General features: G+C 44.3%; 1 protein-coding gene and 1 non-coding gene across 3 annotated transcripts; one reads left to right on the top strand and one right to left on the bottom strand.

Moving 5' to 3' along the window:
• Positions 1-1,606: 1,606 nt before the first annotated feature.
• ADAM19 (ADAM metallopeptidase domain 19) lies at positions 1,607-96,509 on the bottom strand. Of its 2 annotated transcripts, XM_052643129.1 has the most exons (23): positions 96,362-96,509; positions 93,637-93,722; positions 88,962-89,032; positions 56,115-56,193; positions 50,675-50,751; positions 39,743-39,926; positions 38,873-38,938; positions 32,723-32,794; positions 29,094-29,260; positions 27,057-27,141; positions 26,260-26,399; positions 24,162-24,339; positions 22,294-22,383; positions 19,716-19,911; positions 18,232-18,340; positions 16,805-17,009; positions 15,789-15,866; positions 15,562-15,670; positions 14,167-14,311; positions 13,251-13,335; positions 12,736-12,960; positions 5,942-6,094; positions 1,607-5,111 (listed from the first exon to the last, which is right to left on the bottom strand). In XM_052643129.1, the coding sequence occupies exons 1-23, from the start codon at positions 96,426-96,428 to the stop codon at positions 5,058-5,060; spliced, it is 2,721 nt and encodes a 906-aa protein (XP_052499089.1). In that variant the 5' UTR covers positions 96,429-96,509; the 3' UTR covers positions 1,607-5,057. The 2 variants fall into 2 exon arrangements, with proteins under 2 accessions (XP_052499089.1, XP_052499090.1); XM_052643130.1 differs by lacking the exon at positions 22,294-22,383.
• LOC128051853 (U6 spliceosomal RNA) lies at positions 71,632-71,738 on the top strand. The gene has a single exon (XR_008199772.1). It is a non-coding gene; the product is annotated as a U6 spliceosomal RNA (small nuclear RNA).
• Positions 96,510-138,967: the final 42,458 nt, after the last annotated feature.

The raw sequence follows: 138,967 nt of genomic DNA on the forward strand, positions 1-138,967 counted from the left end.
ATATGATTTGGGGAGACGGGGAGAAGAGTGAGGAGCAGAGTCAGGATTTGGCAGAGAGCAGACACAAGCTCTCTGGAAACCAGAGGCTAACCTGTGTTTACTCTGGTGGCTGACCAAGAACCCAGGTTGGAAAGGTAATCCCTGAGTGCGTGTGTGTGTTTAAAATGCAGCATGCAGGATCTTAGTTCCCAGGCCAGGGACTGAACCCATGCCCCTTGCAGTGGAAGCATGGAGTCTTAACCACTGGACCACAGGGAAGTCCCCTTCTGCAGTGGAAGCTCAAAGTCTTAACCACTAGGCTGCCAGGGAAGTCTCCTCTGGGTAACTTCTGGGCTGAAGTCTTGGAGGGTGGGCCAGTGGAATCAGCTTTGAACTTCAGTGACCAAGTGGGGGTGTAAGCTAGGTCCAGGGTGTCATTCTGGCCATGGACCAGATTGCCACCAAGTCCCCACTCCACTGATGAGCTGCGCACCCTGGGAGGCGGCGTGCCACAACTGCTGCACCACCACCTGCTTTGGGGACTGCCTGTGGTCCCCCCACATTTGGCTGGAGACAGTCAAAAAACCAAGAGCAGCTGGAGAGAGAGAATTAATATCGTCTCCCTTCCTGTCTTCTTTCCAGCAGTGAGAATGTGACAGTTGATTCAAGGATCATTGATACGGAGGTAAGGGAGTCAGTATATTTGTCAAGAAGGAAGCCCTGGCCCTCAGCCCCCCGCGCTGGTGTAGAGCCCCACTGTGTAACTCCATACCTGTGCCTGTGTTTATGGCCCGGGCCCTCAGCACAGCCAAGCCCAGGCCAAACTCCTGCTGGCCTTAGAGCGCCAATGAACAGACTGGCTTTCTGCATGCACTCCAGCCTCAAAGCCCCAATTTTGAATAACTGTGGATTTCTCTAACTAAAATCAGTGCAACCCGTTGGATGTCGAGAATGGTCATGATCTGAGGGCCCTGAGAGTGTGGTCTGTGGGGTCAGTAATAAAGACCTCTGAGTGTGTTTACTTGATGCTTACATCTCGGCCCTCCTTGGACATGGAACAATTAAACTGGTTCTTCTAGTGCTGGGGGTGGTGGGGCCAGGCCAGGCCCCAGTCTCTGGAGAGTTGTGGCTATCAAGGAGGTCCTGTCCCTCCAGTGTCTTCTGTAGCCCAGCCTTCACTAGAGAGGGAAAGGTTGTCTGGGGAACACAGTCCGCTGAAGACTTCTGCACATCCCTTGTTTATTCGTTGGTTTGTTTTTACCATCCCTTGTTGATGCCTGAGCCCTTAGGAGGAACCAATCACAATGCTAAGTAAGAGCCTAAGCCCCCACAAATCCTCAAGGTAGGTCTGTATCACTCATGTCCCGAGTGACCCCAGACCTAAACTAGACCAGCCTTTGTCCAGGTGCAAAGACAAGCCAAGACCCCAGGCTTCTCTGTGGCTCAGGTTCTTCCACAGTGGTCTGACAAGCTGGGTGGATGGTCCCCGTGGGAACTCTTCTGAGGAGTCCTCAGGGATGGATCCTATCCAGGCTAGCCAATACAACATGAAAACAAACAAACGAGCTGTCAAAACAGCCAACATTTCAAATGACAATTTAATTAAATACAAACAAGGAAAAAAGGCACCATGGCCCATTCAAGTATTTTGCATAGATATACAAATATTGTAAACAATTAATAGGTGAATGAGAGAAAAGAGGATCTGTTTTCCGTGAACAATCTCCCAAATAAAAAGAAAATTCACATTGCCCTGGATCCCAGACACATACGTACGTACACACAGTGGGTGGTGAGAGAGGGTGGGTGGCCCTGGGGGCACTCGGCGTGGATTCTACAGATCCTCTCCTTTACCAGGTTCCCTAGGGAGGGGTGGGGCACCATTCCAGTTGGCATAGTCTTGGTTTTCTTGGGTGTCCTGCAGAGCTGTTGTACATACATTTAACGCAATCTCTGACTTTAAAACCAGTCCCCAATTTAAAACATGAGAGTTTTCTATACCCCCGGCCAAAAAAAAGAAATAAAAATTCTGACACGGGTAAGAGGAGGCTTTGTTCTAAAGGATTACAGCAAGAGATGGAGAGGGGTCATGGCCATAGTGGATGGGGCTACGACATCACTGTAAGATCTACAACAAGACACTGTAAGATCTGCAAGGTTCTCAGAGCTGGGACAGAAAGGAGCTTTTCTTTTACAGGGAGAAGTAAACAGGGCTAAAAAGAACCAAAGGTAAGCAGGCAGTTACCACTGGAGCCCAGTGCCTGGGCTAAAACCCACTGAGACAAGGAGAGCCAATGCAAGCTCCCTTGAGATCCCTTGAGGTTTACATTTCAGAGATGCCTCCCAGGCTCTTAAGGAAAACAAGTCTAGGGTTGAAAAAATGGTGGGAGGCTAAGTTAGCTTCTAAAAAGATTTACATAGTCTCCATCTGAACAGAAGGCTGGTTAAGTCATTCCACCAAGCCTCAGTTAAGCTCCTTTCCTCTCCATCAGACCCTGAGCATGGACTCGCCCTCGGCCAGAGCCAGCATCAGCCCCTCCCGCAAAGGCTGAGCACAAAGTCTGTCCCTGAATGTGGTTCTTTCCAGCCATGCTCACTCCTTCCTATAAAAGGCCTCTTCCTTCTGAGCTGTGAGATGCTTATGGATCTTGCAGCCGCTCAGCTCACCCAAGCATTCTCCTAAAGCAACTGCCCAGTGCCCCTGACTCAACATTCCCTTCCCCAGTCTTGCAGTAATCCCTATGAGTAAAGTCCTTCCTTCCCTAAATCCATACTGGGTTTTGTCACCTCAAAGCAGCACATGGACACAGGAGGGGAAAAGCGGGCCACAGTAGCCAGTCTTGTCCCCCTGGGCAGCCTCCCTGGCCTGCCAGAATGGTGCCTCCTGCCTCCCTGAAGAGAACCAGGAGAGAAACAGTAAAGAGAACAGGTTGCCAAAAGTCTTACCAGATTTTAAAAATTCAACCATCTTCCAGTTCACAGTACAATTTTTATCACATGGAGGTGGTACTAAAATAATGGGAAACAAACACACAAGAAAGCAACAACCCAGGTCTCTTTCCGGTTTGGTTCCAGGGAGGGTGGATTTCAGATTCAAGAGGCTCACACCTCAGAGCCTTCCACCTCCTGATGTGGGGGAGGAAAGCTGGACGGAACCACAGGATCATTGGTGAGGCATGGGATTGGGCTTAAGGGTGATTTTGGTGGGGGAAGTGTTTTAGCCTTTCATTTTCTGGGACCCAGCCGTGAGGCCTGGGGCATCTAGAGTAGCATGCTTAAATGGAAGGCTGTCCCCTGGCCCCACCAGGAAGTGAGGATGATGGACATTGGGTGTGGGGCGCAACCAGGACCCTTGTCAGCAAGACAGAGGTGTAAATATCACCAACATCACAACTACCTAACTACCTGAGGGAGGAGAACTTCATTTCCTGAGCTCTTTCTAAATCTACCCCAAGAGTCCCCCAGGTGCACAGCCCAAATCTCCCACTTGTCTCCAAACCCAGAACATAGATTAAGCACCCATTGTGTATGGAGAGCTAGAATGGGGCCCTGGGCTAGTGGCTGGGGGTGAGAACTCAAGCCTCTTCCTTGAACTGAGGTTTTCAAGAGCAAACATCTGTTCATTGCAGGAGGTGGGCAGTCCCCAGATAACCAGCACATCTGGGGTGGGAGACAGTCCCAGAGGACCTCGCCGGTGACTCTGACAATTGTCCCAGCCTGCAGAGCACCGCACAGCCCCCCTCCCTGTGGGGAGGACAGGACCAGAGGAAAGAGCACAAGGAAGTGGATGAGGAATCGTCTCGCTGGTCCCAGCACAGACTCTGTTCCCTCAAGGCTGCTTCTCTAGGAAGTTCTAGAGACAGGTCTGCTCTCTGCTCAGAGGACAACAGTCCTGTCTCGTTGCTGATCAGCCTGGGTATAGATGGGGTTCCCAGGACACCCGCTCCCTTCCCTACACCTGCCGCCGTCCCTGAGGACCATGCTCAGATTCAGGGCAGGGAGTAAGAGGAAGACCTGCACTCTGCTGAGGTCACAAAACCACGGACAGTAAAGCCAGGAGCTCACAGCCATGGCCCGAGGCCACGCCAGTCATCACTCTTGAGAAACCAGGAAATCCCGGGGCCAACCGTCAGGCAGGACCCTGACCTGCAAGTCACAGCACCAGGTCCCAGGAAGTCGGGACTGCTGGGGAATCGCATTCCACAGCACCACACATTGGGCAGGTCCAAGCAGGGAAAGAGAAATCAAAAGCACGAGGCACTTGCAAAGTGCAGAAAAGAGAAAACAGAGCAAGCAAGAACCATGGCGAGCGGATGGCGACCTTTGGCTTGATGGCTCAGAGGGACCCAGGCTGCGCTCCCCCTGCTGTCTAAACGCCTACAAATAGTACCTGTCTGAGTCAGAGTGACCCATGGGAATATGGGGAGGTAGGGGTTTGGGGGTGGTGGGGGGTGGTAAGGAGACGGCTTGATTTGTTCACATGTGACCACTGAGCCAGGAGTTATGACCTTGACCAAGCCCTGGGAAGTGGGAGGGACCTGTCAATCCCAGAGCTAAAAGGGAGGCTAAGTGCCCACCTCCAGCCAGCCTGGGACCATGGAGGAAGACAGAAGCAATAGAAAGCTCTCATGTGTACCCTCCGCCTCAGACATGGATGAATGGCTTCTCCAAGCTGAGTCCTGGCCTGAAGGTCGAAACCAGCTTCCCAGCTTGGCTCCAGCTGGGGCCACCAGCACCAGCTGGACTGGCACCTCTGGGGGGACGGCCCAGCTGGAGGGCAGATGGGGGAGAAGCAGCCATCCGTCTTCCTCTGCTTTCCTGTTCCTACCTGGGGCTGGATATTGCACAAAACAACACTTGGATGCCATGGGGTAGTAGTCACTCTGGGCCCCTGAGGAGGCCGAGGAGGCACTGAGTTGAGAAGGAGATTTTCAGAGATGCGCTGGTTCCAGAAGGAGGGGAGCTGGGGAGGAGGAGCTCGGAGGCGGCCAGACATGCTTCTTCCAGAGCCCATGGCTAATGGCTCCTCTGTGGTATTCAAAGTCCTCAAGAGAAGGGAGAAGCCCCTATAGACGAGTCTAGATTTTCGAGCTAGTCATCCCCACAGCCCTCTGTGATCTGTATTCAGGAAACTGGGGAAAAACGAGAGGAGGGGGAGAGACATCAGATCCGTGCGGATTAATGGAATCGTGGGGCGCTGTCCTCTTGCTTGTGATAGGTGAGCAGACGGGACAGACAGCTGGGAACGACGGTTTCTACAGAAGTCTGTCCACGTGCCTTCTTGTCCATCAGCTCTCCAGTGAGAGGCATGGTGGCGCTGCCACCCCACTCCTGACCCCAGCTGGTCAGCTATCCCCTCTGCTCCCTCTCAACAAAGCTGTACCTCAGTCTGCAGTTTGCAGAGCCTCGTGGGAACACAGGGCAGTCAGCCAGCTTCCTCACTGGCTCCCGTCTGCCCCAACCCCCAGGACTGGCCGCACAGAATACATCAGCTTCGAGGGAGATATATTAGGAAAGGCCACTGTGCACAGCCTACCAAAGGCTGGCAGTTAATGGCAATTAACTGTCTTGATCTTCACAGCAACCCGGGGTGGGGGTGGGGGGTTGCCTACTGCTGCTTCCTAAAACCTCTTTCAAGATAAGGCATCAGAGACTCAAGAGTGACTTGCTCAGGGCCACTCAGCTCATCAGCTGCAGAGCTGGTGTGAAGGTACCAGAGCTCAGCCTCCTTAACATCAGCTTTCGTGTGAAACTAAAACACCTGTATCATCAGGGGTGATATCACCAATTTAAGGGACAGTGACTCAGGCACCAAGAAACACTAAGCTTTTTGTCCTTGGCTTTTGTTCTGGAAGTTCAGCCTTACCCAAGAAGCATGAACTGGTCAGTTTTCTCAACCATATTTTTGCCCCCTGGATCCCTCTGCTCTCAGCTTTTACCTCAGGGGTTTCTGAAGACTCACCTTTGGGGCAGGTGCCACCAGGGGCCGGGTCTGCTGAGGGCCGGAGGGAGGGGGCCGCAGGATGGAGGCGCCACCTGGCCTAGGCAGGTTCTTGCGGCCTGGCACTGGGTTAGCCGGGAGCGCCTTCTGCGGCGGCCGAGGCCTGGAGAGATCCTGTGGAGAAAGCCACAAGCCTCACTCAAAGGCCAGAGGCGCCCGTTCAAGAGAAAACGTCCTCAGTATGTTACAGGCCAAAAGCAGATGAGAAGAGGGATGTACCATTTAAAAAGAATGGTCCCATTTATAAAAACAGATTGTGTGCGTCCATGTTTACCTGCTCAGGAAAAAAAGCTTTTTTGTAGAGCAAGTTGGCAGTATCTATTAAAATCAGAAATCATACTCAATTTAGAAGTGATCATTCTCTGACCTAAATACATGATTCCACTTCCTTTTGCCCATGTTAGAGAACTGTTTGCACAGGGCCACAGAAATGAAACCTCAAGGATATTCCTCAAAGCACTGTTTATGACAGCAAAAGAAATTATAAATAATTAAAATTTTCATCAACAAATTTCTAAAATTACACAGTGACACATGACGCAGCATTTTAAAAGAATGAAGTAGGCTGGTAAGTGCTGAGGTGGAAAGATGACCAAGGGGAATGGCAAGGCGTGGTACAAGCTGCGGAGGACAGTTTAGAGAAACAAGTCACCCTCCCCCAGTCCCTTACCAATGTAAATGCAAAGGTATGGTGGGGGGAGTCAGAAAGGATGAAGACCAAATTGACAACAGAGGTCAGAGGTTAAGAGTGGGCTGTGCATGGTGAGAGGGGTCGTCCAAGTGAACATTCAAATTTTTTTTAACAAAAGTATATATATGTATATTACCTGTGCAAATAAAGTTTTTAAAAAGAAGAAATCATGTTTTCCACATTGGTTGTCTGTGGGTGGCACAGTTCTTTCCTTTGTACTTTCACGTTACCTTCATGTTTTACTACCTTCTCAATAAGGCCTTCCCTAATGGCCTTATTTAAAATTATCACACCCTGCAAAACACAACCACACACAATCTAGGGATGCTGCAAAAGCAGTCCTAAGAGAGAAACTCACAGTGATACAGGCCATCCTCAGGAAACAAGACAACTCTCAACAACCTAGCCTACTACCGGAAAGAATCAGAAAAAGCAGTTTGGTTTATACAAACAAAACTTAAAGTCAGTTTATGGAAGGAAATAATAAAGATTAGAGAGGAAACAAATAACAGAGATTAAAAAACAATAGAAAACAATCAATACAACCACGAGCTGGTTTTCTGAAAGGATAAACAAAATCAATAAACCTCTGGTCAGGCTCACCAAGAGGAAAAGACAGAGGACCCAAATAAAACAAGAAATGAAAGAGGAGAAACAACTACAGACACTGCAAAAATACAAAAAATCATAAGAGAAAACTCTGAACAATTTTACACCAATAAGTTGGACAACCTAGACGAAACAAACAAATTTCTAGAAACATACAGCCCTCCAAAACTGAATCAGGAAGAAATAGATACTTTGAACAGATTCATCACTAGAAGTGAGACATAATCTCTAAAAAAAAAAAAAAAAAAAAACCTGCAAACAAAAGTCCAGGACCAGTGGCTTTACTGGAGAATTCTACCAAACAGACAAAGAAGAACTTAAATCCTTCTCAAACAACTCCAGAAGATTAAAGAGAAGGGAACACTCCCTAAGTCATTCTGTGAAGCCACTATCACTCTGATAGCAACACCAGACAAAGATCAAAAAAGAAAATTACAGGCCAATATCTTTGATGAATGTAGATGCAAGAGCCCCTAACAAAATATTAAAAGGCTGAATCCAACACATAAAAAAGATCACACATCACGACCAAACTGAATTCATCCCAGGGTCACAAGAATAGTTCAACATATGCAAATCAATTAATATGATACACATCAAGAAAAGACAAAAACCACTGATTGTCTCAATAGATGAAGAAAAAGCATTTGATAAAATTCAACATTCATTCATAACAGAAATTCACCAAAGTGGGTATAGAGGGAACATACCTCAGCATAATAAAAGGGATTTATGACAGACCCACAGCCAACATAATACTTGACAGTGAAAAGCTGAAAGCCTTCCCAACTACAATCCCGAACAAGGATGCCCACACTCACCACTTCTATTCAAAATAACATTGGAAGTCCTAGCCACAGTAGTCAAGACCAGAAAAAGAAATACAAGGTATCCAAATTGGAAAAGAAGAGGTGAAGTTGTCATTATATGCAGATGACATGATACTATATATAGCAAATTCTAAAGACTCCAACTACAACAGCTGGGATGTTCAGTGGTTAAGACTCTGTGCTTCCACTGCGGGGAGTGCACGTTCAATTGCTGGTTGGGGAATGACATGCCCCATGGGGCAGCCAAATTTTTTTAGATAATAAAAATAAAAGGGAATAGGATTTAAAAACCTGCACCACCCCCTCATTCAGCATTCCCAGACCCCTTTATCCTAATCTACTTTTTTTTCTTGGTATATATCACTTGCCCCATCCCACCACAGTATACTCCCTTATTTTTTATTTTCTCTCTCTGTTCCCCACTAGAGAAAGAGGAGCAGAGGTCCTTTTCTGTCTGATTCAGGGATACAGCTCAAGCTTCCTGAACAGGGCCTCATATACAGTGAGCACTCAACATCCACTAGTTGAAAAAATAATAATAAAACTCTGCACTAGTCAGAAAAGTTTAAATAACTGTATTTCTTCTGTGATCAAAAAACAAATTTTAAGGAGCAAAGACTGGACCATGCCACCAACCACAGATCCCCAGGCTGGTACAAGAGAAGCTGATTCCACAAGTGAGGGTTTCAGGGCCTGCTGACCTGGATGGTTCCCCTTCTTGAGAAGGTCATGAGCGAGCATAAAAATGGCTAAATGGCAAGCATGGGGAGAGGGTGGGAGTAAATCAGAGATTTTCTGCAAGCAGCTTCTCAGTCAGCAGAAAACAGGGAGCAGAAATGAATAAGAGCAGCAGATTCTTGGGACCGAAAAACCACACCGTCCGGCTCCATTCCTTCCCCTAAGGACCAAGAGATCCCACACGCTTCCAGGCCAGACAGCTGCCAAACCAGAGTGGCTCCTGGAGGCCAGGACAGAGACCTTCTGGCGGAAGCAACAGCTGGGTGCAGATGTCAGGATGCAGTGGGGAAATGCTGTGCTCCCTTGGCTGCTTGCTGTGCAAAATGAACAATTTGTGTGTTTGTGTGTGTGTGTGTGTGTGTGTGCTCACGTGCACACATGCTAACAGAGGTGATCTGGGCAGGAACCTCCTCAGCATGGCAACACTGGGCATCCCCGTGCAGGGTCGTGCCACTGGCCATGTCTGCTCCAGCCCAACTCGGCTCTACTGGAGGCCTCACCCAACACTGTTTTTCTGGGGTGGAAACAGTCCCTGAACTGCTCTGGCCCAATGCTCCATCCACAGCAGCAGCACCTCTGTCAGTCAAGCTGCACAAACCAAACCAGGCACTGGGCAGCTGTGCAGGCAGGGATCATCCCCTCCCAACCCTTAGCAGTAACTGTTGCCCAAGTCCTGTCTATTTTCCTTTCTATACACCTCTCATGGGCTTCACCCTGTCAATGCTACCATCGCCTCTCCCCTGGACATAGTTTAAACCTTGTAACTGATAATGTCTGTGTACTCAGCCTCATTCCCCTCTGATAAAATGCCACCAGAGTGGGCCTTTCAGTTTTTAAAACTACTTTTTAATTAAAGTGTAATATACATAAAAAACATGAGTCATAAATATACAACCAAATGAATTTCAGAGTGAACACACTAACGTAATCCTCACCCAGGTTTTTTTTTTTAAAAAAGGAAGATTAATAGCCCCAGAAACATCTCTCAACCCTCTCTTAAGCACTGTGCCTCCCTCTCCCCTAAATGAAGCCCAAAGAGAGATCCCAAAGCAAATCTGCTCACATCACCCACACCCCACCACTGCCCCCCTGTTCCCACTGAATGCAAATCCAATTTGTAATCCAGGCCCAAGGCACAGTCTGGCCTCTCCTGGCTCTCCAGCTTCTTATCATAGCCCCTTGGGCCCCAGGTAAAGGGGCTCTGAAGCTCCTTCTATCTGTGGGCTCTCTTCATCAAAAAGCTTCCCTACCAGCAGATCCCTGGTCCAAGAACCTCTCCTGCCCCTCACAGCCTGCTAACTCCTGCTCACCCCTCAGGTCTCAGCTCCAGTGTCACCTCCTCAGGGAAGCTTTCCCAGATTTTCCAGACTAGATCAAGTCCCCGATAACTCTCTTTGTAAGCAAGCTGAACCTCTCCTTCATAGCACTAACCACTTCTGTAACTACACACATACCAGTGTCTTCCCCAGCAGGCTGTGAGCTCCAGGAGGCAGAAATGGCTTCTGCTTTGCTCACCAGTGCCAGGTACAAAGTAGAAGTTCACACACATGTGCAGAAAGGGCAGAAGAGGTTACAAAGCTTTGCCTACCAGCTCTCAAGAGTGGTCCATGTCACCAGGCTAGGAGGTGGTGGAGCTGAGACCTGAGAGTGTGGATGCCCCCAGAGCCTACCCAGGGCCTGACACATAGGGTGGTGAAGGGTCTGGAGTCAGCCCTAGGTGCAAGTCCTGGCTACTCTACTTACAAACCGTGCCCTTGGCCTGGCCCCTCCAACCCTGTGAGACAGTTCCCCCAAACAGAAACTGAGGGCAGCAGACTCAGTCCTCGGACGGGTCCCAGGAAAGCGTCTGCCCAGACTGAATCCCTGCCGCCTGCCCTCAGCACTGTTGAGAAATCCCTGTTTGGGCCTGAAGCCATGCTTGAGGTGTATATTTTGGGGTACCTGCCACTGGCCGAGGGGCCTTCTGGGCTCTGGATTCCTGCTAGCAGCCTCCAGGGCTCCCTGCAGCTGGAGTCCACTACCCAGCCCCTCCCCCAACCTATTGCTCAGCACCTTGGGCTCAGGCTGAAGCCATCTCCATTCAACAAGCCTCCAGTGTGAGATTTTCTGGAACACTGGTCTCAGTGGACTGCCCCCTCCCTCCCTCCCCCTCTGTTCTCCCCTCACACCCTTGTCTGCGCATGGTTGCTTTCTCCCCTCTTAGTCCCTTTCTCTCTCCTTCTGTGGCCTTCAAAACTCACATGTGGGGGCCACTATAACCCCCAGTGTCTCAGAATGTGAGTGTATCTGGAGACATAGTCTTTAAAGAGGTGATTATGTTGAAATGAAGCCCTTAGAGTGGGCCCTAATCCAATGTGACTTCTCTGCAGACACACAGAGACATCGGGGCACACACGCACAGAGGAGAGACCACACGAGGACACAGGAGAATGCAGTCACCTGCAAGCCAAGGAGAGCTGTCGCAGAAAAAACAAACCTGCTGGACTTCCAGCTTCCAAAACTGTCAGGAATTAAGCAGTCTGTGGTTTCGGCACCACCCCACCCCCAGACTCTGGTGTCGGTTACAGCTGCCCAAGGAGCCCAGCACTCTCCCTGTCCTCTGCTCTCCTCCCTCTTCTGGCCTCTTCTCTCCCTGTCAGTCTTTCTTTTCTCTTTCTGTATGGAATTTCCTATCCCACTCCTGCCCCAGATGAGAAACATGGGAGAGCAGCAGTTTTGCAGGGCTTCCCAGGTGGCACAGGAGTAAAGAATCTGCCTGCCAGATTCGGGAGATGCAGGTTCGATCCCTGAGCTGGGAAGATCCCCCTGGAGAAGGAAATGGCAACCCGATCCAGTGTTCTTGCCTGGGAAATTCCATGGACAGAGGAGCCTGGTGGATGACAGTCCACGGGGTCACAGAGTCGAACATGACTGAGCAACGGAGCATGCACTTGCAGCAGCTTTGCATCATCAGAGAACCAAACCTGTTGCTCCTGGCTCTGCTGAACCATGATGCTGCCATGTCCCAGGGACCCCAGGACCTGGAGCCAACCACAGTCCTTAGGGGCAGGGACAGCCTGGGCCCCCTGGACCATGCCCAAGAACAACAGTCCCAGGAGGAAAATGGGCAAGTCCCCTACCCCAACTGAGGGTAAAACACAGGTGGTTCCGGAAGGCACCACGCCTGGCCACCACCTAACATCTGTGTCTGTGCTGTAGGAACTCCTGCCGGAAGGTGTAGCTAGAGCCATCAGAACACAGACACGCCGGGTAAACAGACTGCTGGGGAAGATGGCTCTGCTTCTAAAGAACACCAGTGATGGGGGGAGAGCCCAGACCCTGCCCACCCCTCCCAGAGGCCAGGCCCCTTGACCTGCCCCCCAGATGAGCAAAGCATCACCCTACATCCCTCAGGAAGACTTTCCGACTAGTGCAAGGTACTGATCGGCACAACTTGGTGGAAAAAGTACTATGATGAAAGACATGCAGGGACACCAAACTTCGGCTTGGGGGTCAGAGAAGGCTTTTTGGAGGAAGCAGCATTTAACAGGAAATCTAAGAATGAACATGTGATGTTGATGCAAAGTGTATGTGGCAGAGGAAACAGCATTTGCAAAGGCCTAGCAGAGAGGAAAAGACCATGGGGAACTGAAACACTGACTGCACATGCATATTTGGGGTGGAAGGTGGGCGCTGGCTGTCACAGAGGAGGCCAACCAGGGAGGAAGTCCCTGTAGCATATTTCCCATCGCATCACCCCACATTCTGTGTGCCCAATATGGACCAGAATGCAGAAAAGGCAGCCAGCCCAGGACTCAGCAAGCTCTCTTCCCAGCCTCCATCATTCCTCATGGCTGATGGCTTGACAAGTGCTGCTCCTGATCCAGGGTTGCTGAGAAGCCACTTACCTGGGAGAGGACGCACTTAGGTGCAGGGGGCACTGGCCGGCTTGGGGGCGGTCCCCTGGATGACTCTTTCCTCTCTACTGATGGTCTGGGCCCTGGGGAGTTTCTAGCAGTCTTGCTGAGGTGTGCTGGCGATGGCGCAGGTGGTGACACGCTGTGCAGGTAGTCTGGAGGGGGCCGGGGAGGAGGCTGGGAGGGCTTCCGAAGGGTTTCAGGAGTGTTGGTCACCTGTATGCATAAGACGAGGAACGCCTGAGATACAGGAACCCTTAATGCACTTAAAAACTTGGGGGTGGCCTTGGGTGTCCCACTGGCACGAACAAAGACCTCGGATCCCAGAGGTGAGATGCAACTTTTAAGTCATAAGGGGATGGTAGAACCAGCTGACCATCTCTCAGGCCAAGAAAGTGTCGTTTATTACCAATCCCAAGGGGCCCACAAAGGTGCTTAAGGGAAAATCTAGCACAGTCCTAAGACAGAAGGTCAAAGTAGTAAAGTTCATGGTGCAAAGCCCTTACCTTTCGCCTGCCCTGGGGTGTCTGCAACTTGAACGTCGGGTTGGCATGGCCTGTTCCACTGTTCTGAGACACCCTGAAGGGACAGCTAGTAACAAGGAAGGAGAAGCACAGGTTGTTCATTGAAGGTCATTGCCTGAGTTCGCTCTGACCGAGGTGTGGCCAGCCAGCAGCTCAGTCTTCCCTGAATCTGCTCTGGCGGAAGTGGGATTGGCCCTCCTGAAGCCCAGCTCCCTCGGCATGGAGACAGTGGCCAGTGGAAAACTCCCAAGGAAAGACAGTTGGCCTCATACACAGTACAGTGTGCCTCAGTATCTTTTCTTCACCCTTTTAAAACCTTTCTCCCCCCAAAAAGACAAGGATGTTACCAGCCATCAACCAATCTCCCTCAGGCATCATCCCAGGAGGACCTGGGATTTAAAAATCTCCTCTGGAAAAGGTATGATTTATAACAGAGGACTTGGAGACTATACATTTTCAATATCCACAGGAATGAATTACTTAAGACAAAAATTACTCTGTCTTGAGCTGATGTCTAGCCACCTCTGTGATTGACTTGAGCTAGTCAGTTTTCCTCTGCTGCCTCACTTTCTGGGCTCTAAGACGGGGAGGAAATCCATTAGATACAGGATAGATTTCATTTCACATTCCAGCTTGAATTGGTTGGGGCATTCTGCTGAGAAGGCTTCGGAAGTGATGACCAGGCTCAATCAAGCTGACTTACAATAAAAATCAGGTAGTAATGTTTGCCGTGGTCATGGAGCGTAGCAGAAGGGGAGAGGGTGACGTGCACTGGGCATTTGCCTTCCACCTAAATGAGACCCACCACCACCACCTTCTTTTTCTAAAACCAAGCACTACTTTCAGAAAGCTGTGACCCCCAAGCAGACCTCAAGTCCTTCACAGCACCCCATCATACCTGAACTGTTGCCTCAGCTTGGAAGGGAGGGCTAAGGACTTGAGGTAGCCCGGTTTGTTGTTCTGTTTACAGCAGCGGTACATCAGGATCAGGGCTACCAGCACAAAGATGGCTGAAAACACTCCAGCTACCACAGGACCAGCACCTTCCAGAAACAGAACCCAAGTGGCAGATTTAGAAGCAGCTAGAGCTTCACTTGCTGTGTTAGTCACTCAGTCGTGTCCGACTCCTTGCGACCCCACAGACTGTAGCCCGCCAGGCTTCTCTGTCCATGGAATTCTCCAGGCAAGAATACTGGAGTGGATTGCCATTCCCTTCTCCAGAGGAACTTCCCAACCCAGGGACTGAACCCTGGTCTCCTGTCTCACAGGCAGATCCTTTACCATTTGAGCTACAGGGAGCTTCAGTAGAGGATTTCAAATAATATGCTCCAGATACTCTTCAGATCCTTGATTGTCATTTACCTTGTATTACTTATTTTAACTTAAAAACTATAACAAAAAAACACATACTATATCCCACTGTGAAGTCACTCATATTATTACTAGCTTCAATAATCAGGTCAACTTGCTTGGCAGAGACTTCACAGTAAAATTTCTCCAGCTACTTCAGTTTAATTGAAAAGCATTCCTTTTCATATAAGGCAAGGAGCTCTATTATTCCAGCTCTATTATTATTTACCACTTGTTTTCTGCCTAAATCATGATTTTCCTGGACACAAAGCAACCACAAAACACTGAGACATATAGATTGATCTAAGATTGGAAGTCTCACACATAATCCACAATTTCACATTTGGTTTCACCAAACTCACCTCAATGTTCTCATGAATTATAAATCTAAATGTACAAAATATATATAGATCAGTGAAACACTACTTTTAACTGTTTTACATATTGAAGTTTCTTCCTTGAAAGATTTTGCTCAAAAAAAACATTTTTTTTTGTTATTATTTTTTTCAAGTTTGGAAACCAAAGAGCTAGAATCCCTGAAATAACATTTCTGAGTTTCTAGCTCATTTTAAGCTTTGTCCATCAAAGGGCATCTGAGTCACTATAATGTGACCTAGGTTCATGATTAATTTTAAGTGACTGAGAAGGCGCAGTTGCTACCACTGACCCCCAGATAGAATGGGTTATTCAATAACCTGTGGTCTGTCTTAATCTCTCTGTAAGCAGGAACAGGCTCCTCAAGAGAAGGGACAGAGGCGGAGGAAGAGCAACTGAGCTGGGCCCCACACCAGGCCACTAGCCTGGGCCACTCCTCCCACTCAGCCCCTCTTGTTCTCTCATCTATAAAAATCAGGACAACAGTGCTGACTTATCATTCCTCTGCATTATACCACCCATCCCTCCTCACAAAGCAGGGCAGGAACCACGCAGGCCGGCCACTCACTCTCGGGGGGCATGGGCCCGCTGTCGATGCTGCCCCCTTGGCCCGGCGTGTTGCAGAAGGGTGGGGCCCAGCCCCGGAAGCAGTGGCAGTTCTGGTTGTTGTTGCAGACCTGGAGCAAGGGCAGGGCAGGGAAGAAGTGTCAGTACCCTAGAGAGCTCTTGCCTCCCACAGTGCCTGCCCCCATGGACATCATCGCAGAGGAGCCCCAGAATCCCCAGCATATGTACCCCGTTGCCATTGCACTTCTTCGCACAGCCTTCCATTTCAAAGAACGAGGTGTTCCTGCACTGCCCCTCAAAGCAAATCTGTAATGAGAAGAAACCAGTCAGTACAACAGAAGGGACACTGGTTGGCAATTAGGAGACTGAGATTTTGCATTCAGAACATGTGGGAGTCAAAAAGGCAGCCTGCTTCAGGCTATTATCATGAAAAAAACAACCTAAAGAGTCGAGGACAGGATGGCAATTAACTAAGTTCTGCTATTTCTCTTATATTTTAAGAAAATATAATAATATAATGTGCGTGTGTGCATGCTCAGTTGCTAAGTTGTGTCCGGCTCTTTACAACTCCATGGACTGTAGTCCACCAGGCTCGTCTGTCCATGGGATTCTCCAGGCAAGCCTACTGGACTGGGTTACCAGTTCCTTCTCCAGGGGATTTCCCTGACCCATGGATTGAACCCAAGCCTCTTGAATCTCCCGGCATTGGCAAGCAGATTATTTACCACTGTGCCACACTTGGGAAGCCCATATAATAAATACGTCTGATTTCATTCTATATTACTATATATTGGTTATATGTTAATTGCTTAATTGTATATTAATATGTACTAATTTAAATATTATACTTAAAGATAATGACCATGGTGATAGCTGTTTACTTTGTGCCAGGTACTACACCGAGTGCTTTCAGATGTGGTAACTCTCAGATAGCGGGCCCAGGCTTCCCGGACTCCTAGTTTAGACCATTTCATAATTCATATGATAATTAATGATGAGGATAAAAGAGATATAATAGCCAATCCTTCTAAACAGTTTACAGGGATTATCTCATTTAATCCATACAACAATTCTATGGGGGTGGGTCTTGCTCTTAATAACATGCTCTATAAAGAATGCAAGCCATAGGGCTAGAGAGGTTGGGGAAGCTGGGATTTGAACCCAGGCATCCTCCCCTAGACTCCCACTTCAATCACTGCCCTCTGCAACCCAGAGGCTGAGTGAGGCTGGAGGAAGGAACTTACATGGTTATGGCCACACTTGGTACCAGTCATCACCAGGCCGGGGTCCAGCATGTCACCCTCCTCCTCAGGACCTCGGTAGACGTGGGTGCCCCGACATCGGATCTGCCTTCCGTTGATCACGATGACGGTGTCAATGGGCACTGCATTAGACTCCAGGGGCCGGGCCTCAGAACTCTGACACTGAATCTTGCCACACTTGGCATCTCTGAGCCCAAGAGAGGAGAGGGAAGGAGATGGAATCAGAGACAGGGAAGAGCTGGGACACCAAAGAGCTTCAATCTTTCTCGACTGGGACAGCAGGTTTGTATGGCGGAGAGGCAAAACGCAATGAGTGTGCTGTAGGGACTCAGCCAGAATTCCTCTGTGTGGTCTTAGACCAAGGATAGGATGCTACATCCTTATTCCCAAGCAGATGTAGCCAGAGGGCTGGCCTTGGGAAGTCCCCTTTACCGCAAGAACAACTGCCTGACCTGAGCCACCTAACCCCTTGTGCTCTTTGTACCCGCCCAAACACTCGGGTGTTGCAGCCAGAAGCCTGGTGTCATCCCAAACCTCCCTCCTCCATCCTATATACCAACCCAAGTTCACACCACCATCCTCTCTCACCTAGACACCAGGAAACAGATCTCCCTGCTCCAGACTTGCCCTACAAGGGCCTAATTTCCAAACTGCTCTCAAGCCAAAGTCCAAACTCCCCTAGCCATGTACTCAAGGTTTCTCATAATCTGGTCCCTGCTCAACTAACCAGGCTCATTTCTTAGTAGCAGGCCTCCCCCCCACTGCACCCCAACATTGTACTTTATTAAGTTGCTATCAATTCTTCCTACCACCAGCTTTTCTCTACTCATTTCTCTGCCTGGGACACTCTCCCATGTATCAGCATCATTCCTTATCCTGTTCAAATAGATACTTTCTCCAGATCGCAGCTTAAGCATAACTTCCTCTGGGAAACCACTTCAGCCCACTAAGGTGGGTTAGGTGGCTCCCACCATATTTCCATTATTACACTATCCTGTTAAGTTCCATGTACTCAGCCCAGTGTCTGGCACATGGTAAATCCACAATAGATAGTGGATGGGTGGGTAGGTGGATGGATGGTTGAAATGAATGAATGACTGGGTGAATGACAGGCTATTCACATGAGGGTGTAATTAGTACCCTGTGGAAATGACTCAAGAGGGCTGATGGGCTGCCCTAGTATAAGAAGGTCCCAAAAGGAAATGTGACCTGTCTTCTAGGAAGCATTGTATCCACACCCTCCCTCTGACTTCCTTAGGGCTGAATGGTGCATTGTCGAAAGGGCCTGGAAAAGATTTACTTAAGGGCCTGCTCTAGGGCCAGCCAAGTTGATGAGTGGGCAGGAGTGACGAAAGAGCAGGACTTGCTTTCTCATCCTCATCTCATGGGGTCTGCCTTATGGTCATCACCTCATGTTGCACTTCTTGTGTTTTCCATTCATGTCCTTCCCACAGTTTCCAAAGGTGTCCCCCGCCACATTCACCTTCTCGAAGCAGAGATCAGGAGCAGGCCGGGCTCCTGGGTGGGCAAGAAACATTTATTAGCACACTAGCCAACTTTAGTAGGAGTCAGAAGCCCCCAAAGGACAGAGCTAGCCCTTGGCAAAATCAGGAAGTTAAGGAAGTTTTGTGGGAGGGAATATTCAGCCTTTTCTTTACCCCTTTATCCACCCTCACCTTCTCAAGACCTACTCATAAAAAAAGGTTTTATATCAGTTCTTTACATTTTATTGAGGTGTCATATCTATGGGAGGTTTGTGTGCTAAGCCTTCTTTCTCATGAAGAAGCCCTATCTCATTTCAGGTGTTTGTTATGTTTTTTTTTTTTCTTTTCTTTTTTAAATAAAGGTAATACCTGCAGAAGATGTTTAAGAATAAAATATGTCTTTCAGTTTTTTCTACTTAGTCATTCCAGTTCCTACATCCCTAAAGCCTGGAGAAGCAATCAATTAATAGTGTATTTTCTAAAGATAATTTTATCTCTACCTTCTAGATACAATTCTTGTGTATCTTCTAGAGATAATCTATCTCTAGTGGCAGCATAGTCTGGAGAGTGGCAGCATAGTCTGAAGAGTGGCAGCATAGTCTAAAGAGTGGCAGCATAGTCTGGAGAGTGGCAGCATAGTCTGGAGAGTGGCAGCATAGTCTGGAGAGTGGCAGCATAGTCTGGAGAGTGGCAGCATAGTCTATTCACATGACTGTTTTTACACAGTGCATACAGAGCTGCACCCTCTTATTCAGCTTATGGAGTACCAATGTATGCGTGAGCCAGAATTACCTTAACTGCTAGGATTTATTGAAGGATTTATGGGTTGTTATTGCTCTAACAATGCTGTAATAAATATCCTTGTAAATCTACTTGGCCAAATACAAAGGTAGGACACATCCCTAAGCAGTAGTATGGATGGGTCCAATGATAGGTACACTTAAAAGTCTGGTGTCTCCAAAGTGCTTTCCATTGGGTTGTACACATCTGTTCCCCCACATGTATAATATGGTTTTCTCCACAACTATATTACTATTGTTCTTGTTACAGTATTATCATTCCAACTTATCATATTAATTCTTCAGTCTTTGCCAATACGATACATGAAAAAAAAAAATCCCATCTCATAGTTGACACTTTGCTCACAGCTCTATCCTCCACCTGTTTTATTGGATTATTCTTATCCATTCACTCACTGTGAGAATTTAAAGCATCAAGAAACTAGGAAGAACACTGTCTACTGCCTCCTACTGAAAGTCTACCTTGAGGCAAGGGGATTAAAAAAGGTAATATCTGGAGATGCTCTTTGAAAGCCTGATTCTAAGCAATCCAGAGTGTCTGAAGGGGGAGGCTGGCTAGGAAGCAGTGGAGTGGCAGGAGGGTGGTCCGCTCCCTGGGGAGCGCCTTACCAGGGCCCCACAGCTGCTGGCACTGCCCCTGGTAGGTGAGGCACATGCCATTGTAGCAGTAAGCCTGGCCGTCCTCACAAGGGGTGCCGTCCATCTGGTAGAAGTTGGTGGGGCACTGGGGGGACTTGCCCGTGCAGAACTCCGGGAGGTCGCATTGCCGGGCCTGTTCACGGCACAGCGTGCCTGGGGCCAACAGCTGAGCCGAGGAACAAGAAAGGGGGGATAAAGTCAATCTCCCACCTGTCCTCAATCCTCCCAGCAAGGGCTCATGAGCATCACTCCCATGGAACAGAATTTCCCCTTACCATTATTTCAGAGCACTTTTCATATGACCTCACTAGCTTAAACCACCATAAATCATCTAACAGGAAACATCTAACACTTAGTTTCAAGGTGGTTTTACAAATGTTAACTCTACATAGCAGTCTTAAGAATTATGTAAGAAATAATATTTATGCAACTATTTACAGTTCACTAAGTGCTTTAGTAATAACAGCTATTTTATGGAGCTCCTACTTAAATGCCCAGTACAAATAATATTTCATTTAGTCTTCATGACAGTCCTATGTAATATAATTATCCCTGTTTTATAGATGATGAAATCTGAGGCATGTCTTCAAAGTCTCATGGTTAGTAAGTGGCAGAAGAGCAAAGCCCACTAGTATATATGTACAGACACGCACATACACACACACACACACACACACACACACACACAAACTAGCATTCATGCATCTTTGAAGTCTCAAGCACTCTGGCAATAATACACCCACGTTACCGAGTCAAGCTCCAGGCCAAGTATGTTGCACATGTTCATCTCATGAGATCCTCACAATGTCCATGAGCTAGATACTGCTATTTGCCCCATTCTGCAGATGAAATAACCTGATCAAATAGCACACCTTGGGCAACTGGTAAAGTCTGAGTTTCTGTTCGAGTCTTCCAGCCTCCCTGGGTGGGGTCAGTGCTATTAGTACTCTTTCCATCTTACAGATAGAGAACTCAGGCTTGGATGGGTAATAGGCTGCCCCCGATCACACACACAGGGCTGGAAATGAAGATCTCAGACTCCAGGGCTCATCTTTTCCCACATACTTCTCTGCAGGGAAAGCCTTTCCAAGATCCAAGCTGAAATCCTTGGACCCGGAGACGAGTGCTCTCCACGTTCATTCTCAAGCCTCAGCCTGAAACCCTGACCTGACACAGCACAGCCTCTCTGAGGGATGCCGGGACTGTATTAAATGAAACAGACGGCATGGGAGTTCCCCTGAACAGGCAAAGAGACATATGTCTGAGAACAGCACCCTGCCACACTCCTGGGTGCCTCCATACCACCCACGAGGGATCCCAGGAGGGAAGGTGGGAGTGGGCCAGCTGAGCAGCTTGCTGACAGTCTCAGAGCAAGGGTGGCCTCAGATGCATTTCCCCACCCAAGAGCAGATTGGAGGGGAAAAAGACTCACCAACCCTGGAGCCAGTCTGCCTGGGTTCAAATCCCAGCCCCTTAGGCCGCAGACCTCTGTTCATGCACTTTCTCATGCGTGCATGAGGATAATAACCCTCTCGTGGTTATTGCTAGAAGCTCATGCTAGAAAGAATGTTCTAACAAAGCACTTCAACAGTTTTGGGGAACATAATGAGCCCTGAGCACAGTCCACGAACCGATCTAAAACCCTGGGACCAGATGGGCCCCAGACTTCACAGATTTGAGAGAGCAGACATTACACAGATGTACATACATATGTATATGTGTATATCTCTATATATATACATACACATGACATATGTATATTACATAACCCAGCATCAAGGCCTAGGATTATACTTTATAATCAAACACACTAATGTTTTTGCAATGAAATACACTATTTGCTTTAAGTGTGATTTTTTAAAAAGACTATAATTAGATTCATGTCAATTCAGATCCAATTTTGCCACCAAATGAGTTAAAAAAAATTTTTTTTTCAGTTTTTAGAACTTCCTGAATTTCAGAATTGTAGATAAGAGAATGCAGATCTATAGTAACATTAGTGGTAAAAATGGTGTGCTCTTCCAATCAATACTAAGAATGTGGGCTCCAGAGTCAGAGAAACCAGGTTCAGCCCCCTCCTCACTGTTTAACCCTGGAGAAGTCACTTATACCCTCTGAGCCTCAGTCTCTGCATCTTGAGGATATTAACATAAACCCCATAGGTGTTCTATAAGGACTGAACGAAATGACACACATAAAATTCTCTGCACTGTGCCTGGCACCTAACAAGCAATCCCTTAATGTTAATCAAAACTGTGATGAGAAATATTATGAACGCCAAATAAAATCAAGCCTACTCTCTCTGGACATTTTTTTTTAAAAATAATTTCCCACTTTCCAGGAGGCCCACACAGCCTTCTGGGATAGTCTGAACTCAGTGAGGTCAAATATAGAAAAAGGGAAACTTTGTTCAAAGGCTCTTTCTGGCTCCATGTTTCTGAAACTTTGACACCACCGCTTCCCCAGGACTGAGGCTGAATCCTGGCCGTCAGCCCCTGCAGAGCCTCGGACTGTCAGGTCAGAACCCTGGGCGGGGCGGGCCCCTTACCTTGCAGCGGTGGCAGCAGGAGCCGTGTGCACACTCGGCCCCCTCTCTCAGGGTGCAATTAGCGGCATTGCAGCAGGGGTTATTACATTCCTGGGGAGGCAGCGAGAGGGACGTGAGCCTCAGAGGCAGCAGGGCAGGGAGACGGGAGACAAGGCAGGACGAGAGGCCTTTATCCCCTACCCCACCTCATGTGCCCCTGGAACTCCAGCTCCCTGGGAAATCTCTACCCAAAACACCACTTTAAAGCTTTATCATTAAGATAGTATGTATATATTATAGAGAATATACTTAAGCAGAATCATCAGTAACACAACTTAGACACAACTGCATTTTGACACATTTATAAACATATAGTTATTTTACAAAATCACAATATCCATACCACTTTTAAACTTAACACACTACCCCCACTTTTCCTTGTAATCATGGATTCTTCTAAAATGTGATTTTTAGCATAGTACTACATTATAAGGAAATGTCATGATTTGTTTTTCTCATCCCCAATCCAACATCCAGAGACCATGTCTTCCTGGGATCCAGGCAGACCGGTGTTCCTCCCCTTCTAGCGCACCAGGCATCTTCCCGCCCCAAGGCACAGCTCTCCCACTAGCTAAAGTGTGCCTTCCCCTCCTCGTGCCCCTCGCTAACTCCTACCTCAGCCTTCGAGTGTAGGGTCAGAGTCCACCCCCACCTGAGTAGGGCAGCTCCCCTCATATTACATACACTCCTAGCATCATGCTATTGGCTCTCCTAGTATTTACCACAGTTGTATTTATACATTTTTGCAGCTATTTGGTCAATATGTGTTTCTGGCTTTGGACTATATACCCCATAAGGACAGGGACCACATCTATTTTTTTCTACCTATTTATTTTCCTATTCCTGGGATATGACCTAGTATCACATACTCATTTGTTGAAGGAGAAACTGCTCTGAATATAAGCCATTGGCCAAGCCCACTCATAGGAGTGGGCCCCTCAACCTCACTGGGCCCTCCATGATAATACAACTCTGTCCTTTCTGAAGGGTCTGGGCTGATCTCTCTGAACTCATGCTGGTGCAGGTGGGAAGCCTTTAAATGGTTCTTGTTTTATTAAAGTTACATGCTGGCATTTTAAAAAAGTCAAACCATAGAGAAGATTTAAAAAGCAAATAGTCTTTTCCCACATATATAGACCATCAATCTCATCCCCAGAGTTTATTCTGAATCCATAGACTACTGACACATTCTCCCACAAACTGTTCTGCACGTTAACGTTCATATTTTCATGCTTCATAAAATAGATATGAAACTATCCAGTTCTGCTTTTTGCAGAACCGCTAGCATCTGTTAGAAGTGACAGAGCTACGATATGCCCACTATATTCATCCTGAAGATCAGAAGGAAGGAAAGGGCTTGTACACCACCAATTCTGCTCTTTCTTCCTCCTAGAAGCCCCTTTCAGACTTGACAGGACTTCCTACATCCCCTTTCAATCATTTCTTCTACAGGTCAAAGAGCATGAGCTTGTTATTTTAAGTATCCTCATAATGCCCAGGTTTAAGTTCACGTATCTGGCTGTGGACAGCCAAGGAGGCCATCTGTAGCTCCACTGGCCAGGAATGTGGTTTCTGGGTAGATCAGATGCTCACAAGGAGAACTCCCCTGCATTTTGGACACAGATACTGTCAACCTCAAACTGGGAGAATCTACATAAATGGTCCATATTTAAGGCTTACTCCCCATATGTTATTTGTGATGGGGTCTTTGACTGCCACGTGTATGTAGGAAATGCCTACGACTAATTTTCAGATACATGCTCTTTGACCTTGAGATTTGAAGTCACTGTAAATTCTTCCCCTCCCACTAACATGGCATGACACCTTACCTCCTCCTCCCCACAGTCACACTCTTCCCCATCTTCCAGGTACCCATTTCCGCATCTCCGGCCTCCATACAGCGTCCTGGTGTCTGGCATGTTGGAGAGACACATCCCCCCGCCTGACTGCAGATACCTGTCCAGCTCCCTCCTGTTGCATCTGTTGAACACTCTGGGAAAGGGGTGCCTGGGAGGAGAGCCAGGGCGGAATCAGCTGGGGGGTCTGAGCATCAAGCTGCCAGAATAGCATCAATCCTGCTGCCCATGAGGCTGATTCCAGCTGGATTCAGACCCCCACAGGCCCATGCACATACATTCTGCCCCTGAGAACATCACCTGTACATTAACTTTCTATGAGCTAAGAAATATTAACTACCACATAATGTTTTTTTTTCCCTTTCTCTCCATGGAGGATTTATTTGAGAATCCGAAGCAAAGATTTCAGCCCTTTCCATGAAGGAGTTGCAATAAATAAAGGATAACTAGTATGTTACAATAGGTCTCTTGAGCCTTAGAGTGGAATAAAATTCCAGCCAACCCAAACTTTTCCTGAAGCTGATATTAGATGGAGATTTTCTTAGAACAGAAGACCAGGCCAAAAAAGGCCAAGTTTATGGGTTTAATTTCTTTGTTGGGCCAGTGATCTGATCTCTGCTCTAACGATGCAGGCAGCACTCCAAACTCAACTGCCCAACTCACAAACACATAGTCTGTATCACAAGAGTGTGAAAGGCCCTGCATCCCGCTATTGGGGAGAAGAATCAGAAGTCATGCACTCCTTGGTGAGAGGTGGGTACCATGATTTGCGTGTACAGAGGAAGAGTTATCCTGATCCCAATTACCTAAACCAAGTGCAGGTTAGACACTGGAGGGTCTCCTTCAGTTGTCAGGAATGTCACAAAAAGCCCGTCACTAAAAATTGTTAAATTACTAAAATGTCTGAACAGTTTAAAACAAATTGTAGTAATTAACATAATTCTCTCAACCACCTGTCTACAAATAAGATTTTTAGATTGAGAGAGAAAGAGGTGGGCTTAACAGTGAGCTTGAACCCTGTTCAAACAGCAGAGATTTGAGCACGCACCACGGAGCTGTCTCCTGCATATCAACATCATCCTTTGTGTGACACTTTCTCCATGAAGTGAGGAGAAGACACTGGAACACCAAGAAAGCTGCATCTCCTCTCAGAGAAACAGCAACACGACTCCCTGAGCAGCATGAGCTGGCCCTAGTGGCTTTCCGTAGGAGGAACACAAGCTCCCACCATGATGCCTTCTGAAGAGTGACTCGGGTCCCTGAAGAACCTGGTGCTCTCTGCTGTGTCAGTCCAGACACTGACTCTAAGTCCTCTGAAGCAACTTCAGAGTTCTCTTTAAAAGGCTCTGGTTTAAAGACCCCTCAGAACTACAGTGAGATGGAGCTGCCTTGTCCCTGTTCCTTGTGGTAAATGCAGCCTGTAAAACCCCTGAGGAGTCACCGTGGGGTGTGGGGTTGCTGTCCTTCCTTCTCCTTGTTCTGGAGGCAACATCAGTGCTTCCAGGCCTAGGGGTGACAGCCCTGATCACACTTCCTTCACATGAAGGGATGAAGGGTTATGGTTGTTATAAATGGGTTCTCAGCAAAAAATCGTGAAGTGGAAAAGACACATGTGGTCAGACCAATTTTACAGCTGAAGACCACCGAGGCAGAAATTAAGTGAATCTTGGGTTTCATCAGCTTCCCTGGTGGCTTAGTGGTAAAGAATCCACCTGCCAATGCCGGAGATGCAGGTTCCACCCCAAGGTTGGGAAGACCCCCTTGGAGAAGGGAACGGCAACCCACTCCAGAATTCTTGTCTGGGAAACCCCATGGACAGAGAAGACTAGTGGGCTACAGTCCATGGGGTTACAAAGAGTTGGACTAAACAATAACAACAGGTTCTACCACACCAAAGTTTCTGCTAGAAACCTGTGCTGCTTCCAACATTTCTTTGTCTTCTTCCCCTTCTCTCTTCAAGGCATATGTCAGAAGTATAACAGAGGCTCCCTGAGCCAGGAGCAACACTTGGGCTGCACTGGCCTCTCGCGCTCTGCCCTCCTCCCTGTACTCAGCTTCCTGCTTGACTCACCCGGTGGCCGCAGCCATGATGCACCCACCGTCAGCTGCGCTGGCTGAGCAACAATCCGCGGAATCATGGCTCATGCCGAAGTTGTGACCCATCTCATGGGCCATGGTGGCAGCCACGCCGATGGCATTCTCAGAGTGGTCCTGCTCGGCGAGAGAGCTCAGGTCAAAGACAGCTCCCCTCTGCAGCCCTGCCTTTTCCTTAGCCAAGCTCTCCACTGATAACACAACTGCTGGGCACACAGGCTCAGGGACTTAAGTACCCCGCAGCATCTGTCAGTAAGCACAGGTCACAGAGAGGTTGGCAGATAAACGCCCAGCAGCCTCCTTGCTGTCTACTTTACAGGCCAGAAATGAATAGCACAAACATTCTCACAAACTCAGAGAGAACGTCAAAAGAAGGCAATAATTTCCTAACTGTGACTTTGAGACAGGCTCTTGCTCCATAAAGATACACAGAACAACCCGAGGCTTGAAATAAAATCATTTTTATCTCTGTATCTTATAATTTGTCAGCCCTGGTCTGGACCATATAAGAGATGTAGTGATGTATGATTCATGTCATAGCTTCAGGGTTCTCCTGAGTTTGCGAACTGGGGATAAATGACAATAAATGAAAACTCATCCCTTAGTACCTCCATCTCTTAGAACTTAATACCTTCATTTAAAAAAACTTCCCTTCTTTATATCTAACCTTTTTTCTCTGTAATACTTCATACACAATTATTGTTAGAAGATGACCTCCTATTTTGTAGGGCAGTTTTCCACTTTCTGCAGCATTAATAATGGCTTGAGACTCACCATGTTGACTCCTCCAGACTGGTACACGGAGCACATGGCCATGAGGGGGGCCAGGCCAATGGTGGTGCCATGAAAGGACATGCCCCTGCGGGAAGGAAGGAGAGGTGACTAGGGTAGGGGCTAAGGGGGCTGCTCCCATGTGCCCAGAAGCCATCATGGCCTTCCTCGGCCCTGCTGACATTCCCAGATCATTCCCAAGGGGAGAAGTTCTACTACTCTAAGCCAATGCAACAATTCCCAGGTCACCACACCTCTCTATTCTTCTCACCTACTCTCTAACCGCTCTAGACAAACAGAAAAGAAAGCCAAAGGTCACTTCTTCCCATAGTACGGCCATAATCCCATCCCCTGGAAGGAAATGGGCAGGGCTTGCAAAGCTGCCTCCCATTCCTGCTAGAGAGGAAAAGGTCAGAGGGTGGGGATGAGGGAAGGGTGGCACAGATTCTACTGCTGAAGTGAATCATGCCCACTTCCGCCAGCTGCCAAGGTCCCCTGCCATATCCCTGGCTCTGTGGTATGTGTACGGCAGGGGACGGGGCCGGGGGCGGGGGGGGGGGGCGCGGTGCGGTCAGGGCAGCAGCTGCGGGCGCTGATGTTTCTCTGCTGAATCACTCTGGGGCCAAGGAAACAGATGTGTCCCATAGGGATAGAGTGCAGCTGGGTGCGAGGATGAGCTGTTTCTGCCTTTGTTTTGTGACTGTGACCCTAATCTGCAACAGCCAGCTACATGCCCCTAGTTTAATACACTCTTTTCTCAGCTGTCTGCATCCAGCACAGGGGCAAAGGAATGAATAAAATACCGGTGTTTTCGTGCATGCCACAAATCATGAAATTTATTTAAAGGATCTACATGGAAATTCATTACATCATGCTTTCATATCTCTGTGTTTGCCTTCTTATATAGTCCATGACATCTCAGAGAGCCAAGACTATCTTATTTATTTGGGGATCATGAGAACTTAGCTTAGAATCAGACACACAGTGGGTGCTTAACACATGTTCGCTGAATTCAATGCAGATTTATCTTTAGAAGAATAATCTGCAAAAAAAAAAAAACAAAAAAAATGCAAATCTCTAGGAAGCCCTATTGATTGTCTGATAAACTGAGGAAGTTATACTGGAAACTGGATTCTAGGTCTTGCCCAAAGCAGGACACCAGACTTTCAAAGATCAGGCCAAAGCTTTGGTAATCAAAGACTCTTTTTAGGTAAGTGTGTCATCAAGAAATAAGAACTCAGGTTTTGGGTAGAGCTATTTCCTCGGTCTCTTTTAAAGTGGAAACAAAGGTTTAAATGATTGTTGTTTCAGAGATATTTAGGGAACAGGAAAAAATGGCTTTATTATGTATGTGCTTTTTGTTGTAACTTCCTCAGAATACCTTTGGAAGTCAGCACTAATAAATACCAGACTGTCATCATGGGGGACTGTCACAGGCCACCATGACCCCCATCAGTTTCTGTTCTTTTCTTTCTGGGATTGAATAAACTCCAACACAACCACTCTCTCCCCACCATGTCTCCCTCCCGTCAAACGCACTATTCCTGCATCATCTGCCACTTGACTACCTCGCAGTTGGCCCTGAGACCCTGGGAATGACATGAAGGACAAGCTGAGGAGGCCCCTGTCCTGGGCCTGCATGGGGAGATCAACTCCTACACTAGAACAAAACGCCATGAAGATCAGAGTGAGCCCCTTAGAAAGTCTGTTTCAACGCGGCCATGACGAACAGTCAGTCACTTCCCAAACACACACCCAGTTGATTCGGAGACTCAGCTAAATATGTCTAAGGCACTAATTTTCTAATTTGGGTTGCAAACACTTCTTGGAATTGTTATGACTCGGGCTTTTTAGTATTTTCCTGAATATACTGGGCACAGAGCACATGCCTGAGGAATATTTGGTTACTGGAATGGAGAGTCAGGATAGCTTAGTCCAGCCAACTGTCAACACTGGGGAGAAAGGACAGACGGCACACGCACTGAGGGCAGGGGCTTTGCAGCCAAGGGCAAGGCAACACACATGGAAAAGGCTATTTACGTGATTAACTGCGCGTTGTCATGGTTCTTCCGGGTGAGCAGCTTGCGCCTCCAGCTCAGAAATGACCAGAGGGTAGAGTACGGGTTCTCTGAAACTTCACACATGTTCCCATGAGTCCACACTTCCAAGCCCACAAGGGCAATCCGGATATTCAAGGATCGATAAAACTGAAAACACACACGGAAAAGTCACAGCGTCATCTGTCGGCACCACCTGAGAGTATGAACCCCTTCCCAGCAAAAGTGCTCAGACCTCAGATTCCAGATTTCTCTTCTCTACCTGCCTCCAGGGGAGGAGGGAACAGGTGTTGCTCTTCAGATTTCGCAGAAGGGGAACAGCCTGAGAGAGGCACAACATCCTGAGAGAGGCACAACATCCTGAGAGAGGCTCTGCCTCTGGTAGCAGAGCTGGGGTGACTTAGATTAGAGACATGAAGACTGAATCAGGACACAGAGTTGCTTTCAGACATACACAGGGCTCTTAGTGGAGAAAGGGGCAGCACTATTACACATGAGCCTAAAGTGGGGCTCAGTTAACAGGTAAGACAGACAGGAAGATACATTTCATTTTAAAATAGGAAGAAACTTTCAAAGCTGCTCAAGAGCTAAGCCTCACTGTCATCTGTAACAAGTACCCTTGGCTCATGTGTCTGGTACAATCACCCCACCCAATTCCTTTCATGGCCCTTATTTTTATATATGTCTAAAAAGTTCTCTTGTATATGAATATTTAAAACAACTTTATTAAGGTATAATTTATACATCATAGAATCCACCCACTTTAAGGGTAATATTTTTTAGTAAATTTACCAAGTTGTAAAGTGATCACCATAATCGAATTTTAAGAGTATTTTCATCATACGAACAAGAAACCTTATGTCCATTTACTATCATTGCCCGTTTTCACCCCTAGACCGGGGTACTCACTAATCTACTTTCTATCTCCACAGATTTGCCTTTTCTGGATATAGTCTATAAATGGAATTATATAATACAGGGTCCTGTGTGTCTTCTTTCATTTAGCATGTTCTGAGTCTCATCCATCTTGCTGTCTATATCATTCTGCCACTTCTTATTGCTGACCAGTATTCCATGCCGTGGATATACCAAATTGTATATGACTTTACTGAAAGATGTCTCCCACTCATTTTGGAAGTAAATGGGTATAAATGATGATATACACACATAGATGTGCTTACTCTCAAAATTTCCTTCCCCATCACTGGAAGTTCTCGGGTTTTGTAAAGGATACCACAAACAGATTGTAAGCACGAGGCTGTAAACGTCCCAGATAATCCTCATGATTTTACGCAATCCAGAGATACTGAAATTCTATAAATGAGACCTGATTCTTGGGCTCCTTAATGCTAGAGCTACATCTAACCTTTATTACACAGTATCTTTCATCTCACGCACACACAGCAGGAAGAAGGTTTTCTTTAAAGCTAAGTACTGGAAGGCGTAGATACCAGAAATTCCCTGACTGGCCAAGCCCTGGAGAACACCGAGGCAGCAACTTAAAAAAAAAAGTCATCATGGGGGCTTTCCTGGTGGCTCAGTGGTTAACGCAAGGTGGGCACGGGTTCGATCCCTGGTCAGTGAACTAAGATGCTGCATGCCTTATGCTTTGGCCTAAAAAAAAGTCATCACAGCCAAACCTAGGTCATATAAGCAGGAGATGTCGTCTCAATCCAAAAGTGGCAGGTACAGCCCCTGGTAAAAATAACAATCATAGCAACAATGTTTATCAACTACTTTCTACATATTAAGGACTGAGGCTTAGAGAAGTTCAGTAACTTTCTGAATTCTCAGCAGGAAGCTGGCAGAGTTGGGATGAAGACTTGGATTATTAGACCTCAGAGTCTACTCATGACCCTACGCGGAAGTGCTGCCCTATTTACCCATCCAGAGAATCAACTTGCCCCCAGGAAACTGTGGTGTAAATGGTCTCCAGATTCAGCAAAATATCAGTTGACTTCAATGGAAACTGTGATTTTCCTGTTTTGTGCCAGGTCAATCATTCCAGAAAATGAAGGGTTTGGATTCCAATTCAAACTTGCTTCACTAGGGAGCTTTTCAAGGACTTGACTTGGCTTTTTCACCGGGAAGGAAAAACATTCTAGACTGGGTTCATGATTCGGCAAATGAGTCCAGTGCATTCCAGTTTTAGTTCCATAAGAGTTCAGTTCAAGGAGCTGGGTCAGCAAGCCTGAGAGAAATGGGCTTGCCTGCCCTCACCCCAGCCAGGGGTGACTAACCTCAGCTGAAGATGAGAGAATCAAGGCTGCTTCACAAAACAAACCAGCAGGCAAGGTTGGGGACTTCCAGCAAGGATGGGGGCTGGCTAGTGCCTCTCTTCTCCTTCCACTTTTCACCAGCACCCCCAATTCTAACACCCGGACCAGCTGCAGAGTCCACAAAGGAAACCTAGCCAAGTCTCCCACCTGCAGCGTCTCCAGAACAATAGCCGTCACGTGGGTGATAACAGGGTCTACCCCAGGGAAACAGCTTTTCTTATTTTCCCAGATGCTGAGTGTTTGGGTTGTGGGATCATTTCAATGTAATTGTTGAGGAGTTGAAGGCGAGAAAGAGGATTGGACTGGGTCCCTGGAGTGCTCCCTTCCAGGAAATGTCAGTGTTTGTATTTAACTTTCACCTGTCAAGGACCATCACTTCCAGAGTCATCTAAAGCAAAAACAGAGGGCATAGACCCTCCCATCCAATGAATCCAGAACACTACCAAATTTGCTTGTAAATCCCTAAAAATATTGAAGTTGTCTTCTTTATCCTCCAATATTAAAAAAAATGATTCCCCCTTCAGACTTGGGATCCATGAATCCCTAGCAGACCAAGAGTTAAGCCTCAGACATTTCCTGAGTGCCCTGAGACTATATGATAAATGTGATCAGATTCTCACAGAGACCTGCAATACCAAATGATTAAAATCTACTTTTAAAAACTATTTACTACTTGCCTACCAAGACGTCACTGTCATTCTAGGTTACCTCTTTTACTTCATTTTGCATTCTTTCATATAAACAAAGTATTTCCAAATCCCAGACCAGCCTATTCTAGTCAAATTAAAGAATTTGGGTATTTCCTAACAGCATGTTTTAAAAGAGCCTGACCTAGAAAAGTTAACCCTCTGCTCAGCCTTTCTAAGAGACAAAACCAAATAATTTTAGAACTGTTTAACAGGCGGAGATGACACAGATTGACCCCAAGCAATCCACTCCTCAACTTTAAGGCAGGGGTGAGGGGGAGGGTCTCAGAGGACAGTGCTCTGGGTCCTCAGCCCTGCTTCAGCTTTGAGGAGTCTGTTTTCCTCAGACTTTTATATTAGACGTTGGAAAAAGGAGTCCACTGGAAAAACACAAATAATCAAAAGCTATTGGTTTAAATCAACCCTATTTTGTAAATTAAAATACAAAACCACAACCCAAACAAGACAAGTTACTTGGCTAGGTCCATGCAGCTGATGACTTGTCGTGAGCACCGAACCCCTGCAGCATCACTACTGCCTCCTGGAAGCTGTCAGGGCAGCTGCTCCAGGAAGAGGCAGGTCAGCTCCTGCTGGGCAGCTCCGCTAAGGTGCTGGCATCTTTCCCACAAGTACACACCTGGTCTCACCTTATCAACATAATTGGCGATCTCCATAAGCTTGTGTCTGGTGGCATCTTGGTCCCGGCCGTTCTTCTGAAACTAAATGGGGCAAGCAGAACTAGGTGAGAACCCAGAATCCTTCCCAGGACCCCACGTGTGTCTCATTACTTGTCTGTGAATTCCTTCACTTTCTCCCATCTTCTGTGAGCAGTCATTTCCTTAGGATTATCTCCCTTTGACAGCTCAGCGAAGGCAGAACCTGAGTCACATCCATCCTGGTATCTCCAGATAACAGTTCAGTTCCGGGCATACGGTAGGCATGCAGTAGCTGTGTAGTGAACTGAACTGTCTTCCTCCAGGTTGACCCTGTTCTCCTCTCCCCCTAATTACAAGGCCTTCTGCAAACTCCCACTGTGGCTTAGAAGAGGGACCAATCCAGTCCTTGCCACAGTCATTTCCCCAGCATGGAGCCACCATCACAGGGATCACCCAAGGACTCTATGCAGGTAATGGTCAACAGGGTCAAATAGTTGCTGAACACCCACAGTGTGCAAGGCACTGCACTTGGTGATGGGTAGGACTCAAAGTATGAGGTCCTGGCCCTCACCTTGAAGGAGCTTCAGCTAGAACACAGAAGGGATCAGAAATAACAACGAAGGCAGATTTTGTATTTAAGGAGTATGAAATTGAAATGGGCTGAGAAAACCTGCACAGAAATAACTGCAACAAGAGGCCACGTGAATGACACAAAATGAGTGCTAGCAATGAGGATCATAAGATCCTGGCAAACAGGCTTCATCTGGCGCATCACTCAGATCAACTGAAGTGCCTTCCACAGTGAGAAGGATTCTGAGGCTGCAAAGGGCTCAGCAGGAAAGAGTGCTGTACTCGATCAGAAATGTCTGCCACAGGTACCCGGAGGAGCACATTTCCATAGGTAGCCTCACATTCATCATGCCTGCTTCAAAAGGATATATCATGTTCAGCTGCAATGATGAAGGAATGCTTCATGGCATAAAGATAAGAGTTGCCACAACTGCAGCCTAAATTTGAAAAGAATAGGTATGTCCCACACACTGCCGTGGTAACACAGAATTACTGTGTTACTATCTGAATTACTCTGGATATACATGAATATATGTTACTTCAAACCTTCACATCCTTCCTCCACAAAATCCCTCAAGAATATTCAAGAACGAAAAGAACAGACACCTTGGGGTATTTGTCTGGATAGGGGGGTGTCTCAGCAAACAAACAGGGAGGAACCTGTTTCCTTTTCTCCCACTGCTTTGGGACCCTCCTGGGCCTCCATCAGAATGGCAACCAACTCATTTTCATGACTGCTTTTTACACAGTTAAATTCCATGTAAGACTGTGGGACTCAGACCTTTCCAAGGTGTCAATCCTGAAGCTTCTCTTTACAGAGTCACTGCATTTCTAAACTGGTCTCACTGTACAGCGAGTGCTGCAGCATTTAGTGAATACTCCTTAGAACATCAGAGGCAGACTTCATTGTCTTTCAAATATATTAATCCTATCTTCAAACAGCTACCTGATAATACCACCACAGTTTAAGGAAAGCATCATGCTGTCCTGAAGAGCTTCAGGCAGGAGTCAGTCAACTTTGTTTTTTGTAAATGGCCAGGCTGTTAACATTGTAGGCTTTGCAGTCATACTGTCTCTACCAGAAGCACTCAAATCAGCCACTCTAGCTCAAAAGTAATCATGGACAATACATGCATGGATGTGTTTCAGAAAAATTTATAAAACCTTGGAGTGGGCTGGATCTGGCCATGGGCTATGGCTTACAGACCTCCGACGTAAAGAAAACAGTGCCTCCCCTTCACACTTTCTGGGTGGACACAGACACTGCAACACAGTGAATCGGCTGGTCTTTCCCAGCTGGCCCACGTCCCGTCTGTGTCTTGAAAGTCCTTGGCACACCTGTTCTCACAGCTACCCTGTCTCCTCCTACAACATCCCATCTTGCTCTTCCTCTGCCTAGGTATCCCGCTTTACCTGAGGAATGAATAAGCTGAAAACCACTCCAGGGAACTTCCCTGGAAGTTCAGTGGTTAAAACTCTGGGCTTCCAAAGCAGGAGGAGCAAGTTCAATACCTGGTCAGGGAACTAAGATTCGACATGCTGTACTGCGTAGTCAAAAATAAAATAAAAAGCTTAAAAAAAAAGTACCTGCTCTACCTTTCTAAAAACAAATAAACAAAAAACAAAACAAAAAAGCAAAAGACAAACCACTCCAAGTGCTCCAAACTAGGCCCAGGGAGCTGCTTGATCATTTTTTCTGCTACAAACCCTCTCTCCAGGCAGTAACGCCATCCTTGTCTCTATTCCCGATGCCAAGTTCAGAGCCCAGGAGAAGCCTGGCCTGTCTCAGCACCAGGTTATAAATCACAGATAAGGTAGCCCGCCCTGTCCCTGTCTTTCCATCCTTTCAAATTAACTCATTGTCAGGAATACACTGCTGCCTGTGGAGGATATGAGGCCACTTGGACAGGGAGTGGGGGAAGAGGAAGTGACGGGGCAGGGATTTGTGAGCCTGTGGGCCCAGCCTGGCCTCTCATATCCTCCACTCACCCTTGTCATAAATCAGCCAAAGCAGGGACCTGGGAAATTAGCACAGAGCCTATCCACCATCCACAGAGCGGCAAGAATCATGGCCTGTGGCAACACCTGCGAGGCTCCTCCTAGTGGAGGTGCTGTCTTCTAGAACAGGAGACAGTTTTCCAAGGCACCACAGCCCTGAAAGCATCTGGGGCCGACAGTTTTCCTCTAGGGGTTTTGCTGTGACTCTGGAGGTCGGGAGACTAAAGACCCCAATTAATACCCTGCTCTCACTTCTCCAGCTTCTAGACTCACACTCACTGAAATCTTAAAACCCAGCACCAAGAGTCCTCTGGGGAGACTGCAGGGCCAAAGGGCAGCCTCACCCCATCTTTGCTTTAGAGCAGCTGTGTTTCTACACACTTAACTATTAGGATCCCAGGAGCTGTCATCTGAACAAAGATTCTGCACCTCAAAACAAAAAGGATACCCCTGGTCCAGTGGCTAAGATGCTGTGCTTCCACTGCAGGCGCCACAAGTTTGATTTCTGACTGGGGATCTAAGATCCCACATGCCACACAGCATGGCCAAAAAATAGGGAAAAAACAAAAAAAAAGGTTCGAGACCATCGTATTAGATGACCTTAGGTATAAGAGGGTCCTCACCCCTGCTTCAGCTTGGAGAAGTCTGTTTTCACTGGACTTTTATATTAGACATTAGAAAAGGAAGTCCCACCGGGAAAACAAAAATAATCGAAAGCTACTGATTTAAATCAACCCTAGAGGAGCTCAGCTTTCAACCAGCAACCCTCCCAGGAGGGCAGGTCTATGAGTCAGGGGCCAGGGCCGTTAGCCCCTCCCAGACTGCATAGCCACGGCTTTCAAATCGCCTTTGGCTTTTGCTCCCCATATCACTCCCCCAACCTGCACACACATCAGTCTTTGGAAATGAAAACAAAAGGGAGGAAAAAAAAAAAAAAAAAAAAGGCTGCTGGAACAACCAACACCAACATCAATTAAAAAGCAAAACTCCTCTCAAAGCAGAACAAGATGTTCCCTTGGCCTGGAGGGCCCGGCAACTCCTTCTCTGCCCAGTAAACTTGCAGACACTCAAGGGCTGCCTCTAACACTGGAAGGCCGCTCCCCCAGCATGAAATCAAATGTCCTCCCCAACCCCATACAGCCTCCAGGACCTGTGCTGTTGGACTAACCACCTGAGAATAAGCCTCTGGGGAGCTGTCAGGAACCCACTTGTAACAGGAGGTAAAGCGGCAGGGCACAACTTCTGAAAGAATGACATAGCCCAAGGACACAACATAAACCGATCCGAATCAAATGGGACCAGAATGGCAGACAAGACTAGACCTTAACCAACAAGTGAAATGACATACCCAGAGGTGACAGTTCCACTGTTAAAAGACCAAAGAGTGGGCGGTGGCCCAAATCCTGGAAATCTCTACCCCCTTCCAAAATAGATGGAATAACCCTCCCACTCATTAGCATATGAAATTACCCAGCCTGTAAAAACTAATCACACCAAATTTCAGGGCAGCATTCGCCCTCTGTGATGCCCCACACTCTGTCTGTAGAGTGTGCTTCTCTCTGCATCTGAATAAAACCACTTCTCACCTATCACTTTGTCTCTCACTGAATGCTTTCTGTGATGAGACATCAAGAATCTGAGCTTCACTGGGTCCTGAAACCAGGTACTGTGGGTTTTGGCTGGGTTTGAGTCCCAAGCAGGGCTTTGGCTGGGTTCGAGTCCCAGCCGTGTGGGTTTAAGTCCCAAACTGGATTTTGTCTGGGTTCGAGTCCCAGTCTGAGGTAAACGGTTTCAATCTGGATGGAGTGTGACAGACGGGAGTTTCATGAACGCTGTCAAAGGGAGCCCCAGGTGAGTTGCAACGTTAGAACTAGGGAGTGATCAGTTCACCTCACTTTCCACACCTGAAAGATACGTCAGTTATGTGGTTGAGCTACTGCACAGAGTGAGAATGAGGTAAAATATGGCTAACTTAGGCAAACCTGGGGTCTGACCTCACTCTTCAGGAGTCAGCTTCAACACCACCACCTCAGGAAGGTTTCCCCCAGTTCCCAAGACCACGCTGCTACTGCTGCTGCTAAGTTGCTTCAGTCATGTCCGACTTTGTGCGACCCCATAGACAGCAGCCCACTAGGCTCCTCTGTCCTTGGGATTCTCCAGGCAAGAATACTGGAGTGGGTTGCCATTTCCTTCTCCAATGCATGAAAGTGAAAAGTCAAAGTGAAGTTGCTCAGTCATGCCCGACTCTTAGCGACCCCATGGACTGCAGCCTACCAGGCTCCTCCGTCCATGGGATTCTCCAGGCAAGAGCACTGGAGTGGGGTGCCATTGCCTTCTCCAATGCATGAAAGTGAAAAGTGAAAGTGAAGTTGCTCAGTCGTGTCCAACTCCTAGCGACCCCATGGACTGCAGCCCACCAGGCTCCTCTGTCCATGGGACTTTCCAGGCAAGAGCGCTGGCGTGGGGTGTCACTGCCTTCTCCTATGCGTGAAAGTGAAGTTGCTCAGTCATGCCCGACTCTTAGCGGACCCCATGGACTGCAGCCCACCAGGCTCCTCTGTCCATGGGACTTTCCAGGCAAGAGCACTGGCGTGGGTGCCACTGCCTTCTTCACGCTGGGCCCCTCATTATCTGTGCTCTAATCCTCTCCAATGTGCAGTCACCACACTTGGAATCAGAGGGTTTTTGTGCTGCTTCTGTAAACTCTGCCATGTGGGGGGCAGGTTTGCATCTCCGGGATCTAAGCACTGTGCCTGACACATAACAGAGAATCAAGAAATCAATGACTAAATGAAATGAAAGAGTGAGGGAAATGAGTGTTTATTAAATTTTAGAAGCCAAGGCACATGAGAACCTAACTGGAAGAATGTGGAATTAAAGGCCAAACAGCTACTCCTTTAGGTCAGTAATTTTCAAACTTGCCTGTGCACCAGGATCACACACAGGCTTGTTAAAACATGGATTGTTAGACCCCACCCCCACACCTGGGGATTCAGAGCATCTGGGTGCAGCCCCCGAATCTGTATGGTCACAAATCCCTGGGTGCTGCTCACGCTGCTGGGCTAGGGACCACATTCAGGGAACTCCGGCTTAGGTACTCATTTGGCATGATTATAACATGATTATAAAAATGGACCACATGTTGGCAGAAAATTGTATTCAATCAGATAAATACACTCCTTATCTTTGCAAAAAAAAATAAATTTTTTTTAAATTTCTATAGAGAATTCATGGATTCCCAAAGAGTAAGCACAAAAACCTAAGGATCTCCCAGATCTGGTCTAGGAGTGTTAATCCAAATAACAGTCTTTGTCCTGATTTTCTGATTAATGTATTGAGCTTGAACATCTTTCTCCTTGCTTTTTTCCCCAACTAGGTTTAAAATAGCAAAAAGAGCCTTTGGTCAGATTTAAGGTCAAAATTACATGGCAAACTGAAAAAAGATGCATTGTTTTCATCATTTCCCCCATTCAGCATTTTGGCACTTCAGCATTTCCCCAAAGCAGTTTGAAGACTGGAATGGAAGTGATTAAGAAAGTGATTTTTCTGCTAAACCCCACTGCCCCTCCTTACCTCTGCATAATCAGCCACAAGGTAAAGCTCCACATACTTCATGGATTGTAAATCTTCCCTTTTCATCTAAGGAAGAGACATAAGCACATCAGAGCTATGGAAATGGTGGACTTGGCCTCATTTCAAAACACTGCTCAGAAGCGGTGGAGTTAATAAGCAGTGAACCTCATTACCAGGTTCCAGACACAACTTAGCTATGATCGTCTCACCATCGCCCTCACTACACCCTCTGCCCGCCATCTTGGTTATCACGGGAGGCTGCTCTGGGACACCGGGTCCAGCCCTTTAGTCTCCAAAAATAATGACCTGGCTGTCCAGTGCACACAGAACAGAGGCCAGCATACTGTGAGGGAACATGCTGACAATCAAACTCCCAAAAATATTTAAACCACGTACCTCTATGTTTGGTATAAATAAATACAAGCATTTTGTGCATGTGGTTAAGCAGCTATTTCAAAAAGGGAGGCATATATATTTTTTCTCACATTTTAAAGGTTCCGAAATCAGCACCTCAGAGTATTTTAAATGAAGTAATGTTTTCCCCTAAAGCAGTTATTCTATCAAATACAAGGGTTTCTCACACTCAACAATGACTTAGTCTAAAAGGAAAATGCTGGGACTTCCTTGGTGGTCCAGTGGTTAAGACTCCACGCTTCCAATGCAGGGGGCGCAGGTTCAATTCCTGGTCAGGGAACTAAGATCCCACATGCTATGTGGCGCAGCTAAAAAATTATTTTTAAATAAACAAAAGGAAAAAGCTATTGCCTCCTTCTTAGCCATCTCCATTCAATTCAGAAACACTTCTGGATCCAAGGAAAGGGTGCTTAGAAGGGATTATCTCCCGGCTGACTCTTGTACTGAGAAACTCACCCTGCGAGGTCGCTTCTTGGTCTGGTTTGTAAACTGGGGGACCCAGTCCCTGGTGGTGGACTCGAATCCACAGTTCCCGAGAGGCAGCTTGAGATGTTCGGATCTGTAAATACGGTGGTGGCTCTCGCTGTCAGGAAGGGGCTCGATGATATAGCTGAGGTCACTGCTCACTATAATCAGTCCTCTGTCGACAAGAGAATTAGAATCTCTGGTCAAAGACTATGGTCCTGGAAAAGCTCCTTGCTCGGGCCTCAGTTACCCCATATGCAAAATGGCACAGCTGGTTTTGATCACTGCTTTTTAATCTTATTAAGGGGTCATACACTCCCTGGTGAGAATCTGATGCAAACTGGGACCTCCTCTCCAGAGAAACGTATGTGGACATGAGATGTGGTGCACAGTTTCAGGGTGTGAAAGCCTATCATGGAGAAACTCAAAGGTTCTAAAAGGGCTGGAATAGGGACAGTTAATACTTGTAAAGGATGCAGGGCTAGAATTCCAAAAAGCCTTCCAATCCCAAACATGGCATACAGCAAATCACAGGTGAAAACTTTACAGGCTGAGAAAGAGACGCTATGTTTAGGACAGGAAGAGTGCTGGTCTAGGGGAGAGAAGACCCAAGTTCTAATCTTAGCTCCAGTATTAAATTGCCAAACGCTCTTCAACAATCTTCTTCAGTCACTCTGTGCCTCAGTTTCCCCAGATGCAAATGCCAATGTTAATTTTCTAACTTCACAGGACTCCTGGGATGATTAAATGGGAAGACAAGTATCTTTGTTTTTGGAAGCCAAAGCTAGAGTCATCAGCTACCAGCCCCAATTTCCCTCGATCAAGAACGCAGCTCTGTGGTGAGGTGGTGGCCACAACCAAGCATATGTGACTACTTTTTTCTCTGGGTTACATATGCTAACCTTGAACTCAGAATAAAGATGTATATTTGTTCATTATATTCTTTCACTCATTGAGTCCTTACTCTGTGTTAGATGTAATCTAGACACAATCCTTGTCCTTGAGTAACTCACATTCCATTGGGGGACAGACATTCATTCCACAAATGCTTCCTGCTATGTCAGGCATTGTGCTAGTTGCTAAGGATGGAGTAGTAAAAAGGACAGATAAGATGCCTGCCCTCATGGAGCTTAGAGTCTGAACATAGGAATAAATCACTGTAGCATGTAACAGTGGAGAAGGAGATGGCACCCCACACCAGTACTCTTGCCTGGAAAATCCCATGGACGGAGGGGCCTGGTAGGCTGCAGTCCATGGGGTTGCAAAGAGTCAGACACGACTGAGTAACTTCACTTTGACTTTTCACTTTCATGCACTGGAGAAGGAAATGGCAACCCACCCCAGTGTTCTTGCCTCAGAATCCCAGGGATGGCAGAGCCTGGTGGGCTGCTATCTATGGGGTCACAGAGTCGACCATGACTGAAGCAACTTAGCAGCAGCAGCAGCAGCATGTAACAGAGAAGGCAAAAAGCTTTCCCCACCCTTAACCCTGATGGATTGGACACAGCTGCATGGAATGCTGCATCATTGAGGCTTCTGGGCCCTTTATCTGGATTCGGTGAGAAAGAGTGCCATGACTTATTATCAGTCATTATCACCAATATCAATGGAAGGGATAGCAGAGGCCCACGTAGCAGGTATCTACCATCCTTGACACTACAAGATGAAAACTAGAGCAACGGAATGTGACCAGGGCTCTGGGGAAGGAAGATCCCAGCAATGAATCCCAGGAGTCCCATAGCATGCTGTGTGCTCCAAAACGTCAGGCTTTATCCACCCAGAAATTTCAGAAGGTAAAGGACCTGGCAGGACCCCTCTTAGACTGTCTGAGCTTCCATCCCTACCCTGGACCCCTCCAGATCCCCGCCCAGGTTTTGCCCTTTGGGAAGAGCCTGCGAGGCTCTCGAGAGACAACGCCAGATCCTAGTCAGCAGCAGCCCTTCCTGGAATCCATCCCCGGTTGACCTCGTTCCAGTGCCAGGGAGCCTGACGACTTTCCGGCTGCCTCACCCAGGCTGACACAGCAATCCTGAGCCAGCCCCCAGCGGGACACCTAAGGTGCTCCCTGAGCAGCTGGGGGTGGGGATGGAGCAAAGACCAAGGGTCACATCCGCTCCTGAGTCCAGACGGGAAAGGGCAGAGGGCAGAGCTTCTGTGGGCATCCTGTTCCCAAGCTATCTGCTCATCTCGGCTGACCAAGGCCCCTCCCAACCCCTCAGTTTCCCCCAAAGCCTGCAAACACTGGAAGCAAAGGGCCTGACCACAAACCAGGTGACGGCTTTGTCTGCATTCTGCTGTGGCTGTGGAAAGTCCCAGTGTAGCTGACAGGGCATCGCCTGAACAAGCCTCTAGGCCAAATAGGACAGAGACCACACAGGATTCCGGTGCACAGTGAACAGCAATCGAGCTGGCTATAAATCACTGAGTCTGTGCTATCGACCATGCACTGTGCTAAGTATTTTACTATTCACACAAACTTCTATGATTCTTACAAATATTATCCTCATTTTACAAATGAGAAAACTAAGGCTCAAAGAGGTTAATTAACTGACCAAAGTCACACAGACAGGAAGAACCTAAGCAGCCTGGTTCTATGTCCTGGGATCTTAACCATGACTTCACTCTGCCTCTGTCACAACAGCCCTGTAGAGTGGCTATCAGTGACAAAAATCAGCAACTCTCCTCTGAGGTGTGCTTGGCCATCACCCAACTGGCTTGTCTGAAGTAAGACACCAGCTGGGAGAGGCATTGTCTACTTTTCCTTTTTAGACACCATTTTGGGGAGAGTTAATTATGTGCCGGGCTTCCCAGAGTAAAGAGTCTGGAGTAAAGAGTCCCCCTGCCAATGTAGGTGTTGCAGGTTCGATTACCGGGTTGGGAAGATACCCTCGAGAGGGAAATGGTTACCCACTCCAGTATTCTTGCATGGAGAATTTCATGGACAGAGGAGCCTGGAGGGCTCTACAGTCCATGGGGTCATGAAGAGTCAGACACAAAGGAGTGACTTAGCACACAATTATATGCCAAGGGCTCTGCATACAGTTGTTCTTATTTCATTCCCACATTAATGCTATAAAGCACCGCCATGGCTCCCATTTTATAGATAAGGAAACTGAGCCTCAGAGAGATTAATTAACAAACTCTCATGGGTATAGTGTGACCAAAAATTTAAGGTCTGGCAGAGTCTAGACCCTACTCCCTTAACCTCTGTGCTATCTGCCTCTATCAGTGAATTCCAAACCTATGAGTCAGAGATAACAGGATAAAAGCTCCCAGAGCTATCCATTGGAATATTCTACAGAATGTATTTAAAATGTCTACTGTTGGTGGGAATGCAAACTAGTACAGCCACTATGGAGAACAGTGTGGAGATTCCTTAAAAAATTGCAAATAGAACTACCTTATGACCCAGCAATCCCACTGCTGGGCATACACACCGAGGAAACCAGAATTGAAAGAGACACATGTACCCCAATGTTCATCGCAGCACTGTTTATAATAGCCAGGACATGGAAACAACCTAGATGTCCATCAGCAGATGAATGGATAAGAAAGCTGTGGTACATATACACAATGGAGTATTACTCAGCCATTAAAAAGAATTCATTTGAATCAGTTCTGATGAGATGGATGAAACTGGAGCCGATTATACAGAGTGAAGTAAGCCGGAAAGAAAAACACCAATACAGTATACTAACACATATATATGGAATTTAGAAAGATGGCAATGACGACCCTGTATGCAAGACAGCAAAAAAGACACAGATGTATATAACGGACTTTTGGACTCAGAGGGAGAGGGAGAGGGTGGGATGATTTGGGAGAATGGCATTCTAACATGTATACTATCATGTAAGAATTGAATCGCCAGTCTATGTCTGACGCAGGATACAGCATGCTTGGGGCTGGTGCATGGGGATGACCCACAGAGATGTTATGGGGAGGGAGGTGGGAGGGGGGTTCATGTTTGGGAACACATGTAAGAATTAAAGATTTTAAAATTAAAAAAATAAAAAAAAAAAAAAAGTCTATGTCCTAGAGACTGTCACACAGGGTGAAGTCAGAAAGAGAAAAACAAATATTGTATATTACCACATATACACGGAATCTAGAAAAAACAGATGAACCTATTTGCAAAGCAGAAATAGAGACACACACAGAGAACAAACACATGGACACCACGAGGGGAAAGGGGATGGTGGGATAAACTGGGAGACTGGGACTGCCGCACAATCATATACAACGTATAAAACAGGTATCTAACGAGGACCTACTGCACAGCACAGGGGGAGGGGGCGGGGAAGGCCTGGGTCCAGGCCCAGTCTAGGAAACGCAGACTGTAGTCTGAGCATCTATCTGCACTGGGAGCAAGCCCCACGCAATCCCCTGCGCAGTCAGCCTCAGCAGCTCTGACCTGGAGCCCAGGCTCTGGAGGGGCCCGTCTTTTCACAGAGCTCCAAGCAGTCCTGTTCCAGGGAGTGGGCAGATTACCACTGGAGAAACACAAGCTCAGAGTGACCCTGAGGGTCCTTGAGCAATAGGACTCTGCGGCTGCTCTCTGCCCCTCCTTCATGAGGTCCCCCATAACTTGCCTGTGTCACAGCTGCCATCCCCCTTCTCCCTAGGGTGGAGAAGAGGCAGGCAGGGGCCCTAGCACATCACAGGGAAACCAGCTTTGAGAGTGGGGGGACCTGTGAGAACCTAGTTCCCAGGGGCCTCCTCTCTCACCACCCCCAAGCCCTGCTAACTGTCGTTCCCTGAGCACTCCCCAGTCATTTCTCCTCCTAAACATCTCTGGTGATCTAATTTGTGAAATGTAAGCACCGGCAGAGCTTTGCCTGGGGGTGGAGGTGGGGGCTCAGGAGGGGGACCCAGGAGGCTGGGTGGCCAGGACCTCACACGCAATTCTCCACTCCTCTCTGCATCCTATTCCTCATTGTTGAGAGCTTGATACAAATGAAATTGTACAGAGGAAGCCTGGCAGGGCAGGGCAGGCAGGCAGTGGATTTAACCCCTGAATGACTGCTGGACTCACCCAAATGCATCCTTCCAGGGCCTAGGTTTGAGAACAGCTTCTTGGGAATTAGTCCATTCGGAGCTAAACCTAAAGGGGCCGCAGCCTACAAGGCTACATCCAGAGCTTCTTAAGAGGTAATCACTCCATCACCCTTCTTTCCTTCCCTCAAAATGTGCGTGCAAGTGAGAAGGAGGGAGTTTCAAAGGCAGCACTGAGGGGAGCCAAGAAGGCACGTGGGTGATGTGATCCCTCCAGGATGGGGGCGGCAAGGCACAAGCGGAGAGCCTGGGCTCAGGAGTGGGGCCATACCTGGATTCAAAGTCTGGCTCTGCTGTCTGCTAGCTGTGGGGCATGGCACTCAACAAGACTGCCCTCTCACAGGGCTGCTACGAAAACTGAAGTCATAGGCAGTGCTTACTAACCATTAGGGTAATATTTTAAAAGGACAGCTAAGTCATTGGGCATGTATTATACACATGACTGGTACAAGGCATCTTATCAGTAGCCATTCAACACATGTGTGCTATGTGTACCTAATGTGCGCCAGGAACAGTTTTAGGCACTGGGGATGCAGCAGGCTTATAAAAAACAAAAATCCCTGCTCTCAAGGAGGCTGCACTCATCATCTAGTGTAAACCTACCAGTGACATCACTATTGTTGCTCCCATTTCATAAATGAGAAAAATAATGCGAGAGATCTGAAGCAAGGCATCAGGCTTTAAAGCAGGAACTGCCTGACTCCAGAATCCACACCTGGCACAACCTGACGCTGCCCTGTGAGGGTTTACTCAGTGTCTGACACACAGGTGGCCGCCTTATCTGTTCTGCAGCAGGAAGGCCAGGTGGGCAAAGGGGCAGACAGGCAGAGACCGGCTTCTTCTGTCCCAGGCGACCCGCCTCCCAAAACTCTGCCTACTCTCCCTGTGGCGCAGAACTTCCAACACCGAAGGATCCTTTTCACGGTCTGGTCTACCCTCCTTTCTCGGACAAGAGGAACAAAAACCCAGAGACACAGGAACGTGCCCAGGGTCACTGAGTGAGGAGCTAGGGGCATATCCCAGGCCTCCTGTTGTCCGGACTCATTACTTATGGGCAGGGCCCTGACGCACCCTCAGCCCCCCAGCCAGGACCCACTCCTGTACCATGGGCACCATCTGGGCTGAGTGAGGCTCATGGGAGGCAACAGCCTGGCCAATGTAAAGCCAGAAGGAAATGAAATCAAGCAGGGAGAGAAACACTCAACAGATCACAAAGCCGAGAGGTGTGAGGCGAGATCTGAAACTCAGATCTCTTGACTCTGAACTGTGAGCTCCTTCTAAGCCATCACACACACGTTCACACACATCTTCCTGGCTCACTCTCAGCTTTGTACTCTCCCCAACAGAGTCTGAGTCCAGGGAGCCGGGGTAAGGTGTAAGCACAGTGAGTGTGAGCCCCAGAGCACAAGAACACATCTGCTATAATCTGAGCAATGCATCAGATGACTACAGGTGATCTACTGTGTGTCTCTGAGAAACTCTACATGCAATTAAACCTACTAGACATTAGTACATAAGATACTACGCACCTGTTAAAAGAATGAGTTTGATCTATGTGTGTCTAAGACATAATGTTAAATTGAGGGGGCAGAAAAGTGACAGAATGGTATGTACAGGGTAATCTCATCTGGATTAAAGAAATCATATATATATATATACACACACATGATTACATATTTCAATTATATATACCCCTCCAACAGTGATTACAGATGGGAAATGAGGTTGACAGAAAGGGCAGGACAGGATAAAGAATTTTCATTTCCTTTAGTTTTACGCTTTTTGTATTAATTGAATGTTTAACACACCCATTAGCTATATAATGATCATTTTTAATGAGTATTTTCTTTACAAATAAGACTGATCATTCAGGTTAAAAAAAAAATGTTTTTACTGCAATCAATACCTCTCCTGCTGACAGACAGACAGTGAGCGGGGTAAGCTGGGGACACACACATGGGCAAGTACACACAGTGTCTATCAAATCCCACAGGTTCAGTCAAGGACATCTCAGCCCAGTAATGCCTAGATCTCCTCACAAATAACCACTGCTCCTAACATTTCTACTTTGTGTGAATCTGCAAAGCATTTGTGCACACAAGATGCTGTGCAGGACATTTAGAAGATGAGCCCTTCACAGAAGAAAGGCTTGGGGACTGTGCATAGTATGCTGTTATCAGTCGCTAAATCGTGTCCGACTCCTCCCAGTTCCATGGATTGTAGCCCACCAGGCTCCTCTGTCCACGGAAGAATACTGGCGTGGGTTGCTGTGCCCTTCTCCAGCGGACACTAAACATCCCCAAGAAATAGTGTGCCACATCTTTTCCTTGGTGTAGTCTGTAAGTATCCACAGCTGCCGCTCAAATCTCAAAGGGGTCAGTGGCCTAAGCAAGGTTACAAAGCATTATATCACATATCCATGTTCCTTTTTGGAAGGAGTATTTCTAAAAGGAAACACAAGAAAGTAGTTAACAATGACTACCAAGAGGGATTCAGGAAACAGGAAGAGACCTTTTCCACTGTACCTTCTTGTATTATTTGAATTTATTTTTACTATGATCCTGTATTACTTCTTTAGTTAAATTAGCCTAAAGAACTGCTTGGGGAGCAGAGGGGACCCAGCAACAGCCTAGAAACTCAGCTGAATTCCTCTGGATTTGGATCATCACCCTGAGGATCCTACTTGGTATAAATCCTACCTACTTTCTCCAAATCACAAAGTGCTTGTTTCCAGGAGAGAAGCACAATTGCTATGGAGATTTTCCATTGCAGCATCACTTTATGAGCCTTGGTGGGGGGACAACGTGAGGGCTACATGGGTTTGAAGCCTGCTGCTGCTGCAGCTGCTCCTTCTCCAGGGTCCGAATTGAGCCATCTGGCTTGCGATTCCAGCTTTTAAATCAGTCAGGCCCACAGACACCCTTGGTTTCTTAAGGTGTGTAGCAAGAAGGCTGGGAAAATAAGGCGGGTGAACCCCACCAGAGGTGAGTGTGCAAAACAGAAACACATGGATGGCTCACTCGGTTCTCCCCTGTCAGCACAGCTGTGGGAATGATTTATAAGAGTCTGGGCCAAGTTCCCACTGCTGCAGACCAAGAGGACAGAGGAAGAGGCAGAGAGAAGTGAGTCGCACCTGCATGTTCCCTTTCGTCCTTCTTGGGACAGACGTTGTTTACTTGCAGGCTGCAGGTGGTGGTGGCTGGGCCTGTAAACACCACTGGGAGTTGGCTAGGCTCAATCAGGTCACTTGACCAGGGGATTTGGGGCCACTGTTATGGCCTCCCAGCCAAAGCTTGTTTCCTGCCTAATTCCCTCCGGCCGACTCAGCCTGAAGCCTTACAGAGGAGACATGGCTCGATTTATAAACAAACACGTGGCATCAGCAGCATGATGGGCCTCACATTGGCATGCAAGCCTGGGTGAGTCTCAGAATGGCTTCACTGTGGTAAGATGACAATAATCCTGTCTGCATGCTTTAGCACTTGGCATTCCCCACCATACCTATCATCCATGCCCACTTTACAGACAAGACTGAAGGCTCAGGAAACTACTCTTATATGCCTGTCTTCCCTCCACCTGTGTGGGGCACTGGCAGAGAACAGACAGCCAATATTAACTTGCTGAATGAAAGGAGCAATCATTAATGTCCACTGATGGATGAACGGATAAAAAAAGCTGTAGTACATATATAAAATGGAATATTACTCAGCCATAAAAAAGAACAAAATTATGCTATTTGCAGCAACAAGGATGGACCTAGAGACTGCCAGAATGAGTGAAGTAAGTCAAAGATAAATATTATGATATCACTTATATGAGGAATCTAAAAAAAACGGTACAAATGAACTCATTTACAAAACAGAAACAGAGTCCCAGATGCAGAAAGCAAACTTGCGATTACCAATGGGGAAAAGCAGGGGAAGGGATACATTGAGAGATTGGGACTGACATATATGCACTGCTGTATATAAAATAGATGACTAATAAGTACCTACTGTTCAGCACAGGGAACCCTACTCAACACTCCCTAGTAACCTATATCAGAACAGAAACTAAAAAAGAGTGGATATGTGGATATATAAAACTGATCCACTTTACTGTATAGCCGAAACTAACCCAAAACACTGTAAATCAACTATATTCCAATAAAAATTAATTTAAAAAAAAGAAACAATTATTGACTGAATCAATCAAGAGAGGAAGGGTACACGTAGAAACATCTCCTTCTGGCTCATGAGAACTAACGTGTAAATCTTCCCAATGATGCCTTTAGTAACATCACATTGAGAGCTTTGAATTGGTCATGGTGGGAATATTTTTATCACTATATTGGCAAATGCTGAAAATAAGGGCTTTACTTCTGTTTTTGTTTTCACAGAGCTAGTTTACCAACACACTGGGTACTACATAGTATAGGCAATTAAAACTGAGGCAATTAGTATAGACAATTAGGTTTTTCAAATCATCATCCCTTTTCCAAAAGGAAGGGAGGGTGGGAAGAGTATAAATAAATGATATTACTTCAATAGACATGTAAATCCTACTATATGCAAAGCACCAGGGTAGGCTGGAGGAGAGAAACAGATATTGAGACAGAATTCATATTCTCAAGAGACACACATACTCAGGTATAAACTATAACTTGCACACGAGTCATCTGGGGATCCTGGTAAAATACAGGTTAAGATCCAGTAGGTCTGGGTGGGACTTGAGATACTGCATTTGAACAAGCTCCTAGGTGATGTTGATGATGCACCTCTGTGGGCCTCACCTAAGAAGCAAGGGTCTGGGAGGTGACCAAGTGCCCGTACGGGCCAGTTAGCTATCTATTAGCACAATCTATGCTATTGTGCTATCTCAATGTGCAACCCTCACAACATGACAGAGGTCTATTTCCCTTACCCACATCTTACAAGTGACCGAGCTGGTCAACTGCTATTGGCTCAAAGCCAGGTTGTCTGGCTCACAGAATGAAATCACTCTCTTTCTAACATGCCATCTAGATGGAACTTTTCACCTCATTTCCTGTCCTGAAGATTATCCTTGCTCCTCCCTTCTCTTCTTGCTCTTTTCACTAGCTTCCCATTTCCCTTTTTACTGCTTATAAGCACTTCTACTGGAGAAGAACAAAGAAGTGGGAATAAATTCTCAAACTCATCAATTTCAAGTGTATGAACCATTTCCTTTACGTCCTGTATTTTGGTGCTTTGACATCTGGGGCCTTGCCCCTGCCCCCAGGGTTAGCCAATTCCCTGAGACAGAACTCACCACTGAGCACAGCATGCTGCTCCAATGGGGATCTAATTCTCTGGGCCACCACTCCCTTGCCTGTTCACCCCAGGGCCAGGTACCAGGCACCTAGTGACAGCCCCATGCCCCAGATCCCACTGAAACTATTAAAACTAGCCAATCCTAAGCTGCTTACCCCACCTTGCCTGTTCGTTCCCATAAAAACCATAATAAAGACTTGCCTATATTCCCTTCTCCCCCTCTGCCTCCTGAGTGACCCTTGGGCCCCCCACCAAGCATGGCACGCCCCAACCTCTTGGGATCTTGAGTACAGCCATCTTTCTAATGGCAGCTGTCTCCTACTCCGTTGGCTTCCCCATACCCAAATAATAATAAAACCTCAAGTTCCTCAGGAAAGAGTATGCTCAGTCCCAGTGAATTTGTGGGTTATTTTTATCATCATCATGAAGGATTATCATTCCCTTGTCCCTCCCAAGCTCAGCCTTTCTCAGAGCTGGCTTGCACACATTCTCTATGGACAGCTTCTCAAAGTCCCTGCCCAAGGCCAGCCCCACTTGTCCTCAACATTCCCTTCCTGGGGAGAGAGCCAGGTGCCCCTCGCACTGCAGGGCCTCTTACCTCGTTCCCCGGCAGGTGCTGAGTGTGACGCTGGACTGCTCCGCCTTCCTCACCGTCCCATGGTAAAAGCAGTGATCCTAGCAAGGAGAGAGCGGCAGTCAGACCACAGGACACTACAAGTCAGCATGCTGGCATCCTGAGACAGTCAGGGATGACTGTACACCTACCATAACCTCAGGTCTGCAAAGAGCTTTCCCAGCCACTGTTTTATTTGATCCTCATGATACTCCTGGGAGGAGGGACAGAGCGGATGCCATCATTCCCACTGAATCAATGAAGCCAAGACTCAGAGGAACAAAGGGATTTGCTGAAGGTCTCTCTGCTGGTTGGAGAAGCCAGAATTTCAGATCTCTTTCTATAACATGATGCTGGTCACAGGAAACACTGGCTTCCAAAAAGCTTGCCTCACCACTAGAGTCACCTCTGTGACCACCCCCCATGAGAGCTGAACTGTCCCCACCAAAATTCACGTCTACCCACTCTGCATTTCCAGTGCAGGGGGTACAGGTTTGATCCCTATCGGGGAACTAAGATCCCACAGGCCATGTGGTACAGACAAAAAAAATCCATATCTACTCAAAACCTCAGAATGTGATGTTACTTGGAACAGAGTCTTGATGTAATTAAATCAAGATGAGGCAATACTGGACTAGAATCCTTCTGAAAAGAGAAAAGGACACTGACACACACACCAAGAAGAAGGCCATTTGCAGGTAGAGGCAGAGATTAGAGAGATGAAACTAGAAGCCAGTGGGCACCAAGGACGGCCAGGAGCCACTAGAAGCTGCAAGAGGCTATGGAGGATCCTTCCCTAGAGACTACGGGGAGAGCATGGCCTTGGTTTTGAACTTCCAGCCTTCAGTGATGTTAAAGAACACATTTCTAATTGTCCTAAACCTCCAAGCTTACAATACTTTGCTGCAGCGGCCCTAGGAAACTGATCTATCACCCATCTTCCCTGCCTCCCTTGAATCCCCTGCACACCTGGACCAGACCTGACTTTGCACCTGTGTCCATGGACACTTGCAGGCCTGCTGCTGTGCTCTCACCAGGGCATTTGTCACGGCCATCTGGTCTTCCCAACCCAGCTGGCTTCCTCCTGGCTACACACGATGTGCCAGGCCCGGGGCTAGGCCCTAAGACACCACAGTGAGTAGAGTCCAGACTTCATAGGACTTAGCGTCTTGTGAGAGCCAGTCGTAGTTTAAAAGTCATACAGAAATACAAATCATAAAGAATGGCTTGAAATACAGTTTGAGGTGTCAGCAGAATGTTTGAAAAGTAGGGTAGCCAGAGTATTTATGAGGCAAAGCAGGACTCTGCTGAGAGTGATAAAGCACTAAACCAGACAGACGGACACAAACCAGGGCTGTCCTCAGCAGACCTATGGGTGATAACAAGGGACACATTCCTATAAACTTCGTCCCAAATAAGTCAAAAGAGATAAGTTGGAGCAAAGAGAAAAAAGGTAAAATCCCCAGAGCGCAGTCTGGTTCTAAGGTCTTAAAAAGGATGTAAACTATGTAGTTGCAGATACGGAAGCCTTATCTTTCCCCACCAGCGTCCTGTGAGCAGGGCCAAGCAGAAATGTCCGGCATTCGCCCACATAACAACAGTCTGACTGAGCCATCACCAGGACCACACTTGACTGCGGTTGTTCCCTGGTCCCCAGCAGGCAGGCCTGTGAACCAGGAGACAGCTAAGTAAGCCATTTGTCTACATTCTCCAGTTCCAGTACCGCCCAGCTCTAGGTGTGACTGCAGTATAACATGCTTTAAATATATAAAGGGTCTTCACACACATCACCGCGTGACATAATAATGCCTGCCATTTACTATCATTAACAACAAGAGCTAACATCTACCCAGCTACTGCTCCTGGATAAACAACTCACATAGATTTTTTTCCCCTTTAATTTTGATCATAGTCTTATGAGGTAGATACTGTTATTCTCACTCTCAACTAAAGTTGGAGAGGTTTCAAGTCATTCACAGACCACAGTGCAAAGTGGAGATGCAAACCCTAGCAGCCTGATTTCAGGCTCCACGCTCGGCCTATCTTAGCAAAAGCAGACCCAGCAAAGTACATGGGCTTAATTTGTCAAAGCTCTATTATCAGGACCTTGGAGATCCAGTGGCTAAGACTCCATACTCCCAAGGCAGGGAGGCTGGGGTTCAATATCTGGTCAGGGAACTAGATCCCACGTGCTACAACTAAGAGCTTCCATGTTGCAACTAAGACCCAGCACAGTCAAATAAATATTAAAAATAAAAATAAAAAGCTCTATTATCTTTCAACACTGACTCAGACTGAGGTGTTAGTCTAAGCCTTGCTGCTGAGAGCAAGCAAAAAAGCATGCTCCTTTTTCCCATCTTCTCTCAATTTCCTCATCTGTAAAATGTAGTGTTGGAAGAGATGCTTATAAATGCCCATAAAAGTCAGTGATTCATCTTACCCTTCTATATCCCTGAGAGTCATATCTTAGCATATCCAATATTCAGATGAGGAAACTCAACGTTAATATGGCTGAAAGGGTTTTTCAGGTCACACAGCTGGTTAAAGCCAAGACTAAAACCCTGGCTTCAGACCCCAAACTCTGCAATTTGTTCTACTGGAACACACCATTCCCCCTGTGACCTGACCTAGATCAGGGCTGGAACCCACGGGCCTGGCAATAGGCAGGATCAGGTTCCCAGAACTCCCACTACCCCCAGCCAAGTTTTGTGAGAGAGTGTGGTCTACAACACTTGGGTCAGCTGAAGCTAAGTGGTTTATTCCATTCCCATTTCTCTTTGGGTCTTCAGCTCCCAAGTAAGAAAACTGACTGGGAACCCCCGGGGCTGGGTGGGGGCTTTGCAAGACCCCAGCAGGAGGGGATGTACTGAACAAGAAAACAGAGTCACCCCTACTTTAGCTGGGATGCACACTGGTCAACGAGCCCTTTGGCAAGGAGGGGCTGTCTGGGAGGGAGGGGAAGTTCTCTCACTGCCCTCTGTTTGTCAAAGGCCCTCACAGCATCTCTGCCCAATCCTGAGAGCACAAAGAACAAGTACATGAACACAACAGCCATGAAGTCATCACATTCCTTCTCAGTCTCTCGGCCTGAGGGGGCCACCCTGAGGGGGCTTTCGTAGCAGGAAGCATGAGCTCATGGCAAACTCATGCACTGAGACCCATTCTTCGGCTCTGGGTACAGAAGTGCAAGAGCCCAACGCAGAGAAGGGTGCTTTGTGAGGTCATAATGGCGAGGGGCTTCCGGTGCTTGTCCGTCCCCGCCCATCTCGCCGGAGACAGAGAACCGAAGTCAAGCGAGGAAGAAGTTTCAACCAGGGGCCATGAAAAAGGTGTGGAGCCACAGCTGGGGCCAGCTCCCCCAGAGATGAAAGGACACAGGCTACTTTGCTGCAGGCACTGGCCACTACCTCCCCATCCAGGAAGGTCTCAGTGAAGAAGGCAGCACTGATCCTCACATCCAAAGATCCAACATAGCCCCGCAGTACCTACTTACTTCAGACCTCACAGACCCCACCGAAACATAACTGTCCTGTGTCCCTCTCCTCACTCAAGGGTGATCTGATCAACTCATCTGTGCTGTTAACAACTGACAGTGGCTGTTATTGTCTTCTAGGCTATTCTAAAGACCAGCAGGGCTATTTTAAAGACAGGGTCATGTGGGAATCTCGGGTTCCACAGGAAGCTGTTGGAGGGGCACTGAGGCACTGTGCTGCCTACCCAGCACACCTCCCAGGTCTGCACCCATGAAAGCCCACCAGAGGCAAAAGACACTGCTCCTCCTGCCTGCATCCATCTTCCCCTCTCCTTCACCCCTGCTCTTTGCCATAGAGTTTGAGAGTGCTAAGTTGCTTCAGTTGTATCCGACTTTTTGTGACCTTACGGACTGTAGCCTGCCAGGCTCCTCTATTCATGGGATTCTCCAGGCAAGAACAGAGTCTGAGAAGGATCACTCAAATCTAGAATTTCTCAACTTGGGCACCACTGACATTTGAGACAGGATAACTGCTGTGGAGGGATGCCTGTGCACTGGAGAGTAACATCCCTGGCCCCTACCCACCAGACAGTAGCAGCCACCTCCCAGTCGTGACAATCCAAACTATCTCCATACATTGCCAAGCCTCCCATCCTTTGTTGGCTAAAATGGTCAAAGAAACAAATAGAACATTTTAGTTTATTTGCACCTGATTAAAATTGGTATAAATCATCACAAAGCATATTTTCCTTGCTTTATTATGTTAGTTACCAACATAGTCAACAAAGGTTTTTAAGAAATGACTTAAACCAAAATCACTCCTAATTGAGAACCACTACTCTAATCCAAGTCGGACACGACTGAGCAACTGAACTGAACTGAACTGAACTGACTCTAATCCTACAAATTCTAACAGGTGCCCTCTAGGAAAAGCTAGCAAATCATGAAATGTGTGTGATTCACGAGCTTAAATGTCCACTGGTGACCAAATGGCATGATGAAGCAAACTAAAAGACTAAAACTGAAAGACCAGCTTTTAACTGACAAATTTTTCTGCAAGAGACTTCCCTGGTGGCCCAGTGGTTAAGAATTCAGCTTTCAATGCAGGGATTGTCGGTTCAATCCCTGGTCCGGGACCTAAGATCCTACCTGTCGTTGCTGTTTAGTTGCTAAGTCATGTCCCACTCTTTTGCAAGCTCATGGACCGCAGCCCACCAGGTTCCTCTGTCCATGGGAATTCCCAGGCAAGAATACTGGTGTGGGCTGCCATTTCCTCCTCCAAGGGATCTTTCCAGACCAGAGATCAAACCCTTGTCTCCTGCATTGCAGGTGGAATCTTTACTGCTGGGCCACCAGGGAAGCCTAAGATCCTGCATGATGGGTGGCAACTAAGCCCACGCAACACAACTAGAGAGCCCGAACACTGCTAAGACCCAACGCAGCTAAAAATAAATGAATTAAAAAATTTTTTTCTTAAATTTCTGTACTAACAGCCAGACTCAAGTTTGAGGGAGAAAAATAGCCAATATGAAAATAGCAGCAAAATGAGAAAATCTTCACATCCTAAACTCACATTGACAAAGCAGACCACAAAAGTTTACCCACCCATGTGAAAAGGCAACTAACACCTGACTGGGTGAAACAATCGCAAATCGTTTCTTTTACTTAGATTTTTGTTAGGATGTGGGCAATACAGTGATTTCTATCAATTTTAATCAGATGCCATAAGCTTAAAATATGGTTTATTTCACCTTTTTAGCCAGCAAAGCGTTATGAATCCATGAAACAACAAATTCATATGTTGTTTTTCCTGCTCATTCCCTGGATCTCAGTCAGGGAAAACAGTTCCTTCAGCGGAGGCACTGTCTTCACTGAGCTGCTCTCCTGGCTTCCTAGGGGTGGGGTTGGGACAGGGAAGCTGCCTGGGAGATATATGTGTTGATCTGAACTTACCTCGGATTTCAGGGTGGTGGTTTGAGCATCGCCACTTGGAGTATAACGCGTTTCTGTATAGGCTGGAGCAAAAAGGTGCCTGAATAGAATAAAAAAAGACATTTGTCTCCTTAGAAAATAGACTTTACCCTCCTGGGAACAGTAGCCACAGATTCTAACTGAACTTGGTAGAACCAACCCCAAGCATCTCCATGCAGAAGAAACAGGGCAGCCTTACGGCAGGGCTCAAGGAATAAAAAGAAAAGCAGAATGAAGTTGGTTATGAATTTTGTGTTCACTGGGATCATCACTTAATTCAGCCACAACCAGATGCTGCTGAGCACCAAAGCAGTGATATTAGATCTTAATTTGTTCTGGGTCCTGGGAAGATCATGTGCAAACACACTCACAGAATTTCCCAGGGTCTGTGGACCCTACTGTATACCTTAATTGATTATTTTCCCAGCACATCCACTAACTTTTGGTATCAGCACACCAACCATTCTTTAAGGGAATCCCTCCTCCCTGTTGCAGGTTTTGTTAAGATTGACAATTGACAATCAAGGTATCCTACCTAGCCTTGGCCCATTGTGCAAGCCAAGCCAATGGAGTAATGCTGCAAGAACGTAACAGATGGGAGCTATTTATCTGCTCCTTTGTTCCTGCTGCAAGGACTCTGGAAGTTTCCTTTGCCCATCTTTTATGAGACTTAATGGTTCAGATTTCCTGAGACCTGGTTCTGTGTGTTACCTTTTCAATATTTCTTTTTTTTTTCTTTCTAAAACTGGATGTTGGTTTCTTTCCTGTTACAGACCTCTAGAAGTTGAGGTTAAGAATCCTTCGCCCAAGGCAAGGTGACCCTGAATAAGGCTTTTAGAATTTCTCTGAAAGTTAAAAGAGAAATAAAAATGCCAAATGGATTCTTCAACTAGTTCAGCCACATTAAAAGCAGAATGAATCTAAAGAAAATCGAGGTTAGGAAGCAAAATGGTTTTTAATGGAAGGCATCATTAAAAATTGGAGTCTAACAAAAAAGAATTAAGTGGATCTCTATCTTTTACTATGGAAAGATGTTTAAAATGGAGTCAGATGAAAAATTTCAGGAAAGTATGTACTTTTTAAATCCCTTTAAATGGAAAAGTAATAGCAGTATACACTAGGGCAGGCATTGACAACAGCTGGAGAAGGACATGCCTGTCGGTAGTGGTAGTGATCTCAGGGGACTACAGAAGATGTCCACAATGTAAGCTGTATATTTCTGAAAAACTGGCTGATTAGAAAAAAATAATTATCATGTGTTTATTTTGAAAACGGAAAATCTAATTTGAAGCTGCCTTTTAAAAAAAGAAAAAAATACAAGCTGGTGCCAGCGCAGAAAGCCAAAGGAATCCTCAGGGACCACCCTGGTTTTGTAAGAGGTGACATTTCCCACAAGACAGGGTCACTGAAGAGGGTTTCTAGGGTCACTCCAGAGTCACTTCCAGCTCTAAGTTCTGGGACTCCAGACTCTCAGATTCCCCTCCGCCCCCAGAGCACAGTCAGAAGGCAAATGCCACAAAGATCTTCTCCTGCACGATATCAAGCCCTTCAACATCCAGCCTTGAACAAGAAGAAAAGAAACCCAACAGGGAGATGTAAAAACAAAGCAAAGCAGAAAACCTAGTTTGTGTAGAGAAACTCCAACTTACATGGCAAGTTTGGGTCAGTAGCTAAATTGCCAGATTCTTTCTTCCTCTTTCTCCTTAACATCTAACCAGCCAAGGATCTAAGGGAAGAGTCACTCATTTGTCTGAAGGAGATAAACTCTAAGCCCCAGGAGGACAGAGGGCCAAGCTGTTTGCTCACCAGTATATACTGATGCTTAACATTTACTCAAAGGAAGGATGTGTTAACTACTGAATGAATGAATGAGTGAGTGAAGGAGGTAGTCACTGAGCATGCTAGGAGCTTAGGGCATGGTGTGGAATCTGAGAGACTAAGCTTCAGCCCCTGCTCTGACATTTACTATCTCTATAGCCAGAAGGGAGTTACTTTACCTCTCTGAACCTCTGTTTCCTCTTCTGCAAAAACCCTTCTGCTCAACAGAGTTGTCATCAGAGTAAAATGACATAATGCATGAAAAGAACTTAAAATCAGGCCTGGCTCAGAGTGGAGCTCAGGAAACGTTAGTGATTATCACAATTGCTTTCAACAGGGATTGTGATGGGAAGAACCGAGAAAAACTGGCGGAATTTACCTATTTCCTTCCAACTCCCCCCAGCCATAAACTCCCCAGTATATCACTTGAAAGGGGCGAGAAAACAATGAGCTCATTCCTGCAGCCCATTTCTGTGGTCTGCTTTACAGACTGCATAATGGATGGCCAGTCAGGAGCTCAGAATATAATGGTTCATCCCGGGTGCCAGATGTGAATGTTCCCACAAAGTGCACTCCTGGAACCACATCCTCAGCCTCTTCGATGTCTTGGGAGTTGAGGGGTGGGGTGGAATATTCATTTAGTAACACCAGGATGATCCAAAAAAGAGAGCAATCCAGACAACCTCAGAGGAGTCCAAATTCTTGTCAGTTCTCAGCCACACGTCCTCAGAAGGGTGAGCATCATTCTACACCTTCTTGTTCTGAGGTTCTGCCTCTGTCACTCAGAGCCTCAGCATTGAGAGAGACGTCAAGAATCATTAAGCCAAACTGGCTAGACTATGTGTTCCTTGAGAACAGGGAGCACACGGCTGCCTTGTTCAAGGCTTCTCCTCAGCTCCTAGCATCAGGCAGGTTTATTCTGTGAAAAAGTGGATGAATGGATAAATGAATGAACAAATGAATCCTGTACCTTGTGTAGGAATCTGCCAAATGGCCATCCTGCACTGGACATCTCCGGACCACCCACTCCATTCCTGACCACATACGGTAGTTAGAAAAAGTTGTTACACTGAACCAAAAGCTACCTTTCTCTGTAATCTGTACCCACCGGCCTCATTCTGTTTTCTGAGTCTACATGAAACAGTTCTTCCAGCTAACTGCCCTTTTCAGGATCAGCAGCATCAGCATCACCTAGGAATTAGTTTAAAATGCAGATTGTTAAAAACAAAACAAAAAACAATGCAGATTGCCCAGCCTCATCCCAGATGGCCTGAAGAACACAGAAACTGATACTGGAGCCCAGACATCTGTTGTAATAACTCTTTGAATGATTCTCATGCAGAACCACCACCCTAGACCGCAAGTTCGCAACATATTTTTAAGGCAGGCAAACTTCAGAAATATCCACCTGTCTCACCTTTCTGCATACATCGCACCCTGTATCTTTCTGAGCTAAAGAAACCCCAAAAAGTTGCCATCAAAATAGCTCATGTGTATTTATTTAAGTGTGAAATCATTCCACCTTCACAACACACCTATGAGGACACTGACCTCAAGACCTGTAATTTGTCCAAGCTGTCACAGCACAGCGTCAGAGGCAGGTTTCAAAGCCAAGTCTGTTAGACCAGACCACTTTTTAAGCAGCTGTCTGCTCTGTCTCTATTAGAAGTGATAGCTGAGTGATAGTTGCTCAGTCATGCCTGACTCTTTGCAACCCCATGGACTGTAGCCTGCCAGGCTCCTCTGTCTATAGAATTCTCCAGGCAAGATTACTGCAGTGGGTTGCCATTTCCTTCTCCAAGGAAGGAAAAAGCATATTAGAAAGCAGAAGCATAAAATGAAAACATTGTCAGCAGTAGTCCAAGGAACAATTTCATGGTGATGACAGCAGTTTTGAGAACATGTGATGCCACAAAAAGGAGGCTCCTGGCTCTTAGACGTGAGACTATCTGCAGAGAAGAGGAAAGGGATAGCAAAACACAGGGCAGCGCTATTTCAGTTGTTTTTTTTCTCAATAATCCTTTCCCCAAATGGGGTTGCAATATTAGCCAGGAAGGTCATCCTTCCTTCTATAAGCAAAAGGATGGGTCACGTTTCATCACTACCATCTGTGCAATTGTACTGATTCATAAAACGCTGCTTTTAAATGCTCCCCAGTGCCCGCAAGCTAGGCCCATCTATGCCCCCATGCCCAGGTGGTGCCTTGGCACTGCTCTAAGCACCAAAGACGATCCCCTCAGAGACGGGGCCGCAGAGCCCCTGAGCAGCCCAGCTCAGCCCAGCCGTCCCTTCTCCAACCACATCTTGTTCTCATCTCCTCTCTGACAAGGGGCTGGCTCAGCAGATCTGCAGGAAGCCGTCTCTCACCACTGGAGTGTATTAGGTTTTTCAGGAAACAGTTGTGAGTGATGTGCATCCAGGAAGAGAGAAGGACTGTCCAAGATTTCCCACCCCGCCCCCTCCTTTTTCTGGCTTTGATGGAAAAGCAGTTTCTGAAGAAGTGCCTCCCACCCGTGCCCTCAGGGCTCACAAGCCCTTCGGCAGGCAGAGATCACACATCATCCCAAGGCTCACTGCAGTGCTCACTTTGGGAGAAACCCTGGCTGCCCTGGCCCCAAAGTCCTCAAGCAATCTCCTGACTCTTTGCGTCTTCTGAAACCCAACTGGGAAAATAAACTGTCTTCCAACTACTGGACATAAAATGTAAGGTCACTCTTCAGAGAAGGACAACAGAATTGCCCATGGTGGCCTGGAAACTGTACACTCAGCCAGACCCCAAACACGCTGCAGTTGCAACAGCCCTGACTCACCTTTTCCAAGGCTCACAGGCCTCAAATCCAGAACTGTCCCTTTAATGATTATATGTTATTAAACAATAACTAAATCGCTAAATTGTATAGACTCTTTGCAACCCTATGGACTGCAGCCCGCCAGCCTCCTCTGTCTATGGCATTCTCTCCATGGGATTCTCCCAGCGAGAATACTGCAGTGGGGAGCCTTCTCCAGGGAATCTTCCCCACAAAGGGATCAGACTCTCACATCGCCTGCTTGGCAGGCAGATTCTTTATCACCGAGCCACCAGGGAAGTCCTTAAAGGCTATGGACTTGTCAGACCAATTTCAAATGCTTCTTAGAAACTTCTAAGAAACTTCTTAGAAACTTAGAAAAATAAGTTTCTCTAAAACTCCTTCTGGGGAAAGAGAAGTGACAGGACTAAAACAAATTGCAGAACATCTTCCTGAGTTCAATCCCCCTACCCTGCTACTACAGATAAGCAAATCAGTGAAGACAAGTGATAACAATTTCCAAACTACCTTGAAAAACAACCTACCCAGGCCAGCTCAGCATAAACAAACATGAGTCTGCTCATCCCAGTGGCTGTTTTCACTGACACCTCCTTCTCCCAGGTCTTGCTTCGTGTCTGGCTCTTTCGGGAGTACTGGGGCACTTATGCACTGGTAGTGCTTGGGAGGCAAGCTGTGCCGGTCCCTCTCCTCCTCTCCGGGGGAGCTGCTCCCTCACCCCATCCACCTGTGGAGCTGGTGACACAGGCTTTTGCATTTCTCACTCATATTCCTAACGCCGTCATTATGGGACTCGCCACAGTAACATCACACCCGGAAATGCTGGGGAAAAATATAAAACCCCAGGCCCCACTGAGAATTTAAGTCTCTAGAGAAGGACTCAGAAATCTATATTTTTAATAGTTTTTCCAGGTGATGCTTTTTCAGGCTCTGGGAATTCTACTCCATTATACCAATTTTAACATTCTTAATTCTTTTTCTCATTTCTAGCCTCCTAAAGCACCCTCTCAAAATCTAAAGATGACACCAGCCCAACCTAGAAGGCAAGTCCAGGGCCCAGTTTCAGTACCAGTTGCATTCTCCAGCTGTCATTTCAAACCCTGAAAATCAGGCAAAAGATCACGGTGGTGCCTTTCAACATTATTCAAGAGTACTGACAAACTGCAGACTCTGAGAAGCCTGACTGAGGTTCTTTGGACTCCGTCGGGGGAAATGTAGCTTTGAAAGACTATTTACAATTAATTAAGGCAGCTCTTGTAAAACCCTGTAAGAGTAGATGTTAACTTGTAAAAACTTTATAAGATACAACATCGATGCAAAGGATTTCCACCTAACAGAAAAGATAACCCTCAAGGTTATGATTTTATTGCCTCTAGGATAGTAACCAATTTTATATGTAATTTAGCAATGTTATCTCAGCATTCTCTGTCCACTGTTGAAATATATATGTATATATACACGTACACCTATATATGTTTCCCTTATCTATCCAGTTTTTATACCAGTTTTATAATTTTGTTGGTTCCCTCATTAATTAAATATAACTTAGACAAAAGCTCACTAGTGAAAAAAAGAACTGTTTTCACTTGAGCCACCTAAATTCTGTTTCCTAGACTGCAAATAAACAATGTGATAATTATGATCTCATAGCCCCACTGAGAGGATCAAATGAGAAAATACATTCAAAATACTAGCTATGACATTTTCAAGTTCTGTGAATTTGGACAAATTAGTTAGCCTCTCTGAGTCTCAGTTTTCTCATCTATAAAATAGGGGAAATAATAGAATCTACTTCATAGAATTGTTATACAAAGTTAGAAAAGTATCTATGAATATCTGCTAAATAAAATGAACAAAAGCAAAAGAACTCTTTGTAAAGTATAAAGTATTTGTTTCTACAAATATCACTGTGAACATTTTCTCCAGGACTAGCTATGTGCACGTGGGCTTCCCAGGTGGTGCGGTTGGTAAAGAATTCGCCGGCCAGTGCAGGACATGCAAGAGACCTGGGTTCAGTCCCTGGATTAGGAAGATCTAGAGAAGGAAAGGGCAACCCCCTTCGGAATTCTTGCCTGGACAGAGGAGCCTGGTGGGCTACAGTCCATGAGGTCACAAGAGTCAAACACAATTAAGCGACTGAGTGCACAGACACATCTATGGGCACATGGGGTAAAACTAGGTAATTTTCAAACCAAGACAATGGGTTTCTGAGGTTTTAATAATACTAGTCTCTCTCCCTTTGGGTATGTTTGGAAATTTCTATATTCATATTTTTTTAACCAGAGAGGCAATACTAAGCATGTCACAAGCTCCTCAGCCTCAGTTTCCCTTTCTCTCAAATGGAAATGGTGATACCCAGGACAGGCACACACTGGGAAGAGCTTTTGAAAAGCAGAGAGTGACATTCTAGTATAATGGCCAGTGTCCATATTTGGGACAAAATAACAGATTCAGTAAGTAGTGTTTTGTTGTCTTTTGTTTTCAAAGAGCAAGAAAGAAAAGGGGAGGAGAGAGCTCAATCTGTCTCAGAACCAAGACTTCCAAAGCCGTGCTCATTTCACCTCTGACTCTAAAGGAATGGAAACAAAGCAACATGCCAAAGGCAAGGATCTAAAGCCAAATAAGGGGCCCACAGGCAGAGGCACTCCTTGGGCAGAGGTGTTTCTTAACTGATGTAAAGAGTAGGAGATCTCCTCTACTGCACTCACTCACTTGGATCAAGCATCATGGCTGCCAGAGGGCCAGCTCCAGGAGCAGTGCCACAAAGCAAGATGGTGCCACCCACAAGCCTGGCGCAAAGCCAAAGCATGTGTCTTTCCTTCTATTAATGAAGTGTCCAAACAATGTATTAAATCAACACTGTTTTTCATGGATCGCATCTCATTACATCTTCTCCCAGTTCCTACAAGACCTGCACCCTTCCGACCAGCTCCTGGTCCTGTGTTTGGCTTTTGTGTTGTTGACCAAAGGATGTTTGGATGAGCACTGTTTACTCCTTTGGTCAGCAGGGCCTTCATTTAATCCTCTTCAGGCCTCACTCTTGGATGCCTCCACGATGAATAACCTGTCTGTGCAAACAGGGCTGACCTCTTGGAGTGGGGATACTTAACTGTCAGGGACCTAAGAGGCCTGCAGAATGGCTCACCCAAGAGGAGTTTATAAGTTTGTTTTGCAGTGTCCTGTAAAGTACCCATATAGGCACTTAGGGAATTGGATAAGAAGAGTTCGGGGAAATGAGAAAGCTAAAAAAAAACAAGTGCCTAGTGCATTAGCAAACAGTTTCTGGTAAATAACCACAGTTATCAGATTAACTGGAAGGGAAGAGTCAATGCAAGAGGCAGTGGTTAAACTGTATAGTAAACTTTGGGGATAAGACACGGGGCAAGTGAAGAAAAGAAACCTCTAAGACCACAGGACCTCTGAAAATATGCTTAGAAAAAGGGAGTAGGTAGGCCATCCCATGAATAAAAGCAAACAAACAAAAAGTGAAGACCACAAATGAACCTGCCCTAAATGTGAGTTCCTGGTCCATTTTAGGCTCTGATTAAATATCCCAGTAACTTTGATAAACCTTGCCCAGTGTTTTTCAGCATGCTAAAGGACAAATCACAGCAAATGCACATGTCAAGAAGGTTTGAACTTGAAGTCTTCCTAGATCACAGTGGACATGTGTCATCCTGGACTGCCCAGTATCTCTGCCATTTTCCTGGGAAAACAGTGCCAAGTTTGCATTTAGAGAAATATTCCCCTCTTGCTGCACGGTGAGTTGGGTCACCTGGAGTTAGTTGTAACGAAGTAGGACAATCAGGTCTCATTTCATTGAATTTCAAGATGAGTGATACCTGGTGAAAATGACTGGAACTGAGACACACCATTGGTGGCACCAGAAGAGACCACCTAACTTCCTGGACCCTGTCATTTCAAGCCTTATTTCTTCAGCTTTTCCCTCACTCTGTTGTCTCATACCCTGCTCATAAAGCAGTTTTTTGGAGAGGAGGGGGATTGTGAATAAATTTCAGACAGCAGCAAAAAAAAATCTTTATATATGTAATCAGGTTCTCTGTTCAGTGCTTCTCCCCACACAACCCTCTACTCTTACCAATGTAGAATTTGAAAAAGAACAAAAGCAACCTACCAACATCACACAATTGTATTTTGCTTCAAAACTCATCAGTCTAAATAAAGTTAGCTAATCATCAGCAGTAGATAATCCAAGAGTTGGGCCATCCAGACACTGCCAGGAGGCAGAGAGGAAGGATGTTCATGAAATCTCATCAATGAATGCTTATTAAGCAGCATAATGTGGTACAAACTACAGGGCACGTGACCTCAGGAAGGCCAAGTCCGTCCCCGCTTGAATTCATCATGTATTTGCTCTGAATTCTTGGCCAAGGTGTGGTACCTCTTCAGAACCTCAGGCCATGCACTTGCAGGGCCTCTTTGGAACAGCCATTCCACAAATATGTACTGAGGCCAATCATGTGCCAGGCACTGTGCTAGGTGGTGCGGAGGAGGCAAGTACTGCTTTCCTGCCCTCCACGTGGCAACTCACTCATGAGGATTAGAGGAGGCTGAAGGGGTGGCAGATCACAGCACCCCGGATGTGCAACTTTAGTGAAAGGATCATTTTGAGCTGAAGGCAACTGAGAAGAAGCAGATACAAGGAAAGGTCCCTGTCCTCCTTCTATTTGCCTAAAAAGAAGACATTAGTTCCCCAAGGTCCTCTACCAGGAAAGACAAAAGCTAATCAGCAGAGATAGTTTTAGGCCCCATCAGCCTGGAGACGGTACCAGAGGAATCTACACAACAAACATTACAAACCAGCCTTTATCTATCATGCAGGTCCAAATATTTACCTTCCCACAGTTACCTGCCTTTCAGTTAAGTTCAGTTCAGTTGCTCAGTTGTGTCTGACTCTTTGCAACCCCATGAATCGCAGCACGCCAGGCCTCCCTGTCCATCACCAACTCCCGCAGTTCACTCAGACTCATGTCCATCGAGTCCATGGTCGTCACTTTCTCCTACTGCCCCCAATCCCTCCCAGCATCAGAGTCTTTTCCAATGAGTCAACTCTTTGCATGAGGTGGCCAAAGTACTGGAGTTTCAGCTTTAGCATCATTCCTTCCAAAGAAATCCCAGGGCTGATCTCCTTCAGAATGGACTGGTTGGATCTCCTTGCAGTCCAAGGGACTCTCAAGAGTCTTCTCCAACACCACAGTTCGAAAGCATCAATTCTTCGGCGCTCAGCCTTCTTCACAGTCCAACTCTCACATCCATACATGACCACAGGAAAAATCATAGCCTTGACTAGACGGACCTTAGTCGGCAAAGTAATGTCTCTGCTTTTGAATATGCTATCTAGGTTGGTCATAACTTTTCTTCCAAGGAGTAAGCGTCTTTTAATTTCATGGCTGCAGTCACCATCTGGGTGACTTTGGAGCCCAAAAAAATAAAGTCTGACACTGTTTCCACTGTTTCCCCATCTATTTCCCATGAAGTGATGGGACTGGATGCCATGATCTTCGTTTTCTGAATGTTGAGCTTTAAGCCAACTTTTTCACTCTCCACTTTCACTTTCATCAAGGGGCTTTTTAGCTCCTCTTCACTTTCTGCCATAAGGGTGGTGTCATCTGTATATCTGAGGTTATTGATATTTCTCCCGGCAATCTTGATTCCAGCTTGTGCTTCTTCCAGTCCAGCATTTCTCATGATGTACTCTGCATAGAAGTTAAATAAGCAGGGTGACAATATACAGCCTTGACGTACTCCTTTTCCTATTTGGAACCAGTCTGTTGTTCCATATCCAGTTCTAACTGTTGCCTCCTCGCCTGCATACAGATTTCTCAAAAGGCAGGTCAGGTGGTCTGGTATTCCCATCTCTTTCAGAATTTTCCACAGTTTATTGTGATCCACACAGTCAAAGGCTTTGGCATAGTCAATAAAGCCGAAATAGATGTTTTTCTGGAACTCTCTTGCTTTTTCCATGATCCAGCAGATGTTGGTAATTTGATCTCTGGTTCCTCTGCCTTTTCCAAAACCAGCTTGAACATCAGGAAGTTCACAGTTCACATATTGCTGAAGCCTGGCTTGGAGAATTTTGAGCATTACTTTACTAGCATGTGAGATGAGTACAATTGTGCGGTAGTTTGAGCATTCTTTGGCATTGCCTTTCTTTGGGACTGGAATGAAAACCGACCTTTTCCAGTCCTGTGGCCACTGCTGAGTTTTCCAAGTTTGCTGGCATACTGAATGCAGCACTTTCACAGCATCATCTTTCAGGATCTGAAACAGCTCAACTGGAATTCCATCACCTCCACTAGCTTTGTTCGTAGTGATGCTTTCTAAGGCCCACTTGACTTCACATTCCAGGATGTCTGGCTCTAGATGAGTGATCACATCATCATAATTATCTGGGTCATGAAGATCTGTTTTGTACAGTTCTTCCGTGTACTCTTGCCACCTCTTCTTAATATCTTCTGCATCTGTTAGGTCCATACCATTTCTGTCCTTTATCAAGCCCATCTTTGCATGAAATGTTCCCTTGGTATCTCTAATTTTCTTGAAGAGATCTCTAGTCTTTCCCATTCTGTTCTTTTCCTCTATTTCTTTGCATTGCTCACTGAAGAAGGCTTTCTTATCTCTTCTTGCTATTCTTTGGAACTCTGCATTCAGATGCTTATATCTTTCCTTTTCTCCTTTGCTATTGCCTCTCTCCTTTTCACAGCTATTTGTAAGACTCCCCAGACAGCCATTTTGCTTTTTTGCATGTCTTTTCCATGGGGATGGTCTTGATCCCTGTCTCCTGTACAATGTCACGAACCTCAGTCCATAGTTCATCAGGCACTCTATCTATCAGATCTAGGCCTTTAAATCTATTTCTCACTTCCACTGTATACCTGCCTTTAGAAGCCTAAAACCTCTTTCCTTTTTCCTACCATTTCTCTACAAACTTATTGTCTTTTGTTGAAGATGCTACAGAAGCCTGACTGCCAACTGTCATTTATTTTTCTCTGGGTATCTCCCATGTATACACTTTAATAAACTTCTGTTTTTCTCTGCTAATCTCTTTTGTTACAGCTGAGAACTTGAACAGGTAGTCAGAAATTGATTTTTCTTTCTTTCCAAGGCCATCTGTGAAAGTACTTTGAAAACACCAACAGGCCACACAGAAGGCAGGTATTACTAGTTGGTCCCTAGAAACCAAGTTTCTGTTTTATAACCTATTGGGCTGGCCAAAAACTTCCTTCCTTGCTAGAACTACTGCAAACCAGAGCAGCAATCAACTCCCAGTTTCCCTTAACAAGCTGCCTACAGCTTTGGAGGAGGGGTGCCTGTGCACAAGTGTGGGTGTGTGGAAAGCAGAGAGAGGAAGAGCTGCCTAGGGGTCAGGGACTCACCATCCTCAACACTGCTAGTCTCCTTTTCCACAGCCATATTCCTGTCATCACACAAATGAAAGGCCAGTTTAACCTTTGCATTCTTACCTAAGCCCCCAGTCCAGCATTAAAGCCAGATAAAGAGCTTTTGGCATACGAGGAGTCTAACATCTCTCCCAACACTTAGATTCCCTCTTTCTCTAGCACTTCAGTCTTCCTCCAAGGGAATCCCTTCCCATGACTTGTCCTTCCTTTCCCGGGAAGGGGGACTTGGAAAGAGAAACCACGCCTGATATAATACAGCCATTCTACCCCGTGGCCCATCTGGATCTCTCTCCAGGGAGACTGATGCAAGAGAAGAAAACATGGGGGCTGCCAGTTTTCTGCAAAATCATAACCTCAGGGGTGAAAGGAGGAGGAAAAGGGGGCAGTGGGGCACATGGGTGCTATGGAGGGGCCTGGAAGACAGCCATAAGTACAGAAGTCATAAAGACCCCAATTCTCCTTAAACTGGCTGAGGAGTCTGGCTCAGCTCCACCCACTCAATGATATCATTGTTTTCAGCAAAAGTCAATCTGAGAATCCACAAGAAGGTCCTCAGTGAGGCCTCATCAGTTTCTGGGAGACCAAGTGCTTAGAATTGTAGATAAGGGGGGAAGTCTATATACAAAGAGTCCAAATTATAAAGATAACCAGGGTAAGGACATACTTCGCTTCTGCCAGGACTTTTAGGGTCATGGAAAGAATATAGGAATCTTTTCACATAGATTTTATCAGTGGATTCCCAACCACCACAAGCAGGCAAAGTTGATGACTAGGGGTTGTTACCTTCAACTAATGGGAAAACTAAAGATCTGAGAAGAGAAGTGGCTTATCCAAGGTTCCGCTACCAGCTAAGGACAAACCCTGGGACTCAAACCACTGTCCTGCTACTTTCTCAAGTCAGGAACCTCAGATTGGCCTTGGAAGCCATCCTCTTCCTCAGCTCATATTCAAGCCATCTCTCGGTCTCCATGATGCCACCCTAGTAATATCTGTGGAATTTGACTCTTCTGCCTGTATCTGCAATCTCTTCCCTAAATTAGATCAACATCACCTCCGCTTCAGATTCTAAAAAAGCTTTTGAATGAGTCTGATTACTATTGCCAGTCTTGCCCCTTTCAATCCATCCTCCAAACTTCCATCTAAGTAATCTTTCTCACATGCTTTGGATGCTGTCAGTATATGGCTTTTAAAATCATCTTTGTCAGCTTCCTGTTGCCCTCAAGATACACACCAACCCTTTTAATGAGGCTACAAAGCCCTTCAAGGACTCTCCCCTGCCCACCTGGACCATTTCCTTCCTCTTGCCTTCTATTCTAATTTCATCATCAACAAAGGCCTTTGTTCTTGCTACTGGCCCTGGGTGCAACTCACCCCCTTGTATAAACCAGCCCTCTACCGCCCCCCTACTTCTTCTTTTTACTTTACTTCTCCTCGAAGGCTTCCCCAACCCCTGAGCCAGGGTAGGTTCCCCTTCCCCATGCTCCCACAGTACTTTCTACTTCCCCCCATCATAGCATGCCCCACACTGGTCAATAATGATTGGCTTATCTTTCTCCTCCACTGAGCAAGCACCAAGACAGCAGATCGTGTCTTGCTTGCCATTACTCTTCCAGGAACACTCAGGACTTAGCCCAATGCCAGCTACATGGCTGGTATGCACAGTATTTGTTAAATGAAGGAAGAGAAAGTAAGAGAGACAGGAAGTTAAGAATTCCCAACGAGTAACCCATAACTCAAACCCAGTACACTGGAGACTCTTATTAGTAAAACCAGGGATTCTCTGACCCAATAACTGCTCCCAGGTGAGTTTGAGCCAGACCTGCAATTTGCTCCAGGGTACCCCAAAGCCTGTTCATTCAGTATTCAAGGTATCAACCAAAGGTGTGTGTATGTCACTGAGTTCTAAATAGAGAAAGAGTAAAGGTTACCTTCTTAAAATCAGATTAAATCTCAGGACAGAACCAGTCCAGAGGCCTCAGAACTGGCCTCCTCCTCCCATAGAGAAGGAGAACTCTTCCCCAGGTAATCATGTTCCATTTCCTAAGCACAAACGCTGAAGAGCAGAGATATCCTCCAGCTTCCAGACAGTCTGGATGAAGAATCTAGGCACATCCTTGAAGATGAAAAATTATGTCTGTAAGGTGGGACTTCAAGCACATCTCCCAAATCTAAATGCATAGCCATACGTCAATCTCCATCCTGCTCTCCAGGCCCTGCTTCTCAGGAGACCCCATCCACCCATTCTGAGTTGTGGAAGAAGCTATATTTCCCTTGGACCAGTCCCTCTCAGGCCAAGGCTCCATCCACCAGGTCCATCTCCTTTCACTCAGCTCAGCCCAAATTTCCCTTCAATGAAGAGGGGTGGAGAAAGGGCTTCTACTCATCGAGGTGCAGGAAATACAGTTCAGCTTTAAATTGCACCTCAAGCCTCTTCCCTAAAAATGTCACACCTACCTCTCTGACCATGTGGTTTTACCAGAAGCAAGAGAGAACCCAACTCAAGGTCAAAAATAAGAGGACCAAAAAAAAAAAGTGAACTCTAAGTCACTCAAATCCTCAGGTAGCCCAAATGTAGAAGGGCAAGAAACCCCTTCCCCACTGCCACATACTACTCTTCTGAAATACAATGATTTGGCTAGCTGGAATACTGAATTCCTAAGAGTTTATTAGCACTACAGTTTTGGTTCCCCTAGATCCAGACCAAATATTTATATATTAATTTCTCAATCTGAATTCCTTTCTCATTCTTCCACTCATCTCTCCTCCCTCCTTCATCCAAAGCCTCCCCTCCTTGCTCCCACAAGACAGAGCTCCAAGGAACCCTCTTTAGGGAAGCTTTCTCTAGCTCCCAATCAGAAATTCTTCCTTCCTATGGCTCCCTCTGTACTTTTAACTCTATTAAGTAAATCTATAACCAGCTTCTTATTATGCTGTGTGAGTATATTCTCTCCCACAGAGAGTAAATAGCTGGAGAGCAAGGATATGGTCTTTGCATCTACTCCCTAGAACACCTAGCACAGGACTTTACACATGGGTGCTCAATAAATATTTGCTGAAATCAATACTTCCAAGATACAGTAATCAAAACAACATGGCACTGGCACAAAAACAGATATGTGGATCAACAGAACAGAACAGAGAGCCCAGAAATAAACCTGCACACCTACCATCAATTAATCTTCAACAAAGGAGGTAAGAATATACAATGGAAAAAAAGGCTCAGAAAGTGGGGTTGGGGAACTTGGACAGCTGCATGTAAATGAGTGAAGTTAGAACACATCCACTCACCAACACAAAAATAAACTCAAAGTGGCTTAAAGACTTAAACATAAGACATGACACCATAAGCTCTGAAAAGAGAATAAAAGCAAAACATTCTCTGACATAAATCATACCAATCTTCTCTTAGGTCAGTCTCCCAAGGTAATAGAAATAAAAGCAAAAATAAACAAATGGGTGCTCACTTTGGCAGCACATATACTAAAATTGGAATGATACAGAGAAGATTAGCATGGCCCCTGCGCAAGGATGACATGCAAATTCGTGAAGCATTCCATATTTTTAGCAAAAACCAACAAAGCCAAAAGCTGGTTCTTTGAAAGGATAAATAAAACTGACAAACCATTAGCCAGACTCATCAAGAAACAAAGGGAGAAAAATCATATTAATAAAATTAGAAATGAAAATGGAGAGATCACAACAGACAACACAGAAATACAAAGGATCATAAGAGACTACTATCAGCAGTTATATGCCAATAAAATGGACAACGTGGAAGAAATGGACAAATTCTTAGAAAAGTACAACTTTCCAAAACTGAACCAGGAAGAAATAGAAAATCTTAACAGACCCATCACAAGCACGGAAATTGAAACTGTAATCAGAAATCTTCCAGCAAACAAAAGCTCAGGTCCAGACGGCTGCACAGCTGAATTCTACCAAAAATTTCGAGGAGAGCTAACACCTATCCTACTCAAACTCTTCCAGAAAATTGCAGAGGAAAGTAAACTTCCAAACTCATTCTATGAGGCCACCATCACCCTAATACCAAAACCTGACAAAGATGCTACAAAAAAAGAAAACTACAGGCCAATATCACTGATGAACATAGATGCAAAAATCTTCAACAAAATTCTAGCAATCAGAATCCAACAACACATTAAAAAGATCATACACCATGACCAAGTGGGCTTTATCCCAGGGATGCAAGGATTCTTCAAAATCCACAAATCAATCAATGTAATTTACTACATTAACAAATTGAAAATTAAAAGCCATGTGATTATCTCAATAGATGCAGAGAAGGCCTTTGACAAAATTCAACATCCATTTATGATAAAAACTCTCCAGAAAGCAGGAATAGAAGGAACATACCTCAACATAATAAAAGCTATATATGACAAACCCACAGCAAACATTATCCTCAATGGTGAAAAATTGAAAGCATTTCCCCTAAAGTCAGGAACAAGACAAGGGTGCCCACTTTCACCACTACTATTCAACATAGTTCTGGAAGTTTTGGCCACAGCAATCAGAGCAGAAAAAGAAATAAAAGGAATTCAAATTGGAAAAGAAGAAGTAAAATTCACTGTTTGCAGATGACATGATCCTCTACATAGAAAACCCTAAAGACTCCACCAGAAAATTACTAGAGCTAATCAATGAATATAGTAAATTTGCAGGATATAAAATCAACACACAGAAATCCCTTGCATTCCTATACACTAATAATGAGAAAGTAGAAAAACAAATTAAGGAAACAATTCCATTCACCACTGCAACAAAAAGAATAAAATACTTAGGAATATATCTACCTAAAGAAACTAAAGACCTATATATAGAAAACTATAAAACACTGATGAAAGAAATCAAAGAGGACACTAATAGATGGAGAAATATACCATGTTCATGGATTGGAAGAATCAATATAGTGAAAATGAGTATACTACCCAAAACAACCTACGGATTCAATGCAATCCCTATCAAGCTACGAGCGGTATTTTTCACAGAACTAGAACAAATAATTTCAAGATTTGTATGGAAATACAAAAAACCTCGAATAGCCAAAGCAATCTTGAGAAAGAAGAATGGAACTGGAGGAATCAACTTGCCTGACTTCAGGCTCTACTACAAAGCCACAGTCATCAAGACAGTATGGTACTGGCACAAAGACAGAAATATAGATCAATGGAACAAAATAGAAAGCCCAGAGATAAAACCACACACATATGGACACCTCATCTTTGACAAAAGAGGCAAGGATAAACAATGGAGTAAAGACAATCTCTTTAACAAGTGGTGCTGGGAAAACTGGTCAACCACTTGTAAAAGAATGAAACTAGATCACTTTCTAACACCACACACAAAAATAAACTCAAAATGGATTAAAGATCTAACTGTAAGACCAGAAACTATAAAACTCCTAGAGGAGAACACAGGCAAAACATTCTCCGACATAAATCACAGCAGGATCCTCTATGATCCACCTCCCAGAATTCTGGAAATAAAAGCAAAAATAAACAAATGGGATCTAATTAAAATTAAAAGCTTCTGCACAACAAAGGAAAATATAAGCAAGGTGAAAAGATAGCCTTCTGAATGGGAGAAAATAATAGCAAATGAAGCAACTGACAAACAACTAATCTCAAAAATATACAAGCAACTTATGCAGCTCAATTCCAGAAAAATAAACGACCCAATCAAAAAATGGGCCAAAGAACTAAATAGACATTTCTCCAGAGAAGACATACGGATGGCTAACAAACACATGAAAAGATGCTCAACATCACTCATTATTAGAGAAATGCAAATCAAGACCACAATCAGGTACCGCTTCACACCAGTCAGAATGGCTGCGATCCAAAAGTCTGCAAGCAATAAATGCTGGAGAGGGTGTGGAGAAAAGGGAACCCTCTTGCACTGTTGGTGGGAATGCAAACTAGTACAGCCACTGTGGAGAACAGTGTGGAGATTCCTTAAAAAATTGCAAAGAGAACTGCCTTATGACCCAGTAATCCCACTGCTGGGCATACACACTGAGGAAACCAGAATAGAAAAGACACATGTACCCCAATTTTCATCGCAGCACTGTTTATAATAGCCAGGACATGGAAGCAACCTAGACGTCCATCAGCAGATGAATGGATAAGAAAGCTGTGGTACATATACACAATGGAGTATTACTCAGCCATTAAAAAGAATACATTTGAATCAGTTCTAATGAGATGGATGAAACTGGAGCCGATTATACAGAGTGAAGTAAGCCAGAAAGAAAAACACCAATACAGTATACTAATGCATATATATGGAATTTAGAAAGACGGTAATGATGACCATGTATGCGAGACAGCAAAAGAGACACAGATGTGTAGAGAGGACCTTTGGACTCTGAGGGAGAGGGAGAGGGAGAGGGTGGGACGATTTGGGAGAATGGCATTGGAACATGTATACTATCATGTAAGAAACTAATCACCAGTCTATGTTTGATGCAGGATACAGGATGCTTGAGGCTGGTGCACAGGGATGATCCAGAGAGATGATATGGGGTGGGAGGTGGGAGGGGGGTTCATGTTTGGGAACTCATGTACACCCATGGTGGATTCATGTCAATGTATGGCAAAACCAATACAGTATTGTAAAGTAAAATAAAGTAAAAATAAAAAATTTTTTTAATAAAATAACTAAATAAACAAATGGGACCCAATCAAACTTATAAGCTTTTGCATAGCAAAGGAAATCACAAACAAAATAAAAAGATAACCTACAGAATAGAAGAATGTATTTGCCACCAAAGTGATGGACAAGGGCTTAATTTCCAAAATATTCAAACAGCTCATACAACTCAACAACAAAAAAACAAACAACCCAATTCAAAAGTAGGCAGAAGACCAAAACAGACTTTTCTCCAAAGATGACATACAGATGGCCAAAAGCACATGATAAGATGCTCAACATCACTAATTATTAGAGAAATGAAAATCAAAATTACAATGAGGAACCATCTCACACCAGTCAGAATGGCCATTATTAAAAAGCCTACAAAAAACAAATGCTGGTGAGAACATGGAGAAAAGGGAACCCTCCTACACTGTTGGTGGAAATGAAGGTTGGTACAGTCACCATGAAAAATAGTATGGAAGTTTCTCAGAAAACTAAAAATACAATTATCATATGATCCAACAATCCCACTCCTGGATACAGATCCAGACAAAACTATAATTCAGAAAGATACATGCACAGCAGCCAAGACATGGAAACACCTAATGTCCATTAATAGATGAATGGATAAAGAAGATGTAGTACACACTGCTATATTTAAAATATATAACCAACAAGGTACACTGTAAAAAAAATTAAAAGATTCATTTTAAAAAGAACTGTGTATGTCAATAAGTGTTAACAACATGAAAAAAAGATGTGGTATATATACATATACAATAGAATACTACTCAACTATAAAAAAGAACAAAATAAAGCCATTTGCAGCTACATGAGTACCACTAGAGATTATCGTACTAGTGAACTAAGAAAGACAAATACCATATGATATCACTTATATGTGGAATCTAAAATACAACACAAATGAATCTATCTATGAAACAGAAACAGAACTGTGGACATAAAGAAGAAAGTTGTGGTTGCCAAAGGAGAGGGGATTGGCGGAAGGATGGAGTGGGAGGTTTGGATTAGCAGTAGTGAACTATTATATATAGAATGGATAAACAAAAAAGTCCTACTGTATAGTACAGAGAACTGTATTCAATATCCTCTGATAAACCATAATAAAAAGAATATTAATAGAATATATATATAACAGAATCACTTTACAGTACAACAGCTGTTAACACACTATAAACCAACTGTACTTCAATTTTTTTTTTTTAATTTGCTGAAATCAAACTTGTAGAGTGGAGTCAACTAAGCTCTGGCTTAAAAGGCAGGAGATCCATCAACTGATGAATGGATAAGCATAGTGTAGTACATTCATACAATGGAATACTATAAAGCAATAAAAAGGAATGTGATACAGATGCATGCTACACAACATGGAAAAAACTCAAAAACATTACACAGTGAAAGAAGCCAGTCACCAAAAAAAAAAAAAAGAAAGACAATACTGGATAATCTCATTGATATGAAATATCCAGAGTAAGCAAATCTATAGTGACAGCAGATTAGTGGTTGCCTAGAGCTGATGGCATTGGGGAAACGTGGGGAGTAATTGCTTACATTCATTTGCTAAGGCTGCTTTAACAAAGTACCACAGACTTAGAGACTTAAAAAATAGAAATTTATCATCTCACAGTTCTAAAAAGTTAAACATAAGATTAAGGCACTGGCAGGGCTATGCTCCTTTGAAGATACTGCGGAAGGATCTGTTCCAGGCCTCTCTCCTAGCTTCTAGTATTTCCTTGGCTTGTGGCCACATAACTTCACTCTAGTCTTCACATGGCATTCTCCCTCTGTGCACGTCTGTGTCCAAATTTCCCCTATTTATATGGACACCAGTCATACTGGATTAGGTGCTATTCCGGGATGACCTCATCCCAACTAATTACATCCACGATGACTCTATCTCCAAATAAGGACACTGATGTTCAAGGGGTTAGGACTCTGACATATGACTTTGGGGGAACACATTCAACCTGTAACACTGCTAATCGCTTCTTTTTAGAGTGATGAAAATGTTCAGAAATTAGAATATAATGATGGCTGCACAACTCTGTAAATATACTAACACACACTGAATGGCAAACTTATTTAACCAGATCAACTACGTGGTATGTAAGGTACATTTCAATAAAGCTGGTTAAAAAAAAAAAAAAAAGAAAAAAAACCAAAGTTTGGATTTAAAGCAACTGCCCAAGCTCAGCAACTAACCAGTTAGTGACAGTATGTGAAACAACTTCTCGCACACAGGCAATGGGTTTAACTTACACAGAAGCCAAAAGCAAAGTGCCTTTATCTACCTACATGTTCTGTGTAAATTCCCTGTGATCCAGTGGTTCACATCTAGGAAGTGATCCTCCAGAAGTGCCTCTCAAAGAACATGAAGGTGTCCACTCTAGCACTATTTGTAAAAATGGCGGAGGGAGGGGGGGAAATAAAAGAAAAAAATTGCTTGAATACCCAACAAAATGGGTGATTATATTAATCATGGCATCTTGATTTCTACTGAATCTGAATGATGGGTATATGGGGATTCATTATATCATTCTCTCTACTTCTGTGTGCATTTGATAATTTTTCATCATCGATCAGTTCAGTTCAGTTTAGACACTCAGTCATGTCCGACTCTGCGACCCCATGGACTGCAGCATGCCAGGCCTCCCTGTCCATCACCAACTCCCAGAGTTTACCCAAAACCATCATAAGAAATTTTAAGTTAGTTATGGCATACACATACAATGTACTATCATACAGACATTAAAAATGATCCCATAAATTTACATAGAAATATATCCATAATATATTCCCAAACTGTGGTTGGTACAGCCTTTGAGGAGGAATCTGTGGAATGGGAAGTACAATTAGTCAAAAGTTAAAACATGTTAGACATATATGCTATATGACCTTGCAGTTCTACTGCTAGGTATTAATCCTACACTAATACTTGCTGCTGCTGCTGCTAAGTCACTTCAGTCGTGTCTGATTCTGTGCGACCCCATAGACGGCAGCCCACCAGGCTCCCCAGTCCCTGGGATTCTCCAGGCAAGAACACTAGAGTGGGTTGCCATTTCCTTCTCCAATGAATGAAAGTGAAAAGTGAAAGTGAAGTCGCTCAGTCGTGTCCGAATCTCAGTGACCCCATGGACTGCAGCTTTCCACGCTCCTCGGTCCATGGGATTTTCCAGGCAAGAGTACTGGACTGGGGTGCCATTGCAAATATGTTTAAAGATTATGCATAAGACAATTACTGCAGCATTACTTGTAACAGTGAGAAACCATTCAGTGGAATCCTCTGTCATCATTAAGAAGAATGAAATAGGTCTATAAATAAGCTAATGTGGAAGGGTATTGAAGCCAAATAATTAAAAAGCAAAGTACAGAATGGTACATAAAGTATCATCTCATTTATTTTAAAACCTTATTTTGTTGTTCAGTCACTAAGTCGCTTCCAACTCTTTTGTGACCCCATGGACTGTAGCCTGCCAGGCTCCTCTGTCCGTGGGATTTCCCAGGCAAGAATCCTGGAGTGGGCTACCATTTCCTTCTCCAGGGGATCTTCCTGACCCAGGGATCAAACCAGAGTCTCCAGCATTGGTAGACAGATTCTTTACTACTGAGCCACTTGGGAAGCCCAAAACTTTATTACTTGTGTAATTTTTTCTAGAATTTTATTATCAATGTTTCAAACACTCCAAAAATTTCTTCTGTAATTTTTTTAAAAAGAATTGATGATTCTCATGCTGTATTTCAAAATTTTTTTAAAAAATAGATAATAAAATTTAGGCTATAGTATGACCCCATTTGCACAGAGTTGGACATGACTGAAGCGACTTAGCAGCAGCAGCATGACCCCATATGGATAAATTTACATGGAAATATATACAGGGTTAAAAAAAAAACTATGTAAAATAGTATGCTCACAGTAAATGTTCACTCATTGGATCCCAGCTATCATTGTTATCTTAAGGTAAACAGATGATGGTCAAGGGTTCCTCAAACTCAAGAATCAACTCCCGACTTCCTCCAAGTACACAGCTTCCCTTTGCTCTGATAAAGGTCCATCTAAGGCCAACAGGGCAGTTGACAGCTTCCTTCCATTCATTTTACCCTGTGCTCTTGCTGAAGGGCTGCCAGAAGAAATAAGCTTGAGACAAAAGAAAACCATGGACATCCTTCCTGGCTACACAGGCAGCCCTGGCTGCAGGTCCCTGGAAGGAGATAGAGCCGGAAATGGTGAACAAATTCTACCTGCTTATCAGACAGTTCAGAGCCTCGCCTAGGGAGGGCACGGATTCTGCAGGCAGAGACAAGAGGTACAGTTTGGCCGACTGGACAGCCCTGCAAAGCTGTATTCTGGAGATACAGTTAGGTCAAACTGGGCACAGTGAGCGAGCAGAAGTGAGTTTCCTCCCAAGGGCAATGGACTTTAAGGTCGTCTTCCTAATTACATTTGGAAACCACCTCAGGGGAATTCCCTCTTACTACATTCTTAAATGTTTTTCCCATTCTGCAAAATACAAATAGAGACTCTTGGGCTCTCACAGTGCACCAGGCACAGAGTAAGTCCTCGAAAAGCATTGCATTATCGAATAACGCACATCTGACAGTTCAGTTCAGTTCAGTCGCTCAGTCGTGTCTGACTCTGTGACCCCATGAATCGCAGCACGCCAGGCCTCCCTGTCCATCACCAACTCCCGCAGTTCACTGAGACTCACATCCATCAAGTCAGTGATGCCATCCAGCCATCTCATCCTCTGTCGTCCCATTCTTCTCCTGCCCCCAATCCCTCCCAGCATCAGAGTCTTTTCCAATGAGTCAACTCTTCGCATGAGGTGGCCAAAGTACTGGAGTTTCAGCTTCAGCATCATTCCCTCCAAAGAAATCCCAGGGCTGATCTCCTTCAGAATGGACTGCTTGGATCTCCTTGCAGTCCAAGGGACTCTCAAGAGTCTTCTCCAACACCACAGTTCAAAAGCATCAATTCTGTGCTCAGTTTTCTTCACAGTCCAACTCTCACATCCATACATGACTACTGGAAAAACCATAGCCTTGACTAGATGGAATTGTTGGCAAAGTAATGTCTCTGCTTTTCAATATGCTGTCTAGGTTGGTCATAACTTTTCTTCCAAGGAGTAAGCGTCTTTTAATTTCATGGCTGCAGTCACCATCTGCAGTGATTTTGGAGCCCAAAAAAATAAAGTCTGACACTGTTTCCACTGTTTCCCCATCTATTTCCCATGAAGTGATGGGACCAGATGCCATGATCTTCGATTTCTGAATGTCGAGCTTTAAGCCAACTTTTTCACTCTCTTCTTTCACTTTCATCAAGAGGCTTTTTAGTTCCTCCTCACTTTCTGCCATAAGGGTGGTGTCATCTGCATATCTGAGGTTATTGATATTTCTCCCGGCAATCTTGATTCCAGCTTGTGCTTCTTCCAGCCCAGCGTTTCTCATGATGTACTCTGCATAGAAGTTAAATAAGCAGGGTGACAATATACAGCCTTGACGTACTTCTTTTCCTATTTGGAACCAGTCTGCTGTTCCATGTCCAGTTCTAACTGTTGCTTTCTGACCCGCATATAAGTTTCTCAAGAGGCAGGTCAGGTGGCCACTATTATTGGCCCCATCATGTGGATGAGGAATCTGAGACTTGCAAAGGTAAAGCAACTTGCCAAAGCTTACACCTCCAGTAGGTACAAGGAGCCAGGCTCTGAATCTAACATGCCGAGGTTACATCATTACAATCCACTGAAATCCAAACCCAACTAGGGAAGGCAGAAGGAAAGGGAAGAAGGCAGGCAGAATATCAGAGAACACCAAGTGTTCATTGAAGAGCATACTGAGTAAGGACAGGGCATCCATGAGGCAATCTGAGGCCACAGCTAAGAGCCTGGGCTTGGAGTCAAAAAGCTCTAGCTCCACCCTTCCGACCAAAGTAACTATGACCAAGTCGGGCTGCCGCATGCCTCAGGGTCTCCATCTGCCCAACAGGACTAACACAGGTAACGACAACCCCTAGGGTTGCTGTGATGATTCAATTAGATGAACTACGTAGAGACTGCACAACAGAGCCTGCTATAAAGGCATCTCCTACTTTGTAGCTGTTACCATGATTGACGAGATCATTATCCCTTTCTGATGATCATTTCTCAGCCAGAAGCTGCCTAAAGGCAGATTGCATCATACAACATGACCCGAACTCAGGAAATGCTGACAAACTATAACCACACATGCTATGTCTCAACGTGTTTTTCTCTTGTCACTCTTACTTGAAAACACTCACAGGGGCCATATGCAATGGTTTGCATCACCAAGCCACTTTAGCAAACATCTGTTCATAATTTTACATTAATGAAAGTTAACATGTACTGAAAACCAGCTTACTTATGCACCATAATGATACTAAGCACATCATAATACATTATCCCTAAGGCTCACAGACATCGTGGATTTGTTTCCTGTGCCCAGTGTGTGACAAATTACCAGAAACTGGGTGGCTTGAGACAATAGAAAGTTAGCGACTCCCCCGGTGGTCCAGTGGTTAAGACTCGATGCTTCCACTGCAGGGAGCACACTTTCCATCCCTGGTCAGGGAACTCAGATCCTACTTGCCCCAGCCAAAAAAAGAAAAGAGAAAAAAAGATGAAAAAGAAACCAGAAAAAAAATTTTTTTTAAAACAACAGAAAGTTATTCTTTCAGGGTGCTGGAGGTCAAGAACACAAAGTCAAGGTGTTAGCAAAGCTGCACTCAGTCTGAGAGGTTTCACTCCTGGCCTCCTCCACCCTCCAGTGGCTGCCTGTATTCCCTGGCTTGCGGCTGCATCACTGCCCTCTCGGTGGTCACAATGCCTTCTCCTCTTCCCTCTGTGAGCAAATCTCCCTCTGCCTTCCTCTTACGAATACTAGTGACTGAATTTACAGCCCACCCAGAAAATCCAGAATCATCTCTTCTCAAAATCCTTCATTAAGTCACACTTACAAAGATTATTTTTTGCCACATAAGGCAGTATAGTCTCATGTTCCAGGAATTAGAACGTGGGTCTTTTGGGGGGTAGGGAATATTTCTCAGCCTACCTTACCCACAATGAAGTTATTTTCATTTTCTATGTGGAGGTAAAGTATAGTAAGAAGCAAATGGACCTGAGTTTGACTCCTGGCTCTGCCTGAGAGTCTCCCCATTTATAAAATGTGAATAATACTCATACCTTCTCAAGAGGGTTGCCACGAGGATTCAATAAGATGGTACGTGAAGTGCTTTGCACAGTGCCTGGCCCTCAGTTAATGTGCGACCATTATGGTGCCTACCGAAGAAGAAACAGCATTCGGAAGACAAGTGACTTGCTGAAGGCCACCTAACCAGACAGTGTCAGTGCCTGGGACTGAATTTGGGTCTTTCCAGCACCAAAACCCAAGCCTGTCCACTATGGATTAGGCATTTTGCCTTACATCCTCACAGCCTTCAGAATCAACACATCTGTGGGAGGTGGGAGGAAGGCTTAAGAAGGAGGGGATGTATAGCAGAAAGCAACACAATATTATAAAGTAATTATCCTCCAGTTAAAAATTTAAAAAAAAAAAAATCGACACATCTAGGTTATTACAGTTGTGGATGCTGCCTGATACTCCCTTCCAGCTACTGTCTAGCTGCATCCACGCAGATCACCATTTCCAGTTACTGAGACTGAGTTTACGCAGTGGACCCTAACAAAGCAGTATCATGTTTCTAATGATTCAGAAATAATGGAGCCCCTGCTTAAGCAGGGGTGGGGCTGAGAATTTAGCTTGTAGAAAGACCACATCACATTGGCTGGCAATCCAGTCTGCAACTCCAGGGGTTCTGGGCAACATGGGAATCGTGAGATCAATCTCCATCTACAAAGCTACAATTGGAAGCTGCATTTCAGACAGGACTATGTGGTCTCTCTGGGGCAAGGTGCCTAACCTAGCACTTAGAATTTAAATCTACTTATGCATTCACTGCCTCAGAGTCAATGCAGCAGGGTTAATTCCAGTTCCTGGTACTTCAAAAATATATATATATTTGAAAAAAATTTCAGCCACTTGGAGGCAGCTCTCTGCAAATTCTGATGTCCCCACCCATCTATCCAACGGTTTCCTCAGTGCTGGTCTAACGGAGTTATAGGATCTCAGCTGCAGGGAATGGGGAGCCCAGCTGTGTGCTGAGTTTGGAAAAACATTTTGAATACTTTGGATCTGCCAAATACTTGGTTAAAGAACGATATCCTCCAATTTCTTAAGCCATGTGTATTTTAAGTGAAATGTAAGCCATATGACTGTGACTCATTTAAATGCACTTCAGTGAAGCATGGTTTACCAAGAGTGCTGGGATATGCCTAAGCCTTTCTTAAGCTTCTCTTTGATCCAGGAAATTGAATTCTGCCAACAATAAATGAAGCTCCTGACAAGAGAGGGTCAAAGAGAGCTGTCCTTTATCCTAGATAAGATGTTAAAGTCTATTCCTCACCCACAAGGAAGCAGGGAGCCGGGAAGAAGTCCGTGGTCTGGGTGGTATGCAGAGTTTTGCTCCAGATCAACTATGTATTAATATTACCACCAGGCCTCCTTGGAAGAGAAGTGCAACAGTAAGCGGTGGTGACTAACCCACCCAATCTACTGCTGAGAAAACTCCTCTTCTGCCTTTCTCCCCTTCTTGGGTTCTCCAGTATTATATATGATTCAAAAAGGGTTGAAGAAAAAGAGTCAAGGAGCTGGATCAGTCCATTAGCAGTGAACGACTATTCATTTTCCAGGCTGCCGCTTGATTTCCAGGATAACAAAAAGTCTCCATCCCTAAGATATCTCCGAGGGACTGAAAAGAAGTTAGAGATACGAGGAGAGACAAAAGTCAGAAGTAGTGGTAGGTACAATAACCAGTAAACCTCCAAATACCTAAATTCTGCCTTGACAATTACTATTCCCCCTGAGGTCTGGAGGTAGATATACACACACAAGAAAACAAATATCCACTCTTATTAGCCAGCCGGTACAAACTCTGTTTCTCTTTCGTTAACAGGGCTGTGGTGAGACCAAGGTATATCTCTCCCTTTCCCAAGCCAAAACCTAAATCTTAGGATCATTTAGACTCAAGGGAGGAAGTCTAATGAAGAGATGACAGTTCCAGAATGTGTTTAAGGGATGAGCAGAGAGAAGTAGGTGGCCGAAGGTCCTCTGGGCATGGCGCCCACTGGCTGGGCTGCTCATCTGCTTTTGAAGGTGACCTTGTAATGTAGTAACATAGTCAGTGAGCATCCTGCAAGCAGGTTCAACAGTTCAGTGTGCCCTCCTTTGGGGAAAAAGTGAGAAGGGAGAGAGTCAGGGCCTGCATCTTCCTGGAGGCATCCAGATGTCCAGATGCCTACAGTGAAGAAAGACTCCATTTGATATCAGCAAACAAGTTGTTGTCCAGTATGGTTTCTGGATTGATGAGGCAGTCCTCAGCGTCTGGGGGAAATTACATGGAAGACAAATATTATGGATTTATGCCAAAATTGCGGGTTATGAAAATAGCAGCCTGTAATTTCTTCCCTGTAATTTTCCTCCTTGAGTTTATGTTGCTTAAACAATGGGTCCTGAGCTAGCAGTTCATCCTCAGCTTCTGTGGTTTTGGGGGTATTTGCCTTTATCCCACTGCCCCCTCTTTCCAGGAATGTCTCCAGAACTGGGGAGCAAAGGCCCTGAGGCAGGGACTTCTTTTTCATTTTCCACTTATGTGGTGTCCCTTAAATAGGTAATGCAGGAAAGGCTCTTAGAGCCTAACTGGGACAAACCCCCCATGCAACAGATGAGAAAGTGGAAGCCCAGCAGGGCCAACTGGCTTGTTGACCAATTCCACATCACCTGTCTCTGAGCTCAGTACTCTCTCCACTGTACCAGAGTCCCAGTCACAAGCCAGGCTCTGTTAACCACAGCTATGCACCAACATTTGCAAATGATCAGTATAGGTGTGAATAAATATAAAACTAAGGAACATATGCTGAAATTGAAGCTCCAATACTTTGGCCATCTGATGCAAAGAGCCGACTCACTGGAAAAGACAATGATGCTGAGAAAGATCGAGGGCAGGAGGAGAAGGGGGCAACAGAGGATGAGACAGTTGGATGGCATCACTGACTCAATGGACATGAGTTTGAGCAAACCCTGGGAGACTGTGAAGGACAGGAAGCCTGGAGTGCTGCAGTCCATGGGGTCACAGAGTCGGACATGACTGAGCAACTGAACAACAAAAGGGAACATATATTTTATTAGAGCAGAATACTACCTTCATCTCTTCAGTTTCGTCTATAAAAATAACTGTGGAGCAGCATGTACAGTAGTCTCATTTCTGCTCTTGCATCATCACAAAAGTAGCAGCCTGGCTGTGCTTCTGTGTGACTGTGCCTACGAGTATCTATGTGCATGCTCTCACACACAGAGAACGGGTCCATGGTGGGCCCACCAATCATTCACAGTGGATTCTCCCTGTGGGCAGGAGGCTTTCATCCTTTTACTTGTTATACTTTGGTAATGCTACAAGTTTTACAATGAGTATGCATTGCTTTTGCAATTAAAAAACCAGAAGCAAGAAAAAGATAGCAGCTGTCTCCTACAGGGTATACAGAGTACAAGTCAGGCACTATGCTGGCCCCCTGACAGGCGCCATCTCATTTTGTCCTCCCCATGGCTCTAAGTGTGGAACTCAGATATATTATATCCCAGATAAGGAAACTGACGCTTGAAAAGGACATACAGTTAGTAAGTGGCAGGGTCAGGATCCCACATGGAAGCCACATTCAGATATCCTTGTGATGTCACTCTTTTCCACCTGCAATCAGGAGGGGAAAGGGTGTGTATCCCCCATGGGAATGTCAGCCGTTTATCCTGAGCTGCCTCACAGTGGGAAAAGGCTGCCGCCGGCCATGCTATGGAACTAAGGCACCTTGGGGTGTCTGCTGCCTGAGCTGAAGACCCATCTGCTATGCCCTCGCTCCTGGCCCAAGCCCCACACTCCTGCAGCCTCACCACTGTTGGCAACCTCTCCACGTGTGAATTCCATTAAAGGCTGGCTCAACTGCTATTTTGGGCCACGCATTAGCGCTTGGACTTTGATTAAATGAGAGAAGGCCAGACACCTCGGGATGATGAGAAAGAAATGAGAAATGTCCTCTCCCTGCCCTCACAGTTCCAGGAGTCCTTGTCCACCGCTCCTGGGAGGCCTGAGAACCTAACATGTGGGGGAATGTGGTTGGGGGTAGGCCAAGGGAAGGGAAACCTTCATAGTCTAGTAGCGTTTTTGAACTCGGCGGCTGTTCCTGCTCCTTGGAACTGTCATCTCCCTGCTGTTCATGTGGCTCACTTCCTCACCTCCTTCAGTTCTGGACTCAAATATCAATTCACCACCAAGGTTGGCTCTGGCTGCCATTCCAAACAGCACCTCCCTCCCTCTTCGGAGCCCTAATGCTTCTTTGTTTCCTCCATAGCAGTTGTCATCATTTGCTTGTTTATTTATTGTTCACCCCTACTGGAATACAAGCTCCAAGAAGGCAGAACTACTTTATCCACAGCTGGATCCGCACTACCTGCTCTGGTGCCTAGAATGCTATAGATGTATCCGAGATGGGAAGATGAATGAATCAATTGAGGATATTAAGAATCAGAGCATGAGGATCCCTTAGCACAGGGCCTAGTTTCCCCTCAAATATCACAGGACGATAAAAAGTTTACCATTTTTTTATAAGGTTTGAAAATCAGAAAAGCAGCACCTCCTTCAGACCCCTCCCCACCCCCCAAGCTGTTTTGAATCCAGGCTCTCACGCACCATGAATGAAAAGGCTTTGGGAAGTAAACACACTAGGAAGTCGTGTGCAGTTGGAGTTCCGCTTGCTAACACATGTCCAAAAACAAAAAGCCCAGTTTAGACGAAAATAGCAGGAAGCCATCCCTAGGGATACCTGGTGAGGTCATATTGCTTGGCTCTGCTGCTTCCATTTTTGTCAGATCTCCTGCCTTCTGCCAATTGGAGGAGGCCAGGAACCATATCCAGCCCACTGCTGATCACTGGGAAACAAGAGAGCTGCTCCCGGCAGCAGACAACTGAACCACATTTCCGGGCTCTCCTCTGGAACCTCAGAATGGGATGGTAAAAAAAAAAAAAATCACAATAGCAGTCAATTATTTACCATGTGCTCTGTAAGCACTTTGTGTACATCACTGCATTTAGCCCTCATAGCCACGCTTATGAGGCAGGTGTTACTATCCTCATTTTATAAGTAAGGACACTGAGACTCCAAAAGACCCAGCAATGTGTCCCCAGGTTAATCAGCTAGTGAGTCGAATCTGGGTTTCTGTGACACAAATGATCCTCATCTCATCTCTCCCATTTACTTGCTGTGTGGCCTTAGACAAGCTCCTTTCCTTCTCTGAGCTGAAGTTTCTGCTTCCACGCATAAGACTACTGCACTCAGTGTTTCCCAAGGCATCTTTGTGCCCTAACTTCCTATGAGCTCTTGTAAAGATTACAAAATATGAGGGAAGGATGAGTCCCGGGATCCTTGCCTGGCCAATCCAACTCCCAAGAGTTTGTCCATGACACCAACCCCATCACATGGGCAGCCCAGAGGAAGCTGAGGAGTCAGATACTCTAAATGGAGGCAGGAGAGGACAGCTGACATGGAGGTAGCAATAGGATATCTTAGGATATCTTTAGTTCAGAGCTAGAGGGCTGGGACTGTAAGAAACTGAAACAGGCCCTGAGAGAGACTAAGAACACACCCTTTGAGACTCCCCTGCAAGATCAGAGGAAGACAATGCAAGGAGAAACCCCAGGCAGACAGGGCTTATGCTCTCGGCAGACACAGCCAGCCAGGTCTATTCCAGGGAAATGGAACAGAAAGAACACATTCCTGGGCCGGTTTCACTTCAGGAGGAAGGCACAAGGAAAGGACTGCTCTCACTCCAAGGAGGAAAGCTGCAAAAATGACTGAGATGCCCATTTTCCTGGCTTCCTAAAGGCCACCGCATCCTGGAGGCAGAGGAAAGACATGGATGAGCACTGCACACACTGCTGAAGTCATGCTTATAATGCACTTCCAACACCACTCATCCTCCTCCGCAAGTGTCCAAAAAGCCCAAATTTGGAATAATTTATATTCTTGCTTTCCACCCAAGCTGAGCAGTCATTCCCATCCTTCTGGATATGGGAAGGTCCCTATCTATCCCTTTCTTGGCAGTGATGTGTGTGATTACTCATCTACTTCCAGGAGACTCCACAGGCTGCCAAGAGGACACAGGCAGTTCGCTGAGCCATGCAGCCTTATCTGCAAGGTCTGTGTGGCAGAATGTAAGCAGGACTGTTGATGAGGAGACAGCAGAAGCCTTCAGAGGGCCCTGGCCAAGTAAGGAAAGCTCTCCAGTGCCCAAAACAGACTGGGATTGGTCAAAGAATGGGCAACACATGCAACCGTGCCTTATGTCTATTTACCTGCTCGATAACATCAATCAAGATACAACTGTGCTTGACAGCAAATCAATGTGGAAATATTTCTGAGTGAGGCAGCCACCCAAGACAAATGAGGTTGGGGATATGGAAGAACCAGGCCGATGAAGCCAGGAGACTGCTGCCCATGCCCGTATTGGCAGAAGCTCAGATGTAACTGAGCCAGAAGAGAAGAAGCAGTCAGGGTGTGAGCGTCAAATCCCCGAACACCCCACCTCGCCTCTCTCCTCTCTGCTGCTTTCCTCTCATCTCCTTCACTTCCTGCCATGCGCTGTGCTGGAGCGAGGAAGACAGCTGCCCAAGTCTTCCAGCCCATCCCTTCCTTCATGTCTCTCTGTCTCTCTCTCTGTCTCTCTCACACAAACAGACAGTGAATCCTAAGAGGCCCCAGAAATCTCCCCAGCTTGAGGAAATTCAAGGAAGACGGTAAACAGTCCGGTAACTTCACAGCAAGTCAAGAGATGGTGGAAGTGCAGGCTTTGCAAGAATGCTCTCAGTAAACGAACCACAGGTTGACAGCCTGGGTCACTTCATTAACTACTTCCTTCCAAGCCAGTGGCACCTGCGTCCGGCGCTGCCACACAAGTGGGTTGTCTCATTTTAGACAAAGGAGAAGTCCACTTACTCATTCTTCTCCAGGTCCAGGATCAGTTCTCGCCCCTCAGCCATCACCCTGAGCTCCGCTTTGAGTGGATGCTAAAAGAAACAACGAAAGGATGTCAGTTCCGAAAAGCAGGGGCCGAGGCTCCCAGGGAGAGGCAGAGGGTCCAGCCAGAGCTCTGACGTGGATGCAGCCACAGGAAGTGAATGAGAAAGGGCCAACTGCATTTGCAGCCCAAACATGAGATAACTTCAGTCCCAGACGGACCCAATTCTCCTCCCCCATCTGCCTTCCCCTCAAAGACAAAGGAAAGAAACTCCAAGCCAAAATGCGGTGTGAATGCCTGCATGCAGGCCTGGTAAAGGCAAACCCTAAAAACACACGATCCTGGACAGCAAATTTGACTGGAGTCAGATCTGGGATCAAGTGTAGGCTTCAGCACTACAGCTGTGGAATCAGACATGTTACTGAACCTCCCTACAGCTCAGCTTCATTTGTAAAACAGAAGTAATAGTCAACTTTGTGGAGATATTGTAAGGACTAAGTGACAAAGTAAACGTGAAGAATTTATTATAGTGCTTGGCACACAGGAAGCTCCTGCTACCTGTTGGCTGCTACTTAAGATACCAGGGAAAGCCTCTTCATCATGGACTCTTATTTTATAGTGGCTCTCAGTTTGGATATCCCTTAATCATCTCAGAGGAGACAACTGGAAGAACCCCCAAGGATTTAAAGGTCCAAAAGATACATTTTACACAAAAAATTTACTAAGAACCAAAGTAGCTAGATACCCAGAATAGACCATTTAAGGTATCATACAAATGGTCAATAAGCATTAAAAACATGTTCAGCATCACTGGTAATTGCCCCCCATCCAAAAGTATTTTTTAAAGATATCTTTTTAAAAACCAAAGCAACAAAGATTAAAAAACAAAACAAAACATAAATCACAATGCAGCAGAGTATACCATAGAATGGGCACTCTCACACCCTGCCTGTGAGAATTTAAACTGATACCTGCTCACCAGAAAATAATCTGACAGTATGAACCAAGAGTTTAAAAATGTTTAGACCCTCAAACCCTATAGAAGATTCTATCTGAAGGGAACAAATGGAAACACAGGCAATGGTTTATACACAAGGATGAAACAAAATCCAAATAATCCAAATGTAGGAGAATGGTTAAATAACCAATAATCCATTCATATGACAAAACATTAGACAGCCATTCAAAATTATGGCTTTCAATCATTTTTAAATTATCAAGAAAGTACACATGATAATGATTAAGCACAAAGGTTTAAAACATAACACTGTATGCTTTATTCATACATATTTTTATAAAGGGACGAAAGTAGAAATAAACCAAAAGGTTGCCATAGTTACTTCTCGTTAGTGAGATCATTTGTTGCTATTTAGTCGCTCAGTCATGTCCTACTCTTCTGCAACCCCATGGACTGTAGCCCACCAGGCTCCTTTGTCCATAGGATTTTCCAGGCAAGAATACTGGAGTGGGTTGACATTTTCCTTCTCCAGGGGATCTTCCCGACCCAGGGATTGAACCTGCATCTCCTGCAGGTTGGGTTCTTTACCACTGAGCCACCAGGGAAGCTCAGTGAGATCATAATTCAATTTAATTTTATTTTGTGTACTTTCCCATGTTTTTATAATGGCCTTTTATATTTTCAGAAATGGACTTTTTAGTCTCCTTTTATCTAATTATTGTGGAAAATTTCAAAGACATCAGAAATCCAAGTCATCATAAACTTTCATGCTTTAACAAAAGTTCAATTTAGCACAGCTGAACTTTTCTTAAAGGCAGATATTATTTAATTAAAACAGGGTATTTACATATTTAAACATTTTTAAAAGGATCGATTCTTTGGATGTTTTAGATGCACATTCTCCAATTTGGGACCAAGGAAGTGATAAACTCGTGAAGTCTCTTTCAATTCACATGAAGCTCTTGCTAGAGGAAAGCTTCGATCCCTTGTAAGGCCAGCCTCAAAACTTAGTTTTGGCAGGTATGAGCAAGTGCGTCACCTGCTTTGCCACCTCTGGTTGGGGGCCTGCCCTTTCTAAGCACATTTCTCTTCTTATCAGCTTCAAACCCCATTTCCTATTAGGGTCCTGGGCATCCCTGAGGCTTTTGTGCCACCGAGGGCTCTGATGTGGTCCGAATATTGTGATCTTGGATGCTTGTGCAACCCTGTCCTTTGCTTTGTTTTGCAAATTCATCCTACTCACTTCTCTTAAGGGACATGTCAAAAACACGGGAAGAGGAAGCGACAGGGATGTTTATGTAAAAACTTGCACTAAGAAATTCACTTCTCTATTTTCTGATGCTCGGATTCAGCTCTACCCATACCTATTTCTGGTTTGTTGTTCACTCTGGGGGGTTCTGGAGCAAGGGCCCTGCCCAATCACATTAAGCATCAGGGACACAGTCCCAAGTGGACACTTGAGGAAACACACACATCAATAGAGCTGTATCTATTCCCTTTTCTAAGAGGAAGGTAGCCTAGAGTCCACACACAAAGAAGGAAAGTTGACACAAATCAAATCACTGTCACTTCTCCCCCAAAGAGACACAAGTTGCAGCCTGAGTATGAATATTTAAGTGGCTAATCCAAAACTATTGCTCTCTAGTCTAGAAGATGCTCAGACACTGATATTTAATATATGATGTTCCTTGTTTCCAGGAGATGTTGCAACCAAAACAATGAAACAGCACTACAAAGATTCATGTAACTTCCCTGTCCAGATTTACTCAGGTTTTTCTCTTGCAACTCCACTCTGTGCTAGGAAGGGGCAACATCACCTTTCCTAGGAAGTGAAGGGAGTTGACCCACTGTTTATACTTCCCCAGGGCAGGGTTTTAAATGCCTTTCTCTTTTGAGGTAGATTAAATAGATCTTCAGCTGTACAGGGTATTGGAAATCTATACTATGTGTCTACATCCCCCTTAAGACATAGTATATGTATATTTAGTATGTAGTGTTCAACTAACATTTGCTAAATGAAGTAATTACATGAATGAGAATAAGATGCCCGACTGAGACCTACCTCTCCTCTCCCTCTCTGACATTCATTCATTTGTTCAACAAATATTTACGATGCCAGGCTAGTCCTACAAAGAACAATGACCTGGGCAGATCCTAGGCAGACAATGGCTGGGAACAAAGACAGGATCTGAGCTCCACTTTGTTTCTCAGGCCCTTCCTGAGGATGCCCGGCATCCCACATCTGGAGAGAACAGAGAGGCATCTATAAAAGTATCAGATCCATTCCTCAGACAATAATGGATAGGCTGGGATATCCAAGATCTTAATTTTTAAAAATAACCTGCCCTAGGATGTCCATCCATTAATTTGTCTAGACTTTTCCTGGAGCTATTTTCAGTCTCTCCTAGTTTTGAATGAAATGAACTCCATGCATTTATTATCTTTAGGATAAAATATTATTTGCTTTCATTTATCCTAATATTTTTGCTGTAAGTTTCCTCCAAATTGGAGCACTCTTTTGGACACATCTGCATTCCCCCAGCCATAATTGCACAGATTCTGGGCATTTCTACTCTCCGTTTACCTTTCCAGACTCAAGGACTTAGAAGTCTGAAATCTTTCCTGACACCGCTCTCTCCTCTCTCTCCTACTATAATCTTGCTGTTATATGTTGCCCAATAAATCACTGACTGTTTGAACCCAAAGCACTCTTATTAAGCACCCCTCCTCTCCAGTCCTCTTCCTTCTTATCCCCTCTAAGCCCTATTTTTTTAAATGAGGAAACTGCGCTCAGAAAGTGAAAGGTCCGATAGCTGGTTATTGGCACACAGCAAACATATCTTTCTTTCCTGTCTCACTTGAGCTATAAGAACTAGAACCAAAGACTATCCTAGATGCACAGGTCCTTCCTGCAAGAATGGGATAATGTTTTCTGTCTTATTCCCAATCCCCTCAATGAGGCCTAGCCATTCTGCTAGTGTTGTGGCCCAAGGAGCCTACTGAATTTTAAGATTATTGGATTTCAAGACAGACTTAAGGCAGTACTAGGTCCCTGCGTGTGTGTTCAGTTGCTCGACCGTGTCCGACTCTTTGCGACCCCATGAACTGAAGCCCCTCAGGCTCCTCTGTCCATGGGATTTCCCAGGCAAGAATATTGGAGCATGTTACCATTTCTTCCTCCCGGGGATCTTCCCAACGTAGGGATCAAGCCCACGTCTCCTTGCATTGGCAAGTGGGTTCTTTACCACTGAATCACCTGGGAAGCCCTACCCTGCCTCTTACTTTTAAAATAGTTTGGATTGTCATTTTTCTCTCCAAGTATATCATCTCATGAATAAACTGAAGCACATACTATGCAGAGCAAAAAATACTAATGACAACATTTAATCAATCCCAATTGAGAGGCAGTGATTTTTGTGAAACATACTTGCATTTAGCTTATGCCAGCATTAACATGGATTTTCATTTCCTCAACTACTGGCATCTGGAAGTGTTATAGTAGGTTGTCACACAGTGAAGGAAAGTCCCGTCGAGGATTTCCAAAAGTGGAGTACACAGAGGACAGAGTGGGCCAGAAACAGAACTAATGGTGATAACCATTAGCACCTCCAGAAAAGTTAAGTAGGTGACCCCCACGCCTCACAGAACAGAGTTGTCAGCTTTTGCCTGTGAAAATGAGATGCTTTGAGTCTTACCTTTTCTCTCATGGGGCTTTCTGCAGTCTTCCACTGAGGTATTATCAGTTCATGCTGCAGCTGGGGGCTGCCTTCCCCACTTCCTCCTGCCAATACAGCAAACACATCACTGGAATCCCAGATCTCTGTACCCTAGCTAAGCAAGGCATGCAGTGCCAACAGGGAAGACTCCACATTGGGGTGTTAGGAGACCTGTGGATTCCAGGCTCCTGGCACTTACTATGGGTCAGGCACTCTGCCAGGTGCTGATAATAGAATGGTAGATCTGTGTATACTTCACTGGCTTACTTTCTAGAGATGGGAAGAGGATGACACAAATATTCTCATATGGTACAACAGGGTCATAAAATAAAGAGACACTGAAGAGGGGGTACCTATTTTAGGATGATCTTCAAGGATAGCATTTATTTGAGACTTGAGGGACCGGAAAGAAGATGCAAAGATCTAGGGGTCTAAGAGTGTCCCAGGGAAAAGGATCAGCAAGAGCAGAAACAGCTTGGCCTATTTAAGGAATAAGCAGAAGTTAGAAGTAGCTAGAACTGAGCAAATGAGAGGGGAAATTGGCAGATACGGTCAGCAAGACAGATAGAGGGTCTGCTATCACAGAGGGCATGGAAAGTGTCTGGATTTTATTATAAATCCTGTGACTTGGAAGGCACTGGAGGGTTTAGACACAGAGCAATATGATCTGCATTCAGTTTGTGAAAGATCTTTCTGACGGTTGGGTGGAGACTGAAAGTGTGGAAGTGCTATAGGGGCAGGGATGAGAGTAGAAGCGGGAAGGCAAGGATGGAGCCTTGCCTTGTCAGAGTTGCTGGTAACTCAGACTAGAATGATGTCAGTGGAGAGGAATGAAGTGTTTGGGTTCTGGGTATATCTGGAGGGCAAGCCCCTGGGTATTATTCACATTGTGCTTCAGTTTTCTCATCTGTAAAATGATACCCACCTGCCCATCTCACATCATTAATGGGGAGAGTTACTGTGATAGTGCTTCCCAAGCCACAAAAGCATCATTGCTTTAACCTGAGCTTCCTAAGGGCAAGGCTGCATTTGCATATCACATCCTACTTTCCAAATAATTCTCACCACCCAGATCTCTGTACTCAACGCAACCCTGGGAGATAGGTAACAAGATTCCTGTTTTTCAAGAAAGGTGAACTGAAATCTGTTTGCAGAGAGACTTGTTCTAGGCAGGGCAGACTTCAAACACTAGTTGCAGACAATCTTAATAAAGTGGTAACTGCTCAAGACCTAAGTAAATTAGTCTCTGGTAAGAATAGGCCACACCCACAGAACTCCTGAGGTCCTAAGTGAGGACTCCAAAAAGCTATTCATTTCTAAACTAACTACATGAATCACATAGAATATAACTTATTACATAGAAGATGGCCATATTTGTTCTGTTACACTGGCCCAATGATGAGTGATTAATTTCCGTTTTAGATTACTGATACGACGCATTCTCAGTCAAAATACATCCTAAAAAAAGTCATTAGACTACATTAGTGTTATCATATTAGTAAAAATGAGAAGCAATGCATTCATTTACACATTTTCTGAGTGCTTAACTACAGGCCAAACACTATGCTAGATGTCTGATACTCACTGGGCAATCAGAAAGACAGTTTCTGCTCTAGCAACTCTGATAAATCTAGATTCTTTGCAACAAAAAGGAATTATGATATTTAATAGAACACTTAAAGGAATGAAATGATCTTTATGATTGCAAAAATTATGGAAAGCTAGGCTCACTAATAAAGAAACAGTACAACTTAAGAAAAACTGTTCAAACTTTGGAAATACAGCAAAAAGAGCAAGTAGGATATCCTTTCATATCACATTTGGAGCATTGGTTAGCAGGCCTTTTCACAGATTAGTGAATTATCTAGGGAAATGTACCTTTGTTTGCCTTTATTTACTAGTAATTAAAGGCTATATACTCTGCGAAGTTCTGTGTTAACTATAACTTTCAGTCTGGTAGAGATGCAAATGACTCCAGCATAATAGGCAGATAACTAAGAATTATGGTTGTTTGGCCCCATGGAGCACTGACCACTTTTATATCTGTCCCAGTACAGGATTTCAACACTGTCTCCAACGCCCCGTATCACTCCTTTTTCCTCTAGTGCTTTAAACTAGCTTTACCATTCTATTCACTGCCTCTCTGAAGAATCAGATCAATCTTTGCCAATCTTCCATCCTATATTTGTATGAGTCGTGTTTTTAACTTTCTGAAAATTGTACTTCTGCAATTTCTTGGCGGAATTTACAATCATTGAAACCATGTTGTTGGAGAATGTAACGATGTGGAAATGCTCATAAAGTGAAGTGGAATATGCAAGACACAAAACCGTACACATGGTATGGTTCCAATTTTATCCAAACGTATTTATAGGCACACACACAAAGACTGGAGAAAAGAGGAGAGACTCGGAAAGCAGCGGAAAAGCCAGAAAAACAGAGGAAAAGGAGAGAGAGGGCGGCAAGCCGGGGAGGGATCCACTGTTTTCTGCCTGCTCTGGATCTCCCGCATCTCCACCACCTCCCGGGGCGCATAACGTGGGAACAAAGCCGGGGCTCCCGGGCTAGGAGACAGCAGGGGCGCGGCTCCGAGTTGCTGCTGGGGGTCCCCAGGTCCCCCAGTCCCCCCAGGTCCCCCAGTCCACCCACCTACAAAGCCCCCGTCACCCACCCCTCACCCCCTCCGCTCCGCTCCGCTACTTACTTCTGGTCCATCCAGGCAGGGCGAGCACCAGCAGGCAGAGCTGGGCGATGCCCACGCCCCGGGGCATGGTGGCAGCTGGCCCCTTGCGCAGTCGGCGCTCACCAGCACGCGGCCATGCCAGCCCCCTAACCAGGCCGCCGAGCTTCTGGAATCCACCGCGGTCGCCCAGCAGCTCCCAGCCCGCTCCCAGCCATTGACCGTTCGCTCCGCCCCTCAGCTCCACCGGGGCTGGAGGAGGGGCAGGAGGAGGCTGGGTGGAAGCCAGAGCGACCCCTGAGCCTGGCGCGGGGGTGGGGCAGGGGCGGGGGAAACTGCTCAGGTGTCGGCGATCAAGGGAGGGAGACTCCGAGCCCGAGGAAGGGAAGGGATTCTTCACGGTGGGCGTTGCCTGAGGAGGGTTGGGGGCTCTAGTTTGTAGGAATTAAACTGGACCCTTCTCTGCACAGCCCATTTTCTCTGTCCCACGCTGGGCTAGACGCCTTGGGTGTCACTCAAGAGGCTGCTCACCAGCACCGGCCTCCATTCTTGGAGGCAGGCTCCGAAAGAGTTAACCTGGCACAGAGAACTAAGTGCTATATAGAGTTGTTTTCTTAGCAGGACACAAATCAAGGATCCTTTCCATCTGACTGGGAGGAGCGGGGTGGTGAAGAGAGGATTCCCAGAGGAGATGACATCTGAGCTCCGGAGGAGGCGAGATGCAGCAGAAAACCCTAGACAGACGGACTAGGGCGGAAAAGCCCATGGGCTGAATTGGGGGAAACTGGCATTTGGGATGGTTAGCATTTAGGGGTTTGAAGGAAATTGGAGGGAGATGAGACTTGAAAATAATAATAATAATGACTGTCACTTACTGAAGTTTTGCTGTTTGCTAGAAAAAGAAAATAACTAACACCGATACAGCATTTCCTAAGTGCCACTGTTCTCAGCACTTTACATATGTCAATTTATTTAATTAATCTAGGAGAATTACCTTTTATTGCCCTTTAAAATCTTCCAGGGACTTTGTATACATCATGTCTTTTTATTAGCCCAATAATCCCCTAAAGTAAGCACTAACAGTATCCTGGTTTAGAGATGAGGAAACCAAACCTGAGAGGCTAAGTAATTTACTCAAGATCACACAACTAAAGTCTGAGGCTGGATTCAAGTCCACATCTGAATAGTTCCAGAGCCTCTTACAGCACATCTTATTTTACAGATGAATAAACTGGGGGTTCCCAAGTTGCTCAGATGGTAAAGAATCTGCCTGCAATGCAGGAAACCAGAATTTGATCCCTGGGTCAGGAAGATCCCTTAGAGAAGGGAATGGGTACCCACTCCAGTATTCTTGCCTGGAGGATTCCATGGACAGAGGAGACTGGTGGGCTACAGTCCATGGGGTTGCAAAGAGTTGGACACAATTGTGCAAGTAACACACAAACTGATAATCAGAAAAAAAAAAAAAAAAAAAAACCTGTCTTGCCTAAGATCCCTGGCAAAGTCTGAGCCTCAGATCTGTTGTTATCTATTCCTTTCACTCCATCTCCTTCAAACTCAGGGTTGTACAGCTAAACAAGATGCTGTTTGGGGAAGGAAAAGGCATACCTGAAAATTAGTAGTTATGTCTACTGAAACCAGTGGGCATAAATAAAATATATTAGTCTGTTCATGCTGCCATAACCAAAAACTAAAGACTGAATGACTTGAACAACAGGAGGTTATTTTTCTATAGTTTTGGAGATTATGGTGTTGGCTTGGTTGGGTTTCATATAAGTCCTCTCTTACCAGCTTATAGGTGGCTGCCTTCTTGCTGTGGTTTCACGTGACCTCTTCTCTACTTGTTTGGAGAAAGCAAGCTCTGCTGTCTTCTTCTTAAGGACACTAATGCCATCAGACAGAGCCCTACTCTTATTATCTTCTTTAATTTTTACTACCTCTTTATAGACTCAATCTCCAAATACAGTCACACAGTATTTGAGTGGTTAGGGCTTCAACATATGAATTTGGGGACATAATTTAGTCCATAACACTCTATTCTGTGGTCCCCAAAATTCATGTCCTTCTCACAAGTATCAACTGAAAAAAAATGCACAATATGAAAGTTGTGAGTTAAGTTTTATTTGGGACAAAATGAGGACGATAGCCTGGGAGACAGCATTTCAGGTAGCTCTGAAGAGCTGCTCCAAAGAAAGGGCAAGTCAGAATTATATATGATTTTAGGGAAGGCGGGTGGGGGTGGGGGGTGGTGTGCATGCAGTCAGGCACACATTTTGAGAGATGCTTGCTGCTAGTCACGAGGAGCAAATGTCACCGTTAATGATTTTAGTGCTTTTGTAGATATGAGGAGACACAAGAATCTGAGCTCATAAAATCTTCTCCTAAAAATATCTGTCTCTCTAAAGGCCTGTTCTGCCAGTTTTTCACAGAGCACAGTGCCTCTTTCTTGATCTCCACCCTTACCTCCTTTCAGGGAGTGCTGAAGGTCAGCTACTGCAGTGGCTAGTGACTTGTGTGCATGCGTGCTCAGCTGTTTCAGTGGTGTCCGACTCTTTGTGATCCCATGGACTGTAGCCTGCTAGGCTCCTCTGTCTATGCAATTCTCTAGGCAAGAATACTGGAGTGGGTTGCTGTGCCCTCCTCTAGGGGATCTTCCTGACCCAGGGATTGACCTTGCATTTCCTGCACTGCAGGCAGATTCATTACCACTGAGCCACAGGGGAAGCCCAGCTAGTGACTTACTTCATTCTTATAGAGGGAAATGGCAATTTTTAGTTGATACATGCAAAATACATTTATCCCATCCCAGCAACACCAAAAGATTTGACCCATTCCAGCATCAGTTCCAAGCCCAATGTCTCATTTAAATATCATCTAAATCAAGTATGGGGTGACTCGAGGTATGATTCATCCTGAGAAAAAAATTCTTCTCCATCTGTGAACCTGTGAAACCAGACAAGTTATATGCTTCCAAAATACAGGTTAGGAGGACTTTCTCATTCCAAAAGAGAGAAAGAAGAAAGGAGTCTCAGGCAAGCCCAAAACCTAGCAAGGCAGATTCCATTAGATATATTTTTTAAATTTAAATTTCTTTATTTATTTTGATTACACTGGGTCTTTGTTGCGGCCTGCGGGCTTTCTCTAGCTGTGGTGAGCAGGGGCTACTCTTTGTTTTGGTGCACAGACTGTAAACCAACAGGCTTCAGTAGGTACAGCTCACAGGCTCTAGAGCATGGACTCAGTAGTTGTGGCGCAGGTACTTTGCTGCCTCAAGACATGTGAAATCTTCCCAGGCCAGGGATCGAACCCATATGCCCCTGCATTGGCAGGTGGATTCTTATCCACTGCACCACCAGGGAAGTCCTCACTAGATCTTAAAGCTCTAGACTAATCCTCTGGCAGGATGTTCTGCCTTCCCAGCCCACTGTCCTCTGGGTCCCAGCAGTTCAAAAGTCCTCGTGTTATCTCTGTTCTCCTTGGTCCAAACTGGCAGTGTCTCTGCTGGCGTAAGCGCATCTCTATTTCTGGTAGCTGCAGAGATGGCTGGTAAATGGCTTGAGTCATCTCCGTATAGAGTAACTGTCCAGTCACACCCTCTGTATCCTCTCTAGAACATGTGTTCTCCTTTTTGGCAATGTTGGGCTGAGAATTTTCCAAATCTTCAAGCTTTGGTTCCTTGTTGCTTAGATTCCCTTCAGTTTATCTCCCTCCTCTTGTATTTTACTGTGGGCAGCAAGGAGAAACCAGGTCACACCTTGAATACTTCTGCTCAGGAATCTCCTTAGTCAAATATTCAAGTTCATCGCTTGGAATTTCTACTTTCGCTGCTGAAAGCTCAGCTTCTCTGTACATGGGTGCCGAGTCAAATCTCAGAGACAGAGCTTTGGGTGAATGACAAAAGGATAGCTTTATTGCTTTGCCAGGCAAAGGGGACACAGTCAGCTAATGCCCTCAAAACCATGTGTCCCAACTTGGGGAAGATAGTGAGAAGTTTTATTATAATAATTGTTCAAAGAGGGCATGATCAGCTTGTGGACATTCTTCTGATGGGTTAGCAATGAGGTAAGTGGGAGTCAGCATCAACCTTCAGGTCCAACTAGTCTAGGGTCTATATGCTTGTGGGCAGCATACCAGTAACTTCTCCCACCTGGAGCAGGTTTCAGTATATGCAAAATAGCTCAAAGATATTGTTGTGTGTATACCTTGATGGGAAATAGGACTTTGCCCCAAGGCTGCTCTTGGCTGTTTGTTTCTCCCTCGTCTGGCATCCCCGTGTGTGCATGCTAAGTCACTTCAGTCATGTCTGATTCTTTACACCCTCAGGGACTGCAGTCCACCAGGTTCCTTTGTCAATGTGATTCTTCAGACAAGAATACTGGAGTGGGCTGCCATGCCCTCCTCCAGGGCATCTTCCCAACCCAGGGATGAAACTGGTGTCTCTTATGTCTCCTGCATTGGCAGGCAGGTTCTTTACCACTAGCACCACCTGAAAGGCCCTGGCATCCCCTCCCTTCCCTAACAACTGCTTGAATCTGCCCATTGGAACTCAGGGCAAGTCATGAGGCTGAATGAAGGTTGTTTCCTATAATCAAAGAAACAGAGTCCCAGAAAGGCCTTGGGCACAGAAGCCCCATTGGGGCCTGCACGGTATCACTTTCCACAAAACATATGAGGACACAATTCAACCAAGTTCTTTGTCTATTTATAACAAGGATCACCTTTATTTAGTTTCCAATAACATGTCCTACCTTTCCATCTGGGACCTCACCAGAATCACCTTTAACATTCATAGCTCTACCAATGGTCTCTTCATAATATGTGTCTTCTCGAAAATGACAGTCACTTTCTTTGCAGTACTTCTGTTTTCTTCCTGAACACTCACCAGAATTGCCTTTAACATCACATTTCTTCCAACAGCCCCTTCGGAGCAATCTAGGTTATTTGTCATGGACCTCAAAACTTATCTAGCTTTTACCTAGTACCCAGTTTCAAAGTCATTTCTACATATTTAGGCATTTGTTATTGCAGGACCCCACTTCTTGGTACCAAAATCTGTATTAGTCTTCAGGGCTTTGCACAATTGAATACCATTGACTAGGGGTGGTTTAAACAACAGAAATTAATTTCCTCAGTTCTGGAGGCTGGAAGTCCAAGATCAAGGTGTTGACAGGGTTATTTTCTGGTGAGACTTCTTTTCCTGGCTCCTAGACAGTTGTCTTATTGCTGTATCTTCATATGGCCTCTTCTCTGTGTGAGCATGCAGAGAGAGAAGCTCTGATCTTCCTCTTATGAAGACACTAATCCTATCCAATCAGGTATAGCCTCATTTAACCTTACTACCCCCTGTCTCTAATATAGTCACATTGGGAGTTAGGGCTTCATCATACGAATGGGGGTGGGGAGGATACAATTTAGTCCAGAACAGGGGCTATAGCCCTAGAAACATGAGACTAGAATTCTAGACCCAGCTCTCTCCAATCAACTCTGTTACTCTGAGTAAGTCTTCTGGATACTTCTCTTTTCTGGGCCTGAGTTTCTGACCAATAGCCCAGTGATAATGGTCACCCCAGTCCATCTCACTCAGGACCTAGGAGAAGTTATTGAGGTAATGGTGGTGAAAGTGCTGTGCCAGGTAAAAAATGCTAAAGTATCAAGTCTAACTCATTCTATGGACAGTCGACTCGCAAAAGGCATCCAAGCTCCATACCTGAAATTTGCTCCCATTTCCTGACCCTCAGTTGATCAATATTTAATCAGCTTAGGTACCTGAAAATTGGGAAGTAGCTCACGAGAGAAACAGTTTGGTGGTCTCTGCACTGACCAAAAAATGAGAAAATTCCCAATTCCCAATTTCCAAATTCAAGAAATGAGAAACACTTATATACAGAAACAAACATATACACATCAACTTTTGACCCCCCCATAAGACTTTCCATTTATTTATAAATAATGTGTTTGTTATTTATAAAGAATACTACATCTCTATATAATCTTTAAAATATTCATGCCATTTAACCTAGTAATTACATTTCTGGGAAACTAGCCTAAAAAAATAATCTGTGATTTATGGACTAGAATGTTAATAGTAGTGTTATTTATAATAGTGAAAATATTGGAAACAACCTAAATATCCAACTGTGAAGGGACAGTTAATAAATTATAGAATATTCGTATGATGGGTTACTATGTGGCCACTTAGAATAGTGTTTGCAAAGAGTTTATGCTCTGATGTTAAGTGAAAAAAAAAACAGTGTCCAAAATTACAAATGTAAGTATGATCTCAGCTATGTAAAAAAAAAAGGTTTTAAAAAGACTAGAAGGAAATGTGCCAAAATGGTAGTGGCAGGTACCTCTGGACGGTGAGACTATGGAAGGATGAAGGGTTTTTTGTTTGGTTTGGTTTTGGGGGGTTTCGTTCATCATTTTTTGTTTGTCTGTTTTACCTCTTCTATTTTTTACAATATTTATATACTTACAGTGTAACTTTAGCTGTAGGGGTGGGTGGATAAATGGTAAACACAGGAAAGAAACACAAAAGGAATAATGGTTCATCTTGGTGCCTTATGAAGAGAGTTTTGCATACTTGACCTCTCTACACAAGCTTCACTCTCTCCTCTGATATTAGGCAAACTGAGGCAGAGTGAGACTCACTAGTTCCAGATTTCAGGAGTCCAGGTGAACCAGGTTCCTTTGAGCTACAGTGAAAGTACAATATCATAGTTAGAATGTGGCCACGCTTCCATGGCTTAAATCCCTTTTCTTTTCTTTACCAGCTGTGTGACCACAGGCAAATAAAATTTCTGTGACTCTGCTGCCTCATCTATAAAAGATGTTAACTATAGTTCCTAAATGATAGAATTTTTGTGAGGCTGAAATGGGTGCTTAGACTAGTACCTCTCACATAGTAAGCAGTTAACACATGCTAATTTTAATTATTTTCATTCTACTGTTAATAATGTGGGAGTGGGGACCATATTCATAATGTTTAGCTTGTGCTTTTAGTTGTATAATGTGTGAAGAATTTAATTATATACTGATTCCTTAATTATTATCAAACATAATTATCATGTTATGCTGTATTAATAATTGTCTTTTTCTTACCCCACATCCACTACATTGTGAGTCCCTTGTGAACAGGAGCTGGACTTTTTCCTTCTCTCATCTACATCTGGAAGACAGACAATAAATGTTTAAGTTAATTATAAATTAAATGTGTGTGTTAGTTGCTCAGTCGTGTCTGACTCTCTGCAACCCTATGGGCTATAGCCCACCAGGCTCCTCTGTCCATGGAGTTCTTCAGGCAAGAATACTGGAGTGGATAGCCATTCCCTTCTCCAATAAATTAAATAACTAATAATAATTCTTTTACTCTGGTTCAGGATGAACTTCCAAGACGCTCATGGAAGAACTGTCCTCATGGACCCTTACTGTGAAAATAATGTTGGCCCTATGATAGCTTTCCTTTGTAAACCATTTCCCAGCAACTAGCTTTTTTTTTTTAAGTTCAGTTTATTCTAGTATAATTTACATACATTAACATTCTCCGGGTTTTTTTTTTGTTTTTTGTACACATGGCTATTAGCTTTGACAAATGCATATAATCTAATAACCACTTTCACAATCAAGATCACACTCCTGTCTCCTGTCACTTCTAACCCCTGGCAATCACTGATCTGTTTTACGCCCCTATGTGCATACGTGCTAAGTCGTTTCAGTCATGTCCAACTCTTTGTGACCCTATGGACAGTAGCTAACCAGGCTCCTCTGTCCATGGGATTCTCCAGGCAAGAATACTGGAGTGGGTTGCCATGCCATCCTCTAGGGGATCTTCATGACCCAAGGATCGAACCCTCATCTCTTATGTCTCCTGCATTGGCGGGCAGATTCTTTACCACTAGTGCCACCTGGGAAGCCATGCCCCTATAGTGTTGCCTTTTCTAGAATGTTATATAAATGGAACCATACAGAATGTAGCCTTTGGAGTCTGGCTTCTTTCACTGCTGCTGCTGCTGCTAAGTCGCTTCAGTCGTGTATGACTCTGTGTGACCCCATAGACGGCAGCCCACCAGGGTCCCCCGTCCCTGGGATTCTCCAGGCAAGAACACTGGAGTGGGTTGCCATTTCCTTCTCCAATGCATGAAAGTGAAAAGTGAAAGTGAAGTCACTCAGTTGTGTCCGACTTTGCGACCCCATGGACTGTAGCCTACCAGGCTCCTCCATCCACGGGATTTTCCAGGCAAGAGTACTGGAGTGGATTGCCGTTGCCTTCTCCATCTTTCACTGAGCATAAGGCATTTAAGATTCAGCCATAATGTTACACGTATTAGTACTTCTTTTTTTTTAAGCCTCACAGCTTGTGAGATCTTAGTTTCCCAACCAGGTACTGAACCTGGGCCCATGACAGTGAAAGCTCCAAACAAGGTTTTCATCTCTAATTTTGAGTTTTTATCCACAGAAAATGCAAATATCCCCCTAACCTGTAGGAAACCCATAAAGTTCTCAGAATCACTTACTTAACAAACAGCATTTACTATATGGCTGGCCTTTGCAAGGGCTTCCCTGGTGGCTCAGAGGGTAAAGCGTCTGCCCACAATACATGAGACCTGGGTTCGATCCCTGGGTCAGGAAGCTCCCCTGGAGAAGGAAATGGCAACCCACTCCAGTACTCTTGCCTGGGAAATCCCATGGACAGAGAAGCCTGGTGGGCTACAGTCCATGGGGTTGCAAAGAGTCGGACATGACTGAGAGACTTCACTTTCTTTCACTTTTCACCAGTGATTTCTAAGATAGAAAGAGAGAAGTCGCTCAGTCGTGTCCGACTCTCTGCAACCCCATGGACTGTATGTAGCCTACCAGGCTTCTACGTCCATGGGATTTTCCAGGCAAGAGTACTAGAGTGGGTTGCCATTTCCTTCTCCAGGGGATCTTCCTGACCCAGGGATTGAACCCAGGTCTCCTGCATTGCAGACAGACACTTTACCATCTAAGCCACCAGTGAAACAAAGATTTCTAAGATAAGGTCTCCACTATAAAAATTAGGGTAGGGGGAGGTAGGGGACAGAAAGAAGGACGTAGGAGCTGCCAGATAAAGGGCTAGTTATACACAGTGACCAATTGTCTTGATGTGTGACTTGGGGCTCTTGATTTCCTAACACCAGGTAATGTCTCCAGGATTGTGGATAATAGTAATAATAATCACTATCATGTATTAAGCACCTCAAATGGTGCCAAGCACAGTACCTATATTATCTCATGTAGTTCTTGTAACAGTCCCATGAGAGATTTTAGGTTAAACCATATGGTATTATTGATTTCGAAGGTCATAAAGAATCAAACGTTGGCAGTATAACATGGTTCAACCTAAAGTGTGCTCTGCTGTGCTTAGTTGTTCAGTTGTATCCAACTCTTTGTGACCCTATGGACTGTAGCCCGCCAGGCCCTTCTATCCATGAGGATTCTCCAGGCAAGAACACTGGAGTGGGTTACCATGCCCTCGTCCAGGGGATCTTACCAACCCAGGGCTCGAACCCAGGTCTCCCACATTGCAGGCAGATTCTTTACTGTCAGAGCCACCAGGGAAGGCCAAGAATGCTGGAGTGGGTAGCCTATCCCTTCTCCAGAGGATCTTCCCAACCCAGGAATCGAACTGGGGTCTTCTGCATTGCAGGCAGATTCTTTCCCAGCTGAGCTACCAGGTAAGCCCTCAACCTAATAAATAATAGTTATAATCGATTACACAAAGCTTACAATATGCCCAGGGCATTATTCATTTTATCCTCAGGACAACCCTCTATGTTAGTTACTACTAATATTCCCACTTTATAGATGATACAACTGAGGCTGGAAGTGATGGCAGAATGGTAACTTAAGTACGTTCATGCATTGAAAACAAAGCGTGGATTGAAACTGAAATGTGAAGAACTTCAGAGTCACTGAAGCCATAATAATCTGTATATACTATGGTGAAGTGAAGTGAAGTGAAAATCATTCAGTCATGTCCAACTCTTTATGACCCCATGGACTGTGTCCATGTAATTCTCCAGGCCAGAATATTGGGAGTGGGTAACTTTTCCCTTCTCGAGGGGATCTTCCCAATCCAGAGATTGAACCCAGGTCTCCCGCATTGCAGGTGGATTCTTTACCAGCTGAGCCACTAGGGAAGCCCAAGAACACTAGAGTGGGTAGCCTATCCTTTCTCTAGCAGATCTTCTCGACCCAAGTAGTGAACCAGGGTCTCCTGCATTGCAGAATTCTTTACCAATGGAGCTATCTGGGAAGCCTATGTATGCTACTTTGGTATTATGAGAAAGGAGCAAACTGAGTGTAAAGGTGAAGTTGTCTGAGATGACTGTGGGATCTTCCATGCCCAAATGTTTAGGGCATCCTAGCTTCAAATTCCTGGCCAAAACGCCCTTTTTTTTTTTGCTTCACCTCCTTCAGTTCAGTTCAGTTCAGTCGCTCAGTCGTGTCCGACTCTTTGCGACCCCATGAATCGCAGCACACCAGGCCTCCCTGTCCATCACCAACTCCCGGAGTTCACTCAGACTCACGTCCATCGAGTCAGTGATGCCATCCAGCCATCTCATCCTCTGTCATCCCCTTCTCCTCCTGCCTCCAATCCCTCCCAGCATCAGAGTCTTTTCCAATGAGTCAACACTTCACATGAGGTGGCCAAAGTACTGGAGTTTCAGCTTTAGCATCATTCCTTCCAAAGAAATCCCAGGGCTGATCTCCTTCAGAATGGACTGCTTGGATCTCCTTGCACGCCAAGGGACTCTCAAGAGTCTTCTCCAACACCACAGTTCAAAAGCATCAATTCTTTGGCACTCAGTTTTCTTCACAGTCCAACTCTCACATCCATACATGACCACAGGAAAAACCATAGCCTTGACTAGATGGACCTTTGTTGGCAAAGTAATGTCTCTGCTTTTGAATTCACCTCCTTGTCTCTCTGCAAATGGGGCTGATTTCAGGCCATTCTCAGGAGCACTTCCATCAAGGTAGTGCCCACACAGCCAGGAAAGAGGCATTGGCAGAAACAAGAACCTAAAAGAAAAGTTTCACTAGAACGTAAAAGAAGTAGATTTTTTAATTAACAAATTTTATTATTTCAGAGCAGGTTTAGGTTCACCACAAAATTTAACAGAAAGTAGAGAGAATTCCTTATACTTGCCAACTCATGTACAACCTTCCCCCTTCTTCATCCCTGATGAACTTTCCTTGCTTTGATGTCTTCTCCATCTAAAAATTAATAAAGCTCCTCCCAATTTCTTTTCTTTTGGATAGTGTTAGAATAGTATCTTTTTCTCTATCCATTTAACTTATATATATGTATATATGTATGGGTTTCTTGTACACATCTTGTCTTTGAAACATTCTAATTATCTCTTTCTTAAAATTGGTCATTTTTACCATTGACATTCAAAGTGGTTGTTGATAAAGTTGGATTATTATCTATCATATTTGCTATTGTTTTCTATTTGATGCCTTTGTTCATTGCTCCTACTTTTATCTTCCACTCTTTTTCTGCCTTTGGTGGTTTTATTTGAACATAATATATGATTCCATACATCCATACTTGTATGGATGTGAGAGTTGGACTATAAAGAAAACTGAGTCCCAAAAAATTGATGCTTTTGAACTGTGGTGTTGGAGAAGACTCTTGAGAGTCCCTTGGACTGCAAGGAGATCCAACCAATCCCTCCTAAAGGAAATCAGTCCTGTATATTCATTGGAAGGACTGATGCTGAAGCTGAAACTCCAATACTCTGGCCACCTGATGTGAAGAACTGACTCACTGGGAAAGACCCTGATGCTGGGAAAGACTGAAGGTGGGAAGAGAAGGGGACGACATAGGATGAGATGGTTGGATGGCATCACCAGCTCAATGGACATGAGTTTGAGTGAACTCCGAGAGTTGGTAATGGACAGAGAGGCCTGGTGTGCTGCAATCCCTGGGGTCGCCAAGAGTCGGACATAACTGAGTAACTGAACTGAACTGATATGATTCCATTTTCTCTCTTAGCATATCTTTTTTTTTTTTAAATTTTTTTACTGGTTGCTCTAGAGTTTTCCATACACATTTACAGCTAATTCAGGTCTACTTTCAAATAACACTATACCACTTCACAGGTAGCGTGAGTACATTATAATAAAGTAATACTAACTCTTCCCTTGTATCACTGCTTTCATTCATTTCACTTACATGTAAGTATATGTATATATATAATGTATGTGTATAAACACACACAGTCAGTCAGTTCAGTTGCTTAATCATGTCTGACTCTTTGCGACCTCATGGACTGCAGCACGCCAGGGCTCCCTGTCCATCACCAACTCCCAGAGTTTACTCAAACTCATGTCCATTGAGCTGGTGATGCCATCCAACCATCTCATTCTCTCTCATCCCCTTCTCCTCCCACCTTCAATCTTTCCCAGCATCAAAGGGTTTTTTCAAATGAGTCAGCTCTTCGCATCAGGTGGCCAAAGTACTGGAGTTTCAGCTTCAGCATCAGTTCTTCCAATGAATATTCAGGACTGATTTCCTTTAGGATGGACTGGTTGGATCTCCTTGCAGTCCAAGGGACTCTCAAGAGTCTTCTCCAACACCACAGTTCAAAAGCATCAATTCTCTGGCACTTAGCTTTCTTTATAGTCCAACTCTCACATCCATACATGACTACTGGAAAAATCATAGCCTTGACTAGATGGACCTTTGTTGGCAAAGTAATGTCTCTGCTTTTAAATATGCTGTCTAGGTTGGTTATAAGTTGTTTTCAAATGAGTAAGTGTCTTTTAATTTCATGGCTGCAGTCACGATCTGCAGTGATTTTGGAGCCCCCCAAAATAAAGTCTGACACTGTTTCCTCTGTTTCCCCATCTATTTCCCATGAAGCGATGGGACCAGATGCCATGATCTTCATTTTCTGAATGTTGAGCTTTAAGCCAACTTTTTCACTCTCCTCTTTCACTTTGATCAAGAAGCTCTTTAGTTCTTCTTTGCTTTCTGCCATAAGGGTGGTATCATCTGCATAGCTGAGGTTATTGTTATTTCTCCTGGAAATCTTGATTCTAGCTTGTGTTTCATGCAGTCCAGTGTTTCTCATGATGTACTCTGCACATAAAATAAATAAGCAGGGTGACAGTATACAGCCTTGACATACTCTTTTCCCTATTTGGAATGTTAGGTTCATGAATCAAGACAAATTGGAAGTGGTCAAACAGGAGATTACAAGAGTGAACATCGACATTTTAGGAATCAGTGAACTAAAATGGCCTGGAATGGGTGAATTTAACTCAGATGACCATTATATATACTACTGTGGGCAAGAATCCCTTAGAAGAAATGGAGTAGCCATCATAGTCAACAAAAGAGTCCAAAATGCAGTACTTGGATATAATCTCAAAAATGACAGAATGATCTCTGTTCGTTTCCAAGGCAAACCATTCAATATCATGGTTATTCAAGTCTATGCCCCAACCAGTAATGATGAAGAAGCTGAAGTTGGATGGTTCTGTGAAGATCTACAAGACCTTCTAGAAATACCACCCAAAAAAGATGTCCTTTTCATTATAGGGGACTGGAATGCAAAAGTAGGAAGTCAAGAAACACCTGGAGTAACAGGCAAATTTGGCCTTGGAGTACAGAATGAAGCAGGATAAAGGCTAATAGAGTTTTGCCAAGAGAATGCACTGGTCATAGCAAACACCCTCTTCCAACAACACAAGAGAAGACTCTACACATGGACATCACCAGATGGTCAACACCGAAATCAGATTGATTATATTCTTTGCAGCCAAAGATGGAGAAGCTCTATACAGTCAGCAAAAACAAGACCGGGAGCTAACTGTGGCTCAGATCATGAACTCCTTATTGCCAAATTCAGACTTAAATTGAAGAAAGTAGGGAAAACTGCTAGACCATTCAAGTATGACCTAAATCAAATCCCTTACAGTGGAAGTGAGAAATAGATTCAAAGGATTAGATCTGATAGACAGAGTGCCTGATGAACTATGGACAGAGGTTCGAGACATTGTACAGAAGAGACGGATCAAGACTAACGCCAAGAAAAAGAAATGCAAACAGGCGAAATGGTTGTCTGAGGAGGGCTTACAAATAGCTGTGAAAAGAAGAGAAGCAAAAAGCAAAGGAGAAAAGTAAAGATACACACACACCCACACACACACCCACGCACATATGCTGATGTTGCTGATGTTTTGTTCTCAGATTATATTGATGCTGAAGCACGTTTTGAGAGCCACTGTATTTGGATGTCACTGAAAGGAACTGTAATTATCCTTTTGCCTCATTTACAATTTTTGGACAATTTTTCTCAATAGTTATCAATATTACAAAACCATAACATTAGGAATAGACAGAACACTTTGACATAACTCATACCAATAATTTTTTTTTGGATATATCTCCTAATGCAAAAGAAATAAAAACAAAAATGAACAAATAGTATCTAGTTAAACTTCTTTTGCACAGGAAAGGAAACCATCAATAGATGAAAGCACAACCTATACAATGAGAGAAAATATTTGCAAATAACATGGCCAATAAGGGATTTATATCCAAAATACAAGCACCATTCATACAACTCAACATCACGTACATCAAAAATACAACCTTGGATTTCCATGGTGTTCAAGTGGTAAGAATCCATCTGCCATTGGAGGGGACACAGGTTCAATTCCTGATTCAGGAAGATTCCACATGCCGTGGAGCAAGTAAGCCTGTGCACCACAAGTACTGAGCCGGCGCTCGAGAGCCAGGAAGCCACAGCTATTGAAGCTGCTTGTCTAGAGCCTGTGCTCTGCAACAAGAGAGGCCACCACAATGGGAAGTCTGTGCACCGCAATGCAGAGTAGCCCCTGATCTCCACAGTGCTCGGCAAGGAAGATCCAGCATAGCCATAAATAGAAGAAATCAGCAAGCCTTCCCATCACTAATTTCCAGGAAGCTGAAAGGGGAACAGTCTTGCCCAACATCTATACTAAGAATGAGAGGGGGGAAAAATATCCCTTAAGAATTCAAAACAACAAACAAGTCCTTAGATTTGCAACCTAAAGTCACCAAATCTGATAGGTATGAAAAAAAAAGAAAACCCACAACCTGATTTATAAATGGTTAGAAGACCTGAATGGACATTTTCCCAAAGAAGCATACAGATGGCCAAAAGGTACATGAAAAGATGCTCAGCATTGTTAATCATCAGAGAAATGCAAACCAAAATTATAATGAGCTGTCACTCACACTGGTCAGAATAGCTATTATCAAAAAGAACACACATGACAAATCTTGGTGAGGATGTGAAGGAAATGGAACCATTGTCTCATTGTTGAGAATGTACATTGGTGACGCCACTGTGGAAAACAGTCTGGAGGCTCCTAAAAGCTAAAACCAGAACTACCATATAATCTGGCAATTCCACTCTTGGGTGTATATCCAAAGAAAACACAACCATTTATTCTAAAAGATATATCTACCCCAGTGTTCATAGCAGCACTATTTACAATAGCCAAGATATGGAAACAACCTGTGTCCATCAGCAGATGAATGGATGAAGATGTGGTGCACACATACAGTGGAATACTACTCAGCCATAAAAACAACACAAATTTCCCAGCGTAACAACAGGGATGGACTTGGAGGGTAATATGTGCAGTGAAATAAATCAGACAGAGAAAGAAAAATCCTGTATCATATCACTTACATGTGGAATCTAAAAAATCAAACTAGTGAGTATTAAAAAACAGAAATGGACTAACCAATAGAGAGAAAAGTGGGGAGAGGGAAACAGGGGAGAAAAAAACAGGAGTAAGGGATTAAGAGGTACAAACTACGATATATAAAGTAAGCTATAAGGCTATAGTGCACAACACAGGGAACGTAGCCAATATTTTATAATAACTATAAATGAAATACAACCTTTAAAAATTGTGACACCATGCTGTATCCCTGAACCTTTATTCCATTACAGAACAAATCTCTTTATATTAAAAAAATCACTGATAGACAAAGAGACATGCCATAAGAAAATATTTTAAAATGTGGAGAAAGTGTTTAAGATTGTCCAATGGATGTAGGAAGGGGAGTGTTCTGTTAAGTCTTTCATACTGTATATAATATTTAAGATTAATCTTGAAGAATCAGTAGATATATTCCAGGTAGACAAAGTAGTTGTGAGTGAAGAATGTTTCAAGAAAAGAAAGTAATATTTATAAAAGCACAGTGGTGTGAATAAGTCTTCACTAAAAAAAAACATTCATTCAACCAACCTTTACTGAGTTTGCACTAACTGCTAGGTTCTGGACTAATAAGGGAACTGCAGGAGTTCAGACTGGCTGTCATGCAGGCAGCCACATGGGGTAGAAATTCAGAACATAGTCTCTGGTGTCAGACTTGAGTTCAAATCTTGGCTCAAAGCTGTACAAACCTGGGTAAGTTATTCAGTTTCTGTGTGCCTTGGTTTCCTCATCCATCAATACTTGCAGAGAGCATACACAAGAAAATGTATGTATTTCACCCAGTGCCTGTGTGTGATCACATGTCACCCACCAGTGTCTTTCATGTTGTTAATTTGGTATAAATGAGTACATATTACTTCTAAGGGTGTACAAGACAATAAACTTTGTGTAACAACAGTCCCCCAAAATCAGGAGCCTTTTTTCCAAGTCTTGATCCTGGCTTCAAAAATTAGAAGGTTGGGCAACAATCAGCCTAAATTCTCCCCTGGTCACATCATCCATTTATTTTAAAAGCATTTGATTTCCTATCCCAGGAAAAGATGGTGGAGACGTAATGCACACTTCTGAGGACAGGCATGAGCATAGCTGGTTAATCCTCTCTGATTAATTCAGACACCAGGGCTGACTTCACAGAAGTATGACCCAGGCAGTTACACAGGACCCCAGTCTCAAATGGTCCTCATACTTGGCTTAATACCTTGCTGTTTCTATCTTGAAGTTCTTAATAATTTTTGGTCAAGAGAAACTGCACTCTCATTTTGTAGAAGGACCCACAAATCATGTGGCTGATTCTGCAGCCACCCCACACTTAATCTTAACCTTCTCATCACCAGATTGCTAAGGAGGATGGAAAGGTGATTTCAAGATCAGAGATTGCAGGGGAGTGGGTTTTCAGGAACTATCTGGTGCAGCAGACAAGGTAATTATTTAATTTTATAGTGAGAGCTACCAAGGTCCAGAAGGAAGGAATTGAATTCCTCAAGGTCATGGACAAATCCTGAAAGAGAAGCCAAATTGGAAGTCTAAAGTGATGAGTCTGCAAGGCAGTGAATACTAACACTGCCAGTGAGTTTATGTATCTGAGGTACCTCTGCATACCAATGAGAAAATGCCTGTTTGTCACTTAGCTCGGTCAACTTTGGGTTGATCTGACTGAAGGAGACAGAGGTAGATAAAATGGAAGGGTGGGCGTGTGATCTTTAAGTTGACCAAGAAAATGCTATAAACAGACCCAGCTTAGGATAAGGATTGGAAGGGAGGAAAACATTATATATGAACTCCATCACTGCAATTGTTATAAAGAGCAGACATCCACCTAAACCCCAAATGAATTGCAAAGGGTGAAGGTATTCAGGAAATGCCAACATACTGCCTGATTAAAAATGGCAATCAAGGTTCAAGGAGGCATTTAATTTCAGCTGGCCTCACTTAACTGGAAAATAGCTCGATTACCTGTAGGTCTCATTCTGGTTTTAGGTTAATGACTGCATACACTCAGTAAGAGAGTTAAGTCTCTGCAGCTGACTGAGTGGTAAGCTAAACTAGGAGATAGGCAAATAAGTCAGCTCCAGGTGGCCTTGCACCTGTTCACGTCTGCTTATGGTTTGAGGAGGGTGGAGCCTCCTCTCCTGCCCATCTACCCCTGTAGAGACAGTCAAGGAACCAAGGCCTGGGAGTAGAACACCATCCCCAGACCCATTGTGTTTGGCTCATTGTCGGGTATGTGGCCCTAATCTGGACCAATGAGCATCCTTCCCAAGACTCTTGACAACCCTAACAAAAATTGCTTCATATTCTTCTGAGACGGTGACCAAAGTAAATTTGAGGAAGTGGGTAGTCCTTTTGCTACCATGTCTGGAAAGAACCTGTCTGAAAATTAAGTCAAATAGTGACAAGAGACAGAAAAAGCAAGATGGGGCGGTGGGGGAGGGAGTGGAGCTAGCTAATAATATTGGAACCTATGGACCACGCCACGTCTGAGGTGAACCTTCCCCTGGAACTTCTCAATTACATGAGCCAAAACTTTCTTTTTTGCTTAAGCTTGTCTTAGTTAGAAGTCTGAAAATGTCTGACTAACATAAAGGCCTTCTCCATCCCAGGCACTCTGTAAGGTGCTGGGATTATAATAGTGGACAAGACACATGTCATGTCTATCTTCGTGGTACTTATAAGAGTCCAGTGGGAGAATGGCAATAAGCAAGCAACTACACAAATAAATAAAACGTAGTTATCACACATTGGGGTTTGTAAACAAAAGCAGCTGAAAAAGAGGATAAGAAAGGAGGACTATGTAGACAGCATGGTTGAGAAAGGCTCTCAGTTGGGTGTCTTTTAAGCTGAGAGTCAGCAATATGAGGGCCTTATGCATAAGAGCAGACAGCCACCTAAACACCAAAGGAATTGCAAAGGGTGAAGGTAGTATGTTGGCATTTCCTGAATACTTTCGCCCTTTGCAATTCATTTGGAGTATACATTGATTTTGCCTCATTTTGTACTTTATAAAAATGGAATCACATAGGATGTGGTTTGTAGCTAGGGGAGGGGAGGGAATTATTGGGATGCCCTGGCTTCTTTTGCTTAACACTGTGTTCATCAGATTCTATTATATTGTTTGTGTGTTATAGATTGTTCATTTTGTACAATATTTCATTACTGGGATATGCCACAAGTTATTTGTCTATTCTGCAATTTATAGACATTTGGATAGTTCCCAGACTAAGACTGTTGTGAACATTCTTTTGGTCACTGTATATCTGCACTTATTTGGTATATATGGTTAGGAGTGACATTGCTTGGCCACTGAATGCTGGGTCAGCGTATATGAGCCACTTTAGCAAATACTGCTAAACACTTTAGCAAAATGACTCTAGCAATGTATTACACCCTTACCAGTTTTGTAATAGAATCTGGATGTTTTCAAATCCTCAATAAAACTTGATACTTCCCCTTTTAAACAACTGTAGTCATCTGGTAGTGGTATCGATTGTTTCAATTTTCACTTTCCTAATGATTAACAAGATTGAAACTTCTTCATATGGTTATTAGACAATGGACATCCTCTTTTCTAAAATCTATTCAAGCCTACTCTCCATTTTTCTACTGAGTAGTTGGTCTTTATCTTATTGGCTTACAGGGGTTCTATAAACATCTTGGTGACAACCCCCTGGTCGGATATATGAATGCAAATATCAGCTTCCAATTTACAAAGTGTCTTTTCACTTACAATGAAAAGAAATTCTTAATATACTATTAATGTATCCAAATTAATCAATCCTTTTTATGGTTAGTATCTTCTGAGCCCTATTCAAGAAACTGTCCTACCCCAGGATCAGAAAAAATGTTCTCCTATGTTCTCCTCTGAAAGTTTTACTTTCTATTTTACATTTAGATCTACAATTTATCTGAAGTTGACTTTGTTTATAGTGTGAAGTCAAGGTCCTGGAAATTTTTTCCATTTGGCCATGGCTCTCAAGCTGTGTAACAAGTCACCCTTGTGAACCACAGTAAATTCACACAGGTGTCATGGGATATTTCACATTTTTGACTGAAGCATAGTCACATCCATTGGGCACCACATAAACTATTAAGTTGAAGTAGTTCATAGTTTCAATATTGAATTGTAATATATTCTCTTCAATAACATCATATTTTTGTAAAACTGGGTTTTTCAAAGTTCCTGTGACATAAAGGTGACAAGAGTAATGGTTTTCAATCAGATTCTAACACCTGATAAGGTCTGCAATGCCCAACAGCAGCACAAGTCCATTAGCAAACATTGTGGTTGCTTAAAAGTAAAATATAACATTATTTTTTCTTTTAATTTATGTATATTATATAAATACTTACTAAGTTGCTTGGATCTAATTACTTAATACAGAGAACTGTTAGGTAGATATATTTAGGTCTAGAGCTGCCATTAAAAAAAATGACTGAAATATTAAAGGTGCTATGTATCAAGAGAGTTTTGGGGACTTTCCTGGTGGTCTAGTGGTTAAGAATTTGCTTGCCAATGCAGGGGACACGGGTTCTATTCCTGATCCAGGAAGATCCCACATGCTTCAGAGCAACTAAACCCCTGGCCATGACCACTGAACCCCATGTCCTAGAGCCCATACCCTGCAACAAGAGAAGCCATGGCAGTGAGAAGCCTGTGCACCACAGCAACCTGGAGACCCAGCTCAGCACAACTGGAGAAAGCCTGCACGTAGTGACAAGGACCCAGAGCTGCCCCAAATAAGCAAACAAACAGACAAATAAATAAAACTGCAGGGGAAAGGACGTTTCAGACCCTCACTGAGGCAGAGTATAGAGCAGTCCCATGATTCCCACCCTGGTGCTTATGTTCTTGTGTGATTCCCCTCTTCATGAGCGTACAATGGACCTGTGACTTGCTTCTAACCATAGAATATGGCAAAGGTGATAAAATATATGTGATTATGTGTCTGTGATTATGGTACTTAAAACTGTAACACTCAGCTTCAAAGGAGTCCCTCTCTTTCTCTCTCTCACTTGTTGGCTTTGAAGAAGCAAGCTGCCATTTTGTGAACTACTCCATGCAGGGAAGCATGCAGCAATGAAGTGAGGGTAGCTTCAGGCCAACAGGCAGCAAAAAAATAGGCCCGCAGTTGCTCAAACTACCACACAATTGCACTCATCTCACACGCTAGTAAAGTAATGCTCAAAATTCTCCAAGCCAGGCTTCAGCAATACATGAACCATGAATTTCCAGATGTTCAAGCTGGTTTTAGAAAAGGCAGAGGAACCAGAGATCAAATTGCCAACATCCGCTGGATCATGGAAAAAGCAAGAGAGTTCCAGAAAAACATCTATTTCTGCTTTATTGACTATGCCAAAGCCTTTGACTGTGTGGATCACAATAAACTGTGGAAAATTCTGGAAGAGATGGGAATACCAGACCACATGACCTGCCTCTTGAGAAACCTATATGCAGATCAGGAAGCAACAGTTAGAACTGGACGTGGAACAACAGACTGGTTCCAAATAGGAAAAGGAGTACATCAAGGCTGTATATTGTCACCCTGCTTATTTAACTTCTATGCAGAGTACATCATGAGAAACGCTGGACTGGAAGAAGCACAAGCTGGAATCAAGATTGCCGGGAGAAATATCAATAACCTCAGATATGCAGATGACACCACCCTCAGGGCAGAAAGTGAAGAGGGACTAAAAAGCCTCTTGATGAAAGTGAAAGAGGAGAGTGAAAAAGTTGGCTTAAAGCTCAACATTCAGAAAATGAAGATCATGGCATCTGGTCCCATCACCTCATGGGAAATAGATGGGGAAACAGAGGAAACAGTGTCAGACTTTATTTTTGGGGGCTCCAAAATCATCGCAGATGGTGTCTGCAGCCATGAAATTAAAAGACGCTTACTCCTTGGAAGAAAAGTTATGACCAACCTAGATAGTATATTCAAAAGCAGAGACATTACTTTGCCAACAAAGGTCCGTTTAGTCAAGGCTATGATTTTTCCTGTGGTCGTGTATGGATGTGAGAGTTGGACTGTGAAGAAAGCTGAGTGCCAAAGAATTGATGCTTTAGAACTGTGGTGTTGGAGAAGACTCTTGAGAGTTCCTTGGACTGCAAGGAGGTCCAACCAGTCCATCCTAAAGGAGATCAGTCCTGGGTGTTCATTGGAAGGACTGATGCTGAAGCTGAAACTCCAGTACTTTGGCCACCTCATGCGAAGAGTTGACTCATTGGAAAAGACTCTGATGCTGGGAGGGATTGGAGGCAGGAGGAGAAGGGGATGACAGAGGATGAGATGGCTGGATGGCATCACCAACTTGATGGACATGAGTTTGAGTGAACTCCGGGAGTTGATGGACAGGGAGGCCTGGCGTGCTGGCATTCATGGGGTTGCAAAGAGTCGGACACGACTGAGCGACTGAACTGAACTGAACTTGGCAGCCTGCAAGAAATTGAATTCTGCCAATAACCACATGAGTTTGATTGTAGATCCTTCCCCAGTTGAGCCTCTGATGAGACTGCAGCCCTAGACAACATCTTGATTGCAACTTTGTAAGAACCTGAAGCAGAGGAACTAATTAAGCTCTGTCTTAACATAGCTTAGTATTGTCCACAAAATCTTTAAGACAGTAAGTGTGTGTTAGGAATTTCCCGACAGTCCAGTGGTTAAGACTTGCAGTTTCCACTGCAGGGGTATGGGAACTGGTTGGGGAACTATAATCCCACATGTCATGAACAGTCAAAAACAAAAAGAAAAATAAGTATGTATTGTGTTAAAGTACATGTTTGCAGTAATATTGTTATGTAGCAATAGGTAACTAATATACTCACCATGTGGATATCACATTGAACAGCCTTATTTAATGAAAATACCACTCTTTGCAATGTCACCTCTGGCATAAATCAGACACAGCTTGTTAAATAATAATGAAAAGAAGAAACCACCCAATTTTCTAATAGATTTTTGATGAATAGATTATGATACATTTTATCCACTCAACAGAAAAATAGATGACCAATAAAAATCATGTCAGGAAATAGCTAATTACATGGAAAAGTTTTCATAATATATAACTCAGTGAAAAAATGATTTATAAAAACATATGTTCTATTATATCCTAATTGTTTTATTTTGGCTGCACTGGGTCTTAACTGCAGCATGCAGGCTCTTTATTCTGTTGCTCAGGTTCAGCAGTTGCCACGCTCAGGGTTAGGTGTTGCTTGGCATGTGGGACCTTAGTTCCCTGACCAAGGTTGAAACCCACATCCTCTGTGTCGGAAGGCAGGACCACCAGGGAAGTCCCCGTATCTGCATTATAAAAATGGTGTTAAATTGCCTCTGAGAGAGGAAGGACCACAAGTGTTTAACAACCTTTTTGTGCATTTTGAAATTTTTCTACAGAGACACTGCCAAAATATTTCCTACAAAGAGAACTTTTATATACACAAATGTATACATACCTATTATTTAAATTAAAGTTCCTGCCTTGAGGAATTTATAGGTGATAGGAGGAGATAGCTGCAGAAAAACAAGAGAATATAAAGTTAGAGACTGTACATTCATGACCATTTAGAGACACAATTTGAACCATCTTGATGCAAAAGCTCTTGGGCTGTGATTGGCTTTGCTTGGGTTATATACCATCCTTGGACCAACTGCAATATCTAGACTATGGGATTCTAGGGCAGGATCATGAGTCTACTCGATGGACTTTGCCTGACCTCAGCACCACATGGAGAGTTGGGGAGAGTGGATCTTCCCAAAGGAAAAAGAATGCCATGAACAGAAGAAGAGGGATAAGAAAGGAGACAGTGAAAGACCAGACAAGAAGCAATCAGTTTCACTTGGAGGAACATGACAAAGGAACACATGAAGTGACACTTAAGCTGAGTGTTCAGAGGTGAGGAGGTGTTTTCAGGTATCTGGTGTCAAAAGGGTATCTGAGAAGGAGGAGGGAATGAGTGATATGAACAGTGGTAAAGGAAGCCAGAGAGACCAGATAATCCAGAAGTGGCTTCTATATCATCCTAAGGTGTTGAGCCTTCATCCTGAGGATAATGGGGAGCCCTCAAAGAATTGAAGGCAAGAACCAATGTGTCTGATCGCCTTTGCTTACCAAGGTACAATACCTGATGGATAAGCAAGAACAGTAATAATATTTTCTGTCTCCTGAACTGCCTTCATGAACTCTCCAGTGGCTGTGAGGAGGATACTTTGAGGAATCTTTTATGATAGCCTCCACTAAACCAATATGTTTCCATGTTTTTGACCATGACCCACAGTAAGAAATACCTATACATCCCAATTCAACTGGATTTCACTGAAATGTGTTTAAAATGAGCAAAACACTCCACTACACTATCAGCTCTACAATGGCAGTGACCAAAACTGTATGACTCTTTTGATCATCACTATAGCTTCCATATCTGGCACAATGCTTTGACCTATGGTGGGCCCATATTACTTATTACTAAGTATGTGTTTACAGAATGAATGAATACATGGAAGGATCAGTAAGTGATTCAAAATGCATTGCAAACTACAAAGAGTTACACAGATGCAAACAATTGCTGTTAGCATCCAACTAAAAGTTGGGTTTATGAGTCTGTATGTCAGATCACCAGAGCAGGCAGCGGATGCTGAGGGCAGAGTAGAATTGGGATATAATGCCAACAGTCAGTGGTGCCCCATTCACCACAATGGAATGATTCATACAATTTCCAGAACCAGGGTCCCCCTCCACAGCCACACTCCCTCTTTGACAGACTGAGTAATTTCAGTGGCATATGGAGACCATGATTCAGAGGCTGGAGATGAGAGGATTTGAAGATTTTCTCTCATCAAAGGTACAAAGTAGTCTTTTTCACTGAATAGGGACCTGGGTTTTTAAAGTCACTGCTTTAGATATCTTGAAAGTGCATTTGGCTCAGAGGGGATCACTGGGGACCACTTAAGCCCATCACATCCTCCCTGCCTCTTGAAGCTTATTGATCAGTATCATTTGCAAGGCCCTTTCCTTGTGTTCTCTGTAACCAAAGTTTTCTAAGTGAAAAGCCAAGCCAAAGAAGCAAGTCTAAAAGGAGCAGTTTTCCCAATATTAGCAACATTAATGGGAGCTGAGAATTACTTCGTCCCAGCATCAATATTTCTGCAAGGTTTAAGAATTAGGATCCCATTTGAAGAAGGGCTGGTCAGAAGAAATAATGGTTTTCTGTCCTTTTCTAAGAGCCAAAAACCTTCCTGATGAATGAAGTCATCATTAAAGATCATTAGTTTCAGGATTGCACTAACGAAAGTTTAATAGCTATAGATGACTAGGAGAGGGCTTCCCAGGTGGTTCTACTGGTAAAGAACCTGCCTGCCAATGCAGGAGAGGTAAGAGACATAGGTTCGATCCCTAGGCGGGGAAGATTCCCTGGAGGAGGGCACAACAATCCACTCCAATATTATTGCCTGAAGAATCCCATGGACAGAGGTGCCAGGCAGACTACTGTCCATAGGGTCGCAAAGAGTTGGACATGACTGAAGTGACATAGCACGCACACATGCACATATGACTGTGAGGAGAATTTCCAATGTCAATCACATAGAAACTTTTTCATTCAAAAAGTAAGCCAAGAATTAAGACAACTTTTGAAAGCTAAGTAAAGTCCAAGATTAAAGGACTTTGGGAACAAGACCTAGGCTGGATTCCAGTCTCTCCCCTGTGCCCTTTAAGTAATCACTTTGCACAAGTTAAAGAACATACCTCTCTACGTCAAATTTCTCAGTTATAAAGTTTCAAAGGAGACAAGGGTGTCCACTCTCACCACTGTTATTCAACATAGTTATGGAAGTCCTAGCTACAGTAATCAGAGAAGAAAAAGAAACAAAAGGAGTCCAGATCAGAAAAGAAGAAGTAAAGCAGATGACATGATACTGTACATAGAAAACCCTAGAGATAGTATCAGAAAATTACTAGCTAATCAGTGAATTTAGCAAAGTTGCAGGATACAGAATCAATACACAGAAATCACTTGCATTTCTATATACTAACAATGAAAAATCAGAAAGAGCAACTAAGGAATCAATTCCATTCACCATTGCAACAAAAAGAATTAAATATCTAGGAATAAACTTACATAAGGAGACAAAAGAAGTGTCCACAAAAAAATTATAAGACACTAATGAAAGAAATTAAAGATGACATAAACAGATGGAGAGATATTCCATGTTCTTGGGTAGGACGAATTAATATTGTGACAATGACTATACTACTAAACTCAATCTACAGATTCATTGTGATCCCTATCAAATTACCAATGGCATTTTTCACAGAACTAGAACAAAAAATTTCTCAGTTCATATGGAAACACCAAAGACCTTGAATAGCCAAAGCAGTCTTGAGAAAGAAGAATAGAACTGGAGGAATCAACCTTCCTGATTTCAGATTATACTACAAAGCTACAGTCATCAAGACAGTACGGTACTGGTGCAGAAACAGAAATATAGACCAATGGAACAAGATAGAAAGCCCAGAAATAAAGCCATGCACCTATGGGTCCTTATTTTTGACAAAAGAGGCAAGAATATACAATGGGCAAAGACAGGCTCTTCAATAAATGGTGCTGGGAAAACTGGACAGCTACATGCAAAAGAATGAAATTAGAATACTTCCTATGGACTGCAAGGAGATCCAACCAGTCCATTCTAAAGGAGATCAACCCTGAGTGTTCTTTGGAAGGAATGATGCTAAAGCTGAAACTCCAGTACTTTGGCCACCTCATGCGAAGAGTTGACTCATTGGAAAAGACTCTGATACTGGGAGGGATTGGGGGCAGGAGAAGGGGACAACACAGGATGAGATGACTGGATGGCATCACCGACTCGATGGACGTGAGATTGAGTGAACTCCAGGAGATGGTGATGGACAGGGAGGCCTGGCGTGCTGGGATTCATGGGGTCGCAAAGAGATGGACATGACTGAGCAACTGAACTGAACTGAACTGAACTGAACTAACATCATACACAAAGATAAACTCAAAATGGATTAAAGACCTAAATGTAAGACCAGAAACTATAAAACTCTTACAGGAAAACATAGGCAGAACACTCAATGACATAAATCAAAGCAAGATCCTCTATGATCCACCTCCTACAGAAATAGAAATAAAAACCAAAGTAAATAAGGGGTACCTGATTAAACTTAAAAGCTTTTGCGCAGCAAAGGAAACTATAAAGCAAGGTGAAAAGACAGCCCTCAGAATGGGAGAAAATAATAGCAAATGAAACAACTGACAAAGGATTAATTTTCAAAATATACAAGCAGCTCATACAACTCAATACCAGAAAAACAAACAACCCAATCAAACAGTGAGGAAAAGAGCTAAACAGACATTTCTCCAAAGAAGACATAGAGATGGCTAACAAACAGATGAAAAGATGCTCAACATTGTCATTATTAGAGAAATGCAGATCCAAACTACAATGAGATATCACTTCACACCAGTCAGAATGGCCATCATCAAAAAGTCTACAAACAATAAGTGCTGGAGAGGGTGTGGTGAAAAGGGAATACTCTTGCACTATTGGTGGGAAAGTAAATTGATACAGCCACTATGGAAGATGGTACGGAGATCCCTTAAAAAACTAGGAATAAAACCACCACATGACCCAGCAATCCCACTCCTAGGCATATACCCTGAAAAAACCAAAACTGAAAAATACACATGTATCCCATTGTTCATTGCAGCACTATTTACAATACCTAGAACATGGAAGCAACCTAGATGTCTATTGACAGATGAATGGATAAAGAAGTAGTGGTACATATACACAATGGAATATTACTCAGCCATAAAAAGAAACACCTTTGAGTCTGTTCTAATAAGGTGGATGAACCTAGAACCTATTATACAGAGTGAAGTAAGTTAGAAAGAGAAATAAATACAGTATTCTAACACATATATGCAGAATCTAGAAAAATGGTACTGAAGAATTTACTTACAAGGCAGCAGTGGAGAAACAGACATAGAGATAGACTTGTGGACATGGGGAGAGGGGAGGAGAGGGTGAGATGCATGGAAAGAGTAACATGGAAACTTACGTTACCAAATGTAAAATAGATAGCCAATGGGAATTTGCTGTATGGCTCAGGAAACTCAAACAGAGGCTCTGTATCAACCTAGAGGGGTGGGATGAGGAGGGAGACGGGAGGGAAGTTCAAAAGGGAGGAGATACATGTATGTTATTGCTGCTGCTGCTGCTAAGTCACTTCAGTCGTGGCTAACTCTGTGTGACCCCATAGACGGCAGCCCACCAGGCTTCCCCATCCCTGGGATTCTCCAGGCAAGAACACTGGAGTGGGTTGCCATTTTCTTTTCCAATGCATGAAACTGAAATGTGAAAGTGAAGCTGTTCAGTCTTGTCCAACTCTTAGCGACCCCATGGACTGCAGCCTACCAGGCTCCTCCATCCATGGGATTCTCCAGGCAAGAGTGCTGGAGTGGGGTGCCATTGCCTTCTCTAGGATATATGTATACCTATGGCTGATTCATATTGAGGTTTGACAGAAAACAACAAAACTCTGTAAAGCAATTATCCTTCAATTAAAAAGTTAATTAATTTAAAATAATTTCAAAGGTACTCTGAGGATTAGGAAAAAATGTGTGGAAAAGAATTTAGTGCTATACCTGGCACATCATGTGTTGATAATGATGATGATAGTGGTAATGGTGAAAATCTTTATCATTTTTTTCTAATGTAATATAAAGAAATACAAAATCAGGTTCATATTCAGAATCTAGTTGGAAAAATGAGTTGGATTCCCAAATAACCACAGTACCAAGCAGAATCCAAGAATAAGTACACATTCCTATCTTCTTGACTTTATACAAGCTGTTTCATCTTCTGGAAAAGATGTCTTATACCATGTTCACCTCTTCAAATATGGCCTGACTTTGTTTCAAATGCTATTATTCTATGGTACTCTCCTTGGTCACTCAAGTCAAGCAAGCTTTCCTGTAAGCCTCCTACCCTTCATTTGTGTCTGACTCCCCCTACAGCCTTTCAATAAACACTGCTTTCTATCTGAACTAATTTGAGTGAGTTTCTGCTTCTTGCAATCATAAGAGCTTTGATTCAGATACTGCCAGTGTGTACAGCTTTAGGCATATTGAATGTGAGGGTGTTGGAAACACAAGGGAGGATGCAATCAAGTCAGGTGAATGGTGGGATGTGGGGGTCACAGGCTGATTATCAAAGGTGGTTCAGAACCCATGAGATCTCTCAGTTTAGTTCAGTCAGTTCAGTCGCTCAGTCGTGTCCGACTCTTTGCGACCCCATGAATCGCAGCATGCCAGGGCTCCCTGTCCGTCACCATCTCCCGGAGTTCACTCAGATTCACGTCCATCGAGTCCGTGATGCCATCCAGCCATCTCATCCTCTGTTGTCCCCTTCTCCTCCTGCCCCCAATCCCTCCCAGCATCAAAATCTTTTCCAATGAGTCAACTCTTTGCATGAGGTGGCCAAAGTACTGGAGTTTCAGCTTTAGCATCATTCCTTCCAAAGAAATCCCAGGGCTGATCTCCTTCAGAATGGACTGCTTGGATCTCCTTGCAGTCCAAGGGACTCTCAAGAGTCTTCTCCAACACCACAGTTCAAAAGCATCAATTCTTTGGCACTCAGACTTCACAGTCCAACTCTCACATCCATACATGACCACTGGAAAAACCATAGCCTTGACTAGACAGACCTTAGTCGGTAAAGTAACGTCTCTGCTTTTGAATATACTATCTAGGTTGGTCATAACTTTTCTTCCAAGGAGTAAGCATCTTTTAATTTCATGGCTGCAGTCACCATCTGCAGTGATTTTGGAGCCCAAAAAAATAAAGTCTGACACTGTTTCCACTGTTTCCCCATCTGTTTCCCATGAAGTGATGGGACTGGACGCCATGATCTTCGTTTTCTGAATGTTGAACTTTAAGCCAACTTTTTCGCTCTCCTCTTTCACTTTCATCAAGAGGCTTTTTAGCTCCTCTTCACTTTCTGCCATAAGGGTGGTGTCATCTGCATATCTGAGGTTATTGAGATTTCTCCTGGCAATCTTGATTCCAGCTTGTGTTTCTTCCAGTCCAGCATTTCTCATGATGTACTCTGCATGTAAGTTAAATAAGCAGGGTGACAATATACAGCCTTGACGTACTCCTTTTCCTATTTGGAACCAGTCTGTTGTTCCATGTCCAGTTCTAACTGTTGCTTCCTGACCTGCATACAGATTTCTCAAGAGGCAGGTCAGGTGGTCTGGTATTCCCATCTCTTTCAGAATTTTCCACAGTTTATTGTGATCCACACAGTCAAAGGCTTTGGCATAGTCAATAAAGCAGAAATAGATGTTTTTCTGGAACTCTCTTGCTTTTTCCATGATCCAGCGGATGTTGGCAATTTGATCTCTGGTTCTTCTGCCTTTTCCAAAACCAGCTTGGACATCAGGAAGTTCACGGTTCATGTATTGCTGAAGCCTGGCTTGGAGAATTTTGAGCATTACTTTACTAGCATGTGAGATGAGTGCAATTGTGCGGTAGTTTGAGCATTGTTTGGCATTGCCTTTCTTTGGGACTGGTATTAAAACTGACCTTTTCCAGTCCTGTGGCCACTGCTGAGTTTTCCAAATGTGCTGGCATATTGAGTTCAGCACTTTCACAGCATCATCTTTCAGGATTTGAAACAGCTCAACTGGAATTCCATCACCTCCACTAGCTTTGTTCGTAGTGATACTTTCTAAGGCCCACTTGACTTCACATTCCAAGATACTGGCTCTAGATTAGTGATCACATCATCATGATTATCTGGGTCGTGAAGATCTTTTGGTACTGTTCTTCTGTGTATTCTTGCCACCTCTTCCTAATATCTTCTGCTTCTGTTAGGTCCATACCATTTCTGTCCTTTATCGAGCCCATCTTTGCATGAAATGTACCCCTGGTATCTCTAATTTTCTTGAAGAGATCTCTAGTCTTTCCCATTCTGTTGTTTTCCTCTATTTCTTTAGAGAGGCAAAAAGAGATAAAAGACTGGAAACATGACTGATTTCAAGAACTTAGATAAATCTTGTCCCACTAAATGAAATAACACTATCACTCAGTGTGGTAGTGGCTGGGCACTGCCTAGTTACCAGGGGAGAATGTAAAGCAAACACAGCCTTTGCCCTTCCGGAAATTACAGCTACATCTTCTACTGAGTACAGATGAAATGTAAAGATGACTATCTTGTGGTTCTTTGTCTTATTTACAGGGTCTTAAAACAGGAACTAGAAGAACTGGACAAGATCATACCAAGTAATATATTCAAAAGTGCTTCAGAAATAGAGACAGCTTTGTATATATAATTGACACTAGTATTAACTCCATAGTTATGGCCTACTGTGCCAAGCAAATCATTTAAACATATATATATATCAGGGGAAAATCATTTATACATATTCTTCGAAGGGAAAAAAAAGTACCCTAGAAGTAAACGCTATTATCACACTTTACAGATAAGGAAACGGAGACGCAGTGAGGCTAAGTCTTGCTCTAAGGTCAAGAGGCTGGTGAGTAGCAGAACTAGAAGTAAATGCACATTTGTGTTTAACAGAGTTTTTGCAGAAGGGGGAAAGATTATCTCCTCAATTAATGGTACAGGAACAACTGGATATCTGTATGAAAAAAGGGAATGTTGACCTTTACCTCACATTGTATACAAAAATTACCTTGAAATAGATTATACAGCCAAAATTAAAAGCTAAAACTACAAATTGCTAGAAAAGTCACAGAACATATTCACAACTGAAGGAGGCAAATATTTCATGGACAGGACACAAAAGCATAAACCACAGGAGAAAAAACTGACAAATTAGATTTCATTTAAAAAAAAAACTTCTGCATTTTGAAAGATACTATTAAAAATTATAAACAGCAAGCCACAATCTAGAAGAAAATATTTGAAACGCAAATATCAGATAAAGGGCTTGTAACCAGAATGTATAAAAAGAAATTAACTCAATCTTTTTAAATGGACAGAAGACTTGGATATAGTCTTTATAAAACATGATATATTGTACAGGAGACACAGATCAAGACCATCCCCATGGAAAAGAAATGCAAAAAAGCAAAATGGCTGTCTGGGGAGGCCTTACAAATAGCTACGAAAAGAAGAGAAGCAAAAAGCAAAGGAGAAAAGGAAAGATATAAGCATCTGAATGCAGACTTCCAAAGAATAGCAAGAAGAGATAAGAAAGCCTTCCTCAGTGATCAATGCTAAGAAATAGAGCAAAACAACAGAATGGGAAAGACTAGAGATCTCTTCAAGAAAATTAGAGATACCAAGGGAACATTTCATGCAAAGATGGGCTCGATAAAGGACAGAAATGGTATGGACCTAACAGAAGCAGAAGATATTAAGAAGAGGCGGCAAGAATACACGGAAGAACTGTACAAAAAAGATCTTCACAACCAAGATAATCACTATGGTGTGATCACTAATCTAGAGCCAGACATCCTGTAATGTGAAGTCAAGTAGGCCTTAGAAAGCATCACTACGAACAAAGCTAGTGGAGGTGATGGAATTCCAGTTGAGCTGTTTCAAATCCTGAAAGATGATGCTGTGAAAGTGCTGAACTCAATATGCCAGCACATTTGGAAAACTCAGCAGTGGCCACAGGACTGGAAAAGGTCAGTTTTAATACCAGTCCCAAAGAAAGGCAATGCCAAACAATGCTCAAACTACCGCACAATTGCACTCATCTCACATGCTAGTAAAGTAATGCTCAAAATTCTCCAAGCCAGGCTTCAGCAATACATGAACCGTGAACTTCCTGATGTCCAAGCTGGTTTTGGAAAAGGCAGAAGAACCAGAGATCAAATTGCCAACATCCGCTGGATCATGGAAAAAGCAAGAGAGTTCCAGAAAAACATCTATTTCTGCTTTATTGACTATGCCAAAGCCTTTGACTGTGTGGATCACAATAAACTGTGGAAAATTCTGAAAGAGATGGGAATACCAGACCACCTGACCTGCCTCTTGAGAAATCTGTATGCAGGTCAGGAAGCAACAGTTAGAACTGGACATGGAACAACAGACTGGTTCCAAATAGGAAAAGGAGTACGTCAAGGCTGTATATTGTCACCCTGCTTATTTAACTTACATGCAGAGTACATCATGAGAAATGCTGGACTGGAAGAAACACAAGCTGGAATCAAGATTGCCAGGAGAAATCTCAATAACCTCAGATATGCAGATGACACCACCCTTATGGCAGAAAGTGAAGAGGAGCTAAAAAGCCTCTTGATGAAAGTGAAAGAGGAGAGCGAAAAAGTTGGCTTAAAGTTCAACATTCAGAAAACGAAGATCATGGCATCCGGTCCCATCACTTCATGGGAAACAGATGGGGAAACAGTGGAAACAGTGTCAGACTTTATTTTTTTGGGCTCCAAAATCACTGCAGATAGTGACTGCAGCCATGAAATTAAAAGACGCTTACTCCTTGGAAGAAAAGTTATGACCAACCTAGATAGTATATTCAAAAGCAGAGACGTTACTTTACCGACTAAGGTCTGTCTAGTCAAGGCTATGGTTTTTCCAGTGGTCATGTATGGATGTGAGAGTTGGACTGTGAAGTCTGAGTGCCAAAGAATTGATGCTTTTGAACTGTGGTGTTGGAGAAGACTCTTGAGAGTCCCTTGGACTGCAAGGAGATCCAAGCAGTCCATTCTGAAGATCAGCCCTGGGATTTCTTTGGAAGGAATGATGCTAAAGCTGAAACTCCAGTACTTTGGCCACCTCATGCAAAGAGTTGACTCATTGGAAAAGATTTTGATGCTGGGAGGGATTGGGGGCAGGAGGAGAAGGGGACAACAGAGGATGAGATGGCTGGATGGCATCACGGACTCGATGGACGTGAATCTGAGTGAACTCCGGGAGATGGTGATGGACAGGGAGGCCTGGCATGCTGCGATTCATGGGGTCGCAAAGAGTCGGACACGACTGAGCGACTGAACTGAAATGAGGAATGGATAACAAGCACAGGAAAAGATGTTCAACATGACTGGTTATCAGGGAAATGCAAAGTAAGACCACTGCAAGATACCACTTTTTATTCATTTTAGATTGAGTATATTTATTTTTTTACATGACCTTTCCAAATTCCCTAACTATCCCTTCCCTCTCGCCCCCCCCCCCGACCCGCCCGCCCCCCCCCCCCCCCCCCCGCCAGAGTACCGAGCTGGCAGGAGCAGGACTGCCCATAGGACAACTCTTAACATATGGAGAAAGGGGTCTTTTTTTTTCCTCTCAGCCCACTGAACCTAGGACGGATCATCTGACTTAATTCTGAGTTCTCCATAAAAGTCCTCATGGCCTCTCCCCCTCCTCTGGCCTCATATTCCCACCTCACTTCCTTAGAGGGCTGTCTCTCTGGCTCTCACTTGGCAGCCAGAGGCCCCTCACAGATCCCTGGGCAGCCAAGAGACTGTAATAGCCATCAGTTCTGAACCCTTTACCTTCTCCTTCAGGGAAGCCACAGGAAACACTGGATGGAATAAATCCTACCAGACAGCCTCATAAGTACTGTTCTTTTAAAAAGCTGGAAAGTTGGGTTGAGGAGTTTGGGGCTATTTTTAGCACCACACACTATAAAAAGGAAATGCCACTGATGATCTTAGATGGCTGTATTTTTATATGGGATAATTCAAGCTTCCTTCTTAGAGTTTCCAGTCATAAGAAATTCTTAATAAAAATATTACCTCAGGTCATACCCTCAAACTCAGCTTAACATTGCTGAAATCCACTGGGGCTATTCCAGTCAGGACTGACTAGGAGAACTAGGATTGCATCTTTGGCCCATTTTTATGGCTACTCCCTTCCGAGTTGCTCAAGTCTATCCTACCAGAAGAAAACAACCAACTAATCAACCTATGTACAAATATTTATTTGTAGTAACCATGTGGAAGCAGCATGGCAAATGAGTTTGTGTGCAGGCTCTTGTCAGACTTACCCAAGCTTGGTCCCTGTGTGGCGTTAGGCAAGTGGCTCAGCTGTTCTGAGCTTTCCCAATGAAATGGGCCGTTGTAAACCCTAAGAGCTAATGCTTAATGTCAGGCACTTAGTAAATGTTCAGTAAATGTTGGTTCATTATTATTATGTGTTCAGTATGCCTCTTACCACAGGGACTGCAAAAGTGTGGTTTTGCCTTTAGGAATTCTGTACCTCATTTTGATACTCAAAACATACAGAGAGCAGAATAATAAAAGAACAACAGAAGTAATGATATCTCATGGGTAGCTCAGCTGGTAAAGAATCCGCTTGCAATGCAGAAGACCCCGGTTCAATTCTTGGGTCGGGAAGATCCCCTGAAGAAGGGATAGGCTACCCACTTCTGTATCCTTGGGCTTCCCTGGTGCTCAGATGGTAAAGAATCTGCCTGCAATGCAGGAGACCTGGGTTCGATCCTGGGTTGGGAAGATACCCTGGAGAAGGGAATGGCTACCCACTCCAGTATTCTGACCTAGGGAATTCCATGGACAGCGGAGCCTGGTAGGCTACAGCTCATGGGGTCGCAAAGAGTTGGACGTGACTGAACGACTTTCACTTTCACATTAGTGAAGGTCCTAAAAAACTTGCATTGTAGTCTTTCAGATACTGCTGGTCCCCTGCTTTATTGGAGAGCAATTTGTCAGTGTGTATCAAAAGCCTTTAAAACATGTTTGTCCTTAATAAAGCAATCTGTCCAAGTGTCCGGACATACAAATGATGAGTGACATACGAGGACCATGCCATTCCTACATATAGACTAGACAGCTTTCAGTTCTCTTAGAACTCCAAGGGCCTAGGGCATCTTTAAGAGAAAATATGAGTTTGCAAAGTCATGGGGGCTTGGGGTACCTAACTCTATGTATTCTGTTTAGCTAGGCTGTAACAGGTCACTAATTTCACAGAACCCAAGACAGGACTTGGGATTTACGGACATAGAAAACAGTCATGGCAGTTGTGTTTCCATTGTATTTGCACCCATCACCTCTCATCCCAAGAACAAGGAATAAATCTGCAGCTGTTGTCTGAGCTTCTTCTATGTGAAACAGTTTGAAAACTACAGCTGTTAGAGGCATAAACCTGATTCTGGTTTTGTCCTTGGTCCATGTCTCATGTTTCATGGGACTCACTAAAAACCATGCCTCTGGGGGTTGAGTCAGAGAAAGCGACTTCTCCTAATCACCATCCTTCTAGAAAACAGAAGTGCTGAGTACTGATTCCTAAGAGAACTTTCCAGCGTGAAGCAGAGTCTGTCTGCACCCTGGTTCAATGGAACCAAACCCCCAAGAGGGGTGTTGACATTCCTAAAGTCCTACAAAAAGTTCAGCTACCACCCAGCTTTGCCCACTGGCTAGCAGACATGGATACTATGGCAAACACCAGCATCTGGCTGCCAGCAGTCTGGCTATCTGGGGAAAGGGGCAGTATGGAGGGCTTTAGTGCATCTCAAGTTAACCTCACTAATCTACCCTCAGTTCCACAGAGAACAGCATACTGTATTCAGGGATTTCAGCAACAGCTGTGCCTTCCAAATCAAGACACTGTTCAGAAAGATGATCCAAATGTGTGCTATGTGTTTCAGCGGGATTTGGTGGGACTTTCCTACTCAAATGGTCTTTTGTGTGCTTCTCAAAGACAGGATATTGACTTCACGCATGGCTAAAGCATGATGGATGACTTGGAGTCTCAATTTACATTTGGCTTGTGGTCAGAACTGAACTGTCAAAATGCATGGGTATCTGATGGACAGTGCCTGGCTTGTTCAGACTTGTTTCTGATGGAGTGAGTGGATCCTAGGGCTTTTGCTCCATCCAGGTTTGATAAGCTAAACATGGCTGGAATGTTACTAAGTGCCTCTCAAGGCAGCAGAATTCAGTGTCCTGAATTGGCAATCTCTTTTATCCTTTTTGTTTATATTCAGCATCTTTACCTAATTCCAGATCTACTCTGACACCTGTCCATTTGTTCCAAGATGTAGTCCCACCTAGTATGGAGGCAGCAGAAGTAGACAGCCTCTGTTCAAGTCCCCTCTCCCTGCTCCTTAAAGTCACCCGCTTGGTCTTCTTGCTTTCTCAGTAAGATCCTTTGCAAGTGGAAAGTGCTTCTGTCTTCATCAGGGCTCCGGACTGTCTTTTCAGGCCAAGGAGTCAAAAGCTGACCTTCCCTACCTTGCCTTGTACAGATTTGCACAATTATATGACAAGAGTTCAACACTCCCAGGCTGGTAGTAGGGCAGGGGTTACCCCTCCATTCTCCTACAAACCACAGTGGACAAAGGGAAGAACTGAGCTTTTAGAGATTCTAAAATGATTCAGACGTTTTGGTTCCCAACAAAAGCTGTGGGGAAGACTTAGCTTGTCTGTTGCACTGACCCCTTGACTAGGCCCAATGGCAAACAAGTTATCGCATGGGAGGAGCTAAGTTCAGTACCTGTGGTGTCACAAGAAGTCATGGAGCCAGAATCAAGGCATTATAAACCTAACAAAGGACCCAGGGGAATGAGCACTCCTCTGAGCTGGTAGACCCTTCTCTCCACAGGCTGAGTCTTTTCATTCAGTGTGATAAAGGTGCTGGGACTGAGATGTGTGGGCAGCTGGCCTAAGAAGAAGGGAGGCTTGGGTTGGGGTAGAGAATGGCTTCATTCTCCATTATGGAGCCCTGGTTCTATGTGTAGCCTCTGTACTGCTCACCAGCATGAGCAACAGTGAACCCAAGTGAGAGCCACCTCAGTAGAATGGGACTTATCCTTAGCCTCAATCTTTGTGGGGTTTTTGTGCTTTGGCCTAGTTAGAGTGTAACCAAAAGTGGGGTCCAGCTGCTCATTGCTCAAAGGCCAGTAAAGAGGCAAGGTTGTTGGAGAGGAAAGTTTGCTTTATTTTGGATGCCAGCAACCGGGGGAGAGTGGGCAGAGTCTTGTCCAAAGGCTGACTCCTCCCATTCCCCCAACAATCAGTGGGCTAGAGCTTTTATAGCCTGAGAGAAGCAGGCTACATGTAGAAACAGTACAGTCAGCTCTGACAGTCATCTTGAATTTGGTCACTGGTAGTCTGACCAGCGTCATCTTGATTGTTTTAAGTACAGCTTGTCTGGCTTGTTTGTTCCCATTTCCTTGAGGCCAATCCTCAGAACTATGGCAGCTTATGTCGTGGTTACAATCTGGTCATAATGTAATTTCTCCTATGTGGTGAGGGTTTCAGTATCTTTAAGGCAGCTCACAGGATATGGCTCAGAATATTCTATAGTCCTTAAGAAAGAACTGGGACTTCCCTGATAGCTCAGTTGGTAAAGAATCCACCTGCAATGCAGGAGACCCTGGTTCAATTCCTGTGTCGGGAAGATCTGCTGGAGAAGGGATAGGCTACCCATTCCAGTATCCTTGGGCTTCCCTTGTGGCTCAGCTGGTAAAGAATCTGCCTGCAATTCAGGAGACCCCGGGTTGATCCCTGGGTTGGGAAGATCCCCTGGAGAAGGGAAAGGCCACCCACTCCAGTATTCTGGCCTGAAGAATTCCATGGACAGTATAGTCCATGGGGTTTCAAAGAGTCAGACACGACTGAGCAACTTTCACTTTCACTTAAGAAGGAACTAAATGTCCTTGATTATGCTTAATGACTAAACCATTATTATTTGGTCTCCTTTGACTGTTTTCCTTTGTTTTTGCATTTCCTATGGAAAATCATAGAAATCATTAAAATCATTAAAATGACTACTATGATTGAAACTTACTCTTTGGCTGAACTTTTTCTAAGAAAGCAGGTTGAGGACGTGGGGTACAAGGACCATAGGGTCCTTGAAAGGCCCTTGAAAGGACCTTTATTTCAAAAGGAACCAAGAGAGCCTCTTAAAAGAGAGCCTCATGGAAACTTTTACAAGATCATACTTTTAAAGCTCTGGCACTGAATTTACATACAGGAAATCTATTCTAAAGAAAATAATTTGTTGTACTCTCAGTGTTGGTAATCACAATACATGTCAGAAATAATTTCAATTCCAACAGAAAGGGATTGGTTAAAGAGATTATACCTATACAAGTAAACCATTAAAAATGTATTCTAGATTAGCACTTCCTTATAGAAATATAACCCACCACCAAGAAGTTCAAACCTGATCAAACCTCTAGATCTAATCGTCAATTTATAGAAAATTCAGAAGGCAGAGAAGTATGTCAAATGACATCAAGGCAATGCAATCAGGAGAATTCAGAATGTAAGTATTCTACACAAATCTAGTTTATTCTCCAACAAGAAAAAAATATAAGAAAGAATAAAAGACCAAATGGGAACATACAGAGAAAAAGACTTAGGATATATGTGAACCAAATGCAATGGGGTAGACTTTCCTTGAATCCTGAATCCTTTCCTCAAATATACATTAAAAAAAAACAACAACAACTAAAAAAGTTGTTTATGAGACAACTGGAGAAAGTGAACACTGTGGGTGTGTGATATTAGTGAACGATCGCAATTTTTTTTTTTAAGAGTCCCTGTCTTTTCATACTGAAATGTTTATGGATGAAATATAATATTTGCAATTTGTTTTTTAAAACTCCATGGCAGAGGAGAACAAGAAGTACAGAATTGGTGATTATAGAATATGAGTGATAGGTGTTGAAAATTTACAATAGTATTTATGCTCTTTTATATAGTTTGAAAATTTTCATAATACTAACTTTATAAAAATCATGTTGTAGAGGAAATCTAGTATCATGGAAATGCTTATGGCATATTACATGAAAGAGGGGGTTGCATCTTAAGCCCCATTATGATCTCATTTTTGTAACTATGTATATGTCAGAAAAGTCTGCAAAATTATATGAACCAAAATGACTGATGAACTATAATTAATTCTGAGAGACTGAATTACAGTGATTTATACTTTTTAGTATGTTCACTGCTATGCTGCTGCTGCTAAGTCACTTCAGTCATGTCCAACTCTATGTGATCCCAGAGATGGCAGCCCACCAGGCTCCCCCATCCCTGGGATTCTCCAGGCAAGAACACTGGAGTGGGTTGCCATTTCCTCATTTTTACAATAATCATTATTCTTAGAAGCATAAAATAACAATGAATATATTTAAAATTAGAAAAAAAATTTCTAATTTTATATCTCAGGGAAGCCTGATGTGCTGCACTGCAGTCAGTCTATGGGGTCACTAAGAGTTGGACATGACTGAGCGACTGAATAAGAAAAAAATATACACATAATTTGCACAGAAAAGTTACAGAAAGATAGTCCTAGGATTGTGGGGCCTTCTTGTGTTTTCCTAATTCACTGAAAAGAGTAAAATCTGTTATAGAAAGAAATTTAGAACAAAGAAATGCCAGCTTTATTTTAGGGCATTGAAATGGTTCTGATTACCACCTTCAACGTGGGGTGGGGTGGTGGTGTTGCCCACATCACCAACAGGCAATTCTCCATGACACCAGCTGTGTATCCTACAATGTAACTCAATTCTGACACCATCTACCTGAGCTAATGTCAGATCCCACAGGTGAAGGGGTCAGTCTCACAAAACTGTTTCCACCCTACTTCAGATGCCAGTCTTAACCCAAGGTTACCACTTGTGCTTCTGACTGACCAGCTATAGACTAAAACTTCCCAGTTACCCTCTCCTAAGGTTCAGCCAATTTGCTAGAGTGGTCACCAAACTCAGAGAAACATTCTACTTATTAGATTACCAGTTTATTATAAAATGATACATCAGGACCATCCAGATGAAGACATGCAGCAAGGCAAGGTATGAGGAAAAGAGAATAGAACTCCCACATCCTCTTAAGGCAAGGTACTCTCCCAGAAGCTCCCTGTATTCATTCTCCAACCTGGAAGCTCTCTGAACATCATACTTCGGGGATTTGTTATGGAGGCTTTATCACAGAGGCATGATAGATCATTAACTCCATTTTCAGCCCTTCTCACTTCTCAAGACAATCAAGCGTGGGGCTGAAAACTCCAAGCCTCTAATCATGGCTTGGTCTTTCTGCTTGACCAGCCCTCACCCAGGAATCATCCAGGAACCCACACAGAGTCACTTTATCAGAACAAAGACACTCCTATCATTCAGGAAACTACAAGGGTTTCAGGAACCCTGTATCAGGAACCAGGGTCAAAGACCAACTACTAGACCAAAAGATATTCCTAGTGCTCTAATCACTTTGGAAACTCCAAGAGTTTTATAAGCTCTGTGCCAGAGACAAAAACAAAACCTATATTTATTGCTATAAATCATAATATTACAGATATTTTAAGAAAATGTTCGAGTACGTCATAACTACCAATTTATGTACTCTATCTCCATATGAAGTTGAACCATTTCCTGGTAGACTTGATTTCTGCTCTTGAATGGAGGACCTCCTTGATGTGGGACAAGTCAATTGCTCCTCACTGAGTCTCAGTTTCTTCACCTTTAACTTTTGTTTTTCATGTGCTCAAAGGAGAGATCCAAGTGTACTGAAAGGCTTTATGCAAATGTAAGGAAGTGGTCAGTGGCTGGTCCCCTCTCAACAACTGTATCATCGCATCTTAAGGAAAAAGAACAGCTAAATATTGGGGGCAGGTGAACACTTGAGTAAGATAAAACTGATTTCTCTCCCAGTCATTTTTTCCAAGTTGGCCTCATGATAGTAACTTGGAGGTTTCAAGATGGATGTCCCAGAGACATGATAGAATGGGGAGGGGGTGCTGCGTGCTGTTGCTGAAAACACAAGAGGGAAATGTCAAGACACAATTGCTGCTAATAATATGCACCCAGCACTGTGTATGGGCTTCCCAGGTGGCATAGTGGTAAAGAATCTGGCTGCCAATGCAGGAGACATGGGTTCAGTCCCTGGGTCAGGAAGATCCCCTGGAGGAGGAAATGGTAATCCACTCCAGTATTCTCGCCTGGAGAATCCCATGGACAGAGAAGCCTGATGTGCTACAGTCCATGGGGTCATAAAGAACTGGACATGACTGACTGAGCATGCACATCACTGAGTACAGTCATTAATCCTCAACAATAATCCTATGAGACAATTATTATTTTATTGTTATAAAAAAACACAATTATTATTTTTATTGTTCAGAAAACTGAGGTTTCAAAGAGGTGAAGTTACTTGCCCAATGTAACATAGCTCCAAAGTGACGAAGCCAGGCCTCTTGCCCAATTATACCTGACCTCCAAACTGATAGAAATTCTTAAACACTAGTCTCTATGGCATCACTAGAGGTAAAAACTGTGCAATGTCAAGAGTATTCCCTGGGTTTCAAGATGTTAGATGGCTCCTTGCATCTCACAAAGGCGCCTCTTTATATGTCCCCATGTTTGTCCACACTAATTTGCAAAATGTAGAAACCCACTACCACAGCAAAAAAAAAAAAAAAAAAAAAAAAACAACTTGAACTAGCTAACTGGCTCAAGGAGCAGTGCAAGTGTGAAGCTGTGCTCCGTAGCGAAGGGAACCCAAAACTGGGTGTGGGTTCTCTCTGTGTCATCCTGTCTCTACCCCACTGTTGGCATCATGTGCTTCTACAAAAGATGGGCTTTACCCAAAATAAAGAGAACATGGCCATGGTGGCTCCAGAGCTACATTCTTGGAGAAAACTTTCTACAAAAAAAGTAAAGTTGCTCTATCATGTCCAATTAGAAAAATGCTTGCATGGATACGAAGCTGTGAATACGGGGTTGTGTTTGTTATTCTGTTAGCCATCATGTATTTATTTTTCTCGTTTCTAGAATATTTGCTCTCGTTGGCTCTCAAGGAACTTAGAGTGTTCAGTTCAGTTCAGTTCAGTTGCTCAGTCATGTCTGACTCTTTGCAACCCCATGAATCGCAGCACACCAGGCCTCCCTGTCCATCACCAACTCCCA

Source organism: Budorcas taxicolor, chromosome 7 (assembly GCF_023091745.1).
Source record: "Budorcas taxicolor isolate Tak-1 chromosome 7, Takin1.1, whole genome shotgun sequence".
NCBI lineage: Eukaryota > Metazoa > Chordata > Mammalia > Artiodactyla > Bovidae > Budorcas > Budorcas taxicolor.

What these genes read in the sequence shown, in the direction of transcription:
- ADAM19 (XM_052643129.1), bottom strand. Translation starts at nt 96,428, where the DNA reads ATGCCCCGGGGCGTGGGCATCGCCCAGCTCTGCCTGCTGGTGCTCGCC. An exon ending in CACAAGAAGTGCAACATGAG is followed by an intron (nt 17,010 to 18,231) that starts GTGATGACCATA and finishes TCTTGGGCTCAG; the next exon opens with AGATGCCAAGTGTGGCAAGA. An exon ending in AGAAGTGCAATGGCAACGGG is followed by an intron (nt 15,671 to 15,788) that starts GTACATATGCTG and finishes CCCTTGCTCCAG; the next exon opens with GTCTGCAACAACAACCAGAA.